The 144,179-nt window shown below is 38.7% G+C and overlaps 4 protein-coding genes and 1 pseudogene across 7 annotated transcripts; 2 read left to right on the forward strand and 3 right to left on the reverse strand.

Annotated features, from left to right (window-relative positions):
• Positions 1–4,292: 4,292 nt before the first annotated feature.
• LOC121393302 (putative nuclease HARBI1) lies at positions 4,293–7,510 on the reverse strand. 2 transcript variants are annotated; one of them, XM_041561416.1, is made up of 2 exons: positions 6,307–7,510; positions 4,293–5,580 (listed from the first exon to the last, which is right to left on the reverse strand). In XM_041561416.1, exons 1-2 carry the CDS (start codon positions 7,037–7,039, stop codon positions 5,216–5,218), a joined length of 1,098 nt encoding a protein of 365 aa, XP_041417350.1. In that variant the 5' UTR covers positions 7,040–7,510; the 3' UTR covers positions 4,293–5,215. The 2 variants fall into 2 exon arrangements, with proteins under 2 accessions (XP_041417350.1, XP_041417351.1); XM_041561417.1 differs by having other exon boundaries at positions 5,516–5,580; positions 6,767–7,510.
• Positions 7,511–34,377: 26,867 nt separating this feature from the next.
• On the forward strand, positions 34,378–43,420 carry cdc20.S (cell division cycle 20 S homeolog). Its single transcript, NM_001085974.1, is given in 11 exon segments — positions 34,378–34,425; positions 36,941–37,157; positions 38,491–38,636; positions 38,864–38,960; positions 39,779–39,907; positions 39,989–40,185; positions 40,261–40,355; positions 41,019–41,250; positions 42,240–42,365; positions 42,477–42,594; positions 42,694–43,420. Coding segments are annotated over 10 exon segments (1,521 nt in total). The 5' UTR covers positions 34,378–34,425; positions 36,941–36,952; the 3' UTR covers positions 42,870–43,420.
• Positions 43,421–45,766: 2,346 nt separating this feature from the next.
• Positions 45,767–48,522, forward strand: LOC121403694 (annotated as a pseudogene).
• Positions 48,523–53,238: 4,716 nt separating this feature from the next.
• elovl1.S (ELOVL fatty acid elongase 1 S homeolog) lies at positions 53,239–70,975 on the reverse strand. Of its 3 annotated transcripts, none has more exon segments than NM_001086902.1 (8): positions 53,239–55,230; positions 55,376–55,512; positions 55,805–55,910; positions 57,014–57,070; positions 59,033–59,113; positions 60,596–60,786; positions 61,733–61,809; positions 70,939–70,975. In NM_001086902.1, coding segments are annotated over 7 exon segments (873 nt in total). In that variant the 5' UTR covers positions 61,791–61,809; positions 70,939–70,975; the 3' UTR covers positions 53,239–54,987.
• An 11,731-nt stretch (positions 70,976–82,706) lies between these two features.
• Positions 82,707–91,582, reverse strand: med8.S (mediator complex subunit 8 S homeolog). Its single transcript, NM_001093472.1, is given in 7 exon segments — positions 82,707–83,624; positions 83,740–83,991; positions 85,814–85,895; positions 85,978–86,118; positions 86,194–86,338; positions 88,146–88,264; positions 91,489–91,582. Coding segments are annotated over 7 exon segments (810 nt in total). The 5' UTR covers positions 91,495–91,582; the 3' UTR covers positions 82,707–83,559.
• Between the last annotated feature and the right edge of the window lie 52,597 nt (positions 91,583–144,179).

A 144,179-nucleotide genomic window follows, 5' to 3' on the forward strand; every position in this document is an offset into this window, starting at 1 on the left:
AACAAGTCACCAAACTTTGAACAGTTGGAAGTCAATTTCCTTCAAAATATGGAAAAATTCCAACAAGAATATTTTCCATTCACATTAAACATTGCAAACACTATTGAGCAGAGTATTTCTACTCTCACAAAAGCAGTACAACAATTGCACAACACATTAGATACCAGACTAAGCAACATTGAGCAATTGTTAGAGCAACAAATAATTAATGCAAATTCAAAACAGAGTTCATCCTCAAACATTTCAGATGCAACACACACTTTACAGACTTTTCCACACACTAGTAATATGTCAAAAACTTCCAAAAAAATATATGTCCCCCTTCAAAAAAACAACCCACAAAAAATGAAGCACAAGAAACATTTGAAATGTTAGCAACAGATTCAGTGAGACATGCCCATCATGATGACATCACTTGCACCAAAACTACTGCATCGATTCAATTTCCAAAATCAATTCTTGAGATTAAGCAAGAATTTCTAAATGAGTTGGATTAAAATTTAAAGCACCGGTGCATCTCTTCAAACAGTAGTGGAGATATGCAATATTATACAATATTTGTTTATTTTTGAAAATGCTTATTGAGTAAACAGTTATTTAGATGACTATAAAAACATATTTCATGTTACTTAAACATATTCAACAACAAAACATATTGGTGTATCAGTTTTTCTATATTTGTCCCTAAAGAGCAGTGTATTCATTTACATGTCATACCCACAGCATTTAGTACTTCTTTGAGTATACACTAACGTTTACATTGCAGCAGCAGTGTATCACTATCTGTCAACAGTTTTTCCCTTATGATGGTGTGTTTTTAATTATTATTTTAGGATAATTTTTTTTTAACTTTATCTAAGGACCTCTAGGTCCTCATCCATCTATACGTCCCTTACCATATAAAATTATATATTTATCTATTAAATGTTCTTAGATCTTGCCGATGGATCCCCATCCTATTGAACCCGTGACTAAGCAATATTCTGAAGTAAAAGGAGTTGTGGTGCAACAATAGCATGCAAAATGTTATTGGGGTAAGTGCTATGATTGGGCACTAAGTGGACTGTGAGCAAAAATTGAGGCTAAGTTTGGCAGTACACCTAGTTTTAATGAAACTAAAAAGTGCCTCCAAGCCTGGATATCAAAAATAAGCACCTTCTATGAGGCCACTGAGAGCAACATCCAAGGGGTTGCAGAGCAACATTTTGCTTACAAGCTTCTGGTTGGTGATCATTGCTGTAGGCCAGTGATCCCCAACCAGTAGCTTGTGAGCAACATGTTGCTCTCCAACCCCTTGGATGTTGCTCTCAGTGGCCTCATAGATGGTGCTTATTTTTGAATTTTAGACTTGCAAGCATGTTTTAATTGCATAAAAACTAAGTATAGTGTCAGGTAGAGCCTCTTGTAGGCTGGCAGTCCACATAGCGGCTACCAAATTGCCAATCACAGCCCTTATTTGGCACCCCAATAGACTTTTTTATGCTTGTGTTGCTCCACAACTAATTTTACATTTGAATGTGGCTCACGGGTAAAAAAAAAAAGGTTGGAGACCCCTGCTCTAGCCTATAGCTCCTTCCCTTTTGACGTCCAAAGTGCATTTCTTTTGGATTTTTGTGGTATACATGTGCTCACCTCTAAGATAAATCTTCTGCATGGTTCATTAATATACACTTATGTTCCATTGGTGTAAGAATAACACTTTTCACACAAATTAGCTGTGTGAGCACTTTCCAGAACAAGTGTATTACAGGACACTCCCATACCATATGCAATAACTCAGCTGGATTGTATTTACATCTGGGGCAGAAAGGGCTAATTCATTTTGTATAACCATTCAGGTTGGCCTACTGTACATGCTATGTGTCAGGGAGCCAGGAGCTCCCTCTGGGGAGTTTGTCGGGAACTAGGAGGAAGCCCTCTGGAGGGATCAGGATCGCGGTTTCCAGGGAATAAGCAGAGCATATCAAAGTTCAGGCACAGGTCAAATAGGCAGGCAGAATAATAGCAAAGTGCTAAGTCCAGCCAATAGTCAATAATCAGGGAATCAAGCAGGATATAGACAGGGAAAAACACAGGAGATCAGGAACAGGAACCCAGGATACAGGCAATGTGATCCTATTTTCGGGCGCCATCTAGGCGCCTCAGACGTCCTTTTAAAGGGGATTTTTGGTGCCCTTGCACCGCCGTCATCACGTCCACGACCGTCGCGCTACATCTGCGTCCGTCGCGCTGTGTTGGCGTCTTTGCGCCTGCGCCCAGGCGTCTTTGTGCCGGCGCCGCTACCCACGTGGTGGCCATGGCCGCCGCCATTTCCCAAATCCCAAATTTTGCCCCCAAATATGTACCTGTGCCCTCAGCAGCCAAGAGGGAGGTGGGGGGTGCTTAGGCCTGCAGTACGAATCACGGGGAAGAGGGGGTTGAAAAGGAGGTTTATGAAATTGAAAAACTATAAAAGGCCAAGTAAACCAAGGATTAAAAAAAAAATCCCCTTAAAAGAGCGCCCCCCCCCATGATTGCGCCCTAGGCGGCCGCTTACTCTGCCTACCCCTAGTTCCGGCCCTGATCAGAGGTGTCTAAACTTTTTGCAACGAGGGCCAGATTTGATATTGTGGAAATGTGTGGGGGTCAACCATTTAGCCCGGCATTCTTTGAACCATTTACATCATTTAACTTGTTTAATTAAGAAATAGCATAGCCGAAATAATTGGGCACATTAGTGAAATGATGTGCCACTTGGATCTATACTGCTACCTGTGTGCTGAAGGTGTTAGCAATAGACACGTACTGGCATGGAGTGACGCACTGATCTTGCATACTTCTTTAGCACTGAAGGTGTCAATAGAAGTACAGAAATGCCAGTACAGTAAAGTAAAGAAGTGTGCTAGAGCAGTGCATCTCTACGTTCCAGTAGGTGACTATTGCTAACACCTTCAGCACACAGGCAGCAGTATAGACCCTGCTACCTCTACGTGATTCCTGATTGAACTGTACTGGGGGGGCCACATTATTCTTAATTCCATGATGGAGGCTGAGGGCCAGAGTAAATTTGATAAAGGGGAAAAATTGGCCCCTGGGCTGCACTTTGGACATGCCTGCTTTACATCTTAAAGTACAAATTAGTGTAGATTTGGCAATCCATCAATGTTGGACATACAGGAGCAACAGCACAGTCGGGTAAAGCCAGAACAGTAATGTTGCAAATTTGGATAAATTATAGTTCCGTCTGCCATGCTCATACTATGCCTTTCATCAGGGGAGTCACAAACAATAATTAGTAAGTACATAGATGGTACTTTAAAGTGGGGCAGAAGCCCCTTATCTTTCTTTAGTCAGATGTAACATTTTATGGACAGAGCCTTTTCACAGACATATATTATGTCTCCATGATTCCACAGGGCAAAATTGGTAAATGGCAACGTGGGTAACACTAGTGAAAATTCCCAAGTGTGTATTTAGTAATAGTTGCTGGCGTAAATCTGTAGCAAAGTAGGCACTACCCAATGCCAGCCATAACTGGACTAATAATGTTATCTTTTGCAATACCTGTTGTACCAGACTTTAGTTTGCTAGCTCAGATCTGCAGAAGTGCAATACAGTTGATAGGAGTTTGAAAAATTGAAAGTGAAAATAAGAGTTAGTGAAAATAAAGTTGGACATTTTTGTACGTCCCAAAAAAGCGTGCATGTTTTAAATTTTCATGGGTGATATGTTAAAATGATAAAAAATATTCTCTAGGGTACCCTCATTCCCCATAAAATTTATAACATAAACAATACTATAAAGTTGGTACTTGTGTACGGCAATATAAGACCTCTATTTTATTTAATTAACTTTCCCTGGCTTTGTGTAGTGTAATGTAATTGCTGCAGCATATATTTCCTTTGTAGTTTTGACTGTACAACGTATATTAATTCAACATTGCTGGCTTAACGTTGGACTGCTTATCGTAAAATCATTAGTGCAACTTCACAAGCATTTAGTAACCTGTGCGCAGGAATCTTCAGAAATTTATGTTGTCGCAGCGAATATAAGTATGGCAAAGTGTTACGGATGTGAGCGAGTCCAGCACAGGCGGATCGTCAGAGGTAATTAAATTAGCCTCCATGTTCCTAAGTGCTTATTGTTACATGCAGCATTTGGTTTATATCATATATTATAAATAGAGTATACAGTGAGTGTGTTCACATAAACCAAATGTAAAAAAAATATACTTACATGGCTAATGTAAAAGTTACATTTTTAATGTCAATTTAACTATATATATTTACAATTGAAGACCATGTAATTAACATAAAAGAATATAAAAAATATACCACCATGCTCAATAAGTTAAATATCATTTTAATATGCATTACTATTTACTCCAATTTCAATGTGAAAAATAACAGTGGTATGTCTTTTAATTTCAATACAAATCTGAATAGTGGGATGTTTTATAAACAAAGAATTTTAGTGACACAATATTCTGTTGCATGAAATTAAAACAAATGTGTAAATCTGGTTGTGCAAACATTTGTGGAAAATTAAATTTTTTGCAAATGTCCATCACGCTACCCCACCTGAATATCGTAATAAATCTTAGAAATGATTTGAAGGAGGCTGTACACGGCTCGCCAGCCGACAAAATTTTACTGAACAGAAGAGATTTTGTATGGACAAATGAATAAAGAATACCGCCATACAGGCTATATGAGGTGTGTATAGGCTGTTACATTTCAAACAGGAGCTCAACTATTTCAGTTCTATTCAGCGCTTCTTCAATTTGCATCTGAACCAATCTGCAAACTAGGGCCAACATTTGTCTAGCAATCATGCATTGATTTGAATAAGAAACTGGAATCTAAACAGGAGAGGCCTGAATAGCAACATTCACAAAACAAAGAAGCATTAACAATAAATTTGTAGCTTTACAGAGCATTTGTTTTTTAGAAGGGGGACAGTGACGCCCATTGGAATGCTGTCAAAAGAAGAGTTAGAAGAAAATGGCATATAAATGACATATAACTCTAAATTAAATTAAATAATGAAAAACAATTGAAAAGTTCCTTTCAATTAGCCTTTCTATAACATAAGTAAATTTACTGTAAAGGAGAACCACCCTTTTAAGATTGTTTTGTAAGCTTTTCATATGAATACATTTAACAAGATATCAACAATAAGAATATAAACAAGTTTTACAAAAAAAAATGTAACCTCCCAAAGTCAAGTGAATCAATCAAAAAAATCGTTGAATCAAATCGTTCCTTGTGATAATTGCTTCATTCTGGTCAACATGCATTTGAAGGTCAGTGTTTTCTTCACATGCTGGTTGGATTTCACATACATCATTTTGGACCCTTTGTATAATGATATTATGTAAAACAACACACGCTACAACAATGTAGCACACCTTTTCAGGCGAGTACAGTAGTGACCCCCCAGTGATGTCCAAACAACGGAATTTGCTCTTTAAGATTCCAAATGCTCTTTCAATTATACATCTTGTTGTAGCATGGACTCGGTTGTAGTTTTTTTCTTTTGCATTCTTAGGCCGCCACACTGGCGTCATCAGCCAAGTTTTTAACGGATATCCACAATCTCCTGTAAAGAACACAAACAAAATAATCAAATTCAAGTAGCTACTGCATAAAAAATAGTAAGGTAAATGAAGAAATAAATTACATATTGCAAGGCTATCAAATGAGCCACAGTACAAAGCAGCTAAGCTTAAGGCTCATCACTAATTATTCACCAGAAAATGAGGTTGGTCTATAATATAAGCTAATGCTACAGGGCACTTTGTTAAAAAATTATACTAGTTACACTTGTTTCTGTGCTGCCCTGTAGTAATTATGTGTATTAATTACTAATCAGCCTTATATTTTGACATTTCTATTTATGTGTATTGTATATTTTGAGTGGGTCCCGAAGCTCAGTAAGTGACAGCAGCACAGAGCATGTGCAGTGAATCAGCTGAAAAGAAGATGGGGAGCTACTGAGGCATCTTTGGAGACACAGATCTTCACTGCTAAAGGGCTGTGGTTGTGTACAGTGTTGGTACCTACTTCTTTAGTTTGGCTTTATCTGTTAAATTTATTTTAAATTATTATATTTACATATATAAAGCATACAGTTACAGAGAAAACCTGTGAAACAGAATGCTACAATTAAAATTTCAATGACACACGTTAAGTAATAGTTTACATATATGTTTTTGAAGACAATGCTAATACTGATATTTTAAACATTTTAACCATAAATGAAATTTTTCACAAATGTTTAAACAGTGATCAGTTTCATGTGTTAAAGAAATTAAATTTTTTTTACCTAATAGCCACGAATCTTTGAATTCGCCCTGTTGAAAACGTTCAGACAAAGATGAATTTGACAAGATATACGAATCGTGAGAAGAGCCTGGGAATTTAGCAACTATATCCACAAATTTTAGATTAAAGGAACACACAAGCTGGACATTAATGCTGTGGGAGCTCTTCCGATTTCTGTAAATGTGCTCCAGGTCAGCAGGTGGGCATAGTGTAATGTGTGTACAATCTATAATTCCCACAATGTTAGGAAATCCGCCAATCTCATAAAATTTTCCTTTAACTGTATTCAAATAACTGCTGTCAGAAGGAAAGTAGACATACGATTTATAAACTAACATAATTGCTTTCAAAACTTCATCCAATGAGCGGCTGCAAGAGCTTTGAGACACACCGCCAATCACTGCTATGCAACTTTGAAAGTCACCTTTTGCAAAAAAATTTAATGCCAACAGCAAACGTACAAGGCCAGGGATGGCGTGAGATCTTTTAGTTGGCTTGCACAAATTCACTTTCAGCACATCATACAGCGATAGAATCTCCACAGTGTTTAGCCTGTATCGATCCTTAATCTCAGTGTCCGTTAGGTCCACCAGCGTCACTCGGTCACGAAACATTTTTATCTTCTGGCATTTGCGCCTTTTAACTTGCTTTCCATTATTAAAAGGCTTATCGACTTTTTCCATTCTTTTCTTTCTTAAATGGAAGAAAAACAGTGAGGGAAATATAATTTCCATAATCTAAAAAGAAAAGAAAAACTTTTATTACAACAATGAAACATTCAAAACAGTGGTAGGCCAGGCCACCTAGACACCCTAGCCAACCCATCCATCCTTAACACATTCATTACTGCACATACATACATGGTAGTGAATTACATGTGCAATAATAGCATTCACATGAAAGCCTAGTGCAATGTCCAGTCTAGGGGTTGGCATAACAGGTTCCTCCTCAGCACCATCCTATATCTGTGTCCTAGGCAGCTAAATATCTGCAGCTATATATCTGCCATAATTCAAAGTGCATATAAATGCATACAAAACATATTTAGTTTGGTAATTTTGCCATGGGATCTAACTGTTACTTTTGTTATAAACAGGGCATTCCTACATCAGTGGCCAACTTCAAATTCCCATGCTCAGCCTCCTGTGTAGCTGTCTCTCATCTTTGACCTCAGTGTCAGATCATGCTCTAATTACCCCCACCAGTAGCAATCACAATACAAATTAAGAGTTAAGTGACCTGTATAATAGCACTTGGCCCACTGGCTTGTGATTTTATATGTATTTGAAAAACAGGGTATGAAGCACAACATCCATTGGCATTGCCTTAAAACATTTCATTCAGCAGAAAATTATTACACAAGCTTTCAGGGGAACAACCCCTTCCTCAGGTCAAAACACGGTTTCTTCCACACACCACTTACCATCGGTGTGCTTCATACCCTGCTTTTCAAAGACTGAACAATTTGGCTGACTTGAGGGCAGCTGAGGATTGGATGCACCCAGAGCGAAGTAAGTCAAGTGTGGAAGAAACCGTGTTTTGTGATTTTATATGGTCACATAACTCCTAAGTGAATAAATGTAAAGAACAGACAGAGAACTAAAGCAATCAGATGGGAGACTTTATATTGAGGAACTTAGGGTAAACCTGTAAATAACAGAACCCTGTCTTAAAGTGAGAATGAAGTAATGCCATATTTAATGAAAACAACACAACAGGTGCTTCTAGAAAATATAAATATACTAGCCTGTGATGAAAAGAATCTGCAGGCAAAAACAGAGTCCAGTAAACAGGCCAAAGGTCGGGTCAGGCAGCAGGCAACAGTGTCCAGAAACAAGCCAAGGTCAAAACCAGGAAATCTAAATAGAAAATCTAGAATAGACAGGAGCACAAAGAAACAGTGAATACATACATAGGAATGTAAGTCAATTGCAAGCATTCTACAGTGGCTAAACTGGAGAGTGCACAATTTTAGAAATGCACACCAAAGCATTCTAATCCCACATGATCCTGACAGTATAACAACATTTTTATAGCCCCCCTAGGCCCCCAACTCATATTGGCTCCATTCCCTAATCCAGTGATCCCCCTTGGATGTTGCTCCCAGTGGCCTCAAAGCAGGGGATTATTTTTGAATTCCAGGCTTGGTGGCAAGTTTTGGTTGTTTAAAAACCATGTGTCCTGCCAAACAGAGTCTCAATGTAGGTTGACAATCCACATAGGGCCTTCCAAATGGCCAATCACAGCCCTTATTTGGCACCCTGAGAACATGTTTAATGCTGATTTTAATGATTTTTGATTTTGATTTTAATTTTTACTTCTGAATGTTGCTCTCAGCTTCAAAAGGTTGGGGATCCCTGGGCCTAACCACTAAAGCCCCACCCAAGATCTGGCCCTGTTCATTGATGGTTATGGCACCCATAAGTAAAATAAAATGTTTATTTCACAAACTCCCATAAAAATTGATTTGTGAAAAAAAAATGTGCCAGACATTCCCTCTTACAAGTTAAAAGGATATTGGCCAGAGAATTATTTAAAAAAATACATTAGTGACAAGAGGTTTAATAAATTAAAAAAATACACTGATTGATGTACAGTAGAACTAAACTTAAATTCAGAAGTTGGGGACTATAGTAGATATGGCACGGCTTTGGTGTTCTCATTGGCGGACCAGCTATTTTGACAAGTACAGATCAGCTAAGCCTCTCCCTGTGCCCTCTCTGATAGTGAGATTTCTGAAAAATTATATCTTTATAAATGTAAGTATTGTTTAAATGATGCTCTATGCATATTAAAGAAGCTAGTATTTCCAACATAAATACATTTTTAACACAAGGATAAAAACTGGACTTGGAACTAGTAATTACTGTATATAACAGTGTAACAAAATGTAAACTACATCTTTAATAGCCTCAAATTATGTCTGTATATTATCATACAATTTAAACTGTAAGCTCTATGGGGTAATGTCCTCAAGCATTTTGTCTGATTGACACTGAGCACTTAATCTATATTGTAATTATATATTATATTTATCTCACTTGTTTTTCTAAAGTGCACTTATTGTTACTTATGAATGATACTTTTTTAGTTACTTATTAGTTACTTACTATTGTTGCTTTTTATATATATATATATATTTATATATATATATATATATCAGTGTAACTATTTACTTTTTAATGTTACTTATTACAGTGTCCTTTTCTTTATTACTTATAAATGTATTGGTTTGCTGTACTGAGCTTTTTACTGAAGGAGTGCAATACAATTAGAAATATACATATAAATAAAACAAAAGAAGAAAGATTTAGAAATATATATATATGTATTTAAAAAAGAAATGTAATAGAAAACAAATGATAAAACTTACTTTAAATATATATAGAATAACCTCAGGAACAATATCTTCGGAAAAACGAAATCTCCTCAGGATTAAGCAGCTTCCTCTGAGTGACAGAACTCATCTACAACGTGACGTGAAGCTATTCTGCAGTTGTCGCGCTAGGAAATGTTCTTTCGGGTACACGACATATTTATTCGTTCTAACGACATTATTTTAATCAGTTGTACAGTGATTGCGCCTTTTTTCTTGAATTTGACGTAACTACGACAATTTAACTAAACCGTCGTTCCACCGACAAAATATATACGACATTTTATAAAAATGCCGGACTTACGAGAGATTCAAAGACAGTGACATCTCCCTTTGTGAATTTGACGTACATACGACATTTTACAAATTTGTCGACCGCCACTTCTGGGTTACTTTTTTTACCGACACTTTTGTGAATTCCCCCCTTAAGAGTTTGGTTTTATTTTTATATGTACTGTACTATATCCAGAAATTATTACTAGTGCACCAAAGACAAGCTGAACTGCCTTAATACCAGCACAGATTGACATCAGCTGCAAGCATACTATCTGAATATAGTGCTGGGGTCTCTACAAAAACCATGTCAGACAGATCTGCTTCTGTGATAAAGACTTGGGGGAAAAAAATCGATAACAAGCACAGCATTTGGATCTAGTTCTAGCCAAAAGGTTTCAAGAAAGGGAATCATAGCTCCATCTGTAACAAGCACTATATTTGGATTTGGTGCTATTCTAACTACCAACAATAGGTCTACATCTACTTCTGTAACTTCAAGGACTTCTTCTGAGTTCAGATCTATGACCACTGGAATTATAACTATGACGCAGCCTATGTATACTGCAACCACTTCATCTATATACAAGATTCTAACCACTGAAGCTAGCCCTTTCTTGAAACCAAGCAATACATCTCAGTATATCTCTAGTCACATTGGAGCAGGAGCACTATATCTGGTTCCAGCATGTCAGCTATGAGCAATACATCTGAGCCCATTGCTCATATTGGAATTACTCGTTTAAACTCTATATTATTTACAAAAACAAGGAAAGATGCTCTCTCTTCTGTCCCAACCATCAGCAAATCAAACTTAAACTCAACTTTCACTATAGGTAATGCATCTGTAGTTGACTTTAAACCCTTAATTGTACTATGCTAAGGTCCAAGTTTAGGACCACTGCTAGCAGCACATCTGGTCATGTGACTACTCCAAGCAGTATAGTTAGTTTTGTGATTATCAATATGTTTTATTACAAATACTGCATATAAATCCAAATCATTAACAGCTTAAAGCTCTATATCTATATATGTATACAGCTAGAACACTAAAATGAAACACGATGCCACTTATCATTCAGTACTATATATCTGAACTTAGTCCTAATTTCTGTACAAGCAATCCATCTACCAATCATTCCCATCTCTCTAAAGATATGGTAGAATCCAGTTATGTGACTATTATAAACACTGCTTTAGGGTCAGCTTTACTTTTACTACAATCTTTGGTTCTGAGCTCAGTGCTCTCCACCTAATCCAATCTATGCCCATTGCAAGCTCTACATTTTCTTAAATTGCTAGCATTAAATCTGAGTTCAGCAACAGCTGTATTTAATACTTGGAAATCAAAGTAGGAAAATCAGTCAAGCAGAATCAAGTAGAATGCAATGTAATATGTTATATATGTATATATATCCACACTTATAAAGTAAATAATCACTTTTCTCATTGAGAAGAAAAGTTCTATAACTATACGTGGTTTGCAGGTTACACATGAACTGAATTTAAAATCAATTAAAAACAATTAAACCAGGGAACAAGAGAAGCATATACTGTATACTGTATACTATATATATGTATATATATATATATATATAAACAAAAATGAGCTGTTCGCACACCAATGGATAGCAATATACCAGGTGCTGCCACGGTGTCGAATATTTAACAGTCCATGGATAGTTAGCAGCGCACACTGGAATTTTAAAAAATTTAATTTATTTATTTAAATTTTAAAAAAAAAAAGAGCATAATACATGCATCGACGTTTCGGTCCTGGTCTTGGACCGTTATCAAGATACAACATGTGATTAAAACAAAAACTTTATACTCTTCTATGAGCCTGAACAGGAAATGAGGTCAATTAAAAACTCACTTACACATAGAACCGACCGGTTGTCACAGTATCAATAATCCTTTAAATGTGACAACTCTCAAACATATTTCCTGAATCAGATACATGGTTATGATTCAGGATACACTGTAACAATTCAAAGCATTATGTAACAACCTCGGCACTTAGCAATATACTGAAACAGGTATGGCACATTTAATTAAACTTTTATATCTGTTCCAAAAAGCACGACAAGGAGAACTGCTCATTGAGACCGTGGGGTGCCAATGTGTTAAGTTTCTTAATCCAAAAACATTCCCTCTGAAGGAGCATTTTAGACCTATCACCCCCTCTCCTAATTGGAGGAATATGGTCTATGCCAATATATTTAAACGTTGGAAGGTGATGACCTTTCTCCAGGAAATGTTTGGCAACGGGCTTCGAAGTGAAGTTGTCCCTAAATGCTGTACTTATGGCCGAACGGTGGGCATCCATCCTAAGGCGTAATGTAAGATCAGTCTTACCAACATAGGAAAGACCGCATGGGCAAGTTATTAAATAAATCACATGTGTAGTGGTGCATGTGATGTGTGATCGAATAGCAAATCTTTTGCCATTGTGGGGATGATTAAAACTCTGGCTCGGGCTCATATATCTGCATGAAGTGCAGGAGGGACATCTAAAACATCCCATTTTTCGATTAGCAAGCCAACCGGTCTGTGGTTTTTGATAACATTCTACCGGATCTGTCTTAACCAAAAGATTCCGGAGGCTGACTCCCCTCTTATAGGCTATAATAGGTGGATTGGGCAATACTGTTTTCAAATTACTATCAGCTTTTAGAATGTTCCAATTCTTGCGAATAACTTTTTTGATTTGTCCTGAAATTCCTCCAAATTGTGTAGCAAACACTAAATTATTTGGTGCACGTTCTATCCTGTCACCCCCTAGTACCCTATTTTTAGCAACGTACAAAGCACGTGTTAGTACCCTTTTCGGATACCCCCTTGCCAAGAATCTGTCCTCCGTCTCCTTGAGCTGTATAGCCCTAATATTCTCTGAGGAGTTATTTCGCAACACTCGACAGAACTGAGAAATGGGGAGAGAAGACTTCATAGACTCTGAACGCTGACTCTTAAATTGCAACAATGTGTTGCGGTCAGTGGTTTTTCGGTATAATGAATAATCGAATCTGGTGCCGTTACGAACAATTTCAACATCAAGAAATTGCACACTTTTGCTGCTCACTGTGGCAGTGAACTTCACTGGACCTTTAAGGCTATTAAGGTGGGATACCATAGCCAAAAAGGACTCCTCACTACCCCTCCAGATAATTAGTATGTCGTCTATAAAGCGTTTAAAAAATAATAGACTCATTCCAAACTGTGGCATAATGTTGTTAAGTTCGAATTGATGCATGAATAGATTTGCATATGCAGGTGCAATGGCCGCTCCCATTGCCGTGCCAGACACCTGCATATAATAATCTTGCTCAAATCTAAAGTAATTCATAGTCAAACACATATACAATAACTCCAACACAAACTCGACATTTGGACCAGAATATCCATCAGTTTGCAGCATCGAACACCGTACAGCCTCCACCCCTAGATCATGGGGAATGCAGGTGTATAAATTCACTACATCCATACTAGCCAGTGTGATTACCTCATCAGCCCCCACTGTAAAATCCTTAATTAAACTGAGAAGATGTGGCGTATCTCTCAAGTAACTTGGGGTAGCTTGCACAATAGGCTGTAGAATTGTATCGATGAAAAGACCAATTGGATGGAAAAGGCTTTCTCTACTAGACACTATGGGTCGTCCAGGTGGTGTTATAGGGTTCTTATGCACCTTCGGTAGGGAATAGGGATGTAGCGAACGTCGGAAAAAAAGTTCGCGAACATATTCGCGAACTTGCGCAAAAACGCGAGCGGTTCGCGAACGGTTCGCGAACCCCATAGACTTCAATGGGAAGGCGAACTTTAACATCTAGAAAAGACATTTCTGGCCAGAAAAATGATTTTAAAGTTGTTTAAAGGGTGCAACGACCTGGACAGTGGCATGCCAGAGGGGGATCAAGGGCAAAAATGTATCTGAAAAATCTGCCTGTGTGTGCTTGGAAGAGATAGTGTAGGGGGAGAGCTGTTAGTGATTTCAGGGACAGATGATAGTAAGTTTGCTGGCTAGTAATCTGCTTGATACTGCTCTGTATTGGAGGGACAGAAGTCTGCAGGGATTTGAGGGACATTTTAGCTTAGGTAGCTTTGCTGGCTAGTAATCTACTGTTCTCTTTAAACAACTGCCATACGTTGACCTTGTAGGCATTGTTTGCCCAGTTTTTTTGGACGCAGCCACTGAAGCACAGTTGCCAGAAAAAATATGCCATATAAATGCTGAAAATAGTCATTTTTCGCCATACGTTGACCTTGTAGACATTGTTTGCCCAGTTTTTTTGGACGCAGCCACTGAAGCACAGTTGCCAGAAAAATTATGCCATATAAATGCTGAAAATATAAATTTTTTTGGTTGCAGCCACTGAAGCACAGAGGCCAGAAAAATTATGCCATATAAATGCAGAAAATATGCATTTTTTTGGTCGCAGCCACTGAAGCACAGTTGACAGAAAAATTATGCCATATAAATGCTGAAAATATAAACTTTTTTGGTTGCAGCCACTGAAGCACAGAGGCCAGAAAAATTATGCCATATAAATGCAGAAAACATGCATTTTTTTGGTCGCAGCCACTGAAGCACAGTTGACAGAAAAATTATGCCATATAAATGCTGAAAATATAAATTTTTTTGGTTGCAGCCACTGAAGCACAGAGGCCAGAAAAATTATGCCATATAAATGCAGAAAATATGCATTTTTTTGGTCGCAGCCACTGAAGCACAGTTGCCAGAAAAAATATGCCATATAAATGCTGAAAATAGTCATTTTTTGCCATATACGTTGAGTCAACGTATGGCAAAAAATGACTATTTTCAGCATTTATATGGCATATTTTTTCTGGCCTCTGTGCTTCAGTGGCTGCGGCCAAAAAAACTGGGCAAACAATGCCTACAAGGTCAACGTCGTTGACCTTGTAGGCATTGTTTGCCCAGTTTTTTTGGCCGCAGCCACTGAAGCACAGAGGCCAGAAAAAATATGCCATATAAATGCTGAAAATAGTCATTTTTTTGGTCGCAGCCACTGAAGCACAGTTGCCAGAAAAATTATGCCATATAAATGCTGAAAATATAAATTTTTTTGGTTGCAGCCACTGAAGCACAGAGGCCAGAAAAATTATGCCATATAAATGCAGAAAATATGCATTTTTTTGGTTGCAGCCACTGAAGCACAGAGGCCAGAAAAATTATGCCATATAAATGCAGAAAATATGCATTTTTTTGGATGCAGCCACTGAAGCACAGTTGCCAGAAAAAATATGCCATATAAATGCTGAAAATAGTCATTTTTTGCCATACGTTGACCTTGTAGACATTGTTTGCCCAGTTTTTTTGGTTGCAGCCACTGAAGCACAGAGGCCAGAAAAAATTAAACCAGTAGGGTTTGCACCCTAGTTTGTAACGGTGGCGGAGGGAGGAGGAGGACGCTAAAGGACAGCTGTGTGTGGAGTCATGAGGCTTGAAGAGAAGGACAGCTGCATAGAAGTCAGAACAAGTCTTCCGGCGTGCAGTAACCCTCCGAGATCCACCCCTCATTCATTTTAATAAAGGTCAGGTAATCGACACTTTTGTGACCTAGGCGAGTTCTCTTCTCAGTTACAATCCCTCCTGCTGCACTGAAGGTCCTTTCTGAGAGCACACTTGAGGCTGGGCAAGACAAGAGGTTCATGGCAAATTGTGACAGCTCTGGCCACAGATCAAGCCTGCGCACCCAGTAGTCCAGGGGTTCATCGCTCCTCAGAGTGTCGATATCTGCAGTTAATGCCAGGTAGTCCGCTACCTGCCGGTCGAGGCGTTCTTTGAGGGTGGATCCAGAAGGGTTGTGGCGCTGCCTTGGACAGAAAAACATTTGCATGTCTGACGTTACAGACTGGCCAAAGGGCTTTGTCCTTGCAGGTGTGCTCGTGGCAGGATTACTGGCACCTCTGCCCCTGGAATGTTGATGAGTTCCTGAAGTGACATCACCCTTAAAAGCATTGTACAACATGTTTTGCAGGCTGGTTTGTAAATGCCGCATCTTTTCGGACTTGTGGTATGTTGGTAACATTTCTGACACTTTATGCTTGTACCGAGGGTCTAGTAGCGTTGCGACCCAGTACAGGTCCTTCTCCTTAAGCCTCTTGATACGGGGGTCCTTCAACAGGCATGACAGCATGAAAGACCCCATTCTCACAAGGTTGGATGCAGAGCTATCCATCTCCGCTTCCTCATTATCAAGGACTGCATCATCCACGGTCTCCTCCCCCCAGCCACGTACAAGACCAGGGGTCCCCAAAAGGTCACCACTAGCCCCCTGGGAAGCCTGCTCCTGTTGGTCCTCCTCCTCCTCCTCCACAAAGCCACCTTCCTCCTCTGACTCCACTTCTGGCACCTCTCCCTGCGTTGCAGCAGGTGCCTGGGTTCGTTCTGGTGATTCCGACCAGAAATCGTGCGCTTCCAGCTCCTCGTCACGCTGGTCTACAGCCTCATCTGTCACTCGTCGCACGGCACGCTCCAGGAAGAAAGCGAAGGGTATTAGGTCGCTGATGGTGCCTTCGGTGCGACTGACCATATTTGTCACCTCTTCAAAAGGTCGCATGAGCCTGCAGGCATCGCGCATAAGCACCCAGTAACGGGGGAAAAAAATCCCCAGCTGTGCAGATCCAGTCCTACCACCCAGTTCAAAAAGGTACTCGTTGACGGCCCTTTGTTGTTGCAGCAGACGTTCCAACATAAGGAGCGTTGAATTCCAGCGAGTCTGGCTGTCAGAAATCAAACGCCTGACTGGCATGTTGTAGCGCTGCTGAATGTCAGCAAGGCGTGCCATGGCTGTGTAGGAACGTCTGAAATGGGCCGACACCTTTCTGGACTGGGTGAGAACGTCCTGGAATCCTGGGTACTTGGAGACAAAACGTTGGACTATTAAATTTAACACATGTGCCATGCAGGGCACATGTGTTAAATTGCCTAGTCTCAACGCTGCCAACAGATTGCTTCCATTGTCACACACCACTTTTCCGATCTGCAGTTGGTGTGGGGTCAGCCACCGATCGGCCTGTGACTGCAGAGATGACAGGAGTACAGATCCGGTATGGTTTTTGCTTTCCAGGCACGTCATCCCCAAGACAGCGTGACAACGGCGTACCTGGCACGTCGAATAGCCTAGGGGGAGCTGGGGGTGCACAGGTGTGGAGGAGGAGAAGGAGGACCCAGCAGCAGAGTAAGAAGAAGAAGAAGACGAGGTAGAGAGCGATGGAGGAGTAGAGGTGGTGGCAGAACCGCGTGCAATCCGTGGCGGTGACACCAACTCCACTGTTGTTGTTGAGCTACCCATTCCCTGCTTCCCAGCCATTACCAAGTTCACCCAGTGGGCAGTGTAGGTGACATACCTGCCCTGACCATGCTTGGAGGACCATGCGTCAGTAGTCATATGGACCTTTGGCCCAACACTAAGTGACAGAGATGCGGTAACTTGGCTCTGCACATGTTGGTACAGGTGTGGTATTCCCTTTTTAGAAAAAAAATTGCGGCTGGGTACCTTCCACTGCGGTGTCCCAATTGCTACAAATTTGCGGAAGGCCTCAGAGTCCACCAGCTGGTATGGTAAAAGCTGGCGGGCTAAGAGTGCAGACAAGCCAGCTGTCAGACGCCGGGCAAGGGGGTGACAGTCAGACATTGGCTTCTTACGCTCAAACATGGCCTTCACAGAAACTTGGCTGGTGGCAGATGACTGGGAATGGGAACAGGTGGTCAAGGTGGAAGGCGGAGTGGAGGGTGGTTCAGACGGGTCAAGGAGAGCAGAGGTAGAGCAGTAAGATGCTGGACCAGAAGGAGTGTGGCTTTTAGTTTGCCTGTTGCCTTTGAGGTGTTGCTCCCAAAGTGCTTTGTGCTTGCCGCTCATGTGCCTTCGCATAGAAGTTGTACCTATGTGGCTGTTGGGCTTACCAAGGCTCAGTTTCTGACTGCACTCATTGCAAATTACAATGCTTTTGTCAGAGGCACACACATTAAAAAAATCCCACACTGCTGACTTTTTGGAAGTGTGCGATCTGGCGGTAACAGTAGAAGTTGGCGGAGTTGGCGGTATTGGCGGCAATGGCGGGTGCGTTGGCCGGCTGAACACAGGTGCCGATACATGTTGTTGCCCTGCTGATCCCTGCGGGCTGTCCTCCCTGCTTCTTCTAAGTCTTATTCTCCTACTGCCTCTCTGACTCTCCGTCTCTCCATCTGAACTACCCTCCTCTTGCTCTCTTCTACTAGGCACCCACAAAACATCAATCTCCTCATCATCATTCTCCTCAGATGCATCAATTTCTTCTGACACATCACAGAAGGAAGCAGCAGCGGGGACCTCCTCCTCATCACTCATTATGTCCATCTCTATCGTGTTCTCTGCCAGAATTAAATCTGGTGTAAGGTCCTCATCTCCTTCATCTTCTTCTGGCAATAATGGTTGCGCATTACTCAGTTCAAGAAACTCATTGGAAAATAACTCCTCTGACCCCAGTGAAGAAGGGGCACCGGTGGTGGAGGAAGTGTTACGTGGGGTGGCCATAGCAGTGGAGGATGAGGAGGATGTTGTGGTAAAGTTAGAAACGGTAGAGGATGGGGTGTGCTGTGTAAGCCAGTCAACTACCTCTTCAGCATTTTGGGAGTTCAGGGTCATTGGCTTTTTAAAACTGGGCAATTTGCTAGGGCCACAGGATTGCATAGCAGCACGGCCCCTAGCACGGCCTCTGCGTGGCGGCCTGCCTTTGCCTGGCATTATTTTTAAAAAACAACAACAACAACAAAAACTCAGTTGGTTTTTCTGGAAACGATAATACACACAGCTAGATGGCGGGTTGAAGAAAACACTGTGCAAATAATGCCTACAAGGCCAACGTATACACTACTACAGCGGTGGATACGGATTACGTAAAATATATGAATGCTGCTTGAAAAAAGTGACTCCGGTGTTTTTTCTGGAGACGGTAATATTATGGATATTTAGACAGAATGGGAACAAGGTCACACAGCTCGATGGCGGGTTGAAGAAAACAGTGTGCAAATAATGCCTACAAGGCCAACGTATACACTACTACAGCGGTGGATACGGATTACGTAAAATATATGAATGCTGCTTGAAAAAAGTGACTCCGGTGTTTTTTCTGGAGACGGTAATATTATGGATATTTAGACAGAATGGGAACAAGGTCACACAGCTCGATGGCGGGTTGAAGAAAACAGTGTGCAAATAATGCCTACAAGGTCAACGTATACACTACTACAGCGGTGGATACGGATTACGTAAAATATATGAATGCTGCTTGAAAAAAAGTAACTCAAGTGGTTTTTCTAGAGACGATAATATTATCAATATTTAGACAAAATGTGAACAAGCTCACACAGCTCGATGGCGGGTTGAAGAAAACACTGTGCAAATAATGCCTACAAGGCCAACGTATACACTACTACAGGGGTGGATACGGATTACGTAAAATATATGAATGCTGCTTGAAAAAAGTGACTCCGGTGTTTTTTCTGGAGACGGTAATATTATGGATATTTAGACAGAATGGGAACAAGGTCACACAGCTCGATGGCGGGTTGAAGAAAACAGTGTGCAAATAATGCCTACAAGGCCAACGTATACACTACTACAGCGGTGGATACGGATTACGTAAAATATATGAATGCTGCTTGAAAAAAGTGACTCCGGTGTTTTTTCTGGAGACGGTAATATTATGGATATTTAGACAGAATGGGAACAAGGTCACACAGCTCGATGGCGGGTTGAAGAAAACAGTGTGCAAATAATGCCTACAAGGTCAACGTATACACTACTACAGCGGTGGATACGGATTATGTAAAATATATGAATGCTGCTTGAAAAAAAGTAACTCAAGTGGTTTTTCTAGAGACGATAATATTATCAATATTTAGACAAAATGTGAACAAGGTCACACAGCTCGATGGCGGGTTGAAGAAAACAGTGTGCAAATAATGCCTACAAGGTCAACGTATACACTACTACAGCGGTGGATACGGATTACGTAAAATATATGAATGCTGCTTGAAAAAAAGTAACTCAAGTGGTTTTTCTAGAGACGATAATATTATCAATATTTAGACAAAATGTGAACAAGCTCACACAGCTCGATGGCGGGTTGAAGAAAACACTGTGCAAATAATGCCTACAAGGCCAACGTATACACTACTACAGCGGTGGATACGGATTACGTAAAATATATGAATGCTGCTTGAAAAAAGTGACTCCGGTGTTTTTTCTGGAGACGGTAATATTATGGATATTTAGACAGAATGGGAACAAGGTCACACAGCTCGATGGCGGGTTGAAGAAACAGTGTGCAAATAATGCCTACAAGGCCAACGTATACACTACTACAGCGGTGGATACGGATTACGTAAAATATATTATGGCTGCTTGAAAAAAGTGACTCCGGTGTTTTTTCTGGAGACGGTAATATTATGGATATTTAGACAGAATGTGAACAAGGTCACACAGCTCGATGGCGGGTTGAAGAAAACAGTGTGCAAATAATGCCTACAGGGCAAATAATGCCTAAAAGGTCAACTTATACACTACTACAGCGGTAGTAAAATAAAAAAAAGTAAAATAAAAAAAAAATGAATATTAAAAAAAAAAATTAAAGTTGGTGCTGCTGAACTACTAGGAGCAGCAGATTAGCACACCAGTCCCACTCCCCAACACTGCTAGACTAATAGCACTGGGCTCTTATAGTAGTAGTAGTAGTAGTAGTAGTAGTAAAACAACAAAAAAATAAATAAAAGCAGTCCTTACAAGGACTACTGTTATTGCAGCAGTCAGCAGATGAGATCAGAAGCAGGACAGCTGCCCACTGCAGCTACATACAGAGCACTGCAGTAGAAGGTAGATTACTAGCCAGCAAAGCTACCTAAGCTTAAATGTCCCTCAAACCCCTGCAGACTTCTGTCCCTCCAATAACAGAGCAGTATCAAAACGATTACTAGCCAGCAAACTTTCAACTGTCCCTGAAATCACTAACAGGCAGCAGCTCTCTCCCTACACTATCTCTTCAGCACACACAGGCAGAGTGAAAAAACGCTGCAGGGCTTCGGTTTTTATAGGGAAGGGGAGTGGTCCAGGGGAGAGCTTCCTGATTGGCTGCCATGTACCTGCTGGTCTGGGGTGAGAGGGCAAAAAAAAGCGCCAACAATGGCGAACCCAAAATGGCGAACGTCGCGCGACGTTCGCGAACTTCCGGCGAGCGCGAACACCCGATGTTCGCGCGAACAAGTTCGCCGGCGAACAGTTCGCGACATCTCTAGTAGGGAATATAGAACAGGGCATTTAGGAAAATCCATAGACAAAAAGGACTTCAATTCTTCAGTAATGAAACCGTTAACAAATGACATATTAATGTATAGATCAACTTGTTTCTTAAAAGAAACGACAGGGTCGCCCTTGAGAATTTTATATACCTTATTATCAGAGAGTTGTCGTATGATCTCATTACGATAATCTATGTAATTCAACAACACAATGCCCCCGCCCTTATCAGCGGGCCTAATCACAATTTGTTTGTCCTCTGACAATGTTTTGATTGCCTTTCTTTCAGATTTGGTTAAATTTTTCATACTTTTTTGAGAGCTTTTTTTTTAAAATTTAAATAAATAAATTAAATTTTTTAAAATTCCAGTGTGTGCTGCTAACTATCCATGGACTGTTATATATATATATATGTTACAATTTCGAGTAGGTTAGTGAATTGAGGCAACAGCAGTCAGCAGAATACCTGCTATATTTTTATTGTGCATCACACAACGACTGTTATATATATATATGTTAACACTTATCATATTATTGCCAAGATTATATTCATATACAATTTTTTTATAGAGTCGAGAAATACTCGGGCAGCATTTCAAATCGCAATTTAACTCCAAGCCATTTAGTTTCTCTTATCATGTTATGCAGTGTCATGTTCTTTACTGTTCCTATTCTAATCATCTTGGTAGGTGACTGTAAGTAAACCTTTCATTTAATTTATCATTAATTGGCTGCTCTCATAGTTTCACAATTAAGCCTACTAAAAATGTTTTGAAGCTGTCACTGTGCAAAACTAATAGATGCTTTGGATGAGTTGTTATTAACATGTATTTATATAGTGCCAACATATTGTGTAGCACTGTAGTTGTGGCTTAGATCCAGATAAATAATAACAACTGCTTTTTCCTCCACAGTGGAAGAGCTCATTATAATGTTTGAAAATAAATGTTTGTGCAACACTTCTTGGCATTATACATATATATACACTGCTTGCATTGCACTAGGAAAACCTGAAATATCTCCACAACGGGGAAAGATTAGTGCCTGCTACAGGTATGTGGTCTGTTATCCGGAAAACCCATTATCCCGGAATAAGTGGCGCGCAAGCTGCAGGGGGCCCTGAGGGGGTGCGGATCCTGGCCCAATCACACCCCCTGCTCCCCCGGTAGTTATGTCACTGCGGGGAACTAAAAGATATCTGGTGAACTGCAGATGTGGAGACATGCTACAGCATTAGTGCAATTCATATAGGTACATAATATTTTGTAATAACTGCTATGGCATTTTAATAACATTATCTTTCAGTTTTCTGTGTTTCTTGTCCTTTAAATTAGAATTGAATATTTGTTTTGAAACTGATATTTACTAAACTTTGATAAAATGTGTTTTACCACACAAAGCTTAAAGGAGGAAAATCAATCAATAGATGTTGCGATTACTTATCTGCACGTATTCCACTACACTTTCAGGTCATTTAGAGTAGAGGCAGGCGGAGATTTATATCATGTATATGTCATACTCGCTCCAGTCTCCAGCTGAAGATAGTACAAAAAAAATAGTGGGCTTTTGTTATTTTGTGTTCCAATCATTTTCTGCTGTAAACAAGTATTTTACTCCAAATGAATGAAAATTTCTTCTTAATTCCTCCTCTGTAAATTCCCTCCTATATCTGTATAATGCTATGTGCTTTAATTCTGCTATGTAAATAAACATTTTTTCTAGTCCCATACAGGCAAACTGTGTTTTTTCTTTACCAGAATTTACCCAATTTCAATTCGGTCCCCTGAAAACCTGAAACCACGGGGTTCTACTGTATTGATTTGTGATTTTCTCGGTTTTGTGCTGAAGTCGGAGGAGTATGGGATGGAGATCGAACAGTAGACCAAATCCGTTTGGGATCTGCCCTAGCTGGCACGGGGTCCATTCCTGAGGCCTCAGGAAGTCTGTATAGGCCGAGCGATCTGAGAAAGTTCTTGTTGTCACTAGGATCTTGAAGAATATGTTGTTTGCCTGCTTTGTTGACAATTAAGCGAAATGGGAATCCCCGTCTGTATGGAACATGGTTTTCCCGCAGAACTTGGGTAACTGGTCGCATTTCTCTTCGCCTTTGTAAAGTTGCAGGGGAGAGATCTGTAAATATAGTAAGCTTTGTATTTTGATAGATAACCTCTGGAAGTTGGCAACTTTTTGCCAGTACTGCTTCTTTCGTTTCATAGTAATGGAAACATACCACTACATCACGTGGAGGTTTAGAGTCAGGTGGTTTAGCTGTTAGGGAGCGGTGTGCGCTATCTAGTCGGAAATTTTCTTCTGTCAAGGTAGGGCATAACTGCATGAATAGACCCTTTAAAAAGTGTTGTAAAGCTTGCGGTTCTATCTCTTCTGGAATCCCCCTGAGCCTCAAATTCTGCCTACGTGATCGATTTTCCAGGTCTTCACATTGTGCTTTCAACATGGCTAGCTCTTCTCGCAAGGCCGCATTATCATCTTCAATAAAAGCATAGCGTTGAGTTAAATCATCAGTGACCATTTCTACAGGATTGGTCCACTCTCCCAGATCATCTATGTCTGTTCTCAAGGCCTGGATGGCTGTTGAGACTGCCTTGTTAATGGAATTAGTCAGAGTCTTTTGTAGGCCCAACAGTTGCTCATACAGTTTTTGCGCCGTAACTGGCGTATTAGGATAAATCGATAAATCTGGGGAGGGTGCAGAAGCTGACTGTGACTGACCTGGAGAAGCTGCAGGTTCGTGTCTGCTTAGCGAGGAAGGAGATGAGGGTGAGGTGTATTCTTGTTCCATCTCAGCGCCATCTTGGAATGCCCGGGTCTGTGACGCACATGCAGACTTATGCAGGAACGGAGTCTCCGTGCCGGTCTGTTCCTTCTGCTTACGTTTACACAAGAATAATGAGTGATTCTGGGACCCGAATCTACAGTAGCTGGGTTAGAAAAGCTAATCTTAAGGGCCTGTTGAACCGGAGCTCAGTTCGGGTGCGTCTTGCTCAGATCATGATTGGCCACGCCCCCCCAGTATCCCTTATTTTTATTAGTTTAGCCCGCTTATTTTCCGCCTTAGTGAGATTAAAAAGCAAATAATTTGCTTTGTTACTCAAATTATGGATTTTAGCCTGCGAGTAAGATGCAAAAAAATGACGTCTTACTTTGATCCAAATTTTAAGTTCCTCTAAAATATTCTTATACTTTTGGGCATTTTCAAATGAGGGGTGCTGTTTAAAGCGAAGATAAAGGACACTGTGACTTTTACTTAGCTCAAAAAACTTTTTGTGGACTTTTCTAAAGAAGTGAGACTTAAATGAAGATATCTCCCCCCTAGCCACTGCCTTCCAAGTTTCCCACAATAATGATGGGTCATTAGAGTGTATTTTGTTTTCATCTAAAAACAGATCCCATCTGTTATGTAGCATTTTAATAAAGTCAGGATTTTCTCTAAGTGAGTCAGAAAAAGACCAAGAAACATAGTTTTTAGGGGCAGGAAACTTGAAAACCACAAGAGAAACTGGTGCATGGTCTGAGACATCAATGTTACCTATATTTTTTTCAATAATTCTATTTATCAGATTATTGGAAATTAAAATATAGTCTATTCTTGTTCCTACGTGATGAGCAGATGAAAAAACCCTTTGCTGTATGCTCTAATAATGCCTAAATAAAATAGTCGTATTTGGTAAGTATAATAATGTAATAATGTTTAGTGATAAATGGTGGAATCATCTGCTTGTGACTAGTAAGATGTTCTAGAGGCAGCTGTTCCATGGTTCATTAATAATGTTCTAGTCTTTAAAAAAACAATTGGAGCACATATATGAGATTCTAAACAGAGCAACTGCAGTTGTGTAAAATACCCTTGAGTGCATTTAAAATGAAAAGGGGCATAAGCGCTGATGTGCTAAGACGGCCATGAGAATTAAAGTCTGACTCTGGCTCCTGCATGAAAAAAGAATAAATGAGAGAAATAAAGAGATACAGATGCTTAGGGGAGTTTGTGAAGAGTAACTAGATCATTCCAGAAATTATAGAGTATATGTATTTTATTATATATTGAAAGTTTCTTATTTCAGTATGATGTAACTTAAATTACATTTTTATTTTCTGGATAGCTCCCCTTTTAAGGAATTGTGCAGTATTAAAATAAAAACGGGGTAAATGTTTTCAATATAGTTGGTTAGCCAAAAACATAATATAAAATAAAGGAGTGACTGGATGTCTAAGGGTAAGGACACACGAGGAGATTCAGGGAGATTTTGTCGCCTGGCTACTAATCGCCTCGTATTTTGAGCAACTATCTCTCTGAACTGCCTCAGCGTTTTTCCCCATAGGCTACAATGAAAAGTTGCCTGTGTTAATGCACACACAGCGATGCGTTTTCAATAGTTGCCTGAAATTACCTCACTGAGGCAACTTTGGGCAACTATTGAAAAGGCATCGCTGCGTGTGCATTAGCGCAGGCAACTTTTCATTGTAGCCTATGGGGAAAAACGCTGAGGCAGTTCAGAGAGATAGTTGCTCAAAAGATGAGGCGATTAGTAGCCAGGCGAAAAAATCTCCCTGAATCTCGTGTGTCCTCCTCGTGTGTCCTTACCCTGAGGGTAAGGACACACGAGGAGATTCAGGGAGATTTTGTCGCCTGGCTACTAATCGCCTTGTCTTTTGAGCAACTATCTCCCTGAACTGCCTCAGCGTTTTTCCCCATAGGCTACAATGAAAAGTTACCTGCGTTAATGCACACACGGCGATGCGTTTTCAATAGTTGCCTGAAATTGCCTCACTGAGGCAACTTTGGGCAACTATTGAAAACGCATCACCGTGTGTGCATTAGGGCAGGCAACTTTTCATTGTAACCTATGGGGAAAAACGCTGAGGCAGTTCAGGGAGATAGTTGCTCAAAAGACAAGGAGATTAGTAGCCAGGCGACAAAATCTCCCTGAATCTCCTCGTGTGTCCTTACCCTTAGACCTGTGGCTAGTTTAGCTCAGTGGGTTTGCTTTTTATCCTTAGCATGCAGGTCAGATTCAAAAGCAATTATGTTATGACCCATATCCCCCCCCCATCAAGTGCCTGGTAACCAATCAGTGGAAACCAAGAGAGCTGCAAAGTGTTCTGGCTATTAGGCAGTTCAGGGAGATAGTTGCTCAAAAGACGAGGCGATTAGTAGCCAGGCGACAAAATCTCCCTGAATCTCCTCGTGTGGCCTTAGGGTAGGGACACACTGGGCGATTTGGGGAGATTTAGTCGCCTGGCGACTAATCGCCGCGACTTTCCACGACCAATCTTCCCCGAATGCCTCCCCTCACTCTGCGCCTGGATAAAATGAAAAATCGCCTGCGCTAATCACACGCGGCGATTTGTTTTCCGAAGTCGCCCGAAGTTTCCTCGTGAGGCAACTTCGGGCGATTTCGGAAAACGAATCGCCGTGTGTGATTAGCGCCGGCGACTTTTCATTTTATCCAGGCGCAGAGTGAGGGGAGGCATTCGGGGAGAAAAGTCGCTGCGATTAGTCGCCAGGCGACTAAATCTCCCCAAATCGCCCAGTGTGTCCCTACCCTTACCCTAAAACTGTGAGTGAGCTAGCACATGGGCAGATTCGTGGAGATTTAGTCTCCTGCCGACTAATCGCCTATTCTGCTGGGCGACAGTCTCCCTGAACTGCCTTCCACCTGCTATAATGAGAAAATGCCAGTGCCAATGCACTTGCGACGCTTAGATTTCCGTAGTCGATCGAAGTTTCCTCTTGAGGCAACTATGGGCGACTTTTCTCATTATAGCAGGCGGAAGGCAGTTCGGGGAGATTGTCGCCCCGCAGAAGAGGCAATTAGTCGCCAGGCAACTAATTCTCCCGAATCTGCCCATGTGCTAGCTCCCTGAAAAGCATTCCTGTAATAGTTTTGCTTACTCTATATCAAAACAATAATTATTATTGTTAGGACATATCTGCATATCTATTGTATTTTTTAATTGGCATATTTAGCAATCACAATAAAATGGCTAATTATTAGGAACTCTATTTGGTGAGTAATACCACAAGTCATTTGACTTTATTGCAAAAGCATTTGTTTGCATTCCCAGGATAATAATCAATGTAAGTATGTGGAGGCTTATTTTTAAAGGTTGGATTTTAGTGGTTTTAGAGGTCTTGGAAACCAATTCTAAATTTACAAAGTCTAAAACCATGGTTGTCATTGAGTTTATTAAAAGTTCTGATTATAAAAATTACAAACAGATAAAGCGTGAATGATTCAAAAAAAAAAAATCTGAATACTTTTAAAAAATCTAGTTTTTGTACTGAAACAAATCTGAAAACCTCTAACATTCTGATTGGATTAAAAATGGTCCAATAAGATCAGTGCAGCTCCCACTTACTTCTATAGCACCTCGACAACTTTTACTTGGCAAAGTTTTGCCTTAAAGGTTTTTGTGTTTTTTCACTTAATAAATCTTACATTTTTCGAAACATAGGAAAAAAACACGAAATTCTATTATTAGTTAACGGGTCTCATAGTTGTTCAGCCACAAGCCATGGACTTAGCCATCTACTGTAGATACAGTTTGCATGCATTCCTAAAATTGAGTGTTTACATTGTCCTTACCACTCATATCCCATGATACCTAAAGCAGAGACTGGAAAAATCAGGGTGTTCCCACTAATTTTAATGAAGTAATTAATTAAACGTGCATGGCTGCCAGTGGCACTGGGACACTAGTGTTTATTGATGATGTGACACAGGACAAAAGCACCGAATGAATTCTGAGGTGTTCAGAGACACTGTCTGCTCAAATCCAGCTAAATGCAGTCAAATTGATTGGGAGGCGTTTCATAATACAGATGGACAATGACCCAAAACATACAGCTAAAGCAACCCAGTAGTTTATTAAAGCAAAGAAGTGGAATATTCTTGAATGGCCAAGTCAATCACCTGATCTGAACCCAATAGAGCATGCATTTCACTTGTTGAAGACTAAACTTCGGACAGAAAGGCCCACGAACAAACAGCAACTGAAAGCCGCTGCAGTAAAGGCCTGGCAGAGCATTAAAAAGGAGGAAACCCAGAATCTGGTGATGTCCATGAGTTCAATACTTCAGTCTGTCATTGCCAGCAAAGGGTTTCAACCAAGTATTAGAAATACACATTCTATTTTCAGTTTTTTAATTTGTCCAATTACTTTTGAGCCCCTGAAATGAAGTGATTGTGTTCAAAAGAGGCTTTAGTTCCTCACATTTTTATGCAATCTTTTTGTTCAACCCACTGAATTAAATCTGAGAGTCTGCAGTTCAACTGCATCTGAGTTGTTTTATTTAAAATTCATTGTGGTAATGTACAGAACCAAAATCAGAAAAAAGTTGTCTCTGTCCAAAGATTTATGGGTCTAACTGTACATGAGTAATGAATCAGGGGCACTTTCATGAGTAATCACCTATGCGGGGGGAAGCAGGAAGGAGGGACTATGTAGGTTAGTGTGTAGAGGTTTTTTATTATTGGGAGGGTTTTGTTCTCCTTTAAAAGCACACCAAATTTGGGAAGGATTAGCTTGTAACAGTATATTAAAGGGTTGTTCACCTTTCAACATTTTTGAGTAGATGCTCCCTCCTTGTAACAGTGAACAGCCCATGTCATTAATTTATCCTGGCTTTTAAAAGTAAAGCATTTTTAAGATATCTTCCTTTGTATTCCTGAAAAATGTTTTTAGTGGAATGGGTTGTTCATTGTCAGACTTTTGTCCAAAGGTGAAAATACTTATATGCCATTTATAATTATTTGTTAAATAATTTTATTAGCAGGCTACAGTATGACATTATCTTCATGCTAGTGGAATGTGCTGCAGCTTCTAGTTTGTTTTATGAAAATGTTAACTGATAATTTTGGAAACTGTGTTTTGCTGATGCTATAATACATATATACTGTATACTCAAAATAAAAATCAACAGTTTTAATTTAAACTCGTGCACGATTTTTGAAACCACAAGCACACTTTCTCTAAAACCACAAATGTCATGACATTTATTAAAAGATGTCCAATAAGATCAGGCCAGCTCCTGTTGAATTCTATAGGACCTCAAATACTTTTACTTGGCAAAGTTTTGCATTAGAAGTTTTACATTTGATGAATCTCAAATTCTTAGGGTTTTTAAGAAATATAGGAAAACCACAAGTTTTTTGAGATTTGTGGGAAAAATCCAATGTTAGTAAATAGACCCCACAGTATGCCTCTTTTCGGTGCGATCCAACGCGCTGCGACAAAACTAGCGATGCACCAAATCCACTATTTGGGATTCGGCCGAATCCCCGAATCTTTCATGAAAGATTCAGCCGAATACCGAACCGAACCCTAATTTGCATATGTAAATAAGGGTTAGGAAAGGAAAAAGTGGAAAAAAATCCGTCTTTTGTGACAAAAAGTCATGTGATTTTCCGCCCCTAATTTACATATGCAAATTAGGATTCGGTTCAGCCAGGCACAAGGATTCGACCGAATCCTGCTGAAAAAGGCCGAATCCTGAACTGAATCCTGGATTCGGTGCATCCCTAGACAGAACGCATGCAATGGAAATAAGGTAAGAGGTAGAAATGTCGGATGAAGTCGGAACAAAAAGCTAGAAGGGTAAGGTCACGGACAGGGAGAGCAGAAGAACAACGACCCGCAAACTGTGTGTGGAAGTCAGCCTGAACCGCCCGGGTTTTGGGCCAGTCTGTCCTTCAACATCTCCACTGACCTCTATGAATAATATTGTTTTTTTTTTTTTTTTGTTACTATGTGGCCCACGAACTTGTATTATAGTTACTAATTTACATTCACAAGCATAAAATGTAATAGCACAATGAGGAAAGAATGTCCATGGAAACCATTAAATAAATCCATAAATTCAGTCAAATTACTGAAATATATTACATTTTAATGAAATGTAAATGTATAAACCGCTTTGTATATTAAGAGAGTCCGTTCAACACACAGGCACTAATGTATTTTATATATAGGTATTTACACAATTCCCATAACTTAGTATAACATTAAAGAATCCAAATTCTATCATTTGGTATGGACTTTTACTATACAACTTTTTATATCTGGGTGACAGGTCCACTTTAAGAAATACATGACAGACACAGTCAAAGATTGGACATAGCCAGGCCAAAATAAATACAAAGCTTGTTTTATACTTTTTTTGTTCAGCAAATAACCTAACCCTGCTGTATATTTTTAAAATGGCACTGGAAAAGCTACACTTTTTTTACCCCCCATTTGGAAGTGGATTTTTTATATGGAAATTTGGCTTGTTTACACTGAAAGCTCTCTATAGCATATGTATAACACTGTGGCAATGCAAAGGGATACTGCAAATCTTTTTTTTTTTACTGATTACTTATCTTTATTCTATTTAGAGTTAATTTAACTAATTTACTGTACAGATACCTAGGGGCACATTTACTATTGGTCGAATATCGAGGGTTAAGCCTCGATATTTGACCCTCGAAGTTAAATCCTTCTACTTCGAATATCGAAGTCGAAGGATTTAGCGCAATTCATTCGATCGAATAAATAATCGTTCAATCGAACGATTAAATCCTTCGAATCGAACGATTCAAAGGATTTTAATCCATCGATAGAACAATTTTCCTTCAATCAGAAATTGGTTAGAAAGCCTATTGGTGCTCGGTAGGTTTTAGTTGGCGAAGTAGGTGGTTGAAGTTTTTTTTAAAGAGACAGTACTGACTATCGAATGGTCAAGTAGTGGAACGATTTTTACTTTGAATCGTTCGATTCAAAGTCGTAGTCGAAGGTCGAAGTAGCCAATTCGATGGTTGAAGTAGCCAAAAAAAAACTTTGAAATTCGATATATTTTTTATTCTAATCCTTCACTCGAGCTAAGTAAATGTGCCCCCTCATGTTACCTGAAATGTATCAGGCCAGAGTCAAAACCAATCGGTAACGGTAACATTGTACAAAGTCAGGATCAAGAAGAGTGATCAAACAGACAAAGGTCGGTTCAGGTAGCAATACAGCAAGCTATATAGCAGCTTTGGAGCATAATAAATCTCATAGAATTCCAAAAAAAATCATATTTTCCCCTTTAAAAACACAACCTGAAAAATGTGAGGTTTAATAAATAGGCCCCTTAATATATATATTTTTTCAAATATGCAAGCGAGTCTTTTGTACAGTACATGGAACCTTGAAGGAAAACGATACCCGCCCCCAAAAAACAATGCAGGCATCTATAAAATATACAGTATAAACTAGCTCATATGTAAAACTCTGTTTCATATAAATAAACCATTTTCATAATAATATACTTTTTAGTAGTATGTGCCATTTTAAAAACTAAGGGCTGCCCCCCTGGGATCATACCATTCAAGGTGCACACAAACAAACCATACATGTTAGGTCACATGAGCCAATTAACTGACAAAGTTCTATCTTTTGCTCCCACACTTCTTTCTGTTACAGTTAGAGCTGCAGTATTTCTGGTCAGGTGTAATGCACGCTCACCTTTGGGTCCTCACGCCCATCTTCTAGGTTTGTTGCACAATCCACTGTGCATGCCTGGACATGTTATGGCATGCCTGCATCATGATCTCACATCAGGTTCATGCGGCACTCAGCAGCCACAGTGCATGAGCAATACACTGAGGGGCAAATTCACTAACCGGCGAAAATTCGCCAGCGCTGGCTTCACGCACATCGCAACACTTCGCCAGGAGTAAATTCATCTGGACAATGCTAATTCACAAAGATCCAAAGTTGCAAACAGGGTAACAAACGCTGGCGAAGTTTCGCTAGCGGAAAAAAGCCAGCAGTTCAAAGTTGAACGTGCAGTTAAAGTACAATGGTCGTATATGCTGCAGCAAATACATTACACTACACAAGGCCAGGGAACCTTAATAAAATTATATAGAGGTGTTACATTGCCCTACACGTGCCCACAGTATAGTTTATGTGCCATATGTTATCAAATGTAGAGGGGGAAGGAGGGTACAAAAAAAATTTTTTTCATCTTTTTCAGCCTATCACCCTGTAAAAAGGAAAAGACGCCAGTGTTTTTTTGGGAACTCCTATCTACTCTATTGCACTTTGCCTGGTCTGGAGTGGTGAAGGCAAGTCTGGCGATAGAGGTAACAGTCAGTAAAATCAAAAACTAAGTGAATTTGCGTAGTAACGCTCTTTCGCCAGAGCGAAAATTCAACTACTGTTAAGAGCGCGAAGTTGCGCCAGAGTCTATCTCCTTGGTGAAATTACGCCAGAGACCATTAGTAAATCGGCAAAGTGTTGAAATGCCACTTCGCCCTTTAGTAAATTTCCCCCTATAAAAGAAGCCAGAATCCCCAGAACTTTCCAAAGTAATCTCTCTTGCCTTTTTCCTGTGTTACAAATAGGGTTGCCACCTTTTCTGGAAAAAAATATCGCCTTTCTATATATTTATCTTTTTTTCCCTATTGATAACATTGGGATCAGCCATCATTTTTACCAGCCAGGTGGCAACCCTATTTACAAAGTAATTTGCTGCACTGATTATTTGGCTTTGGACTTACCTGCCTTTTGGACTATTCTCTTGCCTTATCATTGCTGTACCTCTGGCTAAATACTGTGTTTACTTGGATTTGACCTCGGCCTGACTTTGATTTCTGCCTCACAAATTGGCTCTACACTTCAATTAAAGCTACAGTCCATTATTTTGTGTTCCAATCCCATGGCTTTACGGCACTTCTGCCATTTCATACTGGTGTCGTTCTGTAATAACTTCCAGAGTGGGCGTTACAGGAAAGGCCTCTTTCCTTGGACTCTAGTTCCAGTCAGGTACGTGTTTGACATCAGGTGATCTCTGAGGCAGGACAAAGAATGTCATAAAATGGGGGTCAATGGAAAAGGTTTTAAATGCCAATATTTACTTAAAGAGATACTGACACCTGAAATTAAACTTTTTTTTACATCTATTATATTGGCTTTGCAAGCTACTTCTAACTTTGCCATAAAGTATTTGCATGATGCTTTTACATTACCTGTCTGATCTCCCATGTTCCTGTATGAGGGGGCTGCCATAATTGTGCAGCAGGAGTCCGTTAGCATTAGAAACTTTAACTGACAGGCTGAGATGGGACGGTCAGGTTGGTAAAGTCAGTGTCAGAGAGTCAGGCTTAGGAACTTCAACTAACAAAAACATTTACAAAAATAAAACCTCTCAGCAAAAAATGATCCACATGACCTATAGGTAACATTTAATGTACATTCATATGCTAAAATTCATTTTTTAGTGTCAGTATCACTTTAAATATATATTCAGATTTAATAAGATTATTTAATATGCCACTTAATTTGATATAAACATTCTGCAGCAATTTTTGTTTTCAGAACTTTTATTAGTAAATAAAGAGGATTCTTTCTTTTTTTTTTGCCAAACAGTGAGAAAAAGTCGAGTTTTAGTAAATAACCCCCTCAATTTAAAAGATGGAAAGAGCCAGAAGAGGCAAATAATTACAAATAAATGAAGACAATTAAATTAAACATTTCTAATTGATGATTCTACAAAGCATAACTGAATAGTGAACCACCCATAGAAGAGTACCACCCACACCATTTAAACCTCTTGGTAAGAGATAATGATGTCATTTATTACACGGGTCCATTATTGATTATTATGATACACGAGCTTCAGTCATTCATTATATGAGACAAAAAGACACGTGGAAGCAGCGCATATAAGGATATAATGGGTGAGTGAGGTATACCTGTATCAAGCTAACGTTAGGAACAAATTCACCGGCTAAATAACCCTGGCATTAAAAAATGAAATGTTAAAAAAAAAGCCACAGTGACGCCTCACAACATTTTCTCGCCACGCCAAACGCTACCAATTTGCCGGGTCACATGGTGCATTTCTCATGACCCTAACGACGATCCGTACACTCCAAAGCGTTTGGTACGTTCGAATATTGCCCGCCCCACGTGCCAGCTTGATCTACCCAATGAGAAACCAGTTCTCTGGGCGTGCGGCCTTGCAGAACGTTGTTGTCGTGGTTACGTATACCGCCTAGCGTCCAATCAGCGGTCGGCGCGGCCTTCGTTTAAAGAGACGATCCTAGTAGTGAGCGACCGTTACTAGTAGGCAGCGATTCTTTCACTGGTTGAGAGGTTCAGAGACAGACTGAGACGCCGGCCTTGGGTGAGTGCGGAAGTCTCGTGCAAGTGAGCACTGGGATTTGTGTTTTGTACATTATTTTGTACGTTATTCCGATCCTTAGAGCCGCGTTATCCGGCGAGAATAAAGTAAGGTTGCCAGGGGTACGGTACGCGTCGGGGTGAAGACTATTACTGCGCATGTCCCATTATATTTAAATATATAACATACATGTATCGTATCCAATATGTTTTCAGCTGAGACCAATGTTTGTCACAGACGTTTGATTACATCCCAGTCATCACTTTGATTTCACTTCTTTAAAGTCCTCGCAACTGCTCATATTGATAATGCCTGGTGTGACCACTCGCTATGTTGTGTTTAACCTTTTTTTAAACTTACCCCCTTGTAGTATTCTAGTGACTGGGATTCAAAATAGGCCCCGGCATTTCAAGTACACAGAGGCCTAAGCAGCCCCCACTTAATAGTGAGTGTCTATGGCATTTTACAGCAGCCCCTGTGGCATTTGCCAGAACCCACAGATTACCAGTCTGGGCCTGCTACAATGTAATAAAAATAAATCCTAGTTTCTATGTGAAAATGTTCCTATACCATTAGGGCTGCCACCTGGCCAGTATTTTACAGGACTGGTTGGAAAAAAATGATGGTTGATCCCAATGTTATTAATAGGGAGAAAAGATAAATTCCATAGGAAGGCCAATATTTTTTTCCAGAAAAGGTGGCAACCCTATATACCATATGCCTATGACGATTCTCATTTATCCAGATCGATATATAGATAAATACTAAAGGACTAGTAACATCAAAATGTATTCTATACCCCTCTAACAATGCATCTACCCTGTACAATATTTCTTATTTTAGTTCTCTAAAAAGGCGACGGGGCGACTTCAGTTGTGCCAGACACCTATGTGCGAGCTCCACAGCAGCTCCTGACCACCTCCTCAAACTGGAAGCTGCAGCTTTAGAAAGGATTTACTCTCCCCTTGTGTTTTAACACACAAGATTTATTGCTGTATGTGCTGTGAGCAGCAAAGGCAGCACCCAGGTCGGCCATAAATCCACAGTCAGGCTGCTGAGCATTCCTTCACCTGCTCCCAGCACTAAACTCGCAGCACAGCAATATGGAAGGAATAATGCCAAATTTGTACTCTTCCCACAGAACATAATTTTCAGAAATGTTTAAGAAACTGCTTACAAGGGGAGAGAGAATGCTTTCTAAAGCTTTAGCAACTGGCTTCTGGTTTGAGGAGGTGATGTCGGGAGCATGCACATAGGTGTCTGGCACAACTGAAGTCGCCCTATCGCTTTTTAGAGAACAGGAGAATTTTTTTTTTTTTTTTATGGTAACTGTAAATAAAGCACTTGAAATACGAAACATTGTGCAGGATAGATGTATTGTTAGAGAGCTATAGAATATATTTTATATTTAATGTTGTGTTACTGGTCCTTTAAGGCAAAGGCAACTGGACATTTATGAGTATAATTCGCACCAATAGGAATAAAAACTCGCATCTCACAATGTAATAATGTTCCTTAAACTGTTATTGCATTGCAAATTTGGATTGCACACTTTTAAGAAGTGCTTGAAGGTGTCGAAATCATTTGGACCAAACATAGCAACTCTTTCAGTAAGAAGTTTTATTACATAAACTGCACAGTGGCGCAAACTAAAATTTGTAAACTTTCTTCCACTATCAGAAGAGGTCGTTAAATAGTTTCTAGGTTCGCAAAAGCTTTATTAAATTTGCACAAAGGCATAGCTTTTTGCATTGCGAATATTTTTTTATTACATTCCCCCGCCTTTAGAGTTTTTCGTAAACGTTTCACCACTCGTCCGAGTGGTTTCTTTAGTTCAACCCAAGCGGTAGGGAATTCCCTGGCATTTAAACCCTTGATGCTAGTATAGTCAGACAACCAATCACAATGGAACTTCAGTAAGGTGTTGGCTGAAACCCAGATGTGTGATCCAGTCACAATGGTATCATTTTCATTGAGGCAGGTATTAATCTTTCACTGTACATTACTGGAAGAGTGACATCCTAACCCCAAAAGCTTCACAACAATTCAAAGCAGCACAAAAGCATATGAAGACCAATGTGGTCTATGCTGTCCAGTGTAGTGAGGAGTGCTCCAATCTATACAATGGGGAGACAAAACAACCGCTGAAAAAAACATCCCTGAACAGAGGAGGGGCCTATGACGCTGTTTGTAATAAACCTACAATGCTACTTTGACATGCTTATCCCGACGGCTTTACAGCAATTCACACTTCCAGTCATGTTCAGTAAAGGATTAACACCTGCCTCAATGAGAATTATGCTGCCATTGTGAGGGCGGTGATTTGCCTTCCCTGAACAAAATTCTTAAAGATCATAGAGGGATCCTCTACTGTTTTCAAAGTATACTAAAATGAGGGTGTAGGAGAGTGATCAGGTGGGTAAATTTTAGGTCCAGAGTCTTGGTACTGCACTACTTCATATTCTAAAATAGAGAACTTCTATTATCTGTAACATTTTGGAAATGTTTGCTGTTTCAGATTTCTGCACTCATGGCACAGTTTGCTTTTGAAACGGATATTAATAGTATCTTAAAGCTGGATACACCCATCACAAATGCCCCTCTAGCAAGATGGCAGCGGAAAGCAAAGGAGGGTAACTGCTCATTGAATACTTCAGCAAATACAAGTACTATGTCTCCAATGAAAACATCAAACCGATCCCACAGTTCCAGCAAAACTCCATCAAAAACACCAGGTATGGAAATGGTTTGATGAGCACTTTGTACTGGTACTATAACTGCCTAAATATATATATATATTTTTTTTTTTTTTAAGGCAGGAACTATTACAAAATTGAAAAGTTAAGCTTCAGCACACTGAAATAAGTTTTCTAAATGTAATCAATTAAAAATTCCTGTTCAGTTTTCTGAAATCAAGTTTATCTTCACTCTCTGCATATGTCTCTTCATGCAGGAGTTGGTTGTCTGATAGTCATTGGTGGTTAGATCCAATATATCTTGGTGTCTCTCCTTTTGCCTAGATGTATTGGAGTTCACTCTTATTAAAATCACCAGAAATCCTGTCTCTACATGCAAGATTTGTGTAAAAGGCAGTTATTTTGTTTCTTACTGGAATCCCTTGTGAGCTCATACATCTGTTATGAAATGAAGCCCCCCCCCCCCATAAGATATAATTGATCTAGCTGCCAATGAATATCAACTGCTGCATGAAGTCGGAATGAAGAGAAACAGATGCTGAGTGGGATAGTGAAGATAAACTTGATTATTTCAGAAATAATGTAGAAAATGTAATTGATTGTATTAAGAGTTTGTTTCGGTATTCTAAAGCTTATATTAAATTTTCATTTTTGAGAGAGCCCCCCCCCCCAATATTGAATTTGAGTGTCACAGACCCTGATAAGCTGTTTCATAGTAAACGCGTTCATTTGCAGCACAGATTTGGTTTGTTGAAAATCAATTTGTTCATGGTTTTTATGAAACCTTGTCCAAACCAATGAAGTAAAGTAGTCGAGGTAGCCCATTCGATGGTCGAAGTAGCCAAAAAAAACATTCAAAGTTTTTTTTTTTTTTTTTGTTCTATTCATTCACTCAAGCTAAGTAAATGGGCCCCTTAATGTCGATTTAAGATTTTGCAAATAATTTTGTCGTGTGTATTTTTCAAAACAACTTTTCTCAAATTCTTGCTGGTTCAGGAATGACCTTTTATATGTAGTGAATTATTTGTAGTGTAATTTAGGCACAAAATACATCATAATCATGACACTGGATTCTGAAGGCACACTAACGGTTGAATCATTTTTTTTGCTTACTGAAGCGTTTTGTCATTATCCCCTTTCCCATGAGCACACTGTTCGGGTAAATACCTTTTTGAAGGCAACTGCAAGGATTTTGCAAAATCGGTCTCCCCATGTGCCATTGCCTTAATTGAAACTGCTGCAATAACTTGCTGTGCATCACCTGACCTAGCAGCCATAATCCTAGTGTTGGCATATAATGTGCTTGGATTAAACAAGTTCTTCCGCAGGTGTGATACTTTGTGATTCTAATAAAAAATGTCTGTTACACCAGGAAAATCTGGGCAAAAAATGCAAGGTACGCCTTCCAGAGCTGGAGGTGATCGTTTCATTCCCAATCGCAGTGCCATGCAGATGGATGTTGCTAGCTTTCTTCTTTCTAAAGAGAATGAGCCAACAGACACTTCACCCACAAAAAAGGTATGTCTTATTTATAACAGATCAGATCATAGGTTACTATATAGAACTATAAATAAAAAGAAATGTATGTATGAGATAGCTGCAACTATAGCAAGTGATCTGAACACAAAAGAATAAAGTAGTAAAACTTTTCATATGATTGGAAAATCATATTCTACGTTTGAGGTTTTTTTTTTTTTGTTTAAACTTCATCTTTCCTTGTATGATTCCTTTCCATTTTATTACAGGAGCAGCAAAAAGCATGGGCGATGAATCTCAATGGCTTTGATATGGAAGAGGCAAAAATCTTACGACTTGGTGGTAGACCTCAAAATGCTCCTGAAGGTTGGTTGAAGATAACATTGAGTAAGATATAACCGGTACATGTACTGGTGTTGGGCCCCAGTGTCGATAGTATCTGAAGCACTCCAAAGATGTCTCTGTAAAGAGCTCAACAACAACAATTATTTAGAAAAAATGTTTTGAAAGTCTTAATCTCCCCCCCCCCCCCCCCCAATAAAGACAGGTCAGAGTATAGAAAGGGACAGAAAAACACTGCTTTCAATAGCAATACATATACTGTACAAAGAACTTAAAAACCATAGATAATGTGTAATGAATGTTTATTGTTGTATAGTTGCTTAGAATTTTTTTTTTTAATATTCCTTTTACCAGATATGAGTGATTTGTAGGTTCCAGTCCCCCAACACTCTTCACTCTACAGTGTTTCAGTAGTATTAACTTGTGAATTTTTTTTATTTTACATAAAAACCAGTAGTCCAAAAATGTTCCCTGTATAGCCACTTGTGGGTTCTAATTTCGATATGGCAATGTTATCCATATGCTTGCTGAAAGTCTTCTGCGCATGCCTCTCTCTCCTGCCAACCCATGCCACTGTAATTTTGCACACATGGTACAATTAAACTCGAGCATCATTGCTTCCGAAGTGGTCATCCTAATTAAATCCAAGAGAAGCCATGAGGGTCAGGGTCACTGACACAAGTAATACATTAAATTCTAAACTTTATTTGCATGCACTAGCCTTTCAGTGTTTGTGTCAAGAGTTTTAGATGGAAGTGTTGTGCTCCAGGTGTTGGAATTCCATGGTAGAATAAGTCATTCATGCTCTGTTTTTTTTTTTTTTTTTTTTTTTTTTTCTCCAGGCTATCAGAATAACTTGAAAGTGCTGTACAGCCAAAAAAACACCCCTGGTTCCAGTAAGAAAACTGGCAGATATATACCTTCCATGCCAGACAGAGTCCTCGATGCTCCGGATATCCGGAACGACTACTGTGAGTTGTAGAATCTTACTACTCCCTGCTGCTATTTTGGTTTAGTTGCTATGGTTAAGTAAAGGCTTTTCTTTATTTTAGACCTGAACCTGATTGACTGGAGCTCTCAGAATGCCCTTGCTGTTGCTTTAAATGACTCTGTTTACCTTTGGAATTATGCAACTGGAGACATAATACTCTTGCTACAGATGGAGAACTCGGAAGAATATATATCATCTGTGTCATGGATCAAAGAAGGCCATTTCCTTGCTGTGGGGACAAGTAATTCAGAAGTGCAGGTAAGACTAGACCTTGTCAAGACTTAATTATGTGTTTGTTTATAGTAGAGATTAAATAACTATTCTCTCCTTCAGCTATGGGATGTTCAGCAGCAAAAACGTCTTCGTAATATGATCAGTCATTCGTCGCGTGTTGGAGCTTTGAGTTGGAATAACCATATTCTTTCCAGGTACAACAGATTCTAAAATCTGCTTACACTTGTCAGTTTACAACCCTATTTTCAAAAAAGTTGTGACACTGTAAAATGTGACTAGTATGATCACTTAAAGGAGAAGGAAAGCTACAGAAGCAGTTTATTGTCAATAGATTAGCCACAATAGTGCAAGCAATAAAACTTATTTATTCTGTAGAATTCTTCTCCATATCATAGTAAACGGCGGTAGAAGCTTTGTTTAGGATAGCAGCTGCCATATTAGTTTGGTGTGACATCACTTCCTGCCTAAGTCTTGCCCTGCTCACTCATAGCTCTGGGCTCAGATTACAGCAGGGAGAGTAGCAAACGGGGCATTCTCAAGTCCAGCCCATGAGGATTATGCTGAAAACCGGAAGTCTGATACAGAAGCCCATGTGTACACAATAAAAGGAAAGAAATGCTGTTTCTTTTGACAAAGGACTCGGAGCAGCATTACTTTGAGGATTTACTGGTGTATAAATAAAGCTTCTAACTTTTGTTACATCTGAAATGGAATTCTAGCTACTGGTTTTAATAGTCACCTTAAATGTCAGTCTTTCAGGCTGTCTAGATTGTTCCAAATGTTTTTCATCCCTGTCCACAGGATGTAATGCATTTGTAAACTAAATATTTTTTTTTTTTTTTTTTTTTTTCACCAAGTGGTTCTCGAACCGGTCATATCCATCACCATGATGTCAGAGTAGCCCAGCATCATGTATCTACCCTAACGGGTCATACACAGGAAGTTTGTGGCCTTAAATGGTCTCCAGATGGCCGCTATCTTGCCAGTGGAGCAAATGACAACTTGGTGAATGTATGGCCTTGTGTTCAAGGAGATTCAGGGGAGTTTTCACCAGTGCAAACATTCACACAACATCAAGGAGCTGTTAAGGTAAGTACAAAGCAACTTCTGTCACTGTACATGGATCGATCTGTCCTGGGTGTGTACTGTTAAAGGGGTGGCTCACCTTTAGTTATGTCGACCCTAGCTACCAGGTTGCAGAAATAGAAAATGATGAGCTGTTTATTAAAAGGCTAAATAGCTCCAACACCACAAATAAACAAATTGCAAATGTTTTCTCGATATCCTTCTCTACATCCTTTCAAAAAATGCTCGGTGGTGAACTACCCCTTTAATAATGGTGATGGTTACTAGATGAGCTTCATAAATTGGAATTATGTCTATAGGAAATAACCTTGGTTCTTTTTTTATCCTGCCCCTTCCTTTCCCCAGACAATGTGCTACCACTTGTGTGCCTGCTGATTTTTATTAATCCTTTTAAAGGATCTCCGGGCTTCCTTTTTTGCTACCCACTCCAATGGGTTTTAAACTTGCAGTCCTCTACAATAGCAACAACGCTTTCTGTTTAATATGTTGAAGCTAGTGATATGACTTGCAGAATAAAGTTTATAACTTGGTCGAAGTGGTTTGAATAAATAACCCACTATGAGTTGTATTAGATCTGCTCAAGTGATATGAGGCAGCGCAGAGACAATCACAAAATGGTGGTTTAAGGCAAGAGATATAAAAGGGCAATATTAACTAAAAATCTTACCAAACTGCAATATATATTTAATATGTCAGTCTTTATCAAATTATCTGTTGCTTAAGTATTTTGGGGGTATAGTTTTCTCCTTTAATGTGATACGATGGAAAACTCAAGTCACTGTTTAACTTCCAACATGGACCAAATAAAAAAATTAAAAAAATAAGTAAATAAATGATTAAAATTATTTGCAGTTGATCTGTGAGTGCCTGGCTCTACTTCCTTCTCTCTGGTCTGATCTATTTTTAGTTGAAGTCTTTAGTATTACTATCCTATTAACCTGTACAGGTTGATTTTTAGGTATGTAAGTAAGAATGTAGACTTCTCTTTTCAGGCTGTGGCATGGTGTCCATGGCAATCCAATGTGCTAGCAACTGGTGGGGGAACAAGCGACCGACACATTCGAATCTGGAATGTTTGCTCTGGAACCTGCTTAAATTCTGTTGATACCCATTCTCAGGTAAAGACCTGTCTCCGACACCCACCTTATTACCCTAAATGTGCAGTTTGTCCTAGATGTGTTTTTTTTTTTTTTGTGTGTTTCAATCTGTTTCTGTTCCTCGTTTTGTAGGTGTGTTCTATACTATGGTCTGCCAATTACAAAGAATTGATATCTGGTCATGGGTTTGCACAGAACCAGCTTGTACTATGGAAATATCCGACTATGACCAGAGTGTCAGAACTTAAAGGTAGATTTATAGATTATGGCATCTTTCAAGCCCATATTGTTGCGGGGGAGTTGGTGAAACCAAACTTAAACTTATTTTTTTTTTTTTTTTTCTTCTTAGGTCACACTGCTCGAGTCCTTAATCTAGCGATGAGCCCAGATGGCTGCACAGTGGCTTCTGCTGCTGCTGATGAAACGCTGCGATTGTGGAAGTGCTTTGAGGTGGATCCAGTGACTAAGAAAGAAAAGGAAAAGTCGCGTAGCAGCAAGAGCATCATTCACCAAAGCATCCGATAAACAGACTTTGCTTTTGTTTTTATACTCGTGCATAATGTATTTTTTTTATGTATATATATTCTGAAATAAAGTCTTAAAAGATGTATAATTTACACTATTTGATACAGGAGAAAGAAGATGAAATGTGAGCATATGTCTAACTGTGAGGCATGTGGTTTGTGAGATGTCTAACCCATTGCCACTTCTGCACATATACTGGTGTAGGTAACTGCTTGTACCCAGACCACTGTAGTTATTAATCTATCATTTGTGTTTAGTCTTCCTGGCTTTTTTTTTTTTTTTAAGAGGCATAGTAACACTGCAATGGAATGACCGTTAACCTGTATAACTGTAATTTGTGCCTCTGTATACTTAACAGATTAAGCCTAGTGGAGTGTTCAGTGTAGTGTCGATGTTGTACTTTCTACACCTTTAGTGCAGTAGTGGTAATAACAGGCAATATTCACTTGTTTCCAAAATGCATGTGTTGTATGGGTATAATGAGTTTCATGTCCACCCTCACTAATGTTTAAGGCTGTGGTTCAACCATTGTAATAAAACTGTAAATTATATTCTGGCAGGTACTATAAAATTCCACATTTTTATTTTGCACTAAGTGTTAAAGGGACTGAGGAAAGGGATGCACTAATCCCAGCAACCTACTTTTAATGAACAAAACTGATTACACGTTTTCTGCTACGGTTTTGGTAGAACAGCATTTAAAAGTAAATTGAATCTCTCACACTATTGATTTGTTTGCAGTTTAAATGATCATAGGTATTGTGTAGTTTGTGACTTTTGCATTGTGCATCATGATTTGAGGCATAAATCATCCATTGTTGGGCTAGACAGTATATAGGCTAAACTGCATTTAGGCAGTTGTAATTTTTCTTTCATACTAACAGTAAAATGGCAGGATATGCAGCTGTAGATAATGCTTTGAAAGTCACCCTAGTCAGAAAAATGTGCTAAAAAATGTAATATACATATTATGTACATATTCAAAGAATACAGTAATGTTTGTCTTAAATTTGCAGTTTTTTTTACTAGGCCACAGACCAGATTCTTGTAAAGAATATATTTTCTTTTATTACACACTCTCCCAATAACAAGCAGCTTCAACACCAACACTAAGGGGCCCATTTACTTAGCTCGAGTGAAAGAATAGAAGAAAAATTGAGTTGTTTTTTTTGGCTACTTTTTTTTTTTGCTACTTTGACATTCAACTACGACTTTGAATCGAATGATTTGAACTAAAAATCGTTTGAGCATTCGATAGTCTAAGTACTGTCTCTTTAAGAAAAAAACTTCGACCCCCTAGTTCGCCACCTAAAAGCTACCAAAGTCAATGTTAGCCTATGGGGAAGGTCCCCATAAGCTTCCTAAGCTTTTTTGGGTCGAACAAAAATCATTCGATCAATGGATTAAAATCCTTTGAATCTAAGGATTTAATCATTCGATCAAACGATTTTTCGTTTGAACGAATAGCGCTAAATCCTTCGAAGTCGAAGTATTTAACTTCCACAGTCAAATATCGAAGGTTAATTAACCATCGATATTCGACCTTAAGTAAATCTGCCCCTAAGCTTCTATGGAAGCTTTTTTTTTTCTTTCCCCAACTACATGACAAAACCTATGGTAGAATATCTTTGTCCTTACTGTACCTAGAGATGCCACAAAGAGGAGGCATCCAGTTCTGATGTAAGACTAATTTTAATCCTTAATTAGAGGCATTTGGTGTAAAAATTGAAGACTTGGTTGCTTGAATCCAGAATCAAAGATTTTAAGAATTCTGTTAATCAAGAAGCAGTTTTCATTCAAGTGAAAGAGAATGTATTGGCATATTTCTTAGTCGTCTGAACATACATCCAGGAGCATAGTTCTTTAATCGGGAAGTATTTCAGAAGATCTATCAGAGATGGGGCCCATTAACTGTGGCTCTGATGGTGACATCCTGCAACTGCCAACATCCTCTATATTGTTCCAGCATTCCCAGACCTGCCAGATGGATGGATTTTCTCCAGGTCATCTTGAGGGACAGTGGGGTATAGCTAGTACCACTAGGAGGCAGGACACAACCTTAAGAAAAAACTGACGACTCCTTCACTGGCTATACCCCCAGCAGGCGGAGCTAAGGTCAGCAGCCAAAGCTTGGTTTCTGAACGCCCAGGACGTACTCACACCCCTGGTGGATTGGGCTGTGACTCTGCTTGGAGAATTCTGGCCCCTTGCTGTATATGCTCTTTGAATAGCTTGCTTAATCCAACGGGATACTGTATAGTCTGTTTGGTAGCTGGAGCACCTTGACGTGACCCTGATGCAATGATGAATAGCGAATCAGACTTGCGGATGTCTTGAACTCTGTGTAAGTAGAACTTCAGAGCCCTCACAGGATCCAGAGTATGCAATGCCTTCTCGTTCTGGTTAGCCAATGCGAGGCAGAAGGAGGGAAGAACTATTTCCTGGTTCAGATGGAAATCTGAGACGACTTTCGGTAGGAAGGATGAAATGGTGCGAAGGACAGCCCTGTCATAGTTGATAACGAGGTAGGGCAATTTGCAGGAAAGAGCACTGAGCTCTGAGACACGTCTCGCTGAAGCGATAGCCATGAGAAAAACTGTTTTCCAGGTAAGCCACTGAAGAGACACTGAGGGATGCTGCAGGCAGACAGTGGAGCCTGTACTGTACAGCGCCAAGCAGATGCTTCCTACTGTACTGTATCTGCATGCACGCTGCAAGGAGCTCGAACAGATGCACCAAGCAAATCTTCGATAGGCGCACCTAGATTTCTCTCTGGTTACAACTCTAATCATCTTGTCTGCTGTGGATCCTTGGCACCCCCACCCCTGCTGCTTGTCTTAATGGCTTGCGATCCCAGCTCACTTAACCGTTTGACATCACTAGCAGGTCGGCAAAACATGCCCAATGCACCACCACTGCCTTGCCAGAGTGTCCTCTTTCTTCATTCACCGAATCCAAAAAGGAGAAGAAGCCGCATGGCAGGTAACTAATTTTAGTAACGAATGTTTTTTAAAAAAAAATTTTATGTTACTGTTCCTTTAAGACATTGTTGTTTTCAAGCCATTCTTGAGTAGTTTGGCTTTATTCTTGGGGTTACTGTTTTATTGATAAGCTCAGGTTTTTTTTAGGCTTCTTCATGATTTCATAAAGGATATCACTGTATTTTGAGGCATCTACTTTTACCTCCCAGGACCTGCTACAGAGAAGCATTTGGAAAGCGAATCACTGCGTGTGATTAGCGCCGGCGGTTTTTTTATTTTAGCCGGCGCAGAGTGAGGGAAGCGTTTGGGGAGATTGGTCGCTGCAAAAATGAGGCGATTAGTCGCCAGGCGACCAAATCTCCCCAAAACGCCCAGTGTGGCCTGACCCTTATGGGTAAAAAGGTCTCCTGCTATTTGTCTATAATGTCCTCTAATGTACTTGTAAAGTGTAATCATGTCCCCTCTCAAGAGTCTTTTTTCCAGAGGGGAAACCCCAACCTTGACAGTCTACCCTCATAAATTAAATCTTCCATCCCTCTAACCAATTTAGTTGCACGTCTCTGCACTCTCTCCAGCTCATTTATATCCCTCTTAAGGACTGGAGTCTAAAACTGCACTGCATACTCCAGATGAGGCCTCACCAGGGACCTATAAAGAGGTATAATTATGTTTTCATCCCTTGAGTTAATGCCCCTTTTTATGCAAGACAGAACTTTATTTGCTTTAGTAGCCACAGAATTACACTGCCAAGAATAAGACAAGCTTTAAAAAGGTATCAGTACTTAGATTAACTGGTTTCCCCTGCCTAACTTTTATAAGCACTGCATTTCATATTGGTGAGCTTGTGGGGCTTTTGATATAAGTTGCAGTTTAATCATTTTGTGCCATATCTTTTAACAAAGGTGTAGATACATGTGTTTAGAAAGATAATATTGCCTGAAAAGAAAAACAATACAATTGCAAAAACTATTTGGAAAAATTGCCTTTCATTTAACTCAAAGGAACTGAAAAGCTAATGTTAACTAGGAAAGCCTTTTTACAAGGTTAAAGCACCAGTAACATCAAAAACAATTTCATTCCTATACAACGGAAAAAAAACACCAACACAAATTAAACTTTAAAATAGCAAAGCCTTTATTAAGAAATAACTTACAGAAACTCCACTTCCTGTCATCTTCAGAAAGGGCGACCATCCATCCAGCGGCACTCAATTTCTCCTCCCTGGCTTGCCTCTCCCTTGCTCCTCCAGCTCATGCCACTCTCAGACGTGGCCACACTGACACTGCGGGTCTGGGATTGAGCCAACAGCCTCTCCTCCCGGCCTGGGCTGAACCATGCATCCTCGCAGCCCCCGGGTCAGATATCCGATCACAGCGCACACAATAATTTTTCATGCCAGTGTCTGGCAGACAAGGGGTGCGCAGACTTTCCACCGCCTATTCCCTGCTCAGTCCCCGCAGCCACCCCACCAGAGAAGCACTCAGCGACCGCAGTGGAACAGGAACAGCGCAGTGGTCGGACTCGTGAGGAAGTTGGGAGAAAAGTTTCCAGGGGGCAGCCTGTTAATGGGGGCGGCGGCGGTAGCAGCGCACGGGGCAGCCGGGGACCCCCGAGAGAGCACGACAGTAGCAGCGGCAGTTCCCGGGGCAGCCAGCAAGAGGGGAGACTGGGCCAGGAGGGCACGGTGCAGGAGCAGCAGTACGAGACGCTAGCAGCTCAAGAACCGAGGTGAAGGGCAGCAGCAGCCAGAGCCGGCCGGGGTAGGATTAGTGTGAAGACTTTCTAAAAGAAAAGCCCCCCGGGGGTGTCATCCCACAGCCCCATGACGACAGCATCCCCTGCCCCTCGGAAAGGCTTTTCCTGGGGAAGGAAAGAGCGGACTCCTGCTCCAGAAGCTGCCTGCACCGATCCCAGTCCAACATCAGCTCCCGCTCCTTCTCCAAGTTCGAATCGTTCTTCCAGTACTGCAGGCTGGAGCCGAGGTGGAGCTGGGCAGCGACAGATTCAGCCCGGGCCGGTAGGAGAGGCTGTTGGCTCAGTCCCAGACCCGCAGTGTCAGTGTGGCCATGTCTGAGAGCGGCATGAGCTGGAGGAGCGAGGGAGAGGCAAGCCAGGGAGGAGAAATCGAGCGCCGCTGGATGGATGGTCACCCTTTCTCCTTTTCTGAAGAGGACAGGAAGTGGAGTTTCTGTAAGTTATTTCTTAGTAAAGGCTTTGCTATTTTAAAGTTTAATTTGTGTTAGTGTTTTTTTTTCGTTGTATAGGAACGAATTTTTGAAAAAATTTTTTTTGATGTTACCGGTCCTTTAAACACAAAAGGAAAATGGGTTGTCTATAAAATGCCACTTAACAAATTAGTATACACCTGTTGTAGGCAAGGAAAGACATCACAAAGCAAAACACTTATGGCTTTGAAAGAAGCATTACTGTTGAAGTTGATAAGAAAAAAAAACGCATTTAAACTCAAGGTAGATGTACACTCGAACACTGTTTTCCTTCAGTACATTGCTTTGACTGTAAAGTTACAGAACTTGACCAGCAGATGGTGCTGTTGTTGCATTATTATTAAATTGACAGTTACTAAAAATTTGAAAAGCACCCTGGCAATTTTACTGTATTTTTTTAAGGTTTACTTATCTTTTAAAATCCAATGTAAGCAAATAATTCTAATTTTTAAAAATACCCTTTTCTTCACCATAATATTAAAACAGTACCTTGTACATGATCGTAGCTCAACTGCATGACTCCATATTGGTGGCAAAACAATTCTATTGTGTTTATTTAATGTTTTAGTACACTTAAGATATGGTGATCCAGAAAGGAAATAGCCCCTACATAACACCAGATACCAAGCAGTGTGGATAATAGATCCTATACCTATATTAAAAGAAGGTAAAGTGGTTGGGGAGAGCAGGGAAAAACATAGGTTTCAATAGGGGTGGTCAAACACAATTATAGAGAACATTTACCTTAAAGGAGAAGGAAAGGTCTTTTTGCTTGGAGGTGCCACAAGTTAGGCACCCCCAAGTTATTGCATTTACTTACCTGAAACCCTGGGGCCGGTGCACCTTTTAGGAGAAAACTGCACCGGCCTGGGAATCTTCCAGCAAGCACCAAGGAGCAATCTTCTTCCTGCTTCTTCTTTCTTCTAATTTCCCTGGGCAGACGCATGAGCAGTAGAATAAAATAGCCGACTTCTTCGTTAAAGTTCAGCTTTTCGCTTTACTGCGCAGCCAAAAGAAAAAAGAAGAAGCAGGAAGACCATCAATCTGTGGTGCTCGCTGGAAGAATCGTGGGCCGGTGCAGTTTTCTCCTAATAGGTGCACCTGCCCAGGGTTTCAGGTAAGTAAATGCGATCACTTGGGAGTGCCTAACTAGTGGCACCCCCAAGTAAAAAGCCTTTCCTTCTCCTTTAAAAGAAAAATACCCCTCTCAGAATAGCAAAAGGAACTTTGATTCCCAGAATCCATAACTGGCAGCCTCTGGGGGACAGGGATATGGTTCATTCAAGTCAGGATATTTCTTACCATACATGGTTTCCTTTAAAGCAGCAAAATCATGTATTCCTCTGGACACCCTTTGTCCAAGTACATGACTTTAAATAGTGGGATTACCTTATTGACTTAGTCAACCGAATGCTGTACAGTTGGTGCCAGAAGGCTCAAACATTTGAAAGATATTTATTTTTATGCAAAAAGTAGGATTGATCTCAGTAGTATTTTGGCTTTGTTTAGCAGGCCACAGTGCCTAAAAGAGTGAAAACTCTTGGAAGTGAAACATGCGTTAAGAGGTAATCTTCTTCCCCAATAGCTCTGGATAAGGGGCATTCCCAGATCAGATGGAATGAATTAGTGTCATGGCTTAAGCATCTAGGGCAGTCTGCATTGGCTCTCTGGTGTAATATATGTTTGGTGGATGATTCTAATTTGTCTCATATAGAAATTAGTAAATTTGAGTAGGTCATACTGTAGGTAGGGTTGCCACCTTTTATAAAAAAATGTACCGGCTGCTGGGGGTGGGGCCTCAAAGGGGCGGGGCGGGATGTCAAAAGGGGTGGAGTGTGACGTCAAAAGGGGCGGGGCCACACCACAAACAGCCGAAGAGGCAAAAAAAAAGGTAAGTTGCAGGGATTGGGGGCAGGCGTGGGCTCCTTTTGATCGTATTACAAATTTACCGGCAGTTACATGGCTGGTAAATTTGTAATACCGGCCGGGTGGCAACCCTAACTGTAGGTGGCATCATCCCAACTGTCTGAAAATAGATGGGGAACAACCACCTCCCATTTACTTAGACCCCATTCCCACTTTGCTCACCTACCCAAACAGGAAAGGCTATTACCACAAACTATATTGTGTCTATGCCGGGGATGAGCCCCTTCATGAACTCTTTGCGGTGTTGTATTCAGCTAGGAACCTTTAGGCAGTAAGTCTCTTTGTCTTAACTCAGTGACCCAACTGTTTACAGCTTTCAAGCAAGCAGACAGTGCTCACCATACAAACAAAGTTGTGTTTCATCAGCACAGGAGACATCTACAATGCATGATTTTCGGTTAGGAGAGGGCAACCACAAACGCAGTGAAAATTGGACAAAACTATTTTAACACTAGATGTATGACCGGCTTTAGGATCATATTAAGAGAGGGGCAAAGCGTTACAGCAATACAGTGTCCTCTTTCACAATGTCATTTAACTTGTAGAGTTTAGCAAACATTTTATAGCTGTTTAGAGATAGTGTACCATAGGGGAAAAATGAGGTAAAAAAAGTTGACTGACTTGTATAAATCATGTCTACAGTCATGTAAAATTCGTAAACTGCCATGAGAGACTAGTAAAAAGGACGAGAGTTTTACTAACCAAACCAGTTTTTATGCACAATTTTAGAATTGCAGCTTTCATATTGATCTCAACAGAATTTGGAAACCCCAGTGTTGTATAAAATAACTGCATAAATGTCATTATGCCTCTGGATTTATAGGAATGAGTTCAGCAGAGAATTATTTTGGCTAAAAAATTAAAGTTGTGTTTCTTAAAAAGGTACATTCAGAATATGTTTCAGAAACAAAAAAACATAAAAATGTTCATAAATTTCAGTTGTGACTGAAGATTAAATGGGGCCTTGAACGAAAGAGTCTCTCCAACCAAAAACTTTTTTTAAACAATTTTAATATACATGAATTGTTTTTTATTTTTTTTTCTGTAACTGTATTTGCTATTGAAAGCAGTATCTGTCCATCTACTCCTTTCTGTTACAAATAACTTTAAAATATTTTGTCAATGTCGTTAACTAATTCAGTACTGTATTCCTCTGTTTTTAGAGCTCTATGAACTTTTTTCGTTTGCCCTTCCCAAGTAGTATAAAACCCTGCTTGAGGGTGATTTTCTTTGAAATCTCTTGTTTCCTGGGATATTCATCCTCACATTGCTACTCGTTTGTGGATGTGCTGTACTGATCCAAGTTTATTCAGAAATTTTAATTTCTCTAGGATTTTTACAAGCCTGGCTGTCAATCATCAAAGGGCATAAACTTAAGGGATGAAAACATAATTATACCTCTTTATAGGTCCCTGGTGAGGCCTAATCTGGAGTATGCAGTGCAGTTTTGGACTCCAGTCCTTAAGAGGGATATAAATGAGCTGGAGAGAGTGCAGAGACGTGCAACTAAATTGGTTAGAGGGATGGAAGACTTAAATTATGAGGGTAGACTGTCAAGGTTGGGGTTGTTTTCTCTGGAAAAAAGGCGCTTGCGAGGGGACATGATTACACTTTACAAGTACATTAGAGGACATTATAGACAAATGGCAGGGGACCTTTTTACCCATAAAGTGGATCACCGTACCAGAGGCCACCCCTTTAGACTAGAAGAAAAGAACTTTCATTTGAAGCAATGTAGGGGGTTCTTCACAGTCAGGACAGTGAGGTTGTGGAATGCACTGCCGGGTGATGTTGTGATGGCTGATTCCGTTAATGCCTTTAAGAATGGCTTGGATAATTTCTTGGACAGACAGAATATCAAAGGCTATTGAGATACTAAAATCTACAGTTAGTATAGATATGGGTATATATAGTTTAGTGAGTGAGTGTATGGAGGGGTCAGTGTGTTTATATGTATGGATGCTGGGTTTTTATTTGGAGGGGTTGAACTTGATGGGACTGTGGTCTTTTTTCAACACAATCAAAATGTCACGATGTATTCATCAATAAGTGTGTTTGCAGATTAGGTGGTTAAATCTTTATGGCGATAAATCTCAGTGATATACCTGTACAATCATTACGATCACTGCAACTGAAAACTTTGTTCTCAAGGCTACCCAGTGTAAAGGAGAACTAAACCTCCCTAGTAAAAAAAATAAGCCACCTTTAACTGCCTGCCATCACCCCCTCCACACTGTGCATAAGTCAAAAAGTTGTCCCTAAAAAAACCCCAAAAAAACAGGAACTCCAGTGCTTTGCAATTTAGGCATGTTTTTGACGAATTGCAGAGTGCAGGGAGGGAGAGAGGCAATTGCAGTCAGTTAAGGGGAAGGGGCTTTTTTTTTTTTTTTTTTTTTTTTACTAAAAGCTGTTTAGCTCTCCTAACTGCAGGAAATTGCCTCCTCTGCATTTCCCCACAATATGGCTTGCAGTGAGTGCTAAGTTTTACTTGTAGCAATCGTAATGTTATTCAATGAACGCAACCCTCCGACACAGCTAAGGGATCTTCTGTGGCTGTTTCAGCCATGCTGGGCTGGGGGAAGAGCAATCCTTGTAATCAGCCTATGGAAACCACGGAAGATCCGTTAGCTGTGTCGGTTTCATTGAGGTTCTCTGGGCTGGGGGTGGCTTTTGGCTCCAAATATTTGGCGACCATCTCTTCATGGACATGTTCCTATGATTTTTATAGGAATGTGTCAGTATTGCTTTAAAGGGGTAGTTTACTTTTAAATTCATTTTTGGATGCTCTAGTATGTGTTTCTTCTTCTTAATTGATCATTTTTAAAAAAAAAAAGTTTTTGAATAATTATCTTTTTATCTATTTCCAGCTCCCAAACAGAAGCCACTGACACTGGCAGCCAAAAACTATTGCTCCAAGAGACTACAATTTTGTTTTATTTTATTATGTTTCAGTTCTGGCCCTCTCCTTTTCATATGCTAGTCTTTTGCATACCACTATTTGGTTATTAGGTTAAACTGGACCCTAGCAACCAGATAGCTTTTGAAATTTCAAACTGGAGAGCGTCTAAACAAAAAGCTAAATATTTAAAACAAATAAAATGTAGGACCAATGACTGGACATCATAGAATTGAAAGTTGTACTAGCTCTTTAAAATACACAAAAATACACTGATGTTGCATGCTGAAATAAATTAGAATCACCACTAACCTGTGAATTTCTTTACAGGTTTAAGCATATATGGGTGAAATAATTTTTAATATGGCGATTTTTGATACATTTTAGCAAAGGATAAGCACGTAAGGCACATTAATTACCCCCCCCCAACTTCTCTTCCATATGCAGCCACTTATACAGAAGACAGAGGAATGTTTTACACTCTTTCTTTACTTTGTGATATTACCATACTGCAATATAGGCTTGCTGTCTATTCACCCTAGCCTTTTTAGACACTGGATTTTCAGTACTTTTAATTCAAAGTAAGAATTTTAACATTAAGTTAATTATAATTGAAGAGCACTAATGGTAACAAAAAGTGTTCAAGTGATGATGGTGAGCTGAATGGTTTTATATATATTTCCGGTTCGGTGCACAGATGGTCTTACTAATTGTCATATAAATCCTAGTACAGTACTATTGCTTGTGCAGTCAAATCTGAGTGTACCATTCATTTCCCCCATACTTGCACAGTATTGCTTTTGTTTCACGTAAAAGTGCACAAGCACAGTGTATGGACATACACATTGCATAGACAACATGAAATGGTAAACTGCTCTCACAGCTGGATCCAATCCTAGTAATAAACAAAGCATTTAAATAATAGTTAAAAAAATAGAACTGTTAAACGGTTATGTGTTTTACTGCATTAAGCATTTGGTCTGATTTCAATATAAAGACTACTGCTGCACTGGTATCCATGCCAAAAGTTTGGATAAGATAGACTGTTGTTTTTTTTTACCATAACAATTTGTAGCTGCAAGAGCTTATAAATCCAAATGTGCAATAAGCATTTATTAGTATTACACAAAACAATATAAATAGGTTGTGGCAGCCTTGCAGGTAGTTTCACGAAGTCCCTATATCTGTGAGTCTCAGCCATTGTCTACCACTCCATCCTCCTTGCCATTCATACACATAGCGCAGCATGAATATATTTGATCAAGCAACAGTGTCAAGAAACATTAAATCCTCCTATTCCAGGGCAAGGGAGACATTGAAGATCACAACAATAAGGGGTTCTCTATAAGTGGGAAAACATAACAAGGATGCTTCAGTGTTATGAGATATTTTGTGGATGGGACACAAATTAAACGACGAATAAGGGCTAAAGCAATAACATAAGGAGGCAACCATGCTCCTTTTATAAGGCAAATTAATTTAAATTAACACAATATAGTTGCCTTCTTTGGACAGGAACACGATAACCAAACAGTATAAGACACACATGTCCCTATATTCAAGTATTTCAGAATTCCTGCAATTTTAAACTAATTCACCTTCCTGTGACCATAACTATACCAGTGCAAAAACAGTAATTAAAGGGTGTGGAATAAAAATTAGTGAAGAAATAGCCCCAGTAGGAGAGTTACTGGAATGTGATGCACAGAAATCCAGATGTACGCCGTGTGCTGGAGGACTGGGTAGTACATTAATGCGATTACAGATTCATAGTAACCATTGCACCAAAGGAGTGAACTGGTTCTTCATGGACTCAGGAGTGGCTTCATACTGTAGAAAGAGTAGCTTTAGCTGCAGGAGGGACATGGGGTTATTCATTCATTTGGTTGAACAGTCAGTCTTTTAGGCACTTAATTTGGCTGGTCAAAGGCCCAGATGCATTCAGAAACCAGTTTAGCAGTTTGTACTGGCCCACAAACAGCTGGGTTTCTCTGTTTATAAAATGTGGTATATTCTCCCCCTTTGCACCTGCTCCTCTCGTGTGCACAGGTTTCCGCACACTGCCAGCACAGGTCTCAAGGTGCCTGCCTCTAATTTTCCTTATATTTTCCATTCTTGGCTTTGCCATTCTGATGCAGTGCTCCATTGGCAACTGTGCTACCCTTAGGGAGGCGCTTTCCTTTAGTATATGCCTGATACCAGAAATTGGAAAACAAGATGAAGAAAACTGTGCCATAGATCCAGATGAGGTGAATGAAGATGGGAAATTGATAATCGCAGCTTGGCATGAAGTAATACTGGGTAATGTGAATGGAAACCAGCACAAACTGGATCTGAGACACAAAGCAGAAGAATTAATGTGTGAGAGAAGGAATGTTAAATATTGACAACAAACAAAACACATATACTTATGAAATGTTCCATAAATGTAATGTTTGTAGCAACTTTCATTTTCTATGCAGCTTCGCATTCCCTTACCAGCTGGATGGCTGTCATATGCTTCTTCCACCACAGGTATTTCTGAAAGCGTGGGCCAGCAGCTGACAGTCCATAGTAGAAGTACATAATCACATGAACCAAGGAATTAATCATGGCGTGGAAAGACCCCATACCACCTAAGAAAGAACAGAATATTAAATGAAACCTATATTTAAAATAAAATGCTCCACGTTAAGAAAAAACATATGGCCATAAGTCTAAAAAGTTTAATGGGAAAAAAAGGTCATAAATCTGCATGTATCTAAGAATGTGGGAAATGCTATTCGGTTATCTACTTTAAGACAGAATACACAGTCCCAAACAAACCCATATTTTATTCAGCAATAACAAAAATAATCAAGATAATATATTTGAAAATATAGAAGTATTCAGTGCTGCACAGATGATATCACATGCTATATTCCATACCTGGGCCAAACTTGACACCCCACCACCAGCTGCAAGGCAGGACAGAGTGATGAAAGATGTGCAAGAAGGTGATCTGACCGTTCTTCTTTCTCACAACAAATAAAACCTTACAAAAGGAAACATAAAAGCAAAAGATGTCAAAAATAATTCAACATGTTGTACCTCAGAAATACAAGAACCACGTAGGGTATATCCAAATGATCCCTTTTTTTTTAAGCAACTACATTTCAACACACCCCAGAAACTACTCTATTCTTGTCTTTTGCTTACGAGGCAAATACAAAGAAGCTTTCTTGGGAGAATAACACAGGGCACCTTGTATCAGCGCAGCTTTTAGCAGTTCTACAGAAATAATGTACATTCAATTTATTTTCAGCTCTTTATTAGTTAGGCCTTAGAAAAGACAACTAAAGCACTAAACCAATAGTAGTGCAGGTTCAACAGAGAACTGTGGGTTGGGTGGGTCACAAAAGGGGTTTATTGGACCCACATCACTACAATACAATGCATCAACACTAAGGGGGTTATTTATTAAAATTTTAATAGTAAAAACTCGAAAATATTTTTTTTTTACTATAAAATTGGAATTTTAGTGGAATTTTTTGAGATTAATTATACCCCGGCGCTACAAAATGGCAGAATCAGAAAATAATCCATCTTCAACCTGTTGAGGTCCTGAAGAAAAAAATAGCAGAGGTCCTATTTGCAATTTGTCTGCGCTGGGTTTCGTGCTATAATCCAAACATTTCAGGTTTTCCACCGAATTTCACAAAAAATTTTGATTTTTCGTGCAACAATCCCAAAAAGTTGTGGGTTTTCGCGCGACAATCGGAAATAATGGGTGCTTTTTGTCAATCGGATTTGTGTTTTTAGTTGTTTTTTTTTAAAGAAAAGAAGGGTAAATTGTGGATTCTGGTTTGGTCGGATTTTTCAGGAAAAAAAAAACGGATTTTAGTAAATAACCCCCTAAAACTAAGGACTTTTAGTCTATATTTCTGCTGTAAAGGAAGAGTCCTTGCACCTTCAATGCACTCATTCCACCATGAAGACGACAACATCCCTCATGCTGATGTAATGCTCACTTCCATTATACAAGGATTGTTGGAACCAAAAGCTCTTGATCAAATGTGAGAACTATAGTTGTAAACAGTTTTAATATAAATGGATAATTAAGGAAGTAATAATAACAAAACGTGGTCTTATACTTACAGTATCAAGTAGTTCAATAAACTTAGAGAACAGGAACAGCCAAGCTACTCGGACCATCTGTGAGAAAGCAACAACACAAACCGTTAAAAAAATGTTGTATCTGTCTCTAAAAACTGTATTATTAACATTTACTAATGTACAGTACAATGAAATGGATGTAGTATCACAAATATACTATGAATACGTACCAGGGATGCACCGAATCCAGTATTCGGGCTTTTTCAGCAGGATTCGGATTTGGCAGAATCCTTCTGCCTGGCCTAACCGAATGCTAATTTGCATATGCAAATTAGGGGCGGGAGGGAAATCACATGACTTTTTGTCACAAAACAAGGAAGTAAAAATGTTTTCCCCTTCCCACCCCTAATTTGCATATGCAAATTAGGATTTGGTTCAGCATTCGGCCGAATCTTTCACGAAGGATTTGGGGGTTCGGCCGAATCCAAAATAGTGGATTCGGTTCATCCCTAATACGTACACTCTAATTTTAACCTAGCTGCAGGTATTGACAAAATGCTCATTACAGTTGTATAAAAAGGCCACTCTCTACTACAGACTTAAAAGAGTTACCCAACACCAACAGGCTCAGTGCCACCTTTCTCCATTCAAAGAACAGATACCTGTTGTATCTAAAAAAAATAGCCACACACTAATGTTGGGGTACTTTGAGTCATAGTTGAATCCAATAAGTCTGGACAGAGATTCAAAATAGCGCTGACATTTCAACTGCACCATGGCCCAAACAGTCCCCACAGACCCAATAAACAATGACGGACTATGCCATCTTGCAGCAGCACCTCTGGTATTTCCTAGAATCTACAGATGGCCAGTCAAAGCCTTTGAGCCAAGTATTAAATTAGCCATGCCTGCTATTGCACGGTAGCACACAAAGAGGTGTGTGTATGTATTAAAATTGGAGACAAACATCACCCATGATGTTGCCTATAGCAACCAATCAGCAATTAGATTTGAACAGGTCACCTACAAGTTTGAAAACAAAGGCAAAGATCTGATTTCTGTTTTCTATGGGTAAGATCACCGGTGAAGTTTATCTCCAAAGGGGAACGATCGCGAAAATTAAAATTTAATATAAGCTTCAGCATACTGAAATAAGAAACTTTATTTAATAAATTAAAAATTCTGTACCATTTCTGAAATGATCAAGTTTATCTTCACTATTCCCCTCTCAGCATGTTTTTCCTCATGCTTTAATTAATTCATATTTAATTGATTGTTTTTACAAAATTTCTCATTTCAGTATGCTGAAGCTTATATTAAATTTTCGCGACAGTTCCCCTTTAATAAATACTTCCACATGGTCTGTTACAGTCACGGAAACTAGCAGTTTGATCTCACATTTTCCTTCATGCAGTCCATATTTAGAAGTTCTTTGTAAGCAGAGCCCACCCCCATTGCCTATTAAAACTTTGCATTTGTAGATTTACTTCAGTGTTTTTATGGGTAAATTGTTTTCTGTTAATGTGTTTGTATCACTTTACTCTGTATATCACTGCAGGAGATGAGCACTATATAATTATTATAATGAGAACAATTAATTTATCTTACTGCTGTCTGAAAAGCATAAGAACTCCAAATGCAGCCTTGAAATCTCTAGCTTCAGTTTAGAGTGACACAGCGAGGTTTTGTCGTCTTTTTAAGTTTACAGTATCCCCTTAATAACTCACTACATTCAGAACACATGAAATCTTAACTTCATATAATAAAATCAGTAGTGGAAAGATGTATAAGGAAGAAAGGGAGACTCATGTTATAAAGAAGATAACAGGAGATAACAGAAAGCTTATCATTACTATGTTTATTGTGCAAAGTCCACCAGATGTCAGGAGGAAAGAGACAACAGGTGGTATGACTTTGAAGGAGGGACATAGATATAGGTATGCAACGGATGTGGCTTTATTAAAGTAAACAATCAATAAAACCAATACCAATAATTGTAACAATGCACTTATCCCTCCCTATTCATTTATATATAAATATATACCATTAAAAGTTACTTACCCTTAAAGCCATTGGGCTATCAGACACATCCACTGGGTCACAACGCCATGTATAACCAGTTAACCAGCCGGACATGAGGAACTAAAGAAATAGTTAAACCGGAAAACAGTGTTATTTCTATGATAACTCATACATAATATCAAGTAAGGGTTAGTTCACACGGGGAGATTTGGGGAGATTTTGTCGCCTGGCGACTAACTTCCTCGACTTCTGGGCGACAATCTCCCCGAACTGCCTCCTCGTGTCTTCCCATGCGCTAAAATGAAAAGTCGCCTGCGCTAAAGCACACGCGGCGCATCGTTTTCCAAAGTCGCCTGAATTGCCTAAACTTCGGAAAACGCTGCACAGTGTATGCTAACCCTAAAGCGTATATAGAAGTGCGTGTTCCTAAGGTCTAGGAGTTGGCTGCATCTTTACCAGATACAAGTAACTTAATTAACTACAATTTTACTGTGATTGTGGTTCCACCCAATAGTTTTAAGTGTGTATTGAGTCACATCGTATTGAGTCAGTGGCAGATAAGCTTGCAATCAATACTATTGCTGTAACAGGTCTAGATAACATTGCAAAAGATCAGTGAAACTCATAAAACTCAAGGATGCAATACTCACAGCAACTATTGCATCTGGTTGTGTAAATGACACCATAAAAATCAGTGATAGTTCCCCCTCGATATAACAGCACTTTACCAGTGTGGGTGATCCCTATGGCTACAGATGCATATAGGGCTGCTAATCAGCTTTACTCTGTCAATAGTCTTAGTTTGCTTCCATTTATTGGTGTACTGACTGGCATAGCGTCTGCGCACACATGGAGCAGATTTTGGCACGCAAATATTAAAGTATGCATTTTTGCACAAAAATCTTATCTGTATGTGAGCTCACCAAGAAGAACTGGATGGGAGAGTATAAAACAGTCAAGAGAAATGCCAATCATCAAATCTGTGTGCTATTAGCCTAAGCTTTGTTGCACATTAGGGATTTTTGAGAACTGTGGCAATAGAAACACCTCTATGCGCCGCATAAAGGTGTAAATTACCATCAAAAAAGGTATTCATTGCTAATTTATCAGTTGCTTTAGTCCAAAATACATATTTTGAACTATATGACTGTACACAAAAACATCCAATGTCCTATTAAAAAGCTCTAAGCAGTTGAAAGGCTTTTTTGTAACTTACATTGCTATTAAGCAGGTGAAACTTTTAATATATCACTGCTTGAGTAAAGGTAAGGTCATTACGTTGTCAAGAGTCTAAATTGTATTTCTGGTTTAAGATCCTTAGTTGGACAACCCTGTTAAGACAGCTGCTTTTAATGGGCAAGTCAAAATAAAAATGTGCCTAATTAAAAAAAAAAAAAATTCAGTGCTTTTAAAGTTATATGTAAAAACAATTGGCATTGAAAGTGTTGTTACTTTTTAAACAATGTAGCAAAAGTCTTAGTTCCCCAACAAAGACAGGTCTGTTAATCAGCTGCCTTGTCTTATATTGTATTAACAGTCTAAGCCACCAGGGCAAAGTACATGGACAGACACTGCTGTGTAACAAAGTTGCACCACTCTTACCTCATAAACAATAAAAGCTGAAAGTGCCACAAGGCTAAAATTATAAACAACCATTAGTGGCTTTAGGTCAAAAGGCTTCCGATTTGCCATAATACGTGGGCCAAGAGAAAGAACGAAGTAGACATAACTCAGGAGAATGGCACCAGGAAGGAATGGTGACTGCATCAATGGGTAATCATATATCCTGGGATCTGTAAAAGAAATAGGAAGACAAATGTTCTTATAAGCTATTAGGTGATGGAAAGGTTAGCTACAATAGCTATAGCTCGAAGATGGAAAAAACAGGCAAACAGAGTGATCTCTCTCAGTAATGAGAAGGAGAGACAAAGGCTGCATGATATCATTCCCATCCTTTGTTTATCAGTTCTAATTATCTCTCTAAAAGCTTGAGAGTAAAGGAAATTGCATTCAAATGAGCAGAAAAGCCACAATTGCATTGCTGAAAATGGAAAGAAGAAATTGAGCAAAGAATGATAATTATAGCCTCTAACTGAATTCATGAGTGCAAATTGTCCTTGCCATATTTAATAACAGAGTAACGTGAATAAAGTAAAAAAAGCAAAAAGGCACTTCATAAATACGAGAGACGTATGAAGAGAGATGCAAAGTAAACCTTTTAATCTAAAATTAACTTTCAGTGTGATGCAGACAATACTATTCTTCTAAACAATTTGCTCCATTTTGTCTTTTATTTAGTGCAATGACACAATGCGTATCCTTGCTGTCTGCATTAATTAATGTCTCTGTACACGATATAAATCACCTTGTGTAAATTATATAACTACATCATTGCCCTTCGTTATTTCACATTTTTGCAGAATTAAAACAGTCATCTAGTAGATAAACTGTCCAAAACAGCCAGTGGCTTGAATGGCAGACTTTAGAACTAATATAATGGGACCTGGGCCAGATATCTGGTTACTAGCAACTAGATAGAGAAATGCAGAATAGTATGGTAAATCATTTTAAAACCACAAAATAAAAGAAATAGAAGACCAGCTAAATTGTGTTACAATATCAATGTCTACAACATATTAAAAGGTAATTTAATGATGAATAATTAAATTTAAATAACAGGATTATTTCCCTTTGAATCAGAGAAAGAAATGCTCATGGCATGCATGGCTAGAACCTCACCTGCTCCTTTCATAAAGTCGTGGTATTTCTGCACCCATTCTGAGAGTACGGCTTCCATTTTAACAGTTACTCACAACCTACAAAAACAAGCAAACAATTTTATAAGCACTAATAACATTAAAGGAAAACTATACTGCCCCAAACAATGTAGGTCTTTATAAAAAGGTAAAACCCTGCTTCATGTAATTAAACCGTTTTCATAATAATATACTTTTCTAATAGTATGTGCCATTGGGTAATCATAAATAGAAAATTGCCATTTTAAAAAACAAGGGCCACCCCCTGGGATCGTACGATTCACTGTGCACACAAACATACCAAACAAACTATACTTCTTAGGTCACATCAGTCAATTCACAGACAGTTATTGTTGTAGTATTTCTGGTCAGGTGATCTCTGAGGCAGCACACAGACCATCACAAAATGGGGGGGGGTTCAATGCAAGAGATGTAAAAGGGCAATATTTACTGAAATATATATTCCAGTTTGGTAAGATTTTTCTCATTTTGAGGGTATAGTTTTCCTTTAATAATGTTAAAACAGTTGGCGGTCAGATAAAAATGAACAACCATAAACAGTGTCCTCCCCAGGATCGCAGACACAGTCCTACCGGATACTACAGAAACAGTATTTTACCCTTATATAAGACTAGATTAAAAGGTTGAAAAAAACAGCTGGTTCAAATAGCACGTCCTAATAAATGCATATTCATAGGTTAGCAGATATAAATGCCTTTACAGGATGCCTGGCAGCACTTATACAGGAATGCCTCTACCTTTCACGTGGCCATTTCAAACGAGTAGCTCATGTGCTTGTAATAGATAAGAAGGGGCGGTTGCATTCATTACTCATGTATTTGAAAGGCATGCGCCACTTTAGAACCCTATGCCTGTTTTTGCCAATATCATGAGATGATGAGGGTAAGATTGGAATTTTCAGAATGCATAAAAGCGTTCATTGCCGGGTCTAGTAGAAATGGGTGAGCACAATATGTTTATAGCTGCCTGAAACCTCCAGTCTTGGGCTCCCTCAGTGCACAGTAGGGGCATTACTGATCCTCTGTAATATTATCCCGGCCTCAGCTGGTCGCCGAAACACAGATGATAACATGGGAATAGGGTATAATCTTGTCATGCCTGCAGCATTAGTGGAAAGCAATAACCACTCTCTTGTACCATTGCTCAGGGGGCACTTGGATTTAAACCTAGGCTGTCTCTGTTATATGTGGAATTGCCCACTATTAGGGCTCTGTTTCAGGCTAGAGTACCACCCCCTTTCCTTTATGTCTCAACTATGGACTAAGGCCCTAGATGGCTTGGTTGCAACAAAAAACAAAAAAGAATAGTACTGCACAAAAAAATGTAACTGTTCAACTATGAACAAATGCTGCTGATCTGGACTAAATACCATCAGTGCAAAGTTAAATTTAAACCCTGTCCTCACTGTTAATTACATAGTTGACTTTTGGAATTAAATTGGCATAACACTAAATATTTCTTTTACTTATCTTCTACCTTGAGATGATTTTATGATTCTCTGTGTGCTTAAGATGTAACTGTAACAGGAAGAAGTGTGTGAATAGAAGACAGAGCTCTACCCATTCATTGGCTGATGTAACCTAGCATGAATGTGTGCCCCCATGTTGGTCTGTGAATACTAGTCATGCGCGGGTCGAGAAAAACTCGCCCCGCACCCGACCCACCTGATTTCCACCTTCCATTTATAGACCCGCCGATAATATCACAAAAGGGGTGAGGCAGGCGTGCACCTATAAAACCGGAAGTCGGAAGCCAACATTTTAAGGTTAGCAAAAAGCACAGCACAGTCGACCCAATTCTGCCCGACCTGCGGGTATCAGGTCAGCCCGCACATCACTAGTGAATACAGAGGCTCTTACAAGTCACGAAAAAGTTATTTTTTGGAGAGTCCAGTGGCACATATGAAATTTGGTAAGTTACTTTTCAGCTTGTATCAGACATCAGCGATGTTTAATATATTCATCAGTGACAAACAGACACTTAGGTCTTATCAATCTTATTTTTTTGCATTACAACATCCATGCATGCCAGAGTAACAACAATTTATCAGTTCCTGACACCAATTCCTGAAAGGAACCACCAGTTTACAGATATAAATTATACGAAACACTTGACTGGCACACTAACTGAATATGTATGTGCTAAACAGACAGGATCGTTTTCTTATTAACCAAACAACAGAAGCTCCCTGAAGTGGATTATTATTGATTGGTGCTGGATGTGATTTCTCTTGGGTCAGGATTGAGCATTATACAGTGAATACCAGCAAGAGAGAACACATTGCTCTATACATTGCTTGGGCAGCCGGGACGTAGGAAGGGTAACACAATGCGGATGTTTTATAAAAATCAAAGAGTAGCACATATTTCACAGAGAGCAGTAACAGAACAAACAAAGCTTTTCTCTGAAACAGAATGAGAGAACAGTGCTCACTCCTCGGGAAGGGCCAGTAACACTGACAAGGAAGTGTTTAGCCTTTCTATCCTTTTAGATTGTATATGAATGAAAATAAAAATCTTTTAGCAGCAGCAAGACTTTTTTGGAATCGTTATTTATTTTGCTCTGGCATAATGTCAGAAAGGGAGGTGATGAAAACATCTCTCTAAAGTAGTCCAGCCAAATAAACTACATTTGATTAGTTTGCTTGTATTAGGTCACAGAAACTGATAATCGGTTGTCCTATCAGCTATCCTGCAGAGATGTTTTGGGTAGTGTGTGGCCCACCCACATTCTGCCAAATACCTTCCAAAGGATTGTTAGCCATAAAGCACAGGCTCCAATAAGTTCTGCTAGTTCAAAAAGCATCAGTGGAAGAATATTCACCCAATTCAGATTTGATGTGGAGAAATTAACTAGGTCTATATATTAAAAATGACAGTTTAAAGGGGATATAAAGTCAAAAAATTTAATTCCTTTAAGGGGTCCACTGCCTAAAAATAAACCTATCGGCAATATACCTCCATTAAAAATTCTGTAACTTTTTCATAAAAATCATGATTTTCTGCACTCCAGCTCCCCCTTCTCTTTGTGCACGGACTTCAGCCTGCATGAATTCCTCAACACGGCGGGCCGGCCCCTGGCTGCTTTACTTCAAAAAAATCTGCCCTCCTCCGAGTTCTGTAGTGTCAGGGAAAGCATGTGGAGTTATCATGAGGTCAGCTTTAGGAACGAAAACTTAAATAACCTGAAGTATCTCTTATCTTGAAGTAAAGCTGCCACAGGCCGGCCCGCCGTGTTGAGGAATTCATGCAGGCTGAAGACTCATTTTTTCCAGCAGCTTGAATGGCTGCCCCCATGGCTACACAGCAGCTTACTGTATTTTATAAACTATAATAGTATTTTCTGAAGTAAACACACAGCTTTTACCAGTGTATGCTAACAGTATATTATATGTTAATTACTTTAAAAAGCTTTAATTTTTTGGTGTTACTGTTCCTAAATTATTTTCCATGTCGATTGAAAGAAGTTAAGTACACAACATTCACAACATTTTATCACTGCCAAAGCTCAAAAAATAAACCACATCCAATTGTAATTCTAAAACAAAATCAAAGTTAAACTACATAAACCAAAAACAAGTGGAAAACCTAAAAAACTCATTAATTGAACCTGGCATATAGCTAAAGAATAGCTGTTAAATACAACTCAAAATTATCTGGGGGGGATAAACTACGGTTACCCCCAACCAGAGTGCAGACTCTATTACCCAGGACTTTTGGTTTGGGATGCCCTTTAAAAAAATGCTATTCAAATTTAATGTAAGCAAGATAAAGGCAAAAGCTGCATGTGTAGTGAATGCACAATTGTTTTAGGGGTCAGAGAGTCAGAAATGTCATGTGACGCAGTGCCGACTGATATTTATCCTGGAGAGCACTCTCCGGTTCAGTAAATATGAATATATAACCCCCCCCCCTCTGTATTCTAAAGGATTCATAGGCATGTGACATATTTAAACTTTAATCAAAGAACGTGAATGTGGCAATTTGTCAGTATACGTTCAACTGGTTTGAGCAGTCAATCGCAATTCTATTCTATGTGGTGGAAGATACACAGCTGAACCCTAAAAAAAACCTTTTGAGTGCTAATCCTGATGTAAAAAAAGAAGAGAGGCTCGTAAATCTAAGGCAATCAGTATTTCTTTACCAAGAGGTAACATCATTATCACTAGCTTAAAATACTGAACATTAACTAGTTGGCCTATACACTGCCTTATTTTATATCAGAATTTCATATATTTGTCACACAAATAGGAAGCATAGCACCCATATATTTTAAATATATTCTATATGGCTGGGTCCTTTCTGGATAAGGAATCTTTTCAAAATATAGAGCACCGTGCTAAACTGGATTTAGGCTGGGTTAGTAAACTCTACCAATTCTTTGATACAAAAAGTTTAAGAGAAATTCTTTTAAAAAGTCAGTCCACAAGCAGATGTGTGGATATCGGTCAGGGCCCCAGCAGCCAGTCAGCAACCACCTTGTATTATAGAAGCTACTTGCTCATTGAGCCTGTCCTTGAGGAACTCATCACATGACAATTAGTAAGCACCTACTTATTGAATTACTGGCAAACGCTTCCCTAAGGCATGACTGTAATTATATTATATGTAGCATATTAGCATAACGAAGGCAGTAGTATCCAAGATCAACCCGGGAGCAGGCACACATGGGATTTTCATACAAAAATTCAAACTTTTATTTTGGCGCCAAAATCCACTGCATGCAGGCAAGGAGGAAACTGATTTACAGCATAAGGGCAATATTTACCTGCACTCACCATCAGGGCCGCCATCAGGAGGGGACAGGGGGGACAAGCGTACCGGGCCCGGGCATGAAGGGGGGCCCGGCAGCGCTGCATTTTTTGAAGATCCGGGCCCCCCTTACGAGCGCCCGAGCCGTACGTCTTGCCTCTTGCGTTGCGAATGCGGAAGTGCCGAAAAGCCGAAGCCAATGCGCCGAAAAGACCCGAAGTCACGGAAAAAGCCGAAGTCACGAAGCGCCGAAAAGACCCGAAGTCACGAAAACAGCCGAAGTCCTGAAGCAGCGCAAAGACCCGAAGTCACGAAAACAGCCGAAATTGAAGTCCTGAAGCGGTGAAAAGACCCGACGTCACGAAAGGAGGCGAAGTTGAAGTACTGAAGCCATGAGTTCAATCCTACTGAACACCAGTTTGTGTGTGTTTTTTTTTTTTAATCCCCAGCCACCAATGTATTATTTTAATATTCTATAGGCCCCTGCCACCAATCTTTTTTTTTTTTAAATACATTTTTTTTTGGGGCCCCAATTTTTTTTTTAACTCGTAAGGGGCCCCTTGCCACCATTGTTTTTTTTTTTAAAAAAATTTAATTTTTTTTTGGCGGCCCCAATTTTTTTTTAACTTGTAAGGGGGCCCCTGTCACCAGTTTTTTATTTTTTCCAAAAAAAAATTATTTTTTTTTTAAATTTTCTTTTGGGGCCCCAATTTGTTTTTAACTTATAAGGGGGCCCCTGCCACCAATGTTTTTTTTTTTTTTTTTAGTTTTTTTTTGTTTTTTTTTGTTGGGGCCCCAAGTTTTTTTTAACTTATAAGCACCAATGTTTTTTTTTTAAAAAAAAATTTAAATTTTTTTTTGGGGCCCCAATTTTTTATAAGGGGGCCCTGACCATCAATAGCTTTTTACAACTTATGTGGGGGGGGGGGGGTTACTTTTTTAGCGCTGATGTCTGTGTGGTCTTTTAACTGCGATGTGGAGTGGGCGGGATATGGGGTGGAGCTTGGTCGTCAGTGTGGGCGGGGCCCAGGGGGCACCAAAAATTTTGTTGTACGGGGCCCCGTGATTTCTAATGGCGGCCCTGCTCACCATATCTGACATTAGCCTAAAGCAGGCCATAGATGTTGAGATTTTTAAAAGATCCGATCCTCATCGTGAGACCACGATTATCTCGGAACGATCGTACGAATTGTCCAACTAAAAAGACCAATTTGCCAGGAAAACAAAGGGGATCTGCCTGCTTGGCCCTGCAAACATAGATAGATTGCACTGGGACCAACAAAGATTTTTTAACATGGCCGATCAATTTCCTGACAGATATCGGCCGAAAAATCGTAAGATGTTCGTTCGTTTGAAAATCCCACTAACCGCACAATAATTTCGAAGGATTGGTCGGACTTCGCTAAAATCGGTCGTTCGGCAAGAGAAATCTTTGCATCTATGGGGACCTTTACAGATAAGTAGAAGTCCATTGTGTGTGTGTGGGGGGGTAATTTTACCTCTTTACTGGTGATCTAATTATCTACCTTGCAAAGGACCAAACAGAGCAGTTTCAGTTTTATACCACCCCTTTAATAAATTAGCCTCATGATATCCTTGTAGAAATTGCACCCAAAAATGGGAACATAGCAATGATAATGTGAGTGCACCCACTCAACTTTATAAATACAAGACAAAAGGTTCTCACAGTGAAACTATTAGGCTAGGGCCAGAAGACACGGAATCCTCTTCTCTTCTGCAGACACTGTGGATTTTGACATGAAATGCAAAAAATCTTGCACGAGAGGCAACACAAGGCTTCCAGATGCAAACAGAAAAGAGGATTCGGCTAGTGGTCAGGGGCCAAAATCAGCCTGCAGATTTCAGCAGGCTGATTTTTGCCCCGTCTGACCCTAGCCTTAGTATTTTGTTTAAACTGGGCCAAAACGGTCATCTGAAATTGTCTTATGTAAGCATGGCATGCCAGTGTTTTCTATTTAAATGTAAAATAAGCAAGAAAAATACTAATAAGTTGCATAGTAGGTAAACTCCAAACAGCAAATCAAGTGTATAGCAAAGACATAATAGATGACAACAGGCAGCCGGAGACATACGGTTCGCACGTTACACTAAAAATTACAAATCCCTTTTTGTCCCAAAAGTTGATATTCACTGTAAAGTTCATGTTTTCATATACAGCTCAGAATGTATACGCCTGTAAGTACAATTATTGCAGAGACAATAACCACTTTACGAGGCAGAAGCAGTTACAAAGCAGAATGGTATCTTTAGATAAACCTAATACTATGATAAAAATTATCTGTCAGGAAAAGGTAGTTGTAAAATAATAAACAACGGATTACCTCATAAAACACATCTGACGTATTCTTAGAAGTTGGTGTAAACCTTTTTCTATTAATATTAGTAAAAATGATTAAGGCATGCATGCTCAATTCAGTATTGTGGTACACATGGTTTACAGTCAATATAATGTTTTCCAATAGTGGCAGTTTCAAGCCATAAATACTATTTCTATCTGTATCCACCTTGTTCCATTGTGAAGTGATGGACTGTGAGAACTGAAGTGTATCTGTTATCCAGAGTATCTGTCCTCTATTGAAAGCAGAGGAACATCAAATCCCACAATGCATCATTTAACAAAAAAAAATTATATATATATATATATATATATATATATATATATATATATATATATATATATATATATATATATATATATATATATATATATATATATATATATATTATAAATGAATGAGCTCCTGTCCTGTTTTGCTATAATGAGTTGGGTGTTAAAGTGTGTAAAAATAAAAACTGGGTAAATAGATAGGCTGTGCAAAATATAAAATGTTTCTAATATAGTTAGTTAGCCAAAAATGTAATGTATAAAGGCTGGAGTGAACAGATGTGTAACATAATGGCCAGAACACTACTTCCTGCCTTTCAGATCTCTAACTCTGAGTTAGTCAGTGACGTGAAGGGGGGGCACAAGGGACAGAACTGTTCAGTGAGTTTGCAAGTGATCCTCAGCTTTCATCTCAGATTCAAAAGCAACAGTTATGACTGATGTGGTCCCTCCTCAAGTCTCTGATTGGTTACTGCCTGGTAACCAATCTGTGTAAACCAAGAGAGCTGAAAAGCAGGAAGTAGTGTTCTGTTCAGTTACGTGACACATCCAGTCACTCCAGCCTTTATACATTACATTTTTGGCTAACTATATTATAAACATTTTTTATTTTGCACAGCCTATTTACCCAGTTTTTATTTTTATACTGATCCATTCCTTTAAAGCAGTCTGTAGGACTTTCAGGCAGCAGTAGCCAACAGGCCCAGACTGGCAATCTGTGGGTTCTGGCAAATGCCAGAGGGGCTGCTCTACGGTCCCACAGACAGTCACTATTTAATGAGCTGGTGAAGGACTATTTGGGCCTCTGAGTACTTGCAATGCCAGGGCCTATTTTGACTCGCAGTCCAGACCAGGTAGCCAGCCATCACTAGTCCACTGATGTCAGCATTGCTTTACTGTGAGGCAACTCTTGAGAATGGGAGGCAGTAGTATGGAGGCGCTTGTCTTGTTAGAAACACTCGGCATCATCTGACTGACACACCTCAGCTCCCTCCCTCTTTCCCAAACATCCCCACACCCATAAGCACACGCACCGATCTCTATCACCTGCCGTCACCCTTCACCTACATCCTCCTCAAAACTCCTGCCAAAGGGGACAGACAGCCCTTCCTCCCCGCGCCCCTGGGACTCGCTCCATCCTCCCCCCATAACCGCTATGAAAAGTGCGAGCATAAACTTCTCAGCAGCGATCATTCCGCTCGTGTCAATGTGACCTCTCCCCCTACCTCTCGATATCCGGCCTCTCTCCCCGGCCGCTAAACTGAATGAATGTTCTCACGAACTACAGCTCCCACTGTCACATTCTAAAATGCTGCTACGGGAAATGATGGGCGTTTGGTTCTGCCCAATCTCCAGAGCCAACAGGTTGCCTTGAAACTTACTCCCGTCCAATCACTGCAACGCAGCAAACAGCCGGCCAGTTGGACTGAGGGGCTCCCTAGTTGTAGGCATGAGGCGAGAAGTTATGGGTGGGGAGATGCTTCTTCCCGTGTTACACTCTGTGCCTGGCACACACACACACACTCACACCCAGTGACAGGCGCCTACACCCACACACCCATTAACCCGCACTTCCCCAAATGCAAATCCCTCAGTGGGGGGACACCACCACACTCTCACAATCTCAACTTCCCAACATGCCCCCTTTGCAGAATTAATGGTCTGTCCCAGAGAGCTGCGCGCGACCTGTTGCCTCCTTAGCTGCCACACAAGGGCAATAAGATACTAATGGGAAGGTCAAGAGCCCTGCACACTGATGGCTTCCCAGCGAGCCTGTCTCCATGTTATTACCTGCTGTTGTGAACAACTGCAATCCGGCAACTCCCGTGTCCCTCCTGAGCCCGACAGAAAGAGCGTGAAAAAGAAGGAAGGAAGGAGAAAAGAGAGGGGAGATCTGGGTAACCACACCCCTGGGTGACTCAACTTTACTTCACAGGCACACCGCGCAGCCTGCAGATGGCACAAACAGAATGGGCAGTGCTGAGAGGGAAGGGAGGGTTCATGTGTGCTCAGGATTAAAGACAGATGCGAGGCCGGGCCTGAAGAACAGGCAAAGCAGCAATGGAGCCTGAGAGACAGCGGCGGACACACCCTTCCTGCACACTGCAAAGCAACCACTCCCTTCCAGCAGCTGTACGAAAGTATTCCAGTGCAACAGGACAGGGAGGGAGTCTGCCACTCACACAACTTGCTCAGGGAAATGAGAGCCTCATAGAAATCTTGCCGGTTGTCCAGAAATTCTGCCAATTGTAGTTCATGTATGCTGAGTTACTCTGAGGAAGGTTTTGCTTCTAGTTACAGGGAACATAACCCCATGTCAATATTTATAACTTTTCTCATAACAGTGGTCAAATTGTACGTATATATCAGGGATCACCACTTGATCACAACCGCAGCATTACGTTCAAGTCTACAAAATCTTGTCGGTTGCCAAGAGTTTCTGTTCAACGACAGTCGCAGTGCACATTGTAGCTGTTGTAAACACAAAGTATTGTTCAGGTGTGGGATTTGTCATCTGGAAACCCGTTTATCCAGAAAGTTCCGAATTACAGAAAGGCTGGTTAATAGGTTCCATACCTGTATTATGATTTAATATTACAACCTCTCAACATTCCCCATTATCTAACACACACACGTGTGTCTTGGCACCAGCACTCAGCAAATTGTGGGGCATACAAATCATTTTGTATGAACACATGTAATTCAACACTTGCTTAGACTTTCTGTGCACAAAGTGTTTTTAGGATAATTTTGTACACACAGCTTGCAAGGAGGACTGTTGCATACTTTCAAACATTCTCATTTAAACCAGTATTGTTTCTTTTGTGTTACTACAAGGAGTAGTACATTGGGTTATTTATTCCATCTCTCATAGTTTGAGTTATATATAGTTCCTGGTTTGGAGGCAAGTTTTTGTTGCATAAAAAACAGGTGTACTGCTAAACAGAGTCACCCGTAAGGTGTCAGTCCAATAGGGGCTACCAAAAGCCAATCACAGCACTTACCTTGCAACACAAGGAGCATTTTAAATGCTTGCGTTGCTCTCCAGCTCTTTTTACATCTGAATGTTGCATTGGGAAAAAAAGTTTGGGGGACCCACGCTCTATTTACGTTTCTTCTATAAGTGGTAGCTGCCATGTTGTTCCTCTTTAGAGCAAACCACCTCAGTATCAGCCAAAGATTCAAAGCAATCTTTGGCCCCCCAGTGGTATCCATAAACATTTCCAAATGCTTTATAGAGTTTACAAAATCCATCACAAAGTAGCACCTTATAGATATGAGTCATTTCTTTTTATTCACAAATAAAATCTACATAAAATGTTTTAAGTTTTCAGAATTTTATACAAAGCCGATGAAAAGACAGGGGTAAACTTTCCATGGAATGTATTGACATAAGTATAATGCATTTCATAAGCAGCCCCAGCACTTCCCCAGAGTCATATTAAAGCACAGATATTAACAACATGCAGTGCATAGCTCCTGGAAATGAAATGCTATATGTAGGTGAGGAAATAATTAATTACTTTAGAATGCTGTTTTCAGAGTTGAAGTATCCATTGGAGACTAGAGCAAAATAATTACTTGTCCCCAAAAGACAAATCTGTGTAGTTTGGCTTGTGGCCACCACTTTCTTTGAAATGTCTCCTTCGAGCCAATGGTTTATCAAAAGCAGATTTCAGAAATCATGCCAGCTCTAACTCTTTGAAAACTGAATGAATAAGAGAATAAAGGAATCCTTTTTTTTTTTAACGTGAAGATGTTTATTGTGTTCATGTGACTGAAAAGTGTGTTATGGAATCATGTAATATACTCATTAACATAAATACATTTAGTAGTACCCATATCTTAAGCTGAACATTGCTTGATGAGGAGGACCCTTTGGGTGGCAGTTTCATCAGATCATTTGCAGTCTAGAATTTTCCAGTGCCTTTCAACCATATAAATATAGGGTAGGTGATAACTTTAATTGGCTAACTTAATACATTATAAAATCCTGCTTCAGAGGTCATGAATCCAGAAGTCAGCACATTATCTTATCTTCTTTTTTACAGTATATGATAGCATTGCCATTGTACATTATGCAAGCAAGTGGATGACATTAAAGTCAGCTTTGGAGTACCTGAATTTAGATGACTTAAATTCATTTAGAAGCCTCTTGCAAATGGATTATTCAGTTTAGTTGAACACAAATTTGAATTCTGCAAAAATTCTAGGATTTGGATCAATAGCAAACACAATCCTTATCAGCATGTCAACCGTCTTTCCTTAAGTTGGTTTTGTGTGTTTCCCGATTAATGTTTAGTTGCTTTAGGTACACATAGATTGGTTTTGCGTTAAACTTATTTACTACATTTCACAATTGCGATTGACAATAGCAACTAATCAGCAATTACTGTAGCTGTGAAAAATATGCTACAATTTAGAAAATGAAAGTATAGGTGTGCTTGGTTGCTACTGGCAATTGCACTTGTTCTGTTTAGCACCTATGTGCTAAGCACAGCTGCATTTATCCTTGCTCTAGGCAGTGATCCCCCCAGTGGCTCATGGGCAACATGTTGCTCACCAACCCGATGCTCACCAACCCCTTGGATGTTGCTCCCAGTGTCCTCAAAGCAGGTGCTTATTTTAAAAATCAGGTGTCAGTCCACATAAAGGCTACCAAATAGCCAATCACAGCACTTACCTTGCACCACCCAGGAACATTTTTCATGCTTGCGTTGCTCTCCAGGTCTTTTTACATCTTACTGTTGCTCATAGGTAAAAAAAGGTTGGGAACCAACACTCTAGGGATTACTAAAAGCTTTATCTATTTACGTTTCTTCTTCTATAAGTGGTAGTTGCCATGCTGTTCCTTTTTAGAGCAACCACCTCAGTATCAGCCAAAGATTCAAAGCAATCAGAGGCCCCCAGTGGCCAATTATCTACAAACATTTCCAAATGCTTTATAGAGCTTACAAAATCATCAAGTAGCACCTCACAGATAAATGATTGCATCTCTTCACTCCTACATACATTTGACATGGCTCATAGAGCCACTGCATTTTAAAATCGTCCACTTTCACTGTTATCTCTCTTTGGGCAATGTTCCCTCAAAGGTAAGCGCTCGTGCAAGCACACATGAATTTTGAGGCCAGCGCACACAACAAATTGTAGTGCGCCCAGAATTTTGTGTAAAAACACATTTTGCATTCATTCTAACCTGAACACACAGTTTTAAAAAATGAAGTTTAAAATGTGTGCACATAAGAATTTTTTTGCGCACATAGCCAAGAAGAAATTAGAGGGGACATGGTCAGAGGCGGGCCAGACGAGCCGTGCGCCCTAGGTCATTCAGCCGGCCAGCTTGCCCAAACTTCCCCTGTCGCACACCCGTGACGTTGTACGCTTATGTGCATGCTGGTGTTGTCACACGATTACACACATGTGCACCGCTGTCGCCGTTCTCGATCAGCAAGTTGTGTCTGGTGAGCAGGTGAGTAGCCGCCCAGCACCCCCCTACTGTTGTGCCCTAGGCAGCTGCCTCTTCTGCCTACCCCTAGTTCCAGCCCTGGACATGGTCTATGTGTCTTGAGTCCTCTATTTCCCATATTTGAAAGATAAAGTTAAATCCTACCTGTTGGGCCATTAACACAAATAGGTCATTCTCCATCCATAGTGTATGACTACACTTCTTACCCTGTTTTTTTTGTCTAGAACTTACCCACCCACTAAGACTGAAAGCTGTACAGGAGAGGGATCTCCTTCTTCTTGTCTCTCATAATACTTGGAATTCAATCTTTGATGTTTTGTTTTATACATATATATATATATATATACATACAGTATATATATATATACATATATATATATATATATGGTTTGTTTGTAATCTCCTGACGAAGATCCCTGTGAGGGATCGAAACGTTGAGTGGAATAAAGCACAACTTATCTACACTGAAAACAACCTGTGAGTGTCGCTCTTTTTTGCAAATATATATATATATATATATATATATATATATATATATATATATATATATATATATATATATATATATATATATATATATATATATATATAAAACATACAACTGAAGCTGGAAAGATTTCCACCAGTGCAGTAACCCTTAGCAAGCAACCAAGTGTTTATTTGCTACTGTCTATTTTACTACTGATTAGGTTACTGCCCAGCTTAGCCTAAGTTATCACCACTAATAGCACAACTAGATAATGAGTACTAAAATACAGAAAATGTGTAGTATGAATTACTTATACACAAAGGGCCTATAAGCTAATCTTTATACCCCAGTAACGCTTACTTACTTCTTTTCTGGTTCTTGTCCCTTATACTGTATGTTTTAGGGGTTACAGGGAAAGTATGATGTTCTCAAGGGTAATTTTAACCCTAGCTACCAGATCGCTTAAAATGCAAATTGAAAATCTGCTGAATAAAAAGCTAAATAACTTTTTATTGCTAATTGTCTCAGAATATCACGCTCTGCATCATACTAAAAGTTATCTCAAAGGTGAACAACCCCTTTAAGTTTGTTAAAAGTAAATCAAATAAAAGTTAATAATCCAAATAAGATTAGTTTTGCCACCATTATGGATAAATTATACCTTAGCTGGAATCAAGTAAAAAAAAAAAAGAAATAGTTTTTCAAAATTTTAAAAACTTGATTAAAATGGAGTCTATGGGAGATGGCCTTCGGGGAATTCAGCGCTGTCCGTGTTTCTGGATAACGGATCCCATTCCTGTACTATATTATTGCATAATCCACACCCCCTTATCAATCCTTCTTTTTTTCTCTCTGATACTTGCATCAGTGTTTAAATTTACAGTTTCCATACACTTAACGATCCACTAGTCACAACAACAGTAGTGTAGACCACTGGGATGGGGACTGCATCAACAAGCTGATTTTCAGCCAGATATTAGTTGGGCAGGTCGGTGGCAGGGCCTCGCCAACAGTGTTTCTGGGCTTTTCGCTGCCTGAAGTGGATGCGGCCCTCCCTCACACCAAGTGCTTACCTTTCCAAGCGCCGGAGTGGGTCGAGGGGAGGCCGCATCACTAATGCAGAGAGCACAATTGCAATAGAAGAACAGAATTTCTGCTCTTCAGGGCAAGGTCACACGTGGCGTTTTTTACTTTGCGTTTTTAAAACCGTGTATGAAAAACCGTGTAAAATGAAGTCCTATTGAAAATAATGGAGTATGCACTATAGCATTTCCCTTGCGAGCCAACATCCGTTACAAGACACCAGTATATGCGTTTTTTAGCAGAAACGCCAATGCCATAAGGAAATGCCATATTATTGAACTCTATGGGATCTGCAGGTTTAGAAAACATTTTGCTGAAATATGCTGCATATTCTCTCTATGGCGGCCAAACTGTTGCACGATGGATTTCGCATATACGTATTTACGGCATTGTATGCTGGTGACGTAATTACGTTGCGTATTGACAAGCAGTATGGCTACATTCTGCTTGTTAATTGTTTTCCATTTGGCTTTTTTTCACAAAAGTTTACTAAAATTCTTCAGAATTGTGGGGAAAGAAAAAAAACAGAAATACATGTTGGGAAAAGAAAACTACAGGTTGAAAAACGCATATTATCATGCATGTGTGGTTTCATAGTATTTACGCTCTTTTGGGAAGGGTGCTCTTTATCTCTTGTGTAGGCTGTTGTTTTTTTTATGTAATCTGCATATTCACTTTATACACAAATTTAAGTACAACACTAATTGTCAGTTTATAAATACTTGTTAATAATAATAGTAAGCAGTCGTGGGGAAGGGTATCTAAGCTCATATCTTGTTTTTTTAATACTTGAACAAAAATCATGTATAATTAATATTACAAGGGTTGGTCTAAATTGTTTGGGACTAATACAAAGACTTTTTGTCTATCCATGTCAGGCCACGTGGGGGTCAGTCAGTTGCTTAGTGATTCTGGGCGTCACGCTTATGTTACTGAGATAACCACAGAGTATGAACTTTGCTCGCTCTTTATCTAAATGGTAGGCAGAACATTTTGTGATGTTAAATATAAGTATAGTTTGTATGAAGAACAAGTAGGACATCACAGGCAGGACACACAATATTACTGAAGTACATTTATTACAGCAGGTGTAGATGTTAAATCATACGTCACTTATTTTCTTAACACTTATTAAAACAAAGGTTATTTTCATTCAGGTGATCAGCAACTTAGCCTGCATAACAGGGGCACATTCCTCAGTCACAGACAAGCCTCTGACTCCTTGACACAAATACTTTTGTCTCTTGCCTCTGCCCCCACCTACAGCTAAAGGCTGGGTTGCTAAACCTACACCCTCCAAGTGTGTGAAAGGTTTAAGGCAGCACATTCCTGGTATCCAAGGGGATGTGACGGACAGCCAAGAGGGGTTAATGTGCATGTATCAAGTGGAGCAGTGTTAGGTATGTGCCTGTAGTAGGTTAAGTAGAATAATACAAATATGTATAAAGTGCATGTGGGTTGACTATAAAATTGTGTGTTAATGCTTGTGTGGGGATTTCTAAGAAGGAATGCATGCACATGCCAAGGGAGGGAGGGGACAGGGGACACAGCCAGTACCATTGTTTAACAGACTGAGATATGCAACACTGCTCCCTTGTATATACCATAGTAAATACCATACTGAGCAGAACAGTGACTGGTTTGTGTGCAAGTGCTGCAACATCACACAGAGAAAATGTCACTACTGTGATTTTTAGTATGCAATGTTATTTAAGGCAGGTGTGGGCCTCTTGTGGTACCAACAAGTGAAGCCCAGTTACTCAAATTACAGGTGCACTCATTGATACATTAACCAGGGCTGTCTTAGTAATGCTCAGGGTGGTGCCCAGTTATTTACAATGTTTTGCAAAACCATTATTACCTTATATTACTGAATAACAAATTCTACACTGAAAGATTGTTCTCAGAGATACTTTTATTTTAAACCACTCAAATTTTTTTTTTTTACTTGTGACATTCACTAGTATGTTGTTAGGAGCCAGTGGTCCAAATGTACCACCAGCTAGAGTCTTGCGGGATGAGGGTAGGATTTTCAGGTGTAGGTATAGATGCAGGTCGTGGGTCCGTGGGTTGCAGGTTTCATCTAAATGTCTTATCTTATGTTGTATTGCAATGTTTTACTCTGTTTCTGTCCCTGCCCACATTTGAGGATGTCACTTCCAGTTTGCAGCAACATCACTTCCTGTTTAATGATGATCGGCGAGTTGCGGATAAGGCAGTTGCAGGTCTGGGTTGGGTAGCGGATCAAAGTGGGTAAATATACGGGTTACGGGTCTTATAAATTGGTTCCACGCAGGACTGCACCAGCGGCACTGGTGCTTAGATGTTTGGAGTGAGGATCACGGAGGAAACAGGGACTGGGGTACAGCCGGACAGGTACATGCAAGAACAGGAACACACTTTATTAAAAGCACAGGTAGGTTAACAAGGTCAGGTACATAACAGGTACCAGTCCAGAGCAAGGCACAGGAAGGGTCTGACAAGGCTTAAATTTGAAGCCCAGGCACAGATGAAGGCAGGTCTACACACAGGAATACAGGATCATGAATATACATGAAGTCCTAAAAAAGAGCCATAGTCATTTGTGGGAACTTTATCCTAGAATTTTGTGACACAATAAAATCATCCATGGTGTCTAGTGTTGCACCAGCCAGTACTGAATTGCTTTTGCGGATGTGAGGATGACACTGCCATGCTGGCAAGATCTTCACAGTTACCACAAATAAGTCAAGGAGTTTTGATCACCAATGCTTTGTTTACCAGAGCAGAGAAAATTTATCTAGACACTAGGAGTTATTTATTAAAGTCCGATTTTGAAAGGGGAAAACTATTTTTTCAAGAAAAAAAAAATAGATTTTTTTGTGATTTACTAAACCCTGAGGCTGCTAAAATTCAGAATAAAAAAGTACTCCATCTCAAACCTGCCGAGGTCATGTAGAAATCAATGGCAGATGTCCTGTTACCATACCCATCCATATCTGTGGCCAAGTTACAAACAACTGGACTGCATGGGAATTTGCCCAAATAATCGTCTTAGGTTTTTAGACTGTCCCACAGAGGATTGTGGATTTTAGAAGTCTCTGTCCAAATAAAACGGAATGCAAGAATACAGTTAAAATTTTTGACAAATGTAGATGTTTCATTTATAAGAATATACAAGACCATGGCAATCAACATTTTTTTCTAATGAAAAAGGGAGTTGTTCATTAACTATGAAGTGCAGCTTTGTAATCCTCGGTCTGTTTAAGTGTAATGGCCATCAACATATACAGTTGTGTTCAGAATAATAAACGTGTTTAAAAAAGTGAACAAAGCTCAAAATCCTTATAAAAGCTTTTATTTCCATACACGCAAATGCATTGGGAACACTGCACATTCTATTCCGAAACATGAAGAAAAATGTTTCAGATTTGTGTTATACCTTTATAGAAAGTGAAGAAAAGGGAATATTAGGCTGTTTAAAAAAAAAAAACAATGTCAGCATTCTCCTTTACAAACTCATTCACTGTATTAACTAAACAATGTTTCAAGATTTTGCTTTCCTTTGAATCACTGAACTAATATTTGTATAAGCACCGTTTCTGAGAATTGCTGTACATCTGTGTTGCATGGAGTCAACCAACTTCTGGCACCTGTTATATTCCACAATTCTTCTGCATTTCTTGGATTTGCTTCAGAAACAGCATTTTTGGATTAAGGTCCGGGAATTGAGCTGGTCACTCCATAACGTCAGTCTGTTGGTCTGGAACCAAGATGTTGCTCGTTTACTGGTGTGTTTGAGGTCATTGTCCACTTCAGCATAAGGCAACATGACCTCTTTTTTTTGATGATTAACCAAAATGCAAAACGCAATGCCCAAGGTGAAACTGAGGGAGTTATTTACTAAAAATCCAAATTTCTCTCATTATTTTATCAAAACAACTTTGCCCAAACTCCCATCCCAAGTTTCACTTTATCTATCAATAAAATAATAAGAAAAATTCGAGGTGGGAAAATACTAAATAAACTCTCAATAAAATCGTGAAAAAATGATAAATTTATGATTTTTTCGGATTTGAGGCCTGAAAACCAAAAAATTTCCGGATCATCGTACGAAAACTTGCCATTGACTTCTACATGACCTCGGGGGGGGGGGGGGGGGGTTGACATGGAATATTTTCAGATTTGGACATCATCCCTCCACTATGTAGGCCGGAAAAAATTTGGCCCTCGGTACCACAGAAGTTGGACAGCACTGCTCTGCACCTATAGGCGAGTAAAGTATTAGGGGCACTTATGCAGGGGGAGCAGGGACTATGTAGGGTTTTTTATTAGTGAAAATAAGAAATAATTGCATGGAATTAATAAATTGTACCAAATAGTTTAATTTTGCTAACATTTCATACAGATATGGCTGCCATCTCAATACACAATACATCCATTTGCTGGCACCACTATACTGTGATTGATACCGTACAAACATTCAGCATTGGAATTTGAGGGGTGCAAACTGTAGTGAAATTGCAATTAAAGGGGTGGTTAACTTTTAGTATTGTCATAGAATGTCCTAATCTTTGCAGCTTTTCAATTGGTCCTACTTTTTATATTTCTGAACAATTTGCCTCCTTCTTTCCAGCAGGGTGACTGACCCCATCCGCCAAAAAAACATTGATCTTTGAGACTACAATTTTATTATTACTGCCACTTTTTAATATTCCTCTTTTAATTTAGTCTCCTATTATTTAAATTTCAGTTTCTCACTCAAGCTGCCTGGTTGCTGTGGCAAATTAGACCTAAGCAACCAGGTCTGAAAAATATTCCAAACTGGAGCACTGCTGAATAAAAAGGTAAATAATTAAAAAACAAACAAAAGAAGACCAATTGCAAATTGTCTAAGAATCATTGTCTACATCATATTAAAAGTTAAGTTAAAGTTTAACTGCCCCATGAATTTGACCAAACACCTGACATGGACTAATTCCACATGCAAGTGTTTTTTTTTAGAGCTGCAGCTGCGAGCAAGTAGCTCTATGTTGCCATCTTCATTTTACTGAATGAACAAATGCATATTGTGTATGACATGCATTCATATAGTGAATGGAAGGGGGGTGTTGAACATGGCATTGAGAGATGACTGCTCCTTTACAGACAAACAAAACTGCATCATGGCTAGCCAGCCAATTCATATAATAACAACTGCAGAAAACAAAGGCTAAGTGAATGCATAAAGCTATCTATGTGACACAAAAAAAACCTGAATAACTAGCTGTATGGGGTAACACAAGATTGTTGTGAGTGTTACTTTGTAAAGTTAAGCTAAAAGGGAGGACCCACCAGTCGTGTGTAGACAAGCTATAAAACAAGCTGCTCATAAAAGATACTGTATTGAAGGGGAACGCCAGCCGAAATATTTTAGTTCCACTAAAGAAAATGTAATTCTAAGTGCAATTCCTACATACATTACTTAATAATTTGCAATGGTTTTAAAGTGATTTGTACAAGCAATTGCTATTAAAATGGTATTTGTCCAGTTCTTTTCTCTGTGTTGCTGGATCTGACACTTAAACCAATTTAGCAGAAGCCACCTAATTAACACCTGTGCAGAAACATGCAGAAGCATGCAAACTACTGTTGAAACTTGATTCTTGGTTGAAGATGAGTTCGTTTTTCCCACATTATTTAAAGGGATTCTGTCACTATATTTTTATGGTGTTTTTATTTCTAAATTACACTGTTTACACTGCAAATAATTCACTCTATAATATAAAAATTCATTTCTGAACCAGCAAGTGTATTTTTTTTAAATTTATAATTAGTGATGGGCGAATTTGCGCCGTTTCGCTTCGCCGAAAAATTTGCGAATTTCGTGCGAAATTCGCGAAACGGCGAAAAATTCGCGAAACGGCGCCGGCGTCTCGTTTTTTTAAAAAAAAAAAATTTTGACGCCGGCGAGTTTTTGACGTGAATTTTCGCGGGCGTTTCGCGAATTTATTCGCTGGCGGCGAAACGCACAAATTCGCGCCTGGCGAATAAATTCGCCCATCACTATTTATAATATTGGTCATTTTCCCTGGTCATGTGCTTTCAGAAAGAACCAGCACTTTAGGAAGGAACTGCTTTCTGACAGGCTGCTGTTTCTCCTACTCAATGTAACTGAATGTGTCGCAGTGGGACCCAGATTTTACTATTGAGTGCTGTTCTTAGATCTACCAGGCAGCTGTTATCTTGTGTTAGGGAGCTGTTATCTGGTTACCTTCCCATTGTTTGGGGGGGTGATACCACTCCCAACTTGTAGTACAGCAGTAAAGAGTGACTGAAGTTTATCAGAGTACAAATAACATGACTGGGGGCAGCTGGGAAACTGACAATATGTCTAGCCCCATGTCAGAATTCAAAATTGAATATAAAAAAAAAAATCTCTTTTAAGAAACGAATTTCAGTGCAGAATTCTGCTGGAGCAGCTCTATTAACAGATGTGTTTTGAAAAAAATGTTTTCTCCATGCAAGCACCACACAGATGTGTTCAAACCTCTGTCAAAAAAAATATTTAAATCTTTGTTGTAATTTTTTATTTTCAGCATAGTGTCTGTTTACATTTCCATTAAGAATCCCCTTTCTGTATTTGTATACAAGGACCTATTACCTGCTAACTTTATGAAAAGTATTTTATTTTGCAATTACATTGTAGGCAGAATACCGGCGAAAACTGTGAAAAGATTACACCTGTGCACTTAAAGGGGTTGTTCACCTTTAAATTAATGTTTAGTATAATGTAGAGAGTGGTATTCTGAGACAGTTTGCAATTGGTCTTCATGTGTTTTTTTTATTCAGCAGGTCTCCAGTTTGCAGTTTCAGATGTCTGGTTGTTAGGATCCAAATGACCCTAGCAACCATGCATTCCTTTGAACGAGAAACTGGAATATGAATAGGAGTGGCCTGAATAAAAAAAGTGTAATAAAAATAACAATAAATGTGTCGCCTTACAGAGCATTTGTTTTAAGATGGGGTCAGTGACCCCCTATTTGAAGGCTGGACAGAACTATAAAAAAAATACATGATAACAACCAATTGAAAAGTTGCTTATAATTAGCCATATAACATAAAAGTTAGCTTAAAGGCGAACCACCCCTTTAAACAAAAATCCTACATTACAAAGAGAAAAGAGACGATTAAGTGTATTATGCTTTAGAGTTTTACAAAAACAGGAGTTACTTTTCCCTTTTGCTGTAATACATAACATCAAATAGTTCTGAATAGTGTCCATCCAAAGCAGGCTGGACAAGTGAAACACACGTTAGACATAAAGAATCCAATAAAAAGTCAATAACAATAACTGTGGTAGGTGATATTTTATTTTAGTCTTATAAATCCTTTAAGTGTCCCATCACAACAGGTTTCATATTAGAAGTTTTCATCGCTGATATGGGTGCATTGATGCAGATTTGATGTTGGTTTTAATACTGCTGGGCATCTTACCTATTGGATATGAAAAGATAATTTACATAAAAGGAATGTGGTCAGATTAAAAAGGATGCATACAGAAAGACAATCTCCATAACCAAAGTGGGGAGACCATGCAAATAGCACCTACCTGGCTGGCTGCCCTGTGACATTGATACTCCAGCCATGTGCTGCTGCTGCTGTTGGTTTTGAGACAATGACATTGGAACCTGTTGCATGCCTGCAGCACCTGGGATCATACCACTTGCTCCTGTCTGTCCTGGAGCCATAGGGCCACCTTGTCCTGGTGGTCGACGATTTGAAAGTCCTTTTCCAAATGCCACAGCTGCTACAAGTGCATTTGTGTCAGTAGGGTTAAATGTTTGCTTGTTCTGTCTTAAACCTAGAATAAGAGATTACACATGTACAAGTGTAAGGAAATGGACCAAACATGAGACCTGAGACTTTTATTACTTATGGAAAAATAGAATTCGAAAATAGACCTTATTTCTTCTGCACTAACATTTTGCAGCACTGTAAAACAGAGTACTGAAATAAAAAACGAATACAGGTATGGGATCTGTTATCCAGAAACCCATTATCCAGAATGCTCTGAATAATGGAAAGGCCGTCTCCCATAGACTCTATTTTATCCAAATAATCCAATTTTATTTTAAAATGATTTATTTTTTCTCTGTAATAATAAAACAGTACCTTGTACTTGATCCAAACTAAGATATTATTAATCATTTTGGAAGCAAAACCAACTTATTGGGTTTATTTCATGTTTACATCATTTTCTAGTAGACAAAGGAAAACTATACCCCCAAAATGAACACTTAAGCAACAGTATGTTATATATACTTAAGTAAATATTGTCCTTTTACATCTCTTGCCTTGAACCACCATTTCGTGATGGTCTGTGTGCTGCCTCAGAGATCACCTGACCAGAAATACTACAACTCTAACAGGAAGAAGTGTTGAAGCAAAAGACAGAACTCTGTCTGTTAATTGGCTCATGTGACCTAACGTATATTTTGTTTGGCATGTTTGTGTGACCAGTGAATCATATGATCCCAGGGGGCTGTCTTTATTTTTTAAACTGGCAATTTTCTATTTATGATTACGAGATAGAGAGATAGAGATAGAGAGAGATAGAGAGAGATAGATATATAATTTCCTGCAGGCAGCCGCACTCGGATCCGGATTTTGTGGTTGTGGGTGCTGGTTCAAATATTATGTACAAATTTCCCATAGAGCCGCACACCAATTTCTTCTTCATAAATCAAGTGATATTTATTTGCATAGATTTGCATAAATCTATGCAAATAAATATCACTTGATTTATGAAGAAGAAATTGGTATGCGGCTCTATGTGAAATTTATCTATCTATCTATCTATCTATCTCAGCTACCAGGCAGCTGTTGTTTTGGTTTTGAGTGCACCAGTCGTTTGTATGCTATTGATGTTACTTTGTTAAATCAATTGTCCTAGAAATGAAAAGACAATTCTGTTTTATACAGGTATGGGACCACTTATCCAGAATGTGCGGGACCTAGGGTTTTCCCGGATAATGGATCTTTCTGTTATTTGGCTCTTCATACCTTAAAGGAAAACTATACCCCCAGAACAATGTAGGTCTCTATAAAAAAATATTGCATACAACAGCTCACATGTAAAACCCTGCATCATGTAAATAAACCATTTTCATAATAATCTACTTATCTCATTATGCCTACAAAGGCCCTCTGCCATTTTACTTTGGACTTTAATTTTCACTTACAGCACATTTGTAGTCAAAGCTGGTATAAAGAAGAAAAAATCTATGAAAAAAAGTGCTTTTATGCTCCAGTCTAGAAACTATTATTAGAAGTGCAGAAGAACAGTGAAAATCCAAGCACTAGGAATGCACTATATCCACTATTTAAAAAAATAGTATTGCGTCAAGTACCCCCCCTAGCTCTCATTGCAAGCAGCCACGTTGGGGCACAAGCATGCACATAATGTGTGTATGTGTGATATCTGCCAGAAGTGCAGGCACTGGCTTTAAAAAAGGAGCTAGTATACAGTACTTTAGATACTGGTAGATAATTTACATTTTCTTATGAATATAGGTTTACAGCAGAGGCACTATTTATATGAATATTTCTCTGTTTTGTCTCCAGTAACTACAACAGCAAGCTTACAATCTCATAATAGTCATTAACCCAAACCAAATACTCACTTCCAAGTTCAGACTCCCTCTCTTCTTTGCTAATTTTATCCAACAGATTGGAACACATCTTGTTCATACTTTGAACTTGTTTCTAGAAAAAATAAAACCAAATTAGCAATATGGACAATGTGGTAAAAACCAATAAAAAAAAAAATCTTAGAGGGGAACTATACCTGTGCAGCCTCAGAAGTGAGACGGGCTGCATCAGCACTTATCTGTTTTTCTAGCTCTTCCACATCAGGGTCTGGTTTTGTCCTCAGGTGATCTGGTACCACTTCATGGCTAAACACTGGAACTCTACCCTCTGTCAATCGCTGTAGGCAAGGAAAGGAATAACAATCAAAGTTTATACAATATTTGTCATCAAAATCAGTATTTCTGATACTTACCATGATCTCTTCATCTCTGTCGGGAGACAAAAGAAGTGGAATGATGACCTGGTTTCTTAGGAGAGGAGTCTTCTCATTTTTTAGTACTTTGTTCAGTGTGTTCAATTGCCCAGACAGCAGTGCAAAGCTATCAAGTACAGAGGGCCTAAAAATATATATTAGTTAGAGGTTGAGACACACAAAAACAATTCAGTCCATACCAATCCTGCATTAATGACTGATTTTAGAATATTACAGTTGTTATATATTGTGCATTAGACGCATATAGAGAATTGAAATATGCTTTCTAATGGTTTCATAATCACACAAATTGAATGAAAAGGAAATGTGCAGTTCCTGTTTTGGTTATAAAAGCAAACAAAGAATAAAGCATAAAAAAAAGAGAAAAAAACTGATTGTAAGTTTTAATTCCATGACCCATTTGTGCCAACAATTATCAATGTTGTATTGAATCAATGAATGGGACAAACACACTGATACTGCTTTAGCAGAAAGTAGCCCACACTTATGACATCCCTTTAAACATTTATGCAGAACAGGGGGACTGGTAATTTCTATTGGCTTACATAATACAGCCCCTGAATTACATCAACAGGCTGCTTTAAATTGATAAATGTCTCTCAGTAGTTGCTAGTGAGTAACTAGTTAGTAGCAAGCCCAGGCATTAATATTTCAAGATCACACGGAATGTGTGGTGGCAATCAGTACTGGCTATTGTGTCCATTAGTGCATATTTTTAAATGAGAACATAAGGCCAAAAACGTAGATGATGCTATTGTGTGTGTGTGGCAACCCCCCAATGGATGGGGTTCAATCATCAATTACAGATGTAAACCAAAGTCTGCTGGAGTTTGGTCAGAATGTTCAGACACAATTTATTCGGTTGAGTTGTACTTATGTGTTTGAAATGGCACCTCCCTGTCCCTGAGCACACAGAGTGGATTTGGCCCCAAAATTAACACAGGAGCAGGGGAGTTTTGGGGCTCCTAGCCGCCTTGAGGTGGCCTTTCTGATGCCCCCACCTGGTGCATACAATTTTGAGTGCCCGGAGCAGGTGACAGTAGCTTTATCTGCTGTAGTCTGTAAAATACATGACATGGCTGTCAAATTCTTCATGGGTACCACTGCAGACTATGTTTCCATTTGCATTTTTATCTATTCCAGTGTTCCCCTACCAGTGTCTTGTGATCAACATGTTTCTCCCCAATGCCTTGAATGTTGCTCCCAATGGCCTTAAAGCAGATGCTAATAGTTTAATTCCTAGCTTGAAAGCATAAAAACCATGTATACTGCTAGAGCCGCCTGTAGGCTGCCAGTCCACATAGTGGCTACCAAATAACCAATAACATCCCTTATTTGGCATTGTGTTGCTCCCCAACTATTTTTACATTTGAATGTTGTTCCTGGTGTAAAAGTTTGGGGACACCAAATCTATGCTGTTGTCTGGCAAGATCAAGATCACAGAGTGATCAAAGTGGATTTATAACAACTAGGATTCCAGGCTAGCCACTAGTCCCTGGCCACTAACCTTTTAGTCTTGTCTTCTTCTTAAACTTAAAAAAGTATTCAAATCTATTTGGGCACATTCACCTAAAAATTGACTTTTTATAAATTTCAGAGATTTGCAACTGCTTTTCTGGTCGGATTCAATAAAACCTACAATTTGACCTCCTGTAAGTCATCGGGCCAATCAATCACAATGCAGAAGCTGTGAATTTAGATTACCTGGTTTCATTCTGACAGAGGGATGGAGGAAGCATCATCAGTAGCCATCTACTCAATAAAAATGGCTAAAAGCATTTAACGCACAAGAGTCCTGTTCCTGGTGATGTCCAGATCAAAGTGAATGCTGTCCAGCAGGAGTATTTAAAATACCTCATGTGCCACGAGAAATAGCCTGCATTGCTAAATGTTTTAAATACTGAAAAATAATAAAATCTGCTGTAACGCACCATGTCAGACGGTCATATTCATTTTCAAGTTTGTGGATAAAGCCAACCAAAGAGTTTTTGATATCAGAAACTTGAGATATAAGGGCATCCAAGCAAGCCTCAAGCTGCTTCTCTTCTCTCTGTAGGAAAAGCAAAAATTGTATTCAGGTGTCATAGGAGTCTTAAAGAAGCCCAACTTTTTTCATCAAACAGAAGTAAGTGTTGGCCTAACACAAAGTAGCCCTTGTGTCATAGAATTCATTTTTTTAAGTTTAGCAGACAGGACATGTCTGTTACTACAGAAGAATAATGCAGACATTTACAGACAACTATCACAGCAATATGGATGATCAATAATGCAATTTTTAGATAAAGATTTTTATATATCAAGGGTTTATTAGCGTGTTACAGCAACTTAATATTTTTTCTTGCTGCAAGCAAATCAGTCATGCTACTTTGTAGCTTGGTCCCAGTTACTTCTACTATTTGAAATATTTGCAAGACAAAAAAGTATCACATAACTATAAAACTAAATAGACTATTTGTATATTAGATTAATATACTACTACAGATGTGTGGGTGGTCAAAACAGAAACTGACACACACTAAAATACCAGTACTGTACAGCTATTTCTCTGTTGCACTAAACATTCTCACTTTTGCTCTGCTACTTATTTCTAAGTATTCTAATTCCTACAAGAATGTACCCAATCCAGGACATTGTTTGAGACTGGGCCAAATCCCAGCACTTTTGAATGGATACACATTAGAATGAACCTTGCTCCCTAGAATGAAACTGTTCTGCCAAAACACTTTGGGCAACTCAACTACTGTGTTTTGTTCAAAGAAGATGACATTTTTTTAAAACTAAATTTTTCTTAAATTTTTTTTGTACGGGGGCCAGTGATTTCTGATAGACGCCCTGCACCCTTCTATTGCACAGCCCTGTAGAATATAACAGTACCTTGAAGGAGAACTAAACCCTGAAAATGAATATGGCTAGCAATACCTTATTGTGCTGGATATATATATCTATATCTATCTATCTATCTATCTATCTATCTATCTATCTATCTATCTATCTATCTATCTATCTATCTATCTATCTATCTATCTATCTATCTATCTATCTATCTATATATATATATATAGAGATAGATATATAGATATATATATATATATATATATATATATATATATATATATAGAGATAGATATATATATATATATAGAGATAGATATATATATATATATATATATATATATAGAGATAGATATATATATATATAGAGATAGATATATATATATATATATATAGAGATAGATATATATATATATAGAGATAGATATATATATATATATATATATAGAGATAGATATATATATATAGAGATAGATATATATATATATATATATATAGAGATAGATATATATATATATAGATAGATATATATATATATAGAGATAGATATATATATATATAGAGATAGATATATATAGATAGAGAGATAGAGATATATATATAGATAGAGAGATAGAGATATATATATAGATAGAGAGATAGAGATAGATATATAGATAGAGAGATAGAGATAGATATATAGATAGAGAGATAGAGATAGATATATAGATATATAGAGAGATAGAGAGATAGAGAGATAGAGAGATAGAGAGATAGAGAGATAGAGAGATAGAGAGATAGAGAGATAGAGAGATAGAGAGATAGATATACATATATATACATATATACACATACACACAGATACTAAATCCAGCGACTCTCAGGTCTTAAAAATAACCTGTAGGGAGTCGCTTAATAATGATGATATTGACTAGTCAGAGTCACGTCAGCAGTCTTCCCGCCAATCTATGTATTTAAGGCAGGTTTAACTCTAACTAGGTACTTTGAGAAAGGCCCGGAGGGAGCCGAAACGTCAGTCTGTGATTGAACAATACATTTTTTTTTTAAGACCTGAGAGTGCGGATCTTATTCGCTGGATTTAGAGTATATTTATTGATGCTGCACCCACTTTTCAGAAAAGGTGGCAACCCTATTAGGGACTGATGCACAATATACTGAATATATATACAGGAACAAAAGGGGTGGGCTGTGATGGTCAGAAGGCCAAAAACAGTTGTGAGCGAATTGGGGGCTGGCCAAGGGCTTTTTTTTTTTTTTTAAAAGGGTATTGCAAATTTACCAGCAACTACATTGCTGGTAAACATGTAATACCGGCCTCGGCAGGTATTTTACCGGCTACTCCAGATGAGGCCTTACCAGGGACCTATAAAAAAAACATAATTATGCCTCTTTATAGGTCCCTGGTAAGGCCTCATCTGGAGTATGCAGTGCAGTTTTGGACTCCAGTCCTTAAGAGGGATATAAATGAGCTGGAGAGAGTGCAGAGACGTGCAACTAAATTGGTTAGAGGGACGGAAGACAAATTATGAGGGTAGACTGTCAAGGTTGGGGTTGTTTTCTCTGGAAAAAAGGCGCTTGCGACATGGATTAGACATTAGAGGACATTATAGACAAATAGCAGGGGACCTTTTTACCCAGAAAGTGGATCACCGTACCAGAGGCCACCCCTTTAGACTAGAAGAAAAGAACTTTCATTTGAAGCAACGTAGGGGGTTCTTCACAGTCAGGACAGTGAGGTTGTGGAATGCACTGCCGGGTGATGTTGTGATGGCTGATTCAGTTAATGCCTTTAAGAATGGCTTGGATGATTTTTTGGACAGACATAATATCAAAGGCTATTGTGTTACTAAGCTCTATAGTTAGTATAGGTATGGGTATATAGAATTTAATTTAAAATAGGGAGGGGTGTGTGTATGGGTGCTGGGTTTTCATTTGGAGGGGTTGAACTTGGATGGACTTTGTCTTTTTTCAACCCAATTTAACTATGTAATACCGGCTGGTTAGCAACCCTAGTCCCTAAGGGGAGCTACTGGGGCATCTTCAGAGGCACAAATCTTCCCTGCTAAACGGCTGTGGTTACCTTGGGCTGATACGAAAGCCCAAAACATAATGTAAAACATGTCTTCTTCTTTAGTTTAACTTTAGTTCTCCTTTAAATGCTACTCAGAAAGACAGTCGGATTACTTGACTTCGGTCATGGAGCTGGTAATAGAATTGAAGGACCAGTGCCTTCGCCAACAAATTAGAGACTAAATCTCTGCTTAAAATATTCAATTCTGCAACACATTACCGACTATCCTATGGCACACAATGATAACTTTACAAACAGCTTACTTAATTTGAAAAGAACAGCCACTTGATGATATACACCATATATTAGCATTCACATTAGCGAAAACTAGCGCGCACACTAAACAAACATAGCTCCTGTATTATTCTAACCTGCATTTCCACGTTCTCAGTCAAACCCCTCTTTTAAAAGATAAAAAGAATCTTTCGCGTTCATTCGGAGCACTTCCGGAGTATCTGCTTGTGTAGGGACAAAAAAACGAACTTGTTCCGGGTCAGAGGGGAGGGGTGTAGGACTTATGTACTCCAGCTGCGAATACCTATTAGCTCCCCCAGACCCGACGGTAGGGGGGGGGGGACTTCTGGGGACATAGCAGAAAAAGAAGACACAGAAATACAGAAAGGGGGGGATTGTATAGTTGTATACACATTTATAACATGCGGAAGTTTACGCTACTAATGAAGCCAGTATGGTAACCACGCCTTCCTTAAAGTGACAGCGACACAACATTACACGTCTGTCTGTACTAAGCCCCTATTTGCTGCATCCCAACGTTTTATAAATTTTAACCTGCGGCTCACTAGCAGTTATACGATAACATATCCCCGCAGGCCCTGGTAACAGCAGGGAATTGCTTTTGCGAGACACCAAGCAGTGTTTTTACTCTATTTAGGGTTTGTCCACACGAGATTCGGGGAGATTTAGTCGCCTGGCGACTAATCGCCTCTTCTTCTGGGCGACAATCTCCCCGAACTGCAATTGCTTGTCTTCCAATCCCTATAAAATGAAAAGTCGCCTGCGCTAAAGCAAACAAATCGCCGCGTTAGCGCAAGCGACTTTTCATTATAGCAGATGGGAAGACACGCAAAGGCAGTTTGGGGAGATAGTCGCCCAGAAATAGAGGCGATTAGTTGCCAGGCGACTAAATCTTCATGAATCTCCTTGTGTGGACTAACCCTTAGCGAAATCAGTCATCTATTGTTTGAGGACTTTACTTTCTTTGGCTCCTGCCTCCCCTCTTTGACCCCGCTTCAGCTGTGTGACCACTTAATGCTTCTGACCCTGAAAACTTAATATAATAGCTTTGTTATTAAATACCAGTGCTGTGACATATAACACTTACCACATGTTTATACAAACAACCCAATTGGGAGCATGTTTGCTAAGGTTTAATTACTTTTTTGCTGCTTCTGTGTATGTAAAGTCCAGCAGAGTATTTTTTCCCTCTTTTTTTTTTTCCTCACGTTTTATAATTTTTATTCAGAAGGTTTTATTTTATCACTATAAACAAAAGTAATTTCTCCTCAGGCTTGCCTACTAAGGGGTGGATTTATCAAAGATCGAGGTGAATTTTCGAATGAAATAAATTAGAATTTCGAGTTATTTTTTGTGTACTTCAACTAGGGAATAATCCAAATTCAATTTGAATTTGAAAAAAATTTGAATATCGAAATTTATCATGTACTGTCTCTTTTAAAATTCGACTTTGACCATTCGCCATCTAAAACCTGGCGAATTGCTGTTTTAGCCTATAGGGACCTCCTAGAACCTATATGGAGTCAATTGGTGGACTTTGAAAACCAAAATTTTTTTGGGGGGAAAAATTTAAATCGAATGCGCTATTCCTTAGATTTGAACAATTCGAATTCGGCCGAATACGGACCTATTCAATCAAAACGGACCAAAACAAACTTCGACTTAATTTCAGTTGTACTTTTTGAATTCGAATTTCGACGTTTAGAAATTCGAGCCTTGATAAATATGCCCCTAACAGTTATAGCTTTTTATTAAAAATTTAAAAAGTTATGATTTTTGATTGCAATGTGTGATTTTTTTTTTTACTAACGACTGTGGGAAGGAATTGCACAGGAGACAGACCATTCTACCTTTAGGGGTAAAAACAAACAAAAAAGAGCATATGATGGAAAAATAGTTGTTTCCCCAGTTGCAGAAGTCAGCTGAATAACAGACCTGGAGGAAAACAGTATAAAGTATAAACAAATACTATTTTAAATTGCAAATATCTGTAAGAACAACTGCAAAAAACTGTTTTAGAATATTCCTGTTTACATTACACTATGGGACCTATATAACATTCAGTTTTTTTACATGAATCCCTAATAATTTGTGTTTTTTCTGTATTTCTTTTAGGGGGTTATTTGCTAAACTCTGAATGCAAAAATCACGAAAAATTACGAATTTTTCTGAATTTATTAAACCCTGAGGATGGAAAAGTCCAAATATGAAAATCCGGCATCTCAGACCTGTCGAGGTTGCAAATAAGTCATTGGGAGAAGCCCCAATGATTTTTTTATGTGCGCTGGGTTTCGTGCAATACCCCAAAGTTTTCAGAGTGTTCGGGTGAAAATTTTGAAAAAATCGTGAAAATCAGATGGAAAAAATCTTGAAAATCAGATTTTTTCCTGCAAAGCAAATTTTCAGGGAAAATGTAATAATAAATAAGAGTAAAAAAACAGAGCGGATTTGTAGCAGAAAATGTTGAGATAAATTCGGGCTTTGATAAATAACCCCCTAAAATTCAAGATGTATTAAGTGTAAAAACAACAAAAAACTCTAATATAGATTTTTGAATATTTTTTGCTAGATTTTTTTTGTATCCTTTGGGCATCCTTTAGCGTATTATTTTTCGATCATACTTTTTATACTCAAATGTTTTAATAATTTTTATGGCCTTCGTGGCTTTGGAGAAATAGAGTAACATTTGGTTTCTAAAACCACTAAAATTTGACCTTTATTAAACAGTCCTTAAATGGTGCACTGAACCCTGCTTTTGAAATGGCCCAACAATTAGGCATCATCAATCCTGAATTCCCCCCTTATACTGACTAGCACTTTGTCTGAAACTCATTTACTGAAGCATTTACTGTTATTTTGCTCTCCTGGTGTTGATTTGGAACAAATATTTTTACGTGGCAAATAATAATGATGGCAGTTTATGAAAAGTGAGGCTAGCAATTGAGAAAGAAAGGAAATGTCTGCTTTACATTTAATTAATCTTTTTAATTAAAACAAGACTTGTGAGTGGAGATTTCCTTCAACACATGGGAAAAGGAGAGCTTGTATCTCAAACATTTATCACAGAATAAATAGTTGTAAGAAAGTGTTGTGAATTTGACATTATTTGACTTTCAGTTTAGAAAACTGCAGATCTATGGATGTGCAACTCAAAGGACAATGAAAGTCATTTTTGCTGGGGGTGGCAATTTCTAAAATGCTCCAAAGTGAATAAAATCTCTTATTTGTATCCTTTTATGTAAAAAATTCACGGGCCAGGGTATGTTTCACTGAAGCGCAATTCGCATACATCTGTGTTTTCAGATTTTACTATTATTGAAAATTTAAGTCATTATGGTGATGTGATCCTCACATATACAGTACAGTACCCCTGTGCTGGTGGATTTTTCACTAAAGAGGAGTGGTTTTTATTCACTTGCTATTCTTTTTCTTCTTTGAATGTATTTAAATTATAGCTATGCCTATAACGGCAATGCATTTTGGACTCTAGTTTTTAATACAGGTATGGGACCTGTTATTCAGACGGTACATAACTGTTCAGTGAGTTTGCAATTGATCCTCAGCATTCAGCTCAGATTTATCCATTTTTATTATACACTAAACAATTCCTTTACGTCTACTAGAAAATCATGTAAATATTAAATAAACCCAATAGGCTGGTTTTGCTTCCAGTAATGATTAACTATATCTTAGTTTGGAACAAGTACAAGGTACTGTTTTATTATTACAGAGAAAAAGGAAATAATTTTTAAACATTTGGATTAATTATAATTAAGTCTATGGGAGGCGGCCTTTCCGTAATTCAGAGTTTTCTGGATAACGGGTTTCCGAATAACAGATCCCATACCTGTACTGTTTCTAAACCTATGGTTTAGGTTTGCATTTCATTATCTGTAAATTTTTCCACAAAACTGCTTCAAAAATCCACTCTGAAAAATTTGCTGCGACAAAAAAAGTTTTTAACAGTTTCGCAAATATTTTAGTGAAACGGGACAGATTCGCTCATCGCTATTGACCTCAGAATGCATCTCTCACTGAGTGCATATGTGCCTTCTTGAAAGGCTGCTTTGTGTTTTCATAGAGAAGGAAGCTGAATCGAATGCAAATTAATAAGTGACTTATTAAGAATACAACATTTTTCTTGTTACCATCCAGCAATACAACCTTTTTATTTGTATACCAGCTAAGTGGTGATAATAAATCCATATATTGTGTGTGCATTGTTCTCAGAAATAAAAAAAAACATTGTTACATGGTAGGAGCTACTGGAAATATATTTACTTGTAATAAAGCTTTATAAAATGTGAATTACATTTAGAGAACAGGCTGGCCACATTGCCGTTTGTACCAAAAAGGCTGTCTGAGTAGGGCCACTACAATATTGAGCAATCACTTACCAGGTCAATCATTCAACTCCCTTGTGATAAAGAACCATTTTGCTCTAATGGTAAACACCTATTTCCCCACAAATCATTCTTCCATTTACCCCAGGTCCTTTGTACACTTCAGAAACATTTTGCTGGATTTTCTGTTACTAAAACTCACCTAAGTGACCTGTGCATGGTAAAGTACTTAGATTGGCAGCTTTAGTAGGGCATGTGGAGATGAATGATCAGCAATGTCTATCAAGTGCTGCATTAATGTTACTATTAAGAATGCATTATTGCTTTGTGAGTGCTACCTGGGAAGTCAGACTGTTTTAGGTGCTAAAGCTGGATACTGATTTTTATAAAATACTTTAAGGAGAACTAAACTCGAAAAAAAATGCCATATTTTATATACTGAACTTATTGAACCAGCCTAAAGTTTCAGCTTGTCAATAGCAGCAATGATCCAGGACTTCAAACTTGTCACAGGGGGTCACCATCTTGGAAAGTGTCGGCGACACTTACATGCTCAGAGGACTCTGAGCAGCTGTTGAGAAGCTAAGCTTAGGGACTGTTGCAAATTATCAAGCAGAAAATGAGGTTGGCCTGGAATATAAGATGATGCTACAGGGCTAATTATTAAATTCTGATGCTACTTGCTCTGGTTTCTGTCATGTAGTAATTATCTGTATTAATTACTATTCAACCTTATAGTGTGACATTTATATTCTATGTGTACTGTATATTTTGAGTCAGTCCCTAAGATCAGTAAGTGGCAGCAGGACCGGATTTGTGTCAAGGCCACAAAGACCCAGACCTAGGGCAGCAAAATATTAGGATTGCCATGCTTGCTGAGGAGCACTGGAGAAGCGCAGCTCCCCAGTGCTCTGACATGTGCGTTTGCAGGGTGTGTGTGCAGGCAGCAGGTGCTAGGACCGGGCCTAGGAGTGCCAACGCTCAAAATCCGGCCCTGAGTGGCAGCAGCACAGAGCATGTGCAGTGAATCAGCATAATAAATATGGGGAGCTACTGGGGCATATTTGGAGAAACAGATCTTCCCTGCTAAAGGGCTGTGGTTGCCTTGGGCTGGTACAGAAGCCCAAAACATAATGTACAACAATTCTAGATACTTCTTTAGTTATGCTTCGGTTCTCCTTTGAGGGTATATTCATTAAATGGTGAAATAGAACTAGAATTCACCATAGTCCATCAGAGGGCAGCTTCACTGCTTTGTATTCATTTGTATGGGATTTTTTTGTCATATTTAGCTAAAGGTGAACTTCCGCTTTCATCCAGTGAATAATATGAGCCTAAAATACTATACAAGTATAGATAGCAGTACAAATACAAATAGGGAACAGCGGATTGTCCCTTTGACAGACTGTGACAAGCTCTATTTGTTATTTGTACAGGAAAAGGTTCTACACTAATACAGTCCCCATTGTCATATCTTTGCCTTGTTACAAGATTAGCACATTTTTCTGTTACATTTAAACATACTGAAAGTTTGCCCAGTGATGGAACGAGAGAGAGGGCAGTATCTGCGACTGTGGTGGGAATAGGGGGGCCCACAGGTTGGGTGGGAGGTCACAGGGGACCTTAGATGCACAGGAAATTGTGGGTAAGAGCCCTAAGAAAACATTGTATGTACTGGATGAATTAGGGAAATCTATTAGGTCCCTCCAATTTGTTATTCTGCTCTATACTAATTAATATTAACCTTTTGTACATGCAATATAGGTGTAGGATCTATTGTCCAGAGTGCTTGGAACATGGGGTCTTCCGTATAAGGGATTATTCTGTAATTTGGATCACTATATGGAGGCAAGTGTACGGGGAGCTGAGATTTGGTGGAGGGTTTAGTTGTTCTTTAAATAAAGCGAATAGGGCCTGGAAAAAAAAGCTTCTTTCACCTATGAATCTCTTTGGCAGATTTATCCAGATCTTATTGCCTTCCTTGTGAAATCTGTTGTTAGGAAATGAATGACGTTTTCAGTTCATCTGGTTCACAATGGGAGTGTCAGGTGTATGACAACGAGTAAAATATTTAGATAAGAGATGACTAATGGCAATACCACATGGGCTAGCTCCAGTGCAAATTAGATGGAAAAACAATGTTTAAGACACTTGTAATCAATAGTCTTCTTTGTGGTGCTGTGGATATGAGAGGAGTCCCATGCTTACTGAGCAAGATTTAAAGGGCTCAAGAAAGGAGAGAGTGATACTAATCTGAAGTTTGTATATCTCATCAATTTACCAGATTGTGTGAGGATATAACCTTTTTTTATATTGATCAAAATATTGCCTTGGCATACGATTTATAATTTTGCCATAGAAGTATTTGCCAAATGCTTTTACATTACCTTTCTTACCCCCATGTTCCTCTATAAGGGAGCTGCCATATTTGTGCAGCAGGAATCAGTGGAAAACTATCAACATGACCTATAGGTAACTTTTAATGTAGATTCATATTTTGAAAATAATTTTTTTTTGTGTCAGTATCACTTTAATGGGCATCATCTTCCTAACAGCCAGGATACCAGTTTCTCTAGTGGCTATACGTAGAAGACTAGAGCCAGGTCTAGTTTGTGGACTCCGTTTTTAGGAAAATAATTAGGGTAATCTGTTTAGATCGCTGTAACCACACAGTTTGCTGTCTCCTTGGTGGCAGGGTTTGACATGTGGTTGGTTGGGTGGGGCTGGCCATGACCCAGATCTTGTACATATTGGCACTAATAACAACATTCTTAGTAAGTGGAGGATCATGAAGCGTGAGTTCAAGGATCTCAGCTTAAAGGGATACTGTCATGGGAAAAAAACTTTTTTCAAAATGAATCAGGTAATAGTGCTCCAGCAGAATTATTCACTGAAATCCATTTCTCAAAAGAGCAAACAGATTTTTTTATATTAAGTTTTGAACATGGGGCAAGACATATTTTCAATTTCCCAGCTGCCCCAAGTCATGTGACTTGTGCTCTGATAAACTTCAATCACTCTTTACTGCTGTACTGCAAGTTGGAGTGATATCACCCCCTCCCTCCCCCAGCAGCCAAACAAAACAACAATGGGAAGGTAACCAGATAGCAGCTCCCTAACACAAGATAACAGCTGCCTGGTAATCTAAGAACAACACCCAATAGTAAAAACCCATGTCTCACTGAGATACATTCAGTTACATTGAGAAGGAAAAACAGCAGCCTGCCAGAAAGCATTTCCCTCCTAAAGTGCAGGCACAAGCTGGGAAATTGACAAAATGTCTAGCCCCATGTCAGATTTCAAAATTGAATATAAAAAAAAACTATTTGCTCTTTTGAGAAATGGATTTCAGTGCAGAATTCTGCTGGAGTAGCACTATTAACTGATGTGTTTTGAAAAAAACATGTTTTCCGATGACAGGATCCCTTTAAGGCGAGGCCACCCAATGTTATTTTTTCAGAAATATTGCATGTGCCATTTGCAATTTAAGAAAAACAGTTGAAGATTATGAAGAATGGCTATAGTCTTGGTTGAAGAAAGAAAGGTTTTGGTTCATAGTTCCATAGATCACTGAGTAGGTCCATTAAGTTTGACCTTTTTGTCTGTCTTCACGTAAAAGCTTCCTCACTGCTAGCTGATCTGGAAACCTCTCCAGAGGGGCAAAAAAACCCATCCTGATTTCAAAGCAGGAATGCAACAGCATATCATAAGAATGAATAAACTGCACTCTAGTTCAAATATACAGAGTGGTATGACTGTATTACTTTTACTTATTATCTCTACAAAATACACAATAGCTGGATTTACATACAATTTTCAGTGTAATATCAAATGGCAAAAATAAAACCAATATATGCCATCCAGGAAACAGAAAATGTAAGCAGAAAGCATATACTTTTTGGCAAAAGCATTATCAAATTGAAAGTGACAATTCATCCAAATGACAGATATTGGGGCACATTTACTAAGGGTCGAATATCGAGGGTTAATCGAAGGATTTACCGCAAATACTTCGATCAAAGGAAAAATCGTTTAATCCATCGATTGAAGGATTTTACCTTCGAACAAAAAAAAGCTTAGAAAGCTTATGGCGAAGGTCCCCATAGGCTAACATTGATGCTCAGTAGGTTTAAAGTGCCGAAGTAGGTAGTCAAAGTTTTTTTTAAAGAGACAGTACTTCGACTATCGAATGGTTGAATAGTCGAACGATTTTTAGTTTGATTCAAAGTCGTAGTCGAAGGTCGAGGTAGCCTATTCGATGGTCGAAGTACCCAAAAAAAACTTCGAAATTTAAAGTTTCTTAACTTCGAATCCTTCACTCGAGCTTAGTAAATGTGCCCCTAAATGTATGTCATATGTAGGAAATCCAAAACATATTGTGTCATCTGACACATGTTGGCTTAGACTGTAGAGTGCTGTAAACTTCCATGATTCACATGGCAGTTTGGATTTTGGTTTGCCCCTAGTTTTATTGCCACCAAACATATTATAAAGTATACAGTGGTAATTAAAATTTTATTTAATACACAATGTTTTCAAATACATTGCAATAGCATGGAAAAATGAATGTTTGATATGCATAGGTAAGAGATGAAATGCCCTTTTTCCAATATGAATTTATGCATCTATGGTTTCGATTAAGTGAAAGGTACTGTTTTTCATACCTCCCAACTGTCCCGTTTTTTTGCAGGACAGTAACGATTTTGACGGCTCAACCCGCAGTCTTGGATAGTTACTGAAATCTCCCGACTTTTTCTTTGATCTCCTGCACTGAACAGCCAGAAAAAGATACAAAGTTTCTAAAAACTTAATTTGCTTTTGGCAGAATTCCCAGATTACATGGCAGGTGCATTTAGATACATTTGTAACAATTTCAGATAAGAAAAGAAACAATTGTTTGTTGCCCCTCTTTCTTTTTCCAAAATGTTGGGAGGTATTTTTTTATTACTACAGAGAAAAATGAAATCATTTTTAAAAATTTCAATTATAAAACCTGTACTGGCACTGTGGTAATAACCATGTAACTTCTCGGTATCAGCTAAGCTACTTGAGCCTTGAACTGATACTTAGTTTTAAATTAAACTTTATCAGTGTTTGTTATAAGAGAATAAATACTGCTACTAAGTCAGAAAGAATTATTACACTGATTCGGGCAGTTTCTGAGCTCTGCAAGCGTTAAAAAAAAAAGATAACATTTTTATTTTGCCGTCATTTCCAAATCTTGGCCTTTGATATGCACAGAATTGGTATTTTTCAATATTTATTCAATATTTTTTCAATATTTTTAAATATATTTAAATATAAGCTTTCTTGAATGCTTCGTAGACACTTCCTATTGACTTCTTTAGAAATCCTACCGCTTTATTTGCCAAAGGTTTTCAGTCTAATTTTAAAGGAGTTTCTGAAAACCGTGAACCATTTTTTTAAAATGAGATTTTCTCTAATCCCAGAGAAAACACAATTTTGAATATTGACAAATGTGCTTCACTATGTTTTACTGAAAATGATTCTGTTTAGACAGGGAAAATATTTCCTTGTGCTTTCTGCTTCTATTGACCATTATGTCAATAACACTTACTAATTAGCTAATATTGAATCTGTTGGCAGAGGACTTTTTAGTGTTCTTCAGTTAAGGTTTTCTTTACCACATTGATTCTTAGCAGGAGACGGGTTCAAGGTACTAGAGGTAAAGTTAAGTGTTTACAGAGTAAGGTGACGCCAGTAAGTGGAATAATGTTTGCTGTGACTAATTTGCAGTGCAATGCCCTCTATGCTTTTGGTTGCTTCTAAATGGTAGCCTGTGCAACTAGGAACTGTACAGCGGAAAACACTGTGCTTTAACACTCATAAAAACAATATATTAATTGTTTCTGAAGAAATTGTTTCAAACACAATTTTCACTGGCTTATTGGCATCAGGATGGGATGCACACACACACACACATGTGTACAGTCCCCATGATTGAGAGGTATATTAATACAGGTAATGGATCTGTTATCCAGAAACCCATTATCTAGAAAGCTAACTCCATTACTTCTCTTAAATTGTTTGTTTTTTCTAGACTGTGTGTACTTTTTTTGGAAATGTAGGTGCTCAGAGTCCAATATCTTTATTGACACAGGAGCTGCTAACAAATCTATCTGCAGATAAATAGGAAGACCAGAAGATTGTATGTGTGAACGTAAATTATTGTGTGATATATGTAGAGCACTGCAATTATATGCTATACATTCACTGCACTCCTTGCGCTAACTACTGAAAGAATGTTGCAAGCCAGCTGATAAAAGCTCATTAAGGGCAGAGACACACGGTCAGATTCAGGGAGATTAGTTGCCTGGCGATCTTTTCTTCGGGGCGAATATTCTCCCCGAACTGCCTTCCACCGACTAGAATGAAAATTGCCGGCGGGATGGCACTCGGAGTGCTTCGTTTTCCGAAGTCGCCCGAAGAAACTTGAAATTAACTGAAACATTCTTTTGACTTTTTTTTACTGGTTCAGGGCTGTCAACTAGAAGAAGATAAGTTACAGACATTTGTGCAGAAGGAGTACCATCAGCTGGGAGCATTTGAGGATAAAGTTGCAGAGAAACTACAGCACTCGCTCAGGTAACATATTTGAAGGTATAATGAATATACAGGGCTAAATTATAAAAGGGTGCTTGGCAATGCTGTAAATCAAAATAAATATTTAACTCCTTCGGTGCCTGACTACCTTCTTTTAACATTGTAATATATTGCTACTGGCTGTAGTGCAATTTGTATTCTTTCAGACAAAATTTTGTTGCAGATTCGCCTTAAAACTGTGATTATTCTAAATAAGCCCTCTTCTGCCATATATTTCAAAGTAAACTTTATACAGTGCTTTTGGGGTTAATGTAATAGCAGGAGTAAAGCTGTCTCTATCACCCAACATTAAGCAATTAGCAGGTGGTATTTGGTGTTCATTTGTATAAAAACAAGCATCTGATTGATTTCTAGGGGTTACTAGACCTGGTTCACTTTGCTCTTTGGATCCCATTGTGTTAATAAAATTAGCAAAGTTTAAAAGTGCACTTGTGCCACGTAGTGACCATTCAGCAAGTAACATTCAGTGCTCACCTGTACGAATATACTGTACACATTTGATTGCTGATGCTGACTTTAATTACATAACCCCCTACTCTGCTTAATAGCATGCTCAATGCATTGGTGTTTCCCTGCATATAGCACACTTAAATCAGTTTTTTAGCATTTGGGTTTTAGCCTGTATCACAGCACTTTGAACACTCATGTATGTAAGCTGCTAACAAATCTATCTGCAGATAAATAGGAAGACCAGAAGATTGTATGTGTGAACGTAAATTATTGTGTGATATATGTAGAGCACTGCTATAAAATGCTAAGCTTTGAGTGATATAGATCCTTGTCACCGACCAGATGGCTGATTTTTGGAGATAGTAATTGACCTCTAATTCTTGGTAGTAGTATGATGGAGGACAGTGGGACAAAGCAGAGCCTCAAAGGACAGTGGGCCCAACTGCTTCCAGTATGCTCTGCAAGGATTGCTATTTATTTCCCCCTCAATTTGAAGGGAGACATGCATTATTAGTATTGTTACTTAACAATGTTCAATTATGCCAGGAACTTCTCAAAACATCAGAATCTTAAAATTTTTAGAAACTTGCAAAATTTGTTACAAAGCATTCCTTTCTATTTCTTTGTAAATCTAGCATATATAATTCTCACTTAATAATTAATAACTTTCTGAGTAAATAATAATAAACCTGAGATTAATCTTTGATAAAAAAACAGGCCTTATGTATCTAGTAAAGACTACTAAAAGCATAAAATGTTGGCTTTTCAGTAGCACTCCCAGTTTGCTACACTGCACCAGGAAGACTTTCTGTTGGTTTTTACAGCTGTCCAGTGTAGTAGAACAAAACAGCTTGTCATTTTCAATGGATGTACTATTAACCACTATTCTTTGTGCCATCCTTTAACCAATGCTTTATTCTTATAGAATGGGTTTGCAAAACTGATGTACAGTACCATGCAAAGGTCTCTCGGTGTTTAAAAATTATAGGATTTTTTTTTCCATGACCGTACTATACTGTTCTGCAGATTTTCTATTTTGATAACAGGGTCATTTAACACTGAATACAACCTAAAAAGGAAATACAGTCTTTTTAAAAAATGTTCACATTGTGAAACAATGCAGGAGGCCCCTCAGTGCCCTGCTCCTATTTGTTAACTATTCTTTTATATGTCAAAGGACAAAGCACTCTCTATGACACTGACATACACTAGGCACCTTTTTGTACATACCACTTAAAAATTACAAAATGCATTTTCATTATGAGGGGGCATTTACCAATTACAGAACATGGTGATTTAATAACATATGGTGGAACTTGTTGTCAGATCCTTTACTGCTGCTATCATAGTCATGTTTTACATATGTTTGCTTCATGCACACTTGCTACTCTGCTACTTGGGTTTCAATATATTTGCTGTAATATTGTATGTTGTGTTTATTGCTGATAGAACATTACCTGTACTGTATGTCTTTTTGCATTCTTTGTATTATGTATTTTATGAGTATATGCTTATGAAAGGCTCCCTAACTTTTTTTTAATTTTTATTTTCTTTGCATATACAGATCTCAGTCACAGGAGTGTCCATCTGCAGCTACCTTCATAACACTCAAGAAAAACGAGTGCAATTTACTGCAGGAACATTACCATCAGCGCTATGTGAAAGGTTAGAATTTGAGATGAAATCTGAAGGAAGGGAATATAACAGTTGGAGGGTAAACTTGTTAAACCTGAAAACCTTCAGGGATTGATTCATCAAGGATTATTCTTTAAACAGTGTGGTAATAAAAGGTCTCTGTATAGTTGCATTTCTATGTACAAGTGGGGCAGTTACAGTCATATGAAAAAGTTTGGGAACCCCTCTTAATTCTTTGGAGTTTTGTTTATCATTGGCTGAGCTTTCAAAGTAGCAACTTCCTTTTAATATATAACTTGCCTTATGGAAATAATAGTATTTCAGCAGTGACAAAGTTTATTGGATTAATAGAAAATATGCAATATGCATCATAACAAAATTAGACAGGTGCAAACATTTGGGCACCCCAAATCAATACTTAGTTGAGCCTCCTTTTGCAAATGTAACAGCCTCTAGATGCCTCCTATAGCCTTTGAGTGTCTGGATTCCGGATGGTGGTATGTTTGACCATTTGTCCATACAAAATCTCTCCAGTTAAGTTAAATTTGATGGCTGCCGAGCATGGAAAGCCTGCTTCTAATCATCCCATAGATTTTCTATGATATTCAAGTCGGTGGACTGTGACAGCCATTCCAGAATATTATACTTCTCCCTCTGCATAAATGCCTTTGTAGATTTCCAAGTGTGTTTAGGATCAATGTCTTGTTGGAATATCCAACCCCTGCGTAACTTCAACTTTGTGACTGATGCTTGAACATTATCCTGAAGAATTTTTTGATGTTTGGTTGAATTCATCCAACCCTCAACTTTAACCAGGAGCATCAGTCTCTAAACTAGCCCCACAGCATGATGGAACCTCCACCAAATTTGACAATAGGTAGCAGGTGTTTTTCATGGAATTCGATGTTCTTCCTCCGCCAAAAGATTTTTGTTGTGACCAAATAACTAAATTTTTGTCTCATCAGTCCAAAGCACTATGTTCCAAAATGACTGTGGTTTGTCTAAATGAGTTTTTGCACACAACAAGCGACTCTGTTTATGGCGTGAGTGCAGAAAGGGCTTCTTACTCATCACCCTGCCATACAGAAGTTCTTTGTGCAAATTACACTGAATTGTAGAATGATGTACAGGTACACCATCTGCAGCAAGATGTTCTTGCAGGTCTTTGAAGGTGATCTTTGGGTTGTCTGTAACCATTCTTACAGTCCTAGGCCTATGGCACTGTATTTTTCTTGGCCTGCCAGACATGGGTTTTACAGCAACTGTGCCTGTGGCCTTCAATTTCCTGATTATATTGTTTACAGTTGAAACTGACAGTTTAAACCTCTGATATAGCTTTTGTAGCCTTCCCCTAAACCATGATACTGAACAATCTTTGTTTTCAGATCTTTTGAGAGTTGCTTTGAGGATCCCGTGCTGTCACTCTTCAGAGTAGAGTCAAACAGAAGCACACCTTGCAATTGGCCACCTTAAATACCTTTTCTCCTGATTGGACACACCTGCCTATGAAGTTCAAGGATTAACAAAATAATCCAACCAATTTGGTGTTGCCAGTGATCAGTATTGAGCAGTTACATGTATCCAAATTTTTGCACAGGCAGTTTTTCACATTTGATTTAATTTCATACAACTGCTTCACTAAAAATCTTTTTTCAGAAAACAACCCAGTACTCAGATGTTTCTGGGAAATGAAAGACATACCACCGTTACTTCATAAAAGTAGAAAGTTGGACAGTGACTGTGGTGACCAAAGCTATGGCATTTCTTGGTTAAATCAACACGCAAAAAAAATGTTTAGCACAAGCTGTTAACATTGAGCTTAATATGTATAAAGGGTTATGCTTATGTATCGTCATGGTATACTTTTTTTTTGCAATTCATATGGGTTGGCATTGTGTAGTCCTAGTAACTGCTACTTTATCCAAAGGCCCTATATTTGCATGTAGTATTCATGTGGCACCAGAGAGTAGGATCCTTTTCTGCAATATTCACACTCTTTCACCCATGATTACAGTTAACTGTTATTATCCATCTCTTACAGAATTTTCTTTTATCAATGCAGTGCAATGCCTAGGGCAGCAAAAATTTGCACAATTTCCCACAGGAGCACTGGGGACTCAAAGCCCCCACAGCGCTCCGGTGATTGAAAATGCGCTCGCTTGCACATTGCACAGCCGGCGCTAGGACCATGTAATGCCGGCGGCGGCAGGGTGGCGTGTGCAACAGAAGATGCCGGCCATGGGACCAGGCGGCCATGGGGTGCCGCTACTGAAAATCCAGCCATGTATCAATGAGTGTTCAGTGGTATCAGAGCCTTATTAAAGTTCTTCTCAGTCGATTTCCCCAGAGCTGCCGGCATTTCCATATTCCAGACACTAGCACCCAATATTTGGTAAACATAATCTTCTGTATGTCATTTTTTATTGAGCTGCTTGTTCACATAATTCTCATGTGTCAGAGGAATAATTTGTAGCTAACAGAAAATATGTAATTTTCTTCAATTATGAAAGTAATTTTTGTGTTTTGTTGGTGGTACTTAATCAGAAGTTTACAGATTGCTTTGTTCTGTTTTTCTTGGACTCCCATTCTAGTAAAACTGTTATTTATAAAAGTTATTTATAATTCCCCTTGATCTTTTGTCAGTTTTTAATAACAGTATGCAATGACCAGTCAAGAGAGATATTAGGGAAATAAGGCCTTCAGAATATTTAAAGTTCAGTAAATAGCAGCATAACTATACAAGGTACTGTCATTCAGGTGAAGATTCCTACTGTGGCTTTTATTAGATGCTTTATTACTTTTTGTGTCCAAAGGGCTTGCTGTGGTGATAAGTACCTTTGCATGATTAAGTTGTAGATTTTCTAATATGCTGCTTTTAACTCTGTTGGCCTCTTGTCTGGCCTTGTGAAAATATATAGATGTTTTATATTAACGCTAAATATATTTTGTTACAGTATTAAACTTCCAGCCGTGTTAAAGTACTAATAATGGCTATTTTCCATTTTTATTCTACATCCATGCAATAACACTTATGCACCATTTTTCCTAATTGCAATGATTAGAATTCTTTCCAATTGGGCCCCACTTTACAGTTGAGAGACAAAATCAAATTATTCTAACTACATCCTTGGTCAAACAGGCAACTATCATGGTCATTGCTTGATGCAAGATTGAAGGATTTTTCTAATAACATTTCAGTTATCATTTTAACAGCACTAGACAAGTCAGTGTTAACTGCTGATTTGCTGCTGTGGGTTACTAGACTGGAGTAAAATGTTCTTGTTAGCAAGGAATTTGTGTCCTTTATTGAGTATATAATCTTGCATATAGCTAGAGCATACTCATTTTGTATAAAGTGAGGTAAGATAAACAAACTGCTACATCATTTTTGTAATACAAAAATACTTTGAGTTCCACTTAGATGTGCAGTACTTTGTTGTCATTGATTGCAATATCTACTTCTTATTGCTGCTAATAGACTTTGCAGTTGTCAGGTAATTAAGCAAACTTTTCTCTCGCCTTTAGAAGACAGTTGGAAGCATTTCTACAGTATATTTCTCCACCTCTCCCAATTTCTAGCGATACCAGAAATGTCCTGTTAGTCTTGCATTTCTTTTGACAAGCTTACCACTGCTTAACAATGGTACCCACCAATTAAGCTGGGAATCAAGATTGTTATACTATCCATCTTACTATTCACTCTAATGTCCAAAGGGTGACAAATCAATTCTATAATAGGGCTTGCGTTAGGGAAAGATGTCACTGGGCACAATGTGTTCATTGGGAGGGTTTGCTGTTAATTTGTAACACAATTTTATAAATGTGTTGAAAAATTGTAAATCATTTCAGTTGTTGTTTGATAACTTCACCAACAAGTGAATCCTACCGTTTATGATCAGACCAAAGCTGCCTATACACAGTCAAAAAGAGCTGGCAGCTTATCTGCCCCTGTTTTGGTCCTTGTCAATGGTCTACTCATTAGATATCTGGCCAAAAATCAGTCAGATATCTATCAGACAGGTTTCGAAATCCCGGTGAGGGATCTACATCGGCACCTTGATGCAGTTAGAGCTCTGTTATGAACTGATCATTGCTCAGTGTAGGCACCTACATGCTGGGCCAAATCAGGCCGATCCAATCATTTGGCGACCTTTAAAAAAGGTTGTCTTTGAATATTTATGTCTGTATGCCGTCATGTGTTCTGAAATCAAAATATTCAAAATGTTCTCACAAACTTTAAAATTGTCAGTTTCTTTTCTTATTTTGACAGAGCCTAAAGGTTGTGTTCAGAGAACCATTTCCAGAACAGCCGCAGACCAGTGAAAGCCCATTACCTCAGCTGGGCTTCGGGAGGAGCCCTCAGCTTACTTGGGTGCCACCTGGACTTAACGAGGGGTACAAGGCAAGATGTTCTGGCTGGCAAAGGGGCACGGCAGGTAGCAGAGTATTTTGAGCCGAACGTATACGGTACAAAACAGGAAACAGAATCGTAGTCAGTACAGGCCGGGTCGGGGCAGGCAGAAGTCAATCGTAATCAGGCAGGCCAAGGTCAAAACTGGGTAATCAATCAGACAGGAGGGTTCAGCAGAAGTATAGTCGATATTCAGGCAAGGGTCAGATATAGAAGCCAGGATAATCGTAAAGCCAGGCATGGGTCAAAACCAGAATCAGAATCAGAAATCAGAATCGCTAACAAAGCACCAGGAACAAGATCCTATCACGGGCAAGGTCTCACAGCCCTAATGAGCTTTTATACAATTCAAATTTGATCCACTGCGCGCTGGAGTCATCACGCCAGCGCGCCTGCGCCTTTAAATGACGTGGAGGTGCGCGCGTCCTAGGCATCCAAGATGGCGCCGGACACGGAGTGGCCGCACCACTGGACCATCAGTACAGTTTATTAACACTTGCATCCATGTTTGACACTGTTGGTATAAAAACGAAAGCCAGTACAAGTAAGAAGAACCCACTTTTAAGATGTAAGGTATCATGTAAATTATATGTAAATGTGACATCATAATTACTGAATAAAAGATTTTGAATTTGTACAAGCTTGGCTTCTTATTGTTTCTGTTGTTAGTAATGTTTCAGTATAATACACTCTAAGGGGGATCCCTAACCTTTTGAGCCCTTGAGCAACATTCAGAAAAAAAAGGAGTTGGGGAGCAACACAAGCATGAAAAATGTTCTTGGGGTGCCAAATAAGTGCTGTGATTGGCCATTTGGTAGCCCCTATGTGGATTGTCAACCTACATTGAGGCTGTGTTTGGCAGTACAACTGGTTTTTATACAACCAAAACTTGCCTCCAAGCCAGGAATTCAAAAATAAGCTCCTGCTTTGAGGCCACTGGGAGCAACATCCAAAGGGGTTGAAAATAATTAATCTGACAAACCAGTTGTTACATGTACATGTCTTCTTTGAACCAGTTCTGAATTAAACAGTGTTCGACGCTGAGAACAAGCTAAGGGGCACTGTGAACAAAGTTTGGTTCTCCAAAGGGCACATACACCAAAAAAGCTACTATGGCAGTTTGGTAACAAGGGAGTACATTTGAATGCTTTATGGAATTACATTTGTTTTATTCAAGAACAAAAGCTACAGTTGTGTTCAGAATAATAGCAGCAACATCACTCACCTGATCAATCACTGTTTTTGGTAGAAATTCTATTTCTACATGACAAATTATTTACTAGTAGGTGTAGTAGAGTAATAGAAAACCAACAGACTCAACAGTCATGAAATGCATGCTGCTGATTCTGTGTAACTGAATCATTAATTGAGGCTTGTTCAAAATAATGTCATGTTCCAAATAATAGCAGTTCAATTAGTGATGTCATTCATACTGTGAAAAAAACAGGTGTCAATTACACCCCTTATGTAAGGAAGGAAGGCAGCAAATGTTGTGCATGCGGGTTATATTTAGTGCAAAATCTGAGTAAAATGGGTTGTTCCTGACATTGTTTAGAAGAACGGGGTGCTTTGACGAAAACATATAAAGAAGTGCAGAAAATCATAGACTGCTCATCTAAAATTATCTCAAATGCTTTAAATGGCAACCAAAATCTGAACGACATGGAAGAAAAAGGAAAACTTCCATTTGAGTGGATAGAAGAATAGCCAAAATGGCAAAGCTCAGCTCCAGGAAGATGAAAGAAGGTCTACAGTTACCTGTGAATAATGTTACAATTAGAAGACGCATATGTCAAGCCAAGCTATCAGCAAGAAGTACTACAAAGTCCCATGAAACCTGAAAAAAGGTTTTGTGCTGAAGAGGTTACAGTTTGCCTGAGAACACAGTGACTGGCCTAAAGAGAAACAATGCAAACAATGCAACATTTTGTGGACTGATGAATGCAAGAGCTGCATATAGTTCGTCAGATGACCCCCAAACACTGAATTCAAGCCACAGTACACTGTAAAGACAGTGAAGCATAGTGGCACAAGCATCATGATATGGGACTGTGTCTCATACTATGGAGTTGGGCCTATTTATCGCATACCAGGGTTCATGGATCAGTTTCAATACATAAAAATACTTGAAGAGGTCATGTTGCCTTATGCCAAAGAGAAAATGTCCTTGAATGGGTGTTTCAACAAGACAAAAATGGCAACACAAAATCATAATATTAAAGGTGACCATAGACACACAGATCCGATCGTACGAATCAAGGATTCGTACGATTTTCGGATCATGTGTGGCGTGTGCCGACATCTTTCGTCCGGCGGAGATCGGTCGTTTGGTCGACCGGTCAGGTTTGATTTTGACCCGACCGATCCCGCCGGAGCTCATGGCACATCGTAATCTGATCGTTCGGCCGTACGGCCGAACAATCAGATTGCCCCCGATATAGCCATGTTTGTTAATGGCATATCGGGGAAAGATCCGCTCGTTTGGCAACATCGCCAAACAAGCGGATCTTTGCATCTATGGCCACCTTAACATACAGCAACTAACTTTCTTTTTTTACCTTGATTTTGTGGGTTTACTTTTCCAAGGATGGCATCTGTGCTGATTTTTAGCCTATGATTAAGTGTATTTAGCAATACAAAACACATTTTTATTCTTTTTTGGTACTTATAATAAAACGGACCCTACATGGTTTTAGACTTTTTTTTACATGGTCTTGAGAAACTTGCCTCAGGCAGCAGCGACCCGCTAGTTACCAGGGATGGCAGAAATGCAGCTTCAAAAAAGGTGAGCAAGGAAGGGACGGGGTGGCAGCAAAGGAGCTAGGATTGCCCCTGCTCTCTCCAGTCATCTTGTATAGCTCCAAGTAAAAGTCCACTACACCCCAGTTTACAACCTTAATACAATAGAATCTTACCATTAACTCTTTTTTTGCCATTTTTTCAAGTCAACTATATTTATACAAATACAGTTACCAACTACCAAGCATTTTTCATCATAGTACGTACTTTCGTACTTTTTACACTGCTGTAAAAAGATCTAGAATTGAAATACCATAGAAATGGATGGGGAATAGGGTATACATGGAAAACTTTCATAACATAGAGAGCCTATGGGTACGCATGAAACACGTTAGGCTGTCCATATGGTAATTTTATATGTACCGTATTGAAATAAAAATATATATTTTAACTTTGAATGTTGCAAGAACATGTATATGATTTATTCATTACCTTTTTTGATCACTAGAGGCTATCTTTGGCTATCACAAGAGTGCATTATCAAAAGTGTATACACAACACACTTTAGACTGAATGCATACTTAGAATTTTTTTAACTTTAGACTGAATGCATACTTAGAATTTACAAAAAACAATATATTTTGACAGGTACAAATGTGGCAAATTCTACTCCAAACTACCGGCTGCAACATGGTGCTAAATTCTGAGTTTTTCTATTAAGCTTTCAAAATTTCTTTAGAACTTAATAATTAAAAGTCTTACATATGAATTGCAGGGGTTTCCTAACAATGGTATAGAATTGCTAAAGTATGTGGCATGTAAAGACCACAAAATGAAAACTGTTCATATGAATTGTCATGGCTGTTACTTTAGCTACTGTAAAATCACATTTGCTACATTAATGCATGAGTGTTAAAAGCCCTCAAATAATAAGCTAACCCCAGAATACCCGTGAAAAGTACACTTTCTAATTCAACATGGGTAATAATGTCTTTCTACTCCAAAAATGAAAGCTTTTCTTAAATGAGAGGGTTCTATGATATTTTAGAAAATCACCTCTAAGCTTGCAATTTACAGCATCTTATTATTATATAATAAATATAATACAGTATGAATCCTAGGGGTTGGTCATGTGGCCCAAGGGGCCTCTAAAGATGTACAATGTTTTGGAAGCCAGAAACGTACCTCCTTTGTTGCTGCCAGTTCATAACTTTTCCTGCCAGTGCTCAGGACACATGCTTGAAATGTAAAAGTTAGTCCTTTAAGTGGCATACATCAGAATTATAACATAGTCAACATGACATTACGTACGACAGCATGAAAAACAATTATAATAACAACATAAGCATGAAAAATATTTTTTTATGCCTTTATAATATGTTAATATTAATGGTATATACAGTGGTGTTTGGAAGTTTCTAAGCCCTTTAAAAGTTTCTATATTTTTACATGAATATGATCTAAACATCATCAGATTTTCATACAAGTCCTAAAAGTAGATGAAGAAAACCTAGTTGAAGAAATTAAACAAAAATGATTATATTTGGACATATATTTATTGACGATGTTAGATGATGTTAAATGTTATGTTATGTAAATGTTACATTTCTTTTATATATATATTCTGTTATGTACATATTATGATGCATATTGTTAATGTTATACCTTTATGATATGTGCAATTCTTGTTATGTTATAAACGAGGCATACACAACATACACAACATATCCATTATCCAAAGATAAATGTAACATAATACCAACATATTATACATTATAGCATTTAGTTGCATTCATTGGCAAATATGATAAAAAAGACATAATTGTACATGCATATATAGGTACAATATACTTTCCCATCCTGTTGGGGCTCTGCACTTACCCTGAGGTTTATATTCACAGCCTACTTACCCTTGGTATCCAAGCTCCTGCTGTAGGTCAAATAGATACATGAAGTTCAGCTCTCCAGGGCTGGCTCATTTTGACGAGGATCTGTACATGACCTGCACATATAGGAAAGTAAAAATAAAACTATTTCTAAATTCAATATACTATCTAATAGGTCCATGAAGATATATACACTGGTTTTATATGGCAGAAATCTGAAAATGAAGAAATAATAAAAACTGGTCTTATAACTCACATATTTCTTCTGTTCTGCAATCTATTCCTTTTATAGTCCTTCAAGCTTCACAGGATCCCTTGTGGGTGCTCAGTTTACTTATATATCTCACATAGCCTGTTGGTTCAGCTAGGTTAACACTCTTTAACCCTTTTTCAGCGCTGAAGTCTCACAAAGAATATTGGTTCTCAGCACTATTTAAGCTATGGACCCAATTAAAATTAAGGGGCATGTCTTACAGTGATCTCTATTGCCTGTAAGCTTTATTAAATGTATGAAAACACGGGGCTATGGTACATTTTATTCACTATTGTCTGCAGGAAAAAAGTGGTGGGTGTGGGAAGAAAATCAATAAATATGGACCTCTCCCTTCCTATTTAGGGCTTCGTTCAACCTTCAGAACCAATTGGCAGTGCATATGTCTCCAGTGGATGGCACAAAAACGTGAAAGCAGGCTTTTTCAGGCAGATCCCCAATTGGATCCACATCATGTAGCCAAGCAGAGGCACAAGCTGTACTTGTCAGTTCAGTTTTACTGGGGTACATAAGGGAATGGATCCAGCGGCTCTGGGTGCCCTCAGCCTTAGGATGAAGGTACATGCTGTTATTTGTGGCAAATCTGTAATATCTCGACATGCCAATCTTTCAGTGTGTCATAACCATTAGATTTACTATAAAATTTAAAATAAATGAGAATTTACTATAAGCTTCAGCATACTGAAATAAGAAACTTTCTTAATACAATCAATTATATATTCTGCATTTGGGTGTCATTGACAGTTAGATTCAATCTATCTTAGAGGGGGTGGGGGATCCTTTCCTAGCAGATGAATTCAAATAATTGATTCCAGTAAAAACAAAATCAAACTTTTGCACAAGTTCTGCATGTAGAGAAACAGGATTTCTGGTGATTTTAATAGAGTGAGCTCTAATACATCGTCTAGGCAAAAGGAGTCCCCTATAAGATACTGTATATTGGATCTTAAGGCCCCCATACACGGACCTATAAAAGCTGCCGACAAACCGAGTTGGCAGCTTATTGGCCCGTGTGTGGGGCAATCCGTCAGACTTCCCCATCGATATGTAGGTGAAAGTCGGCCAAATCTCAATCGGGCAGGTTAAAAAATCACGTCGGATTGTGGGCGCATCTGTGCGTCTATGCAGTCCTGCGATCCGACTGCCGGTATCGGATCTATTCTGATCCGATCATTGGGCCCTAGGGTCCACGATCGGATCAGCCCGATATCTTCCACTTCAATGTGGGCATATCAGGATCTGTATGTCTATGGCCAACTGAATATCTCACACCCAACTCCTGCATGAAGAGAGATGAACTTGATTATTTCAACGGTACAGAATTTTTAAATGATTATATTTAGAAAACGTCTTATTTCAGCATGCTGAAGCTTATATTACATTTTAATTTTGCTATAGTTTCTCTTTAAGGACAATGGCAAAGTGAGCACTTTGTCACCCTCACAGGCAGTCTTACCCACAGCAAATCACAAAATGTTTTCAGGTGCCTTTCCTGTGGAAAAAAATCTCAAGGCCAACAAAGTATCCCATTTGCCTAAGGGCTACAGCACACGGGGTTTGAGCTTAATTGCCGCTACTGTCAGGGAAAAGCAGCAGTGGTTACAACAGTCCTGTCATCCTGTCACAGCATCAGATAATATGAAAACGACTGTGGCTGACATACACAGAGAGATAGTTTCCAGCAGTCCCTCCATCCCAACCTGTGTCAATTTTTTAAGTTATAAACATATTTTCCTTTTTTATATACTATCCCAATACTCACACACCTGGCCAAAGATGCCTGCTGCATACTGGAGGTGTTCAATAACTGTCTCCTCCATATCTTTTTCAATATTCTGTTGTTTCATACCGAGCGCCACTCATCCTGCCATGATATGAATTCAGACAGAACACAGATAGTTCTCATTATGTATGCGATCCACTCGGATATAAATAAAATTATACTTCTATTTCAAGTGGTTTTTGAGATATTAGCATAGTTTTAGATGGTTTTATACTGCTAGGCGGACTTCAGCTTTTAGAAGGCCTAGAGTGTTAGCTACTCTTATCTGTGAATTTCCTGAATTCAGTTAAGCTAAAAGCCTGCTATTAGCCTTTTCATGTGGAAACTTCGGAAATCGAATCGCCGTGAGTGCATTGGTGCTGGCGTTTTGTCATTACAGCAGGTGGCAGGCAGGGGGAAGGCAGTTCGGGGAGAATGTCGCCCCGCAGAAGAGGCGATTAGTCGCCAGGCGACTAAATCTCCCCAAATCTGCCCGTGTGCTTGAACCCTAAAAAAGATTCTGGATGCTACACATTTATAGGTCTGTAAGTTCAGTTGCTGTATGAAAATAAATCTACTTTTACCCCTTCTAGAGGGAGACTAACATATTCTTCAATTTGCCACCGTGAGCAAAGGGAGAGGTGCAAATATATCAGATTACTGGTATAGAACCCGTTATCCAGAAAGCTCAAAATTGCGAGGCCATCTTCCATAGACATTTTAAACAATTCTAATTCTTAGAAATTATTTCCTTTTTTCTCTATTAATAAAACAGTACATTGTACTTAATCCTAACTAAAATATAATTTAGAAGACAGTATGGAGATCCAGATTATGGAAAGATCCCTTATCAAGAAGGTCCTGAACATTCTGAAAACAGGCGCTATACCTGTATTGTATTCAATATCCTAGACATATGTAATTAACAGTGTGTTATTTAGTTAGCATTAGCATGTACCTGTCACATCCTTAATCACTGGCCCAGCTGACAGCTTCATTAAGGTCTGTTCGGAAATCATATTGCCAGCTAGGCACAGCCACCAGGCCAATTTACCAGCTTCTATGTTACCTGCACACCGACAATCTATTCAGTGCTAGACTTCTTGCTAGGAAAAAAAAGTTAAAAGGCCAGGTGCCTGACAGACCCATATCCATATGAAGGACAGAAATAACATTCACTATGACTTTGACTGTCACACAACCTAAGATATAGACACCTATATAAAATAACCAGTGGATAGAATTTTAAAACCCAGTAATGATTTTTTAAGCCTCATGCCCACTGTTGTGGCTGCCACATGATGGTGCTCTTATTCTGCTGGGCCAAACTGAATCGAACCTAGGAACCAAGCACCCCAAAGCAGCTCTCTGCACCAACCTATTGCCCAAAGACTTTGTTTGACAGCCCATAATCACACAATGTTTTGGGACATCAACCCTTCTTAAAGTATCATACATGCCACATAATATTGAGAATCAGCCCACACATATGTCGAAAATGATCAGTACCTTTACGCCAGGTGACCAGTACACTGCCCCAACTTCTTGTAGCCACGTGAGCAAAAAATGACCTTTTGTGATCATTTATTTTTGCCATGTACACTCCAGTTTGTATGACATTCTTATGCACACAGACTGATTATAGGAGGCACACAAGGGTAAAACTAAGTGCTAAACGAGTTTGCTGCTTTAAATAACCTTCAATAACCTTTAGGAGCAAGTCAGCTGTTCCCCAGCCAAGACCTGTATAGTTATCAGCTGGCTTCTGCTACATTGTTTTAAAACTTGGAACCACCAGGGCAGACAATACAAAGGGACAGACCGATACTGTGTTCAATAGCAGGTATTATTACAAATAAGTTTAAAACCATCAATAATTATTGTTTAATTAGTGTGTATTGAAAAATACTTAAAATTACATTTAATTTACAGATATTTCCATTTTGGCTGCTAGTCCCACCCATACCATTGCCATGCAACAGCTTTTCTACAAAATGCTTGGCATTGCCTTTGTATTGATTGTAAAATGCCATGTACTGTAATAAGAAAATAGCAGTGATCCTGACTAAGGTGGGTACCTACAGTATATATTAAGTGGCTACTGGAGATTCAGGTATTAGACTCAAAACTCACTGCCTCTGGCTACTGCATGTGTTTCGATCCACAGAGGTTCTTCATCAGGATCTTGATGACCATCCTCTGTGGATGGTAATGCGTATATGTGAGTATGGAGGAATAAATGCTATGTGGCTTGATAGTAAACAATAGAGAACATAAAGCAGCGGCTTTTGCTGATGATTTATTGTTGTTTATTACTAAGCCATTAACTTCGCTTCCAAACCTGATGGCTGTATTCAAACAATTTGGAGAAGTTTCCAACTTCAAAATTAATTTTACTAAATCGGAAGCACTGAATGTCAATCTACCTGCCAGAATAGTATCTTCTCTTGCTGATTCCTTCCCATTCCAGTGGACAGAAAAAAACAATATCGTATCTAGGGATTAAAATATCTAATGATCTATCGTCACTATATAAGGATAATTTTGCTCCCCTATTAGACTCAATACCGTTACTTTTGGACAAGTGGAACAAATTGTCTCTATCTTGGATGGGAAGGATCCAAGCGATCAAAATGATAGCAGTACCCAAGATATTATTTTTTTTACAGAATATCCCAATATATATCCCAAAAATGTTTTTTACTAAGATGAGATCAATAATATCCAAATTTATCTGGGGTGACAGAAGCCCGAGAATTCGTCATTTAATTTTAGCATTAAATAAGTTAAAAGGAGGACTATCAGTACCAGATGTCTATCTTTACTATGTAGCAACCCATCTATCTAGAATATTACAATGGAAACCAACACGTACAGATAAATTGTGGCTAGAAGTGGAACAAGCAGAAGTCAATATACCCTTACCAAATTGGGGCAAAAGAAAGTAATATCCCAAGACATATCAGACAACATCCCACAATAGGAGCAACTTTGCAACTGTGGAGCAATACACATAAAAAATATCAGTTGCAAAGCTCCCCATACACCTCGCAAACTTTGGTGCAAAACTTAAATTTCCCCCCAAGCCTAGATAAACAAGCATTCCGTCATTGGGGTATACTGTATATAGAAACAGACCAACTATGATAATGGACTTCATAAGGAATAAAAGAGTATTACCCCTAGCTAAGATCCAAAAGAGATGGGGTATCCACCCAAGGGACTATAATCAACTGCATCACTACATCAATAGTTTAGAACATATACAGGATGATCCACAAATGTCGTGGTGGGAGAAACTTCAAACCTCATCCTCAGTTTTACTAAACCTATGTCTACCATATATAAATTTTTAAGTTCAGAGAGTCTACCAAAGAATGTAAGTCACAGAGTGGCATGGGAAAAAGAATTAAAAGTGTCCCTAACAGAAGAGAACTGGGCAGCAATATATAGACCCATACATAAGACTTCAGTAGCATCTAAGACACAAGAAATGAACTACAAGTTATTATCTAGGTGGTATTATACGCCTGAAAAAATTAGAAAAATATTTCCAAAGGCACCTAGTATATGCTGGAGATGTCAATCTGAGGTGGGGACTTATTCACACATTTGGTACACTTGTAAGAATTTGAAAGGATTTTGGGATGACATACAAAAAAAAATAGAGATCATTATACAAGAAAAGATTGGATTAGATTTTTTACCTAAATTAATTTTGCATTACGACATAGAGACAGGGAAGGTGATACAAAATAGGTTGCTGATACATATGTTACAGGCCGCAAAGGCCCTGATTCCAAAAAATTGGAAAAAGGAGAAACCTCCTACGTATCGAGATTGGGTTAAACTAGTGGAAGAGACTAGAAAGATGGAGGAATTGACAGAAATTGGTATGAACAAAAGTTCAATCTATTGGAAGATATGGAACTCCTGGATAAAATACTTCCAACTAGACAATTAAGCAAAGGATAAATTTGTCAAATGGACAATATATATGATATACACTCAGGCACGTGTTATTGCTAAAGAAATGTGTTTAATCTCTTACATAAAAATTAACCTGTAGATAATTAATAGTAAAATGTATTACTATAATATGAGTAAAATGGGATTATACTACTCTCCCTCTACCAGCTTAATTGAGGTGGAAGTTATAACAATGAAGATATAAATGCATGTATGTTTATACGAAAAAATTTGATGATATAAGCTGGAACTTTCTTGTAATTGTTTTTCCCCATTCCTATTCAAGCCCCCTCCTTTTTTTTTTGTACCCCTCCCCTTCAGAAAAATTCATAAATAAAGAATTGATAAAAAAAATGCTATGTCGCTTTGATAGTCAAATTGCCGTGCGTGCTTTGTACTTTTGTACTGTATTATTGATGGTGAGCACCCATACATTTGAGTTTTAAACAGTGAACGGTAAGTGCCAATAGAGTGGTGTTTATATATATATATATATATATATATATATATATATATATATATATATATACCCATCTGAAATGTATCACCCTCTTGTCCTTCAAAAGCTGACTTTTCCCCCCTTTTTTTCATATACAGTTGCTGTTGCATAATAATGTATATTTTGTGTTCTTACATCAGTTTGTGTATTTCTGCATCTTTCTAATGCCCTTTGAAAATGGTGTTATTGCGTACTTACTGCATACTGTGTACAGGTGCAATTAATTTAAAGTGTATAGCTAATTGTGCCATTTATAACGCAGTGCTCTTTAAACAATCGTGAGCTCCTGCTTCTTAGAAAATAGTACACTGTATCAAGTAAGGGAGAGGCTTGTGGTCAAATTGGTTGTCGTATTGTGACTGCTGCAAATAAGTTCTACTCATTTCTATGAAGTTATTCACAGGCAAAATGTAGTCTGATCCACAGTTGGTTTTGTATTAAGCTATTTCCATAGTTAGCGTTCTTTAAGTGTTGCAGAACAAATGTGTTCTAATTAAGCCCAGCAGAAATAATTGTGTACAAAGTAAATTTCTCTTTTAGCAAAATAAAGTAAAGTGCATGCTGTGCTAAGAAGGATATTGTTAAAGCCCAGATGAAGCCGTGAATGAGCACCTCCTTACTAAAATGCATTAGAACATTGCATGCTTCTGTTGAACCCAGCATTAAGGGCATTGTAAATAATACATATTCAGATTTAAAATGTCAGGTAAACATATTTAAATGGACATATAATCAATTATTTATGTACTCTGATCGTAGGGTGCCAACAGTTCTTTTTTAAAAGGTAACCTTGTCCCCATGATAACTCAACCTGTTATGCTTTTCTTTGACATTGCTTTATTCCCATAAACAATGTTGAGTGTCTAGTTTTTTTTAAAGGGATACTGTCATGGGAAAACGTGTTTTTTACAAAACACATCAGTTAATAGAGCTGCCCCAGCAGAATTCTGCACTGAAATCCATTTTCAAAAGAGCAAACCATTTTTTTTATATTTAATTTTGAAATCTGACATGGGGCTAGCCATATTGTCAGTTTCCCAGCTGTCCCCAGTCATGTGACTTGTGCTCTGATAAACTTCAGTCACTCTGCAAGTTGGAGTGATATCACCCCTCCCCCCCAGCAGCCAAACAATAGAACAATGGGAAGGTAACCAGATAACAGCTCCTCAACATAAGATAAGAGCTGCCTGGTAGATCTAAGAACAGCACTCAATAGTAAAATCCAATTCCCACTGAGACACATTCAGTTACATTAAGTAGGAGAAATAGCAGCCTGCCAGAAAATAATTCCATCCTAAAGTGCAGGCACAAGTCACATGACTGGGGGCAGTCGGGAAACTGACAATATGTCTAGCCCCATGTCAGATTTCAAAATTAAATATAAAAAAAATCTGTTTGCTCTTTTGAGAACTGGATTCTGCTGGAGCAGCACTGTTAACTGATGTGTTTTAAAAAAAAACATGTTTTCCCATGACAGTATCCCTTTAAGCAGTGCACACAATGACTCATAGGGGGAATTCACAAAAGGGAGAATTTTCACCTCGGAAGGCTCCGTCACACTTTGCGCCACTTCACTTAAATGGTTAAAAAAATGTTTTTTAAAAATATATATTTTAACAGTTAAACTTTTAAACATAATCCCACTTTAAATATGGAAATGCCAGCATTTTTTTTTTCTTTTTAATAACTTTTCAGCATAGAGGATATGATGTCACTGACATAAGACTGAGGAGGATGTGGCTTCATCTTATCAGTTCACCAGGTATAACCTGGCAAAGGAAACTCACACTTTATTGAATTTGCTGAGTAACGATCATTCCCTGAGCGAAAGGGCGCAAAACTTCGTTAGCAAAGTACTCTTTCGTTACCGAATTGTCTTCTACACCTATTAGTAAATTGCAGATGTTCCTGAGGTTTGGATTTCTGGCGAATTTTCACTAGCAGCGACCACTTCGCCCTTTAGTAAGTTTGCCCCATATTTTCATAAATCTCCATCACCTTTTTGTGTATGTGAGTATGGGATCTGTGTTTCACACATCTATATGCAGTCTGAGCAAGACATAATGAAAAACTAGGTCAACAGATGGCTCCATCAATACATGGTGTGACTGGCTGACTCTGAAATACACCGATTACACGATTGCATCATGACTGACTTGTGGGCTAATCAGTGGCAACTGGCTATCAGTGTGTGGCAATCAGCTAGAAATCCCTGAATTCAACTCATGCCAGCTTTTGCAGCATATGCAACCATTAGAGGTGCTTAATTTAATTAATAATTAAAGCACATCAGTTACATAAGGCTTCTTATGCACCAATGCTTTTGTCTGCATGTTTACTAATAGTAGAGCTAGTCTAAAATACACAGTGGACAACAAGCTCCCTAAGGAGGACACCTGCACGATTGGGGTTCACTTACCTCCATATTGGTGATTGATCCCCACATGACAGCACCAGTGTCTGCTGTAGGCCAGCTGTGCCATATATATTATGCTGCTGGCTGATGCTGACAGAAGGGAAAAGCGAAGGTAGAATGACAAGCAGAGCAATCATTACAAATGCAACAGGCATGAAGATGTACAGTCACGCAGCACAGGATGATGTACAGTTTACTTAGAGGCTTTTTGCAATATGGGATTTGGTTTGATTACAGACAGTGGACAGATTGCGATAAATGTATATCTACCTCTCACTTTGTTCTTCTGATACTTTTCCACTTGATACTGCCATCTCCTATTTCCTCACTATGTGCAAGTGTTTGACTCCATTTCCTTCCCTATTGTGACAAGCAACACCAAACATCTGTTTGACTGTTTTATCAGCTAATAATTATACCGTATGCTACTTTCACACTTATTCACCTGAGATTGTTTTAACAGGCAAAAACTCTAATAAGCCTTGACTGTTTCAATCCCTGATGACACTACTGTACTGAGTACTGAGAGATGCTCTAATTCTCCAAAGTCAAGTTGTAACCCTGTGAATTGTATGATGTTTAAAATAGTTAGAGAACATATGAAAAATGCTTTCAAGTTCTTTGAAATATATTTAGACAGTGTTGTATGTTTTCTGACAGCTTTACTTGGATTTTTACTCCTAGTACAGTGTCAAAGTATTGTACAAGTTATTTATAATTTTTTTGGTTTTGAAAGTGGGGAAAAAGTTTTTTAACGGGTTTATATTGTCTATAGATTGTAGGACAAGATCAAGTTTGACGGGGCTCATTTACTAACATAGGCGTTACATGGTACCAATGAAGTTACCAATAACAGTCAACATCAATGAGCTGATATGTTTTTTTAAAGTTGTATAATTGTCTGGATTTTTAATCCCCGATTGGAATTTACAATGAGTATTATATATACAGATGGGTGTTAGTTCTTAAAGGAAAACTATACCCCCTAAACAATGTAGGTCTCTATAAAAATATATTGCATAAAACAACTCATATGTAAATCCCTACTTCATGTAATTAAACCATTTTCATAATAATATACTTTTTTAGTAGTATGCGCCATTGGGTAATCATAAAGAGAAAACTGCCGTTTTAACATGTTAGGGCACATGAGCCAATGAACAGACAGTCCTGTCTTTTGGCTTCCAGACTTATTCCTGTTAATGTTGAAGTTGTATTATTTCAGGTCAGATGATCTCTAAGTGAGCACAGAGACCATCACAAAATGGTGGTTCATGGCAAGAGATGTAAAAGGGTAATATTTACTTAAATATATATACCGGTTTGGAAAGATTCTTTAATGCCACTTAATATGATATAAACTATCTCTAAAGGAGAACTCAACCACCCCACTAAAAAACCTCCTACCCAGAACCCTACTTAGTCCCCCTCTCTGCTTCCCCCCACATAGGTGATAACAGCTATATATGCCTTTATTCGCCTATAGGTGCAGAGTAAGTGCAGTGGAGCTCACAGACGCCATCTTCTGGCTCTTTTTTTGTAGCATGCACAGTTGCTACAAACAGGGAGACTGCTTCAAATGCACGTGCGCCAGTACACTGCTCACTTCCCAGAGAAATCCGAAGAGGGCGCCCATGAGATCTGCTGCTCTTACTCACGATTAGGAACACTTATAGGTGTTATCACCTATGGGTGGTGGAGGGGTGGGGGGGGCAATGTAAGGTACTGGGTAGGGGTTTTATTAGTGGGAGTTTGAGTTCTCCTTTAAGTATTCATTTTGGGGGTATAGATTTCCTTTAATGCTGCTGCTGCTGCTGAGCATGAACATCCTTTGAAAGTGAATAATTCAACTCCTTTAAAGCAATCAAACAAATTTGGACTAATTGACACATTTATGAGCTTTGGTAGAAATGACAGAAGCTTAATGGTTCAATCTGTCATAAATCTGCCTCTTGGTTTTAATCTGTCTACTGCAGGACTGACCAGCTACAGGTCCACAGGCCACAGATTTGTTTGTATGACATTTTATTAAATATAATCTGGCCCTCAAAACTGAACTATAGCTACATTTAAGATATGCAATATGCATATTGATATGCTTCAATAAGGGCCATAATTGACACCTGTTTTTTCACAGAATAAACAACCTCACTAATTGAACCTCCATTGTAACCTCAATTTGGCGCCGTATGCAAATTAAGCATCGCTAGCGTAACTTCGCTTGGCTTGGCGAATTAACACTAGTGCAACTTTGCAACCTTATGCTTCCCCTGAGCGCAACTTCGGATTTTAGTGAATTTGCGTAGCGCTGGCAAAAATACGCCTGGCGAAGTGCGGCGAAGCGGACGCTGGTGCAACTACAAGTGTGGAGTGAATTTGCCCCTATGATTCCCAGCACACTCATAGATCTCTGAGTCTCTGTACTTGAAAAGTTACAAACCCTTAGTATGAACAATGTGCAAGAAAAATATTTGCAACTAGGAACATAAATATGAGTAACAAATATAATATATATCATCAGAGTGGAAAACGACAACTTGTACAAAACTTGTACAAAAAATGTTTGGATAAATTACACTTTTTGGGAGATTGATGGTGACAAATAAAATGTGAAAGTAATGGGTATTACAACCTTTTCAATCAGTATGACCTCCAAGGGATATACTGTAAGGGGTGAGCTGACATAGCAACTGCTTACTCCTATATCCCAGTAATTAAACCATTAGTTGGAATAACCAGAACCAACTGAGGACGAGCACTGTGTTTTCTCTTAGCTTGTCACTGCAAGGTAAGCACTAACATCCATAATACTGAGCAACTTGGTAGGTCACAATGTTTCTATGGTGACTGGAAGAACAGTAAGATTATGTCTTCCAATTTATTAGCTATTCATTTTTTTTTTTTTTTTCAGTCCATGGCTTCTTTCTATGCTACTTTTATAAATATGACACGATCTATACAGGGAGGTACAGAAATGTGACTTGCAATCTAACGGGAAGCTTTTTAACCTTTGCAAAGTATTGAAATGATGCTGAGAGCAAGTTTCAGAGTACCACAACAATACTTTCTGATTCACGGGAGCTCAGCATGTCACATAAATCTGTTTATAAGTCTATAACTTTGGAAAATATACTTATTGCCCATGAAAACCTACAGTATCTTTAAAAGCCTTCAATACTTGTCAGGGGCTGTAGTTGGTACCCTGACCTCTAAGTCTAAGAAAAAATATTTAATCAAAACAGATTTCTAACGGAATGGTAATATCTTTTCTGTGTGTTTTTAGGTCTCCCATCCAGTTAGATTCTAGAGCAATTATATCATACGTTTTCAACGAAAAACAGAAAATCAAGCCAACTGATGACCAAATCTGGAGTATTTATTAGCTCACTGGATGCGCTTATACAATGTATGCAGTTGGAGTGGAAAAAGAAGCCCTGTGTGTGTGTGTGTGTGTGTAGCATTTCCTTCAAATAATAAATCTAACACACACCCTCCACTCACCAGTACTGTACTGGCACTGTTCTTCAGTGAGTTCACCTACCTGCTACATAACATACTCCAAGAAGTTCTGATTTGTTTTCTGAGGGAATGAGCCCCTGACTAGACTAGCTTCCTATGCAATGCTGTATTTGTGCATATTTATCCCACAAATGATAAAGAATGATGTCTTGCATATTAGTTATAGTAAAGGTAAAAATGTGTTGAAGCCAGCCTACACTCATGCACCATTGGCAAGTTAACCTGAGTAAATTCCGGAGTTGCATAGCACAGTTGTATCTTTTACCAACAGATGGCAGTAAATGCTCATTTTTCTGCTGTAGTGCTGTAAAATAACTGAAATTTGATGGTCTTAAGAATCTGCTGTGAGTAGAAGAAGCAGTAATATCACAGCAAACATTAACAGTATCCTGAAGGATAATCTGTGTCCTGAAATGAACAGCACTGTTAATATTTGTATATTAAATTTCAATTTCTTTGGGACATTACTCTTCAATTATGCCATAGTCATTGACCGAAAACCAAACCAAATCTGGTTTCTGGTTGGGTCTCTTACATTTCAACAGAAAACCTTTAAGAACATCCACCTGCATAATAATCAGATTTAGTATACAATTAGTAGACAATGCTAACTAAATATACAGTATGTTTATAAGTATAGGAGATTATCTGGTAAAAAAGATGGTGAAATTCACTTGTTATAAAATCGCATGGCATTGAAGGAAATATTTAACAAAAGACGAATTCTGAGTATTTTACTAATAAAAGTCCACCCAAACGAGAATCCAGGATTGGATCTTATTTATAATTAAAAAAAGCACAACTTAATCGGATCGAGGACAAACTCAATAAAATGGATCAAAACCTGAATTATATGATATTCTCTGAGTTTTTTTTCCGAACCGCTAGTTTTTTCCTGGCTTTTTACCGTAAAGCCCAAATTTTTCTAATTTTTGCCCAAAAAGTCAGAAATAGTCAGATTTTCGGGCTAATTCCAGCACAGACCACATAAACTTCCAAATATGATAGGAACCTCTCCCATAGACTTGGTAGGTCTGAGATGCTGGATTTTCGGATTTAGACTTTTTCCATCCTCTGGGGATAATAAATCTCAAAAAATTTGAGGTTTTTTTTCCACTAAAAATTGCAACTTTTTCCAAATTTTTCGTGTTTTTGGCATTGGGACATTAATAAATAACACCCTAAGTGTTTTGATTTGGTTCAGCTGTAGTTCTAGGATTTGGCCAAATCCCAAACTGAACCCTGGTCCTTGGTGGCCATCGCTGGGTAAAGAATATCAGCTGTGTTTCTTTAGTTAATATGAACAGGTAGCCAAACAGTGGCAATATTGGATGTCTGCAGTGGTGCAGTTTGCAAGGCCTTTGGATGGGTCCTAGGAGTTTAGTTTTCTTTTAACCTGATGAATATTTATGGTATAATGAGGCTTTTTTTCTGGAAAAAAATATCCATTCTTAACATATTATGGCTTTTACTTTCAGAATACTTATATATGTGGGTGGTTCATTTACTGCTAGGCTTGTTAAACTATATAAACATGTATAACCATAAAACTGTTATGCATCGTGTATCAGAAGGAGCCTGGGTAAGTGACCAGCTTGTGTGAAAATATATTTTGGTGACCCTTTCTGTATATGTGGCACAGTTATATTAAAAAATTCTTTGGTATTTCACGCATACTGAGCATCAATTACTCTTCTCATCCTCTGTTATTATCTCTGCTGTTTTCAGAAGCAGATCCTATTATGAATCAACCCTGGAGGCTTCTGGAATATGAGGCTAAAGTTGTCTTCTTAACCGAGATTTTGTTAGTTTCTTATTGAAACCATTAATAGATAAAATACAGGTCTATTGTTTTCACTATACATAGTACTTTTTTCGCCCAGGTATCACCTTTCATTGGCCCGCCATGGCAAAATAGCACAAAAAAGAGAGACCTTGTGATCCATGTATATATTCTTACTTTATATTATACTATATCCTTTTTATTTTATATAGCATGTATATATATTTTTAATCATTTGCCTACGAGAATTCTATTCTGAAAACTTGCAGTATCAGCACTATGCATAGAGGCTAATTACTAATTAGCACTGCAGGAGGGTGGAGGAAACATTGATTTTTATGCTGCTATGCAGAACATTAAATTAATTACAGTTTCTTGCCACTGTACACCGTGATTGTTTCCCTTTAGCACCTTGGAAAGGGTGCTGTTTAACCACTTTGTCCATGCATTCAATTTGATTTTCCTCGAGTTGATGTTGTCCTTTAAAGAAACAAGTTCAGCATAAGTTCATTGAATAGGACTTGTGCTGAACATACATTTTGCCTATTGTTTTACTATTGTATGGTTATTTTTTCATCTCCTGGCTGGTGCTCCTATCAACACCAGCCCAGGGTTTTTCTAGCAAGCACCAGGGAGAGATCTTCTTCTAGGCGTCTTCTTTTTTGAAATTTCTCCGGGCAAACGCATGCGCAGTAGAACATTTGGCACCCCCAAGTGCTAACAGACTTTCCTTCTCCTTTGAACAGGGGAAAAGCTGAATTTGAAAGTGAAGTCACAATCTACTTCCCATTTCCTACAGGCACAATGAAAACAAATCAACAGCCCACAGAAAAATCTCTGTATAAAATAAATCCTTTTCTTCCCCCCAGCTGCACGCTTTTAGGCGTTCACTAGGAGCAAATGCGTCAATTAAATAGGGAAGGGGTACCTACCCCCTCTCACCCTCAAAATGAAAGTCTGTGGATAGACAATGTAAAGCGTTTTGCTGTCCACCTGCTAAGCTAAAAGTTGTGTTGGTGGAAAAACTCATATGCGCGCCATATGCCCTTCCTCAGCAATTTCTTGCTTAATTACATGGCAAGATAAAAGCTGGGTGTGGCACTAGGTGGTGCCCTGCCCCTCTCTGTCCCAGCACTACTGTGCTGTCCTCCCCTTGGAACTGTGGTCTGAAGTGACTGACCAGCCGAGATTACCTTTATGGTAATCCGCCACTGTTAATGATATAGAAAAACAAGATAGGCCACACACAGTTAGTAACAGATCAACATTCATGGCAGCCTCACGGGCAGAAAGCTGAAGAAATGTTATGTCAGGCAAATCTCCTGGAAGTTCTTTTAAACTCATCTTCATAATATGTTTTGATTTACTGTATGAATTCAAAAACACTAGGGTTTGTTTATAATGCCCCTGACTTCTGTTTCTGCCTATCTGATAGTATACAGTACATTTATAAATGCCATGAAAGACCCAAACCAAAGTACAAACTATAGATGTTTATTGGCCTTGACATTTGAAAGTGTATAGAAAAAAATAGTGACTATGCATAGCTGTGTGCAGATGCAATTTTGCAATCTTTCTTCCACAAAATTTCTGTGATTTAACAAAAAAAAATGTACATTTCCTAAAACATTCCCAGATGCCAAGGAACTCAGTCAGAGGTATAGCTTCAGCATTCAGAAAAGCCGAAAAGGATTTTTACCCTATGATTTTAACTTGCTTGAAAATTATTAGCACCACTGGATTCCCTGCAACTTTATGTAACTGTAATTGATTCATTTGTAGTTTTTCCAAAATAAATGCAAAATCACTGTAAAAATAACCAATCAGGGCAAAATGACACAATTAAGTGCCTAGTTAGGGCTAGCATGCCATTCTTTGAGAAATAAGATTTCAATAGAAATTGCAATAAATATGGTGCTTTAATAAATAAGGCATTTATTGTGTCATATGTGAAAACTTGGTCTATAAAATAATCATTTTGGAATATTACATTTAAGAAATGAAAGTAATGCAGACATATGAACATTTTATATTAGATCTGATGGTCTCCTGTTCTCTGCCCTCTGACGTTTAACTCTTAGGAACACTTCATTTATCCAAAAGGGATAGAGGAAGACTGGTGAGGTTATTATAAAAGAGCTGACATCCATCTGTTCTCTGCAATAGTCTGTGATGCTGTTCAGTGATCGCTAAGATTTTTTTCCCTGATGCTCTAGATTTGTGACAAGAGATAAGGCAAATTACGAATAGAAGGATAAATTCATTTATTAGCAACTACCCTCCATGGCTCAACCACTCCCATCCTGGTTACTCTCTGCATACTGATTCATGCACTTATTACTCTCTCCCGTGCAGATTTTTTCAGAAAATGGTTCTGGATGCATAGTTGGCTAAAGGGACATAAAGGAGTGATATGCATGTCTCCACCCATGATGCCTTATGGGAGAATTTAAACTCAAATTTTTGGTATTTAGGCAGTGCTATGTGTATGGCATGAGACAAGTAAATACTTTCTGATTTCAGAAGGCTTCCCTTTTTATGTCTGTAGGCACACTTGCAAACAGTTCTTCCCGGACAGACTAGGTGGATGCAAATAAGTGCAAGTGTGGATAGAATGTTTAGGCACAAGTACCTTAAATAAATGGCATCAATACATGCAAAAACTGCATCTATTTTTATGCATCCATCCAGTTTGTGCATCCATCCATTTTGTGCAGTTGCAATCATGCATGAACCCTATTGCTTCCTATATTATTTCATGTATCTATTTACTAAACATAAACACACGTTCTCCTTTTATTTTGACCTGCCAACATCTATTGCCCAGACTTCAGATACTCATGGCTATCATTGGGGCTTTAAGTAGGGTGGTGATTGATGTAGTAACCTACCATTATCCTACAATTATAACACATGGAAAATTATCATTGTAAAAAAGTATCAAAGAGTTAATACTTAACGTACAACTATAAATATAATTGAACTTTTACTGGAACTATTAATTTATAGACTACATAAATAATATTTGCATTTTTGGCCTAAAAGAACTCATGCCTGTTATATGTAAAGCCAAGTAAGACATAAGAAGTAATATGGCAATATAGAAAGGGGGATACAAATGAGAATATGTTTGCGTTTGTTGTGGTTATCTGTTTAATACAGCAAGCAACGTGATGCTACTTGATGAATGTCTCATTTTGCTAATTGTAATAACTTCAAAATGATAATTAGAGTATTCAAGAATGACCCATGCTGGCTGATAGCAGGAAATACACTTCTACATTTTGTTCCAAGGACTGAAAAACTACTGTTGAGTCTGAACAAGGAATGTAAAGAAGTATTTCTAGTACAGCCCACACAGCTGTTATCACTGCTCACAAAGTGCCACTATACTACAAACACAACAGACTTTAAAAGAGCCCCCCCCAAAAAAATATTACCTAAAATGACATTGTAATTTCCACACATTTAGTTAAAAGCATTAGAACAAAACACATGTAAAAGCAGCACTCTGAGAAAATAACAGTGATGTTGCATATGGAATAACTGTTGTAAATGCAGTTAACTGAAAAAAAAATAAGCTAACAAACAGAAGAATATGAAATCCAGGAAGATTAATAACATATAATCAAACCCCTACTGTGGAAATACAATTTTTCCATTCTTTCAAAAATTAAACATAGACAACAATCGTACTGCAAATGTACATGCCCTGTATGCAAATGTAAGTGTGTATCTCTATGTACTGTGATCCTCAATATTTGCTTGAAATGGTATAAAAGTGTGATTTACCTTCAACTGTGCTGACATTTGTGTGTTTGGACCTTCCAGGAACTGGCTCTACCTTTAAAGACAGCGCTGCCCTCCTTGAAGAAATATATTGAGAGATGAAACATTTATTATGCCATCAGACTAGATTTTTGGTACCATGATGTAAAAAGTACGAGCTAAGTAGTACACTCTGTTTATGCATCATCATCAACATTTCAATGAACTAACAATACATTGGTATCCCAAACCCAGAACAATCACCAAGGTCCCAGGTCTTAGCATGAGAGGACCAGGGAGTGAGTTCTGGGCAGGAAAGAGAACCACACATAGTACAGGAACAGAGAACAAGAGGCATAGTTGGAGTCACAGGCTGGGTCAATACTAACAGGGCAGCAGTACAGAATCGAGAGGTGAGAGGAAAGTCGAGGTCACAGGCCGAGTTCAAACACACCAAAACGCAGCACAAAAGCAGGATCTGAAATATAGTTAATACACAGACAAAGGTCAGGACAGGCAGTGAACTAGACAAGGTCAGGGGACAGGCAGGGTCAAGAACAACTAGGAATATTCAGATATACACAGAAATTGCACACAGGAACTAATAAATTAGACATATATTGGGCAATGATTCAGTGCAGAGCTGGGTCTTTAAAGGCAGCCTAATGGCTTACATTGATCACATGGGCCAGATTGAAAACAGATGAACCAAGCCATCAACTAAATCAATATTCACTTTGGCCTCTTAGTTTTACAGTATATTACTTCTTCTTGGCCTCAGACAGTGACGGACTAGGGTTCCAGTGGCCCACCAGAAAAACCTAGACCATGGACTCACTTTCAAAACTATTGTTCCTCACTCAACCTTTTTATTCTCCTAGTCTTTTTATATCTACTTACTATATTCCTCCATTATTAAGCATTTTTCCCATAAAGAAATAGGCAATGGCCATGAAATAGGCTAAATTGTTAGAAGTATGAGGGCCCACTGACACCTGGGCCCACTGGGCGTTTTCCTGGTATCCCGGTGGGCCAGTCCAACACTGGCCTCAGATGAACTTGATTGAAATGAATGACTCTACCCAGCTGGTTAATTGGGAAAAATACTGCTGGTGGGTTATGGCACAGTAATAATCTTACATGATTTACACGATTTAAAGGTATAATTACTAATAAATATTTATTTTTGACATTTTTTTCTAGTTGTGCATACAGAGATATACAGACATATTTTAAAAGAGAACTAAAGCCCCAAACTAATGAAAACCCCTACCCCTCGATGCTGGGTCAGCAGAGTGGAGCACACAGGCGCCATCTTCACCACTTCAGGAATCATTAGGTCCCTTTGGCAATTTCTGTGGCTGTCATCGCATGCGCAGTTGTTCGGAACTGGAAAATTGCTACAACTGTGCATGCCCTGATACGCCGTTTACTTACTGAAGACTCCTACTCCCATGACTCTGCATCGAGGGGTAATTAAAGTCTTAGGGGAATTTACAGGTATTAACACCTGTGTGAGGGGGGGAAACTATGGAGGGTAGGGAGTAGGGTTTTCATTAATTTGGGGGTTTAGTTCTCTTTTAAAGGCAGCACCTACGTTTCTTTCTTTCTTTTTTTCTTTATTTCTTTTATTCTTTCTTTCTTCTGGTTTAAGACATGACCTTGTTTATAGGATGCTATTGGTATCTTTGTAAGCATGCTTTTAATTGCTCTTTGTTAATTGTTTGTATTGTATTTTCACTCTTTTTAATGTATTATTACTAAATCAATCTGTATTTGTGGAAAGACTAGTTGTTTCCGATTAATCCAGATATGTATTATCAAATATTCTTTCAGAAGTGTTTTTGCTGTCAGTTCTCATCAGTACATTTAGGGACTGATTTATTATAGACTGGTATTTTTAGCTGATAAGGATGGTAAAGAAATACTGATCCTGTCAGATTTACAAGCTCTACCAACAAGTAGTTCCAAAGTGGAAAAGAGCTTGTCACAATAACAAAAAAAATGTTGATCTGCTATGATCAACGTGTTAATTCGATAAGTATTTATCTTTCGGGAACATTTTCATAAATCAGTTGCTTGCCATTGGTGATTTTAAGTATTCATTGTTGTTTCTTAAGCCCTGTGAAACAGGTAAGCACAGTTGGTGTATCGTTTGTGCCTCATAAGCATACATTCCACCTAAATACGGTAGATGTGGACTAGAGGCTTCATTTTCCGTACACTATGGAAAAAGCAGGAGGATGGGGTGGGGGGCCACAGACCCTGCCCAGCAGGGGGGGTGGGAAACCTGTAGATCCCAGCCAGCAGGGAGGATGGGCAGTGGTCCTGGATTGGCAGGGTCCACTGGTTTTTCCATGTCTCCCACCGGCCCAGTCTGACCCTGTTTGAATTACTGTAGAGACCTGAGGTTGCCCCAATAAATGCTGTGCTGTCTGCATTCACCAGTGCTGTATTCATGAGAGGCAGGTGGGTGTAGACACATAAGCACACTGCATCCACCCCCTACTTGTACTCTTTTCACCTCTAAGTACTCTTGCACCCTAGGTCTTGGTAAATGACCCCCTATTTGTGCCTCCAGATAAATTAAACAGTTTTTCTTTAGTGCCTACAGATATCTTAGAACCCATTAGTGATGGCTGTCACAAATTCGTGGCAAATTTCCACATTCCGCCACCGGCGAATACGTTTGTGTATCTCCCGCAAAAATTTGCTGTTGTCAAAAAATTTTGGACGCGCGCCTGAAAAGTTGCATCAAAATTGCCATGCATCGACACTATTCCGACGCCCATTGACTTTGACGTCAGCGTCAAAATTAACATGAGCGCCTTTTCGGAAGCGCATCCAAAATTGAAAGCAGGCGGCAATTTTCAAATTTCACGTTTTTTTCGCTAATTTTTCTGTGAAACCAAAGGGAGAAATTCGCCCATCACTAGAATCCATGATAGATTGTGTCATCATATCTGAAACATGGTATGATTACTTTTATTTTTCAGTTGTTATTCTATGAATGATTCACCTATTTTAAAAGTCATTCAAAGAAAATGTTGCTTAAAGCTGAGAAACTTTTTTCTTTTTAATTCTTCTCACAGAATCTGAAAACAATTCTAAATGATCATTAATTGATCCTTGAGGATTTTCATTTTGTTAATGAAAAAAATGTTCCGTTGTGTTTTGTAACTTTCAATCTTTTGTTGTCTCATGAAAAGTGACTGAAATTTAAAAAGTTTTTGGAGTTGTGGGAAGAATGTTGATGCAAATCCCCTGAACTAGTATATAGAGGGGTGGATTTGCAAATAGTTATATATTATAACATCAAAGCAGGAACAAAAAACATGCATTGACTTTTAAAGACAACCAAATAATATTATTCAGGCCCCACCAGGCAGCACAAATTGTTCATGCCATTACTTGCGGAGGTAGGCAGAGGCAGCAGTATGTGCAGTAGCAGCCAGTCCATCAGGCCCAGAAGGATCATAAAAGAAAACAGATGGAAATCAGATTCAATTAAGAACCGCAAAAACAGCATATTAAAGGTGAGTATAGTACACAGAAGCAGAAATTGATTGAATAGTGAAAGATGAACTAACTACAAAGGTTATATGCAACACACAGGAGAAATTCTGAAAAATGCGTATGCTTTTTTCTTTAAAAAAAAGTGGCTAATTTTCTTTTTAAAAAGGAAATGTTTTCAGATGTGTTTAAGGCGAAGACAAGACACCAAGAATGCTCCCAATAAAAAGCAGAGTAAAGGTGGCCATACACGGATAGATCCGCTCGTTTGGCGATGTCGCCAAACGAGCGGATCTCCCTCCGATATGCCCACCTTGAGGTGGGCAATATCGGGCTGATCCGATCGTGGGCCCTAGGGCCCAACGATCGGATCCTAGCGTTCGCCAAACTGGCGGTCGGATCGCGGGACCGCATCAACTAACAGATGCGGCCGCGATCCGACGGGATTTTTAATCCCATCCGATCGAGATCTGGCCGACTTTCGGCCAGATCTCGATCGGGGAAGCCTGTCGGGGGCCCCCATACACGGGCCAATAAGCTGCCGACTTGGTCTGTCGGCAGCTTTTATCGGCCCGTGTATGGCCACCTTAACACTAAGAAGATTTGTAATGCTCTAGTCCAATGCAAGCCTCGAGGGCCACCTTAAAGGGATTCTGTCGTGATTTTTATGATGTAGTTTTTATTTCTAAATTACACTGCAAACAATTCGCTCTACCATGTAAAATTTCATTCCTGAACCAGCAAGTGTATTTTTTAGATTTATAATATTGGTGTGTAGGCAGCCATCTCAGGTCATTTTGCCTGGTCATGTGCTTTCAGAAAGAGCCAGCACTTTAGGATGGAACTGCTTTCTGGTAGGCTGTAGTTTCTCCTACTCAATGTAACTGAATGTGTCTCAGTGGGGCTTGACTTTTTATTGCTGTTCTTAGATCTACCAGACGGCTTTTATCTTGTATCAGGGAGCTGTTATCTGGTTACCTTCCCATTGTTCTGTTGTTAGGCTGCAAGGGGGAGGGGGAAGGGAGGGTGATATAATTCTAACTTGCAGTACAGCAGCAGCAGTAAAGAGTGGGGCAGCTGGGAAACTGGCAATATGTCTAGCCCCATGTCAGATTTCAAAATTCAATATATAAAAAAAAAATCTGTTTGCTCTTTTGAGAAACAGATTTCAGTGGAGAATTCAGCTGGAGCAGCACTATTAAATGATGCAGTTTTGAAGTTTTCCCATTACAGTATCCCATTAACACATGAAGGATTCATAAAAAACTTAGTTATAGTTAGGGATGTAGCGAACGTCGGAAAAAAAGTTCGCGAACATATTCGCGAACTTGCGCAAAAATGCGAGCGGTTCGCGAACGGTTCGCGAACCCCATAGACTTCAATGGGAAGGCGAACTTTAACATCTAGAAAAGACATTTCTGGCCAGAAAAATGATTTTAAAGTTGTTTAAAGGGTGCAACGACCTGGACAGTGGCATGCCAGAGGGGGATCAAGGGCAAAAATGTATCTGAAAAATCTGCCTGTGTGTGCTTGGAAGAGATAGTGTAGGGGGAGAGCTGTTAGTGATTTCAGGGACAGATGATAGTAAGCTTGCTGGCTAGTAATCTGCTTGATACTGCTCTGTATTGGAGGGACAGAAGTCTGCAGGGATTTGAGGGACATTTTAGCTTAGGTAGCTTTGCTGGCTAGTAATCTACTGTTCTCTTTAAACAACTGCCATACGTTGACCTTGTAGGCATTGTTTGCCCAGTTTTTTTGGACGCAGCCACTGAAGCACAGTTGCCAGAAAAAATATGCCATATAAATGCTGAAAATAGTAATTTTTCGCCATACGTTGACCTTGTAGACATTGTTTGCCCAGTTTTTTTGGACGCAGCCACTGAAGCACAGTTGCCAGAAAAATTATGCCATATAAATGCTGAAAATATAAATTTTTTTGGTTGCAGCCACTGAAGCACAGAGGCCAGAAAAATTATGCCATATAAATGCAGAAAATATGCATTTTTTTGGTCGCAGCCACTGAAGCACAGTTGACAGAAAAATTATGCCATATAAATGCTGAAAATATAAACTTTTTTGGTTGCAGCCACTGAAGCACAGAGGCCAGAAAAATTATGCCATATAAATGCAGAAAACATGCATTTTTTTGGTCGCAGCCACTGAAGCACAGTTGACAGAAAAATTATGCCATATAAATGCTGAAAATATAAATTTTTTTGGTTGCAGCCACTGAAGCACAGAGGCCAGAAAAAATATGCCATATAAATGCTGAAAATAGTCATTTTTTGCCATATACGTTGAGTCAACGTATGGCAAAAAATGACTATTTTCAGCATTTATATGGCATATTTTTTCTGGCCTCTGTGCTTCAGTGGCTGCGGCCAAAAAAACTGGGCAAACAATGCCTACAAGGCCAACGTATACACTACTACAGCGGTGGATACGGATTACGTAAAATATATTATGGCTGCTTGAAAAAAGTGACTCCGGTGTTTTTTCTGGAGACGGTAATATTATGGATATTTAGACAGAATGTGAACAAGGTCACACAGCTCGATGGCGGGTTGAAGAAAACAGTGTGCAAATAATGCCTACAGGGCAAATAATGCCTAAAAGGTCAACTTATACACTACTACAGCGGTAGTAAAATAAAAAAAAGTAAAATAAAAAAAAAATGAATATTAAAAAAAAAAAATTAAAGTTGGTGCTGCTGAACTACTAGGAGCAGCAGATTAGCACACCAGTCCCACTCCCCAACACTGCTAGACTAATAGCACTGGGCTCTTATAGTAGTAGTAGTAGTAGTAGTAGTAAAACAACAAAAAATAAATAAAAGCAGTCCTTACAAGGACTACTGTTATTGCAGCAGTCAGCAGATGAGATCAGAAGCAGGACAGCTGCCCACTGCAGCTACATACAGAGCACTGCAGTAGAAGGTAGATTACTAGCCAGCAAAGCTACCTAAGCTTAAATGTCCCTCAAACCCCTGCAGACTTCTGTCCCTCCAATAACAGAGCAGTATCAAAACGATTACTAGCCAGCAAACTTTCAACTGTCCCTGAAATCACTAACAGGCAGCAGCTCTCTCCCTACACTATCTCTTCAGCACACACAGGCAGAGTGAAAAAACGCTGCAGGGCTTCGGTTTTTATAGGGAAGGGGAGTGGTCCAGGGGAGAGCTTCCTGATTGGCTGCCATGTACCTGCTGGTCTGGGGTGAGAGGGCAAAAAAAAGCGCCAACAATGGCGAACCCAAAATGGCGAACGTCGCGCGACGTTCGCGAACTTCCGGCGAGCGCGAACACCCGATGTTCGCGCGAACAAGTTCGCCGGCGAACAGTTCGCGACATCTCTAGTTATAGTTAGATTCCAAACATCCTGAAGTAATTAGACAAATCTAACATTTATTTTGCCATGTGACTCCAGAACTGGCTTTTCATCTGGCATCTGCCACCCCTGGATCCCTGAGATTACCATCTAGAATATCTGAGGGTGAGTAATCCTCCTAACACTGTCACCCTTTATTTACCTGATGTTCCGATGTGTTTATTTACCTGACCAAGGGAATGCATGCAAAATTCCTAGAGACCAATCTAAAAGATCCATGTACCGAAATAATATTTTTCCAAAATAACACTAAATAATTGCAAAATTTGGTAACATATTACTCATTTGTTTAGAGAAACCGTGCTTATATTTGCTGGCCAGTTTTGTTGAGTAGGCCCATTTCACAGCCCCAGAGGGAAAATGTAGGAATATCTCTTTCAACTTTGTGAACTTCATCTTAATATAGCCCTTCAGATTGCTGTAATTCTTAGACCTAGCACATTTGTTATATTTAGTATAAAGATACATATTCAAATGCTTTTGTCTTCATATCACAGACATCAACAGTTCTATCACTTGATTGCTGGTGATCCAAATCCTTCCCTGACTGGAAAGTATTCCTAAGTAAACAGGTCAGTATCAAAAGCAAACTAACAGTTTTGCCCCCCCCCCTTCAACTCACTTTCTAACCAACAGGTTGTAGAGCTGCAAAGCAGGAAGTTGGGTTCTGGTTCTTATGTCCGACATCCCTGCCTTCACTACAGCCTGTATACATTACATTTTTATCTAATTACCTATATCGAAAACATTTTTTATTTTGCACAGCCTACATATTTGCCCAGTTTCATTTTTATAACTGTACTGTTCCTTTAAAGGGGATCTATCTCGAAAATGAAAATTTAATATAAGCTTCAGCTCACTGAAACAAGACACTTAACAATAACCCTAACATCCCCCTCCAGGCATCAATTCTGGAGTCCCTGGAAGATCTATGCAACTTTCCTTACTGACAACTTAAATATGTTCCTTCACTACTGACTACATTGTCCACTCCATATAAAGCCTGGTTTACATCGATTAAAGTGCTGGGCTGCTCTCCTCCGGTGAAATCTCAATATTTACATTTTTGGGGGAACTCACTTCTCCCACAGCTAACATCAAGTAACTGACCGATCTCCTAGAACACAAAACTTTTCCAACATACATACAACTACAGGCAGGGTCGCCATTAGGGGGGGACAGGGGGGAGAGTTGTAGGGGGCCCTGAGGGTAAGGGGGACCCCAGCCATGCCACACTTACTTGATTAGCCGGGCCCCCCATCTTTCTGAGAGCTGCTGACTTCGGGAAGGCATGGACGTTTAAGGGGCCCTGGCCACCAATTTTCTTATAATGTGGGGGGGCCACCAATTTTGGCCACCAATTTTTTTTCTCATGTGGGGGTCCTAGCCACCAATATTTTTTAATGGGGGGGTCCTGGCCACATATGTTTTTTTATGGGGGACCCTGACCACCAATATCTTTTTATTTTTTATTAACATGTGGGAACTCTAGCCACCAATATTTTTTTTGTTTTTTTACTGTGTGGTGGGGAGGGCGGACTTGTAGGTGGGGTTTGCGGGGGGCGCAGCCCAGGGGGCCCAGGAAATTTTGTCGTATGGGGCCCTGCGATTTCTGATGGCGGTCCTGACTAAAGGACAAGATTTATGAACTGCATCTCCACTTTTACAAATCCCTACAACTGAGACACACATTCCAAGCACAATTTGACTCCCTCTCCCCACAATGAAACACTCTCACTTTAGAGGAAATACTCCATTCCCTAAACCATTCCAAGCTGCGGAACAATGGTGGTCCGCTTGCATCCCCGAACTCACCCCAGAGGAGTGGGAAGAAGCTACAGATAATATATACACATTTCTGGTCTCAATTAAAGATAGATCTATTCAATACAGAACATTCCATCACTTGTATGTCACACCCATGAACCTGCATCAGATGAGAAGAATACCTACTGATTCCTGCACCAGATGCGGTAATGCCTTTTTTCATATGATCTGGTCTTGCCCACATTCCCAACGTTTCTGGACTAAGTTAATAGACTATCTGGCAAATAACTTGGCATTTCCCAAAGTGATCGCTCCAGCAACAGTCTTAGATGACATAATCCCACTGAAACACTCAAGAATATTATTCAGACTATTTCTATGCCATATAAACAGTAGCTATGCATTGGATGGGCACTACCCCCCCCCCAACACTGAAGGCATGGAAGCAACTATTTAACAGCACGGTCCCTTTGTATTAGCTAACATATGAGAATAGGGGAGCTAATAACAAATTTGATAGGGTCTGGGGTCCCTGGTGTGACCTTGACGAGATAGGCAATGAGTGAGAGGAACTAACTGAATAACATCTGTAGCTTGCTATAAGGTACGGATACTTCCTAATAAGATGAACCCCTTTGAAATCTCTAATTGCGGGATAACAGTAAGCTTTGATATGCAATTAGAAAAGAGGTATTACAGAATGAGGTAAATTAATCTAATGTATTTGTGACCTAGGATCTAAATGTTCTCTTATATGTATAGGTTTGTATGTGTGTTTTACAATAAATAAAAAAATTCACCTTAAAAAAAAATAATAATAATGTTTTCAATATAGTTAGCTAGACAAAAATGTAATCTTTAAAGGCTGGAGTGAGTGGGCCACATGGGACATAACTGTTCAGTGAGTTTACAATTGATCCTTAGCATGCCTTGAATTTGTGAGTTTACAAACTCAAAAACTAAAAAATCTTGAATTAAAAAAAATGGCTTGAAAACTCCAATATACTTCTATGTGACATCCACAGCTTTTAGATGCAATTTTTTTTACATTTGAGTTTGTGCGTTTTTTTTTGCTTATTAAATACCATACATTTAAGTTTTTAAAGTATAAATCTAACTTGTGAGTTTTTGTGCAAAAAAATTTGAATTGTGGCAAAAATTCGAATTTGAACCTTGATAAATCACCCCCTATATTAAAGGCCCTGAATAGAATGATTACCAATAAAATGAAGAATAACAAGAACACTGCTGTACAGTTGATATATTTTGGTTACCTGGGTCTCAGCAAACAGCATAAATACACATATTAATACAGTGTTTAACCGATATGTGTAACCCAAACTATAATTTTAGTAGTTATAAATAATTATCATATTATCAAATAAAAAAAAATCATACTACACCATATTCACAGGTCTTTAATGGTGATCAAAAATACATATATTGAACCAACGTTTTGGTCTCAACATCTCTGTTTTATTAATCTTTACATGATTTTTAGTAGACTTACAGTAGGGTATGAAAATCCAAATTACAGAAAGACCTATTATCCGGAATATCCCAGGGCCTAAATAACATTCTAAATAATAGGTCCCCATACCTGTAATATACATCATTCTCATCAGAGCAGTGGAGCTTGCAATCTAGGCCCTTATCACATACACACACACATTATAGTCACTTTTATCAGGAGCAAAATAATATTTCTGTATGTTTTTGGAGGAAACGGTGGAGGAGAACTGGGGAAAACCTAAATTAACCCCCATATTAATGGAGAGAACAAAATCACCTTGCATTTAGTGTCCTAAATATTCACCCTAATAAGCATATCATGACTAAATAGTAGATTATCTGTTTGCATTCTTCAACCTATAGTATAAATATAGATCTAAGCAATCCTAACACTTAGTTAATTTGGATGGAAAAGAGACAGAAATAGACTATGATCAAAACATCTCCTGGCAGGCAGGTTATTCTACAACCTCACTGTCCTCACTGTGAAGAACCATTTTTGCTGCTTCATATAAAAGCTAGAGGGGTGGCCTCTGGTTCTTTGTTCTTTTCTATCTGCCTATAATGTCATATAATGTACCTGTAAAGAGTAATCGTGCCCTTACAAGCGCCTTTTCTCCAGAAAGAACAACCTCAATCCTTACAAGTTTTCCTCATTGTTTCATTGTTACATTTATCCTAACAGTTTAGTTGCACACCTGTGTTGCACACTCTCCTGCTCATTAATATTCGTTTTAAGGACTTGAGTTCACTGCACTCTAATCTCAAGGTTAGTGCCTACCATAATTAGTCTTGTAAGACCTATTATGCATAAAACCATGCTGGCACAAACTTATATTATTGAGATTTGATATGTATTCCAGTATTACCCCTCCAAAAGCCTGATGACAAACTAACAGACCTATAGTTTTTCAGGCTGAGAGTGGGATCCATTTTTGATTAATGGCACTACATTATCAATTCATCAATCCCTCAACATCATGACAGAACAAAAGAATCTCAGAAACACATAAGACTTCCTGATCAAGGCTTTTATGTGAATGACCTGCTTATCTTCACGAAGAAGCCAATAACAGACTGTTTGACCTTACACAATTACTTAAACATATTGAACTTGATGAAGGTGTGTCTTTTTTCAACCTAAATAACTATGTGTTATGTATTAATCATTTTGGAAACATAATGCTAATTTTAACTCGATTTATGATAGATGTTGAGCTTTTTTACACCAACTGAGGTGATTTGCACATTTCACAGAGGAATTTTATGCTTCCGGTCCATGATTTTTTTTTTAGAATAAACGACCAATCACATTTTTCGGAATTCTTATGCAGCTACAGGCTATCCTCTATCACCAGGTGTTCTCTTTGTTACAATGAGTGGCTAAAGTACACAATCTACTTTTAGTTTATTGCAAATAAATTCCACTATTTCTTTCTCTGTAAACTTTTCCCAAATCGTAATTCTGCTGCTTTCATTCGAAATGCTCAAACAAAGAAACATTGGGTGGGGCAGTAAACAAAGGAAGATCGTTGAGAATGGGAGTCCCTCTGTTCCTAGACAGCTAAAGGATGGTTGTAAATGGTTTTGGTAAAACTATATTTCTTTGTCTAAGCTATACTGCTTTCACAACTAATCATTCAATCACATACTTGAACCCATTAGCATTAGAGATGTAGAATTCAACATATTATTGCATTATGGCGCTTTTGACATAATTATACCAATGAGGTCCTTTAAACAATGTCTTAGTTTAATATAAGGGTAATGTTTCCTACATTATTATCAGCACAATTCATGCCAGGTTAAGCCATAATTAAATCACGTAATACCACAAAATATTTACCCTGTGAACAAACAAACCAGCTAACAGCTCTCATCTGTATAATTAATTACTGTAATTAATGCCAGGAAGACAGCTGCTGTTGATATCTTCTACTGCTGTACCCTGCTGAGGTAGGGGTCTCACAGGGGAGTGACCACGGAAGTGTAACTGGGAAATTGGCAGAAGTATAGGGAGATGGAGATGTTAGGATGTGTCATTGATTGGCATAACTGAGAACTAACAGTGTCTGGAATAAGTTCATAAAGAACGCTTATTCTTATTACCTATGCAAATCTTGTTTCCTGTTTCATTTCTTCAATGAAACAAGAGAGTTTAATTTGAGTTATATCTTACAGCATGATGTTATTTACAACATGCACAAAAAAATGATTTATGTATAAGCAAAGACTTTCATTATTTTATTGTATTTGACTTTTATTGTATTTTGTTAAGCTTTGTATGTAGCAGTAAATACCACAGAAGACAGTAAATACTATAGAGGGTTATATAATAAAAAATGCAACGTTTGCCCAGGTGTTGTAGCCAATAGCAACCAAATAGCTTTTTACTTTCAAACAGGTGACCATTAAATGCCATTTGCTGTTTTGTTGCTATAGATGAATATAGTGCCCATTTTTGTGTAAACCCTATAAAATCACTGTCCACCCACTGGCTTGTAGAAGTGCTAATGGAGAGCTCTAGTGTAGAACTGGGTTTCTAATCTAATGT

The sequence above is a fragment of the Xenopus laevis genome, chromosome 4S (genome assembly GCF_017654675.1).
Source record: "Xenopus laevis strain J_2021 chromosome 4S, Xenopus_laevis_v10.1, whole genome shotgun sequence".
In the NCBI taxonomy this organism is placed as follows: Eukaryota; Metazoa; Chordata; class Amphibia; order Anura; family Pipidae; genus Xenopus; species Xenopus laevis.

What these genes read in the sequence shown, in the direction of transcription:
- LOC121393302 (XM_041561416.1), bottom strand. Translation starts at nt 7,039, where the DNA reads ATGGAAATTATATTTCCCTCACTGTTTTTCTTCCATTTAAGAAAGAAA. An exon ending in CAAAGATTCGTGGCTATTAG is followed by an intron (nt 5,581 to 6,306) that starts GTAAAAAAAATT and finishes TGTTCTTTACAG; the next exon opens with GAGATTGTGGATATCCGTTA.
- elovl1.S (XM_018259396.2), bottom strand. Translation starts at nt 61,790, where the DNA reads ATGGAAGCCGTACTCTCAGAATGGGTGCAGAAATACCACGACTTTATG. An exon ending in GGGTGTCAAGTTTGGCCCAG is followed by an intron (nt 55,513 to 55,804) that starts GTATGGAATATA and finishes GTTCTTTCTTAG; the next exon opens with GTGGTATGGGGTCTTTCCAC. An exon ending in ATATGACAGCCATCCAGCTG is followed by an intron (nt 55,231 to 55,375) that starts GTAAGGGAATGC and finishes TTTGTGTCTCAG; the next exon opens with ATCCAGTTTGTGCTGGTTTC.